The sequence below is a fragment of the Amia ocellicauda genome, chromosome 20 (assembly GCF_036373705.1).
Source record: "Amia ocellicauda isolate fAmiCal2 chromosome 20, fAmiCal2.hap1, whole genome shotgun sequence".
NCBI lineage: Eukaryota > Metazoa > Chordata > Actinopteri > Amiiformes > Amiidae > Amia > Amia ocellicauda.
Genome location: NC_089869.1, coordinates 12779593 through 12894293, shown reverse-complemented (window position 1 = coordinate 12894293; position 114701 = coordinate 12779593). Strand labels below are relative to the sequence as shown.

General features: G+C 36.6%; 4 protein-coding genes across 5 annotated transcripts; 1 reads left to right on the top strand and 3 right to left on the bottom strand.

Annotated features, from left to right (window-relative positions):
- The first annotated feature begins 333 nt into the window (after positions 1 to 333).
- Positions 334 to 10138, top strand: eno4 (enolase 4). Of its 2 annotated transcripts, none has more exons than XM_066692810.1 (13): positions 334 to 632; positions 1611 to 1739; positions 2687 to 2880; positions 3078 to 3223; positions 4321 to 4490; positions 5023 to 5151; positions 5593 to 5661; positions 6380 to 6544; positions 6996 to 7121; positions 7465 to 7660; positions 8558 to 8625; positions 9243 to 9360; positions 9924 to 10138. In XM_066692810.1, exons 1-13 carry the CDS (start codon positions 459 to 461, stop codon positions 10016 to 10018), a joined length of 1779 nt encoding a protein of 592 aa, XP_066548907.1. In that variant the 5' UTR covers positions 334 to 458; the 3' UTR covers positions 10019 to 10138. The 2 variants fall into 2 exon arrangements, with proteins under 2 accessions (XP_066548907.1, XP_066548906.1); XM_066692809.1 differs by having other exon boundaries at positions 335 to 632; positions 5020 to 5151.
- shtn1 (shootin 1) lies at positions 7930 to 48937 on the bottom strand. The gene is made up of 17 exons (XM_066692808.1): positions 48798 to 48937; positions 46276 to 46328; positions 43403 to 43463; positions 39800 to 39894; positions 31948 to 32113; positions 31586 to 31683; positions 31333 to 31414; positions 29140 to 29234; positions 28778 to 28924; positions 25473 to 25626; positions 24836 to 24962; positions 23002 to 23093; positions 22046 to 22161; positions 21633 to 21683; positions 17946 to 18069; positions 16592 to 16742; positions 7930 to 11066 (listed from the first exon to the last, which is right to left on the bottom strand). The coding sequence occupies exons 1-17, from the start codon at positions 48889 to 48891 to the stop codon at positions 10949 to 10951; spliced, it is 1824 nt and encodes a 607-aa protein (XP_066548905.1). The 5' UTR covers positions 48892 to 48937; the 3' UTR covers positions 7930 to 10948.
- A 1366-nt stretch (positions 48938 to 50303) lies between these two features.
- Positions 50304 to 80211, bottom strand: atp6v1ba (ATPase, H+ transporting, lysosomal, V1 subunit B, member a). Its single transcript, XM_066692953.1, has 14 exons — positions 80014 to 80211; positions 66591 to 66646; positions 65946 to 66044; positions 65570 to 65663; positions 64153 to 64230; positions 62511 to 62650; positions 57344 to 57445; positions 56530 to 56627; positions 55733 to 55856; positions 53771 to 53921; positions 53420 to 53502; positions 52796 to 52900; positions 52446 to 52575; positions 50304 to 51945 (listed from the first exon to the last, which is right to left on the bottom strand). Exons 1-14 carry the CDS (start codon positions 80123 to 80125, stop codon positions 51803 to 51805), a joined length of 1515 nt encoding a protein of 504 aa, XP_066549050.1. The 5' UTR covers positions 80126 to 80211; the 3' UTR covers positions 50304 to 51802.
- A 6538-nt stretch (positions 80212 to 86749) lies between these two features.
- On the bottom strand, positions 86750 to 97996 carry vax1 (ventral anterior homeobox 1). Its single transcript, XM_066693526.1, has 3 exons — positions 96286 to 97996; positions 92487 to 92674; positions 86750 to 88755 (listed from the first exon to the last, which is right to left on the bottom strand). The coding sequence occupies exons 1-3, from the start codon at positions 96500 to 96502 to the stop codon at positions 88234 to 88236; spliced, it is 927 nt and encodes a 308-aa protein (XP_066549623.1). The 5' UTR covers positions 96503 to 97996; the 3' UTR covers positions 86750 to 88233.
- Between the last annotated feature and the right edge of the window lie 16705 nt (positions 97997 to 114701).

Sequence of the window (114701 nt, the reverse complement as noted above, 5' to 3'; positions counted from 1 at the left end):
GATCACTTTGATCAATGCATTGCAAGGGATGTAGCACTGGAAACACTGACTGATAAGGTACATTTTGAAACACCCAAGGTCAACCAGCACATTGCCTTTAAAAATGTAGGATCTGACAAAATGTACTACTTTTCTATAATAATAATAATAATAATAATAATAATAATAATAATACATTAATTAATTAATAATGTCCAAAGAGGATGCATGTGTTGTGTGCCTGAATGTTACATAGATATGAATAATATGGACTGATGCCTCTCACTGCCTGACGAGCCACAACCTACTCTCGCGAGACTTCACCGGCCTGTGGGTTTTTGTTACCGAGCAACCCCAGACGCAGGAACCAGTGTGCCGGCAGCCCGTCGGTCCTCCCGGTGACTCTCAGTGACTCCCGGTGACTCCCGGCACGGCAGTGCGGCGCCCAGCGACACACAGCCCGCCATCCGCATCCCGACATGTCCTACACCGGCTTTTTGAGCAGCAGCCGGGTTTCCAAGGAAGAGCGCGAGTTTTACGAGCTGAAGCACAGAGCTGCCGAATACTACCGAGCCAACGGAGTGCCACAGAAAATGGAGGCTGTGCTCAACTCCATGTTTTACGACAAGCCCGACGATGTGTGCGGGTATTTGGTACGCCACACGCCCGGTACCGTCTCTGTACACAGCTCGCGTTTTTCAGTCGCTCAGTGTTTGTCGGTGGTTCGTGGTGCAGCTGCCAAAACGAGGCTGGTGACGGGGATGCATTGCTAACGTGCCAACAACCGCATAGTGACTGATGTTAGAGACAAATATTGAGTACACTGATCATTAACCATTCCTTAAATTAATAAGTTAGGAAACATTAGTTTGCATTATTATAAATAATAATGCATACACTTCTTTAACCTTTTTTGACAATAGTGGCACATTGCCAAGGTCGTCTGTTAATTAGGGAATATTCCCTCATATGCACAGACTCAAAAACTATTCTGCCTTTTTTATGTAGGTCAATAAATGAACATAACTTTTATGCATCTCATAGACTATATCTATGAAGAAATATATTTAGATGTATGAGATGCATAATCGTTATGTTCTTTTAACGATTTATGATTTCTCGTAATTAACTTCCTTTAGCAAAAATATAACAATCAATGTATGCGTTCATTAGCCTGTTTCATTTAATGTAAATGTTGCAGGAAATACACAATAGTATGACACCAATTCCAAACGAGACTAAAATTAATTCGAATCAGTTTCATATGAATATTGGGTTTATTATGTTGGATCCTTATTAGTTCATCTTATCTTAAAGTATATTTACAGAGAAGAGACGATTGTCATGGAAAGCTTTTTTGCTAGGCATCATTTTAGTTCTTATACTTTAATTTCAGTGTTTGTCTACAATGGATCAATGTTTATCACAGTCACTATCATTCACAAAACGTATACATGAATAAAGCTATAATTGTTATGTAATGTATACTGTATTATAATGTAGTATATATTTATTTAAAAAATGTAGTTTTACATCCTATAAATGATATCTGATGGACAGATGTATTGGTTGGGTTTTTGCTTTTCTTCTTTGTTGGGGTGGTGTATAATGGCAAATTATACATTTTTTAGGCAAACTATTTTTCAAGTTTCTCAAAACCGCCCGTGATTCACAGACTGTTGGGAAAAGAAGTGTACGATGGAAAAGGGCACCCAACAGTGCAAGCAGAAGTTCTGTGCATTGTCAGCAATGTAGAGAAGGTAGTAATGCTCTTTGTTGTTGTTTTTTTATTGATGATTACATTTTTTTGGTTTAGATTAGTTCCAGTCTAGCTACTAATGTGTTTTTAAGCTTGTTCCCCAAATCAGAAATGTTCAGGTAATTGTCACTGTATTATGACACTGGAAATGTTTATGACACTGAATTCTGCACTTTCAAACCACACTCCTGGCACTGGGTCAGATAGATGTAAGTGTGTCAGCACTACAGCAGTCACCACACTGTGAACCCAGTGATAGCAACCATTCAAGGCCCAGGCCAAGGCTAGGGTAATCACAATGCGGAGATATGCTTCTTCTCTAGTGTTGATATTGCAGTCTTAATTGGATTATTTCACATCAGCTTTAGAATTTGGCAGAAAATGAAAAATTAACATCTATTGAAGGACTATTCTGTACAGACACCTCAGGGTAGAGTAGGTAAGACACAAACAACACCCTGAGCCCTTATTGTGACACCGAACTTTAACAGTACTTAATTTTCTACCATTCACCTTTCAGGAATCTGTCCAGAACTACTTCCTTTCAGAATCTTATTATTGGAATTAAATATTTAGGTATTATTGGAAATAAATAATATTAAATATCCCTATAAAACGTAATAATGCACAACATGGTTGACTGTGGGATGCATCTCCTTGAATACATAGGTCCTCTTATTAAGAACAACATTAAAGGTAACTGGGTTGTTTGATGTTAATTCCAGTTAGAGCTAAACAACTCTCAAGCTTCATATTTAGAGTTACAACTTTACTTCACGATAGCTTCCCAGTGTCCAAACCATTACAATGGTACTGGTAACCAGGCTTTCATGTGCTTTTTGAGGGACGGGGGATGAGTAGGGGAACTTGCATATTAATTAATTGCTCACTGACATGTAAGAGGTTTCCTGAAGCACTGAAACATGAAAACACAACCCTTCTTTTCAGAGCATCTGTTCCGCTGTGATATCCAGTCATTGGGAAGTCCCCGATTGTACTGCGCAGGATGCAGATACTCTGGATGAAGATGCCAAACGGGCAACTTCGGTTGCAAGAGCACTGCAGTGGATCAATGAGCCGCTCACTGCAGCTTTGGAGAGATGTGAGCCAGCTGATCAAAGGGGTGTGGATAAATTACTGAGGTATTCATACATACTCTGTGTAGGATACTTTTTCCACTTTTTTCAATTTGCACTTTTCATGAAATGTGCATATTTTGTTACAACCGTCAGTTACTTTGTAAGGGGTGTCTGCTAAGAAATACTACTACAACTATTCTTCCTAATATGAAGACATGCTTTATGGATCAGCACCAGTGGAAGTGTCATTTGTGTTGCAGTGATTTTCTGGCTGCACGCATGTTAGAAGAGCAGGACAGACAGAGGCGAGAACAGGAAGACGGGCAACTTGATGACCCTGCACCTGCACCCACCCCACCTGCCCAGCCACCCCCAGCCAGCAAAGAGAAAAAGACAAGTGCCAAAGGTCAGCAACTGGTCCACAGGTCTTTACGCACATCTAGGCTTAAATATCAATGCATCCTTCACAACCACTGGCAACACATCACCGAACATTTTAAGCCAAACGGTTTTATTTTAATATGAACCAATAAACATATGTTGACCGTAAATGTGCATGTTTTTACAATGTTATACCTCTGGAAGCCTTTTATATCTGACTCAGTACACAAATAAAATGGTGTGGATGATTGTCTCATAGCTATTACAAAACCTGGAACCATCAAATACAGTCTTGTGACAAGAGGCTGAGACTTGGACTTCATTGGAGTTTACCTTCTGTCTGCCTGTGTCAAGGGTGTCTGCCAGGCTGAAGACCAGTACATTGGGAAGGCAGTGTGATATTGGCCTGGGTACTTTGTGGGCAGTTTCCAGTGTAATCGGGGAACAAAACACAATTTAATATTTTATTACTAGGAAAAAGGCATTACTTAAGTTTTTTTCCAGCAGCATATTTGGTAATAAACCGGGGTAATATCACTTAATAAAATTCCCTCCACAGTTTAAAAAGATATTTCTAGACATACATTTACAATTTATTTTACAATTTCAAAAGTAGCATCACAACCAGGGGTAGAATTATCTAAGTACAGTATAATGATGTTTACTAAGCACTGCCTTTTTTGTCTGTTAAAATTAATGACAAAGGTTTGAAAAGAGATTATCGCCCATGCAATTTTCATAGTACATCTGCAGACAAATGTCTCATTTCCACATAGGTCAGGGACAGGGGAAATTAGATAAGCTTAATTATATCTTCCCTGTAAATAAATATATGGATTAAGCGATTACAAAAGGTTTGCAAAGCATAATGCAAAAAATGTTACTGATTCACTAATATCCACAAAGTTAAAGAGGTAGAGAAGACCTTGTGCTACTATTACAATAGCACAAGCTTTTATCCTTGAATTTTGAGGAGTCTTTACAATTGTGTACTATTATTAAGATATTAGAAGCAAAGGAAAGCTGTATAAACACAATACAAGAAGTGACACATCACTTCTTGGTGTCTTTGTGTATATCTGGAATTTGCCGAGAGACTGACAGAGTTCTGTACCTTCCCAGGGAAAAAGGGTGCTACTGTAGAGAAGCCAATTCCACCGGCAGAAGTCCCAGAGCCAGTGCTACCAGGCTGCATGGCCATAGGGGCAGTGTCTCTCGCAGTGGCCAAAACTGCAGCTCACTTCAAAGGCATTCCCCTCTACCAGCACATCTCTGCACTGAAACAGGGCCAGGTGTGTGCGCGCACCCATGTGGACTCTTATTTATCTTGCGGTTTCAAGATTCTCATCACCTTGGTGAACATGTGGTTATTCACATAAGCTGCTGTTGCTGCTTTTAACACCAGGCTTTTACTTCACAAAATAAACAATGTCATGATGTTGCTGCAGGCTGATTAATGTTTAGTTATTCCCATTGTGCTAAGTCACTTTACTCACATCTGCATTGATGTTGTGTTTTTAGGCCTTTGCTCATCTGTCATAGATCTCAACAGTGTTGTTTTTAAAGCACTTGAAATCTGCTACTAACTATATATTCTTCTACTGATTTGGTTTTGTTGTCTAAAAACTTTACTTTCTGCTGAAATTTCATACCACCATACAAGAAGTATGTGTGAGACGAGATGACATTGGTGGTTGCTCCCAGCTTATTGTTCTGGAGGCAATATGTTCATTTATCTTCAATCACTCTTAACAAATGAATCAAAACATAAAATATAAATCAACAGTCCATAACCTTTATGATTGTCCCATTCCTCTCCAGCAGTCTACCAGAGAGCTCCATATCCCATTGCCCATGGTGACTGTGCTGTCCTGCGGGAAATCATCACCTGGGAAACTGAACCTTATGGAGGAAATAATTGTTATCCCAAAACCTGCACAACCATTTAAACAGGTTAAGTACCTGATGCAGGCTTCCATGTTTTCAACTGGTATATAGGTCATGCTTGATTCTCTTTTAAAACATTAATTAATTCATAAAACTATTCATACATAGAAGGCAATTTAAATATGACATACTTATAACTTGATGAATACATTTTATTCTTTACATTTGTATTATTATTATTATTATTATTATTATTAAATAAGCTACTGATAAGTGTCAATATTTTGGGACAGAGTATTTGATAATAGTTTCCGTAGTGATTTAGCTACAGTCAATGGTGTTTCTTCTCAGGTATTACTTTCTTATTGGGCTGGTTCCCAATATACCTTGGTTAATAGCAGATAGATGAGATTATACTGGAGATTACTGTTACCAAGAAAGCAATATTAGGGAATTAAAAAAAATACATTTATAAGCACTATAAAAAGTTATTTTTCTCTCATTCAGAGCTTTAAAGTCCTACTTGATCTACGAAAGGAGATTACAAGAATGATTAACGCAAACTCCAAAACAGGGGTAAGGACAATCACTCATTTACTGACACACATGCACTTTATACTGAATCATAACTTTGTATATGAGAAAACAAACCAACAGGAATCAGATTTTAAAGTGAAGAAATTAACATGCTGCCATGTGTTATTTGAAAAGACCTGTGTCAGTCATTGGGCATGTGACAGTACCTAAATTAACCTGAAATATTGGTTCTTCAAGTTATTTCCAGATTAAATATCAGTGGCAGGTTCACACCATTTAATACCTCCAGCAAAAGGGGCAAATGTGTGTTTTTTGCAGTTTGACTGCGTAAAGATTATAAGTGAGCCACTTTCAGGGGATGGTAGATGAATGGCAAGATGCCAATAGTAAATTACCACTATAAAAATATATTTCACATACAGTGACACTAAAGCAGTATTATTTTCCCGTCAATAGCATGACTTTGCATGGTATATTGATTCACTGCTACCCTACTGTAGGACATGGTAGATGCATTCAGCAAAATGAAAACAACTGCTCACAGGGGGGTACTGTGTAAAGAAATGGATCTCACTTGGTTAAAGCTAAAGTACAGTCGATATGAGGTTAATACACAGCACCACTTTAGTATTTTTTTCCCTAAATCTATACATGCCAGAACATAAAAAACATATGATTAAGTTTAGTAAATGCATATTTTCATAAACCCAACTGCTTTAATACAATCCAGTTAAGAGTGTTCCTTATTGTTTTGCAGCCTGTGGCAAATACAGTTTCAGATGCTGGAGCCCTGGTAATAGGATATGACCGTCTTGAGCAGCCATTGGACGTTATTTCTGAGGCCTCTAACACCCTTGGACTGTCACTTGGCAGTGACATACATTTAGCAATAAACTGTGCTGCCCACAAGCTTATGGACTATGTAAGTGAAAATCCAATTAAAAGTGCAGGCTTTTGTGTTTGATGCTCCAGAATATTAAACGCTGATCTGAGGTAGGTTGGTGACTAAGCATTGCACCAGTGCCCTTCCAATATTATTCATCATTCCTCTGTAGGTTCAGGTGTTGCCAAATATGCACAAACAAGAAACATAAGACAGTAAGATAAAGGAAATACAATAAGCTGTTTCAATCCTAATTGGAGTCTTGAATGATGTACCAAACACAGTGTGAGTTTTCATAGCTCATCAGGGCTCCGTGCAGTGGGATGAAAACTGGCCTAATCTCCAATAGCAGAGATACACAGGTCATGTAAAGTACCACAATAGGCCTCTATCGGTTGTAGATTATGTTGGCCGGCAAGATCACTGGAGAGCCAATAGTGAAAGTGCTCAAAACCAAAGTTTCTGCCTCCACTTTTGTCTTTCAACGCAGCAAAAAGGCAAATACGAAGTGAGCACTGGAACCTGCAAGTCTCCCGATGAAATGGTGAACGTGTATCTGGATTTGACAAGCAGATACCCAGGAGTTATCGCTCTGATAGATCCTTTGAGGAAAGAGGTAAAATCAAGGACACTTCGGTTTGCAAAAGCTTCTTTGGCAGCTGCTTCGTCTTGCTCATACAGTTTTGGTCTAATCACTGAGGCAGTAACCTGACCTGATTTTTTCTTATTGAATTTTAACCCTGTTGGTATCAACTTCACTTAGTGGAACAGGTTTCTTACTGCAAACTCTCAGCTACTTTCAGCTCTAGAAATGCTAGTCATGGAAACAGAATGGGAAAATCTGTTGAAGCTCTTGGAGAACCATGTACAAATTGCCCAAATTCAAACCAATTGATATTAGAAGTGTAAACACAGTCGATTCATGGTCAACTGAACTGGGTTCTTTGTATTGGCCACAGGATCAGGAACAGTGGGAGACACTGTACAGGGCTCTTGGCTCCAGATGTTATCTAGTTGCTGAAGCAGCATCACTACCTATCTGTTCACTCCTGGCTGAGGAGAACCTGACCATACCTGGGGTCAGTGGTCTGACCATGAAACAGACCAACCAGACAACTGTCTCCGACCTGATCCAAATCACAACACGACTGGAAGGTAACATATTCACTATTAATGAACTATCGATGTATACAATGACACCTGTATTGGCATCCTGTATCTTACATGGAATGGTGAGTATTCAATGAACTTTGAATTAGTATCATTTATGACAAGTATAGTCAAACAAGGAGTTCTGGAGAAACTTAATAAATTATTACAATTAATAACACTGTTTCACACACAAACATATAGATAACATACTGTAACATACACAGCAGGGAATCCAGAAGATATATACACACACACACACACACAAGATGAGCAAGATTTAAATGTACTTTTTTAATGTATAGACTTTTTTATATTGTTACGTATCTTAACGAAAACATTTGTTTAAAAACAAACCACATTTTAGAAAGGTTGATAAATTGTGTGACCATATTAAGTTTAAATAAAAAAAACACATATAACTGCCCCAGGCTCAATTACAGATTATACTCTGTGGTCAGTGCAGGGAATTAAATTAGAGGCAATGAAATGTATGCCGAGTCCCATTTAATGTGCAGAGAGTGCTCTGTAACGGCATAACAACATTGACAATGACTGAAGTGTATATTTTACTGTAAGCAGGCTCTTCCATTGAATTGCATATGGTGGCTCTTACAAGAAAGATTGTACCTTAAGTACAAGAATCCAGCTTTAGATTGCAATTATAATACACAATGCATTGGGCAGAGTCTTTCCTACCTAAAAAAAGGGTTTAGTCAGGATATATATTGGCAGTTACTCCTCGCATTGAATACATTTGACTAGTTAGTATTATTAAGAGCATCATGCCTGACTGCAGACAGTTAGAAAACAAGAGTAGTAAAATATTTATATGTATTTTTTAGAAAATGGTACTTGTGTAACACTGACCTTAGATAAGAAATGTCATGGCTACTGTTTCAGATCAGAAGTGCCTGACTGTCATTGGGACAACGGACGGAGAACCCTGTGACGACGCTCTCTCAGACCTGGTGAGGACGGCTCCTGCAGAACCTCAAAAAATCCAGTTTTCCTCATTGGAAAAATAGGCTTTGTTTGTACTGCTTTCACATTCTTGAAATGAAACACTTCAATTAATGCAAATCATGAACATCAAAAAACACAAATTATTTGTAAATGAAGTTTCAGCCCCTCATATTTCTAGTGGCTAAAATACCGGCTTACTGGTGTTTTAATAAATTATTGACATATTATAGCCTTAACAAAATATGTACCCTGCATTTGTTTTCAATATTACCTATTGTGTTTCAATCAATAGCATTGATCATTTAAAATATATATATTTTTTAAAGTTTATTTTGATTGAACATAATTTTCTTACGTGAAAAAACAATCCACAAAAAAAAAAAAAATCATACCACCTTCCCGTTTTCTAACAAGTATGTACAAATGTGTTTACTCATCCACACATTTACACACTACACTGACAGTCTATGGGATAGCTTCTTATTTAGCCCACAGAAAGAAAAAAGAAAGGCAAACCTTTTCTGGCAGCTGAAGAATTTTGCAATATTGCCATGTAATGAAATTAAGTAATATGTTTATTTCCTATTTCAATAATCCTTGCTTTGTGAATCTCTGCCTCCAGGCTGTTGGTTTGGGAGTTCGGTTTGTCAAACTGGGAGGTCTGTGTCATGGAGAGAGGGTGACTAAATACAGCCGTCTGATTTCTATAGAGGAAGAATTGGCTCAGCAGGGAATACTGGGTATGGCTTTTTCTCTTTATGTCTTTTCAACTCGTAGAAAAAGATAGACAAAGGCCAGGGAGGAGCAACAGAAATTGCTCAGCTGGTGAGAATGTATTTCTTTGGGTTTATAAAAGAAACTCTGTGTCAGGAATCATAAGGAAAGGATCTGGCAAAATGTACATTGGTTCCGTTAATTGGGAACCTAATTACACCTAAAATACAAGGACATTGCACCATTATTGAACAATGAGTTCATCTTTCTAACAAAATGATATATATATATATATATATATATATATATATATTTTATATTTTATATTTTTAAATCTTAAATAACAACAAAAAGCTGCTGGGGTATTATGTACTTTCTATTCTGTATTTTTTTTAAACTCATTAATTAATATCCTAATGAAAAGCTAACTAGAATGATAAATCTGGCACTAATCACTGCTTTCCCTCGTCTCCTCTCAAGTGTAAACACTAAAACAATCCCAAATACCAAATGTGATGCTGGCAGTACGTATGCAGGTAAATGCCCCGTGCCGTTACTGCTCATGAAGATGTTTTAATCATCTTTACAGGTTCTACAGAAGAACATGAATTCCCTGCACTTGAACAAGACACAAGAGACATCTCCAAAAGCACTTCCCCAGCCCAAAATAATGCATCACAATAAGTTATTTTTTTCATTCAAAGCTGCAGATGTAATTATCAATTATACAGATTTCATTCCTATTTGGAAAATATTTTTTCTCCATTTCCACAAAATAACATGCAATAAATGTACTAACACACATCAGTAGTTAATTATTTGTTTCAGTCATTTTCCAAATAGGTTCGTGACAAAGCAATTACAGTTTAATTGCTACATTACTTTTAACTCAATTCAGCAAATTCAGTTTGATACTTTGAACTAGAGCTGCTTGCGGTTATGCACTGTTTGGGTGGGAGTTGGTGTCTGCCTCTCCTTCAGGTTCACAAGGCGATAACATCTAAACTATAACTTTTCCTGGGCAAAGCATCTGCCTCTGACAAACAAACTGCAGTGTTAGTATTATTTGGAAAAAAAAAAAAAAATTGTACAATAGTTTTTCGTCTGTTCAATTATTTTGTTACAATCTATCAAGGGTATGAATACATGTGGAGGCCACTGTATACTCCATTCATGCTTATGGACATTACAATTCCTACACCTGTACATTTCAAATTGATCTAACTTGTAATTATATAACTGTGGTCAAAAGAGTAGTACTTGTATTTGTATTTTTGGCACAATGCAGAAGACATCAAAGCTGAAAAAATCATTATAAACAAAAATAATATCTGTTAATAAAATTGGATAAAAAAAAATGTATACATCTCAATAAAGTTTTTTCTATGTAACTGTAAATGCAGAGAGTAATTATCCCCTCTCTCTTTGCATTTTAATGTAGGCCAAATAAATCTCCCTCAAAATGTGGTTGAAATAAATCCAACAGGATACAAACAAGTCCCGCTGGACTCCATTGGTCACAATGTTGTGTTAATGTTGTGTATTGTACCTCGAAACACTGCTGCACTGCCTCAGACTCTGGATATAACACATTCTGTGTGCATATTATTTTAATCAGCAGGTGCTACTTGATTCAGTGCCGTTTTCATGACTTGTTACTTCTCCGTTTTTCTTGTTTCGATCTTCAGTTGGCCTCTCTTCAGTATGTATCGAGGTTCCACTCTGTGTGTCCCTAAAAAAAAAAGTAGATGCTTCAGAAAAGAAAGGATATTCTAATATATCTGCAAAATAACATGTCAGTTAAGGAAGAATACAGTAGAAGTGTTAATTCTGTGCAGAATAGTGTTTACAGTGCAAGGATGAATCCAAACCGTAAGCTCTCTATGCACAAAGGACTGTGAAATATCCATATTGTGAGCAACTTGTGTTATTACAGGTATTTTTTGTCAGATGGGGGTCTTCATAGGGTAAAGGGCACAGATTCTGAAAGTGGTTCATTACTGAGAAAAAGTTTAAAAGCACTTGCATTTATTGCTGATGTGCCCTGAAGTGACACTTGTTGTAACTGTACACAAGACCTAACCATTAGGAATGAATTTTGGTAACCACAGCATTGACGGGTTTATAAATCTTGCATTTAAAGCCACGAAAAAGACTAGATACTGATCCATGGCACGGCCTCTGAGAAGGGAGGCCAGAGTAGCACTGTTTGAATGCTGTCAGCTCAGGAAACGGTATGATTGTATAAGAAACTCACAAACACTACCTTCTCTCCTGCCCTCACCACACAGTGCAGAACTATATACATATATTTGGGCTCTCAAAAAAAAAAAAAAGGCAAAAAAAAAAGTGTAAATTTGTTGCTGGACTTTGATTACACTTTGAGGATATTTAATCAGAAAAATCATAGTTTCAGGCTGTAACTGTAGTTGTATGATATAGATATAATAATCTATTAAACCATACAAATTGAGAAATATAAATATCCATGTATGTATCTTCTTTTAATAATCTTTAAACAGACAAATACATCGCCTTTTTTTGGTTTTGTTTAATTTACTATTATTGTAAATCAATTGTTGAACTTGTAATTTATTCATTAGCAAAACCGAATATATGCCAAAACGTAGTAACGATGCATTTCCAATTAGCTTACATTTAAAAGCTGGAAATGACAACTGCTGGAGGGTTTCTCTGTGAAATAGTTCAATTACATTCCTACACAAAAAAGATTTTAGTGATAATTTGAATCACTGTGCAAAAAATAAAATAGAATTTTTTACAATAATAAATAATGGACAATCTCTCTAGATGTCATTTTGACCAGCAGATTTATAACATCTTGTGTGTGCCAGGGGCATTTCATAATTACTATAAACCCTTTATATTGAATCTCACTTAAACAACAACGTATTGGATAAATATAATAAAACCGAGACAGATCAAAGTCAATGCAGAAATCCTGGAGCCCTCTTTATTTACATATATAATGCCATAACCTGTTGTCCAAAGTGCTTTGCTTTTTGTGCTAACCTACCCTTTGAAGGTTAATTGCCCATGTCAAAGCACATGGTTAAAATGTCCATTGTGTCATGCTGTGTCTTCACAGGCTCCGGCAGAGACGCGGGAGAATCCGTCTGTGCTTATATTACAACAGAGGAAAGGGGAGACAAGCCTTTAATTGTAAAAAAATCACAGGATTAGCCAGCATCTTGAATGCACGTCTTTATGTGACACAGGCTGACCAGCACCCAAAAGCAAATGTTTACCAAAGCAGGAGGGCCACAAATAACACCGCTGAGCTTCCAGACAACCCCCCCTGGATGCACGGGAACTTTATTTGTTTATTTGTCCTCCCTCCACTCTCACACAAAGTGTCACTCAGCATCAGCAGGCGTCCTTGCATGCACCTCCAAATTAGACTCCCGGTGAGATAACCGCACAGGACAATTAGTGTTTGCAAAGCCTGCTCTCCATTTAAAACACACGCTTGCTTATATATTTGGGCATGAAAGAACTATACTGTAAATATATTTTTGTCATCGTGTGGATTTCATTAGAAAAGCAAGATTGTAGATGTGGGATTGCTACAATTAAATTTCATGCTTACATTTGTTAGTGAGTGCAGAGGGTGGCATTACGATATTAACAAAAAGACTTGAAAATGAAAACTATTGTTAAAATTGCACAGGATTTAATATAGGTATATATATATTCTGATAAACATTAGCATTATCAGCAAATTACATATTTTAACTCTAAAGTTTTCTGCTGCAGAAGATGTGATTAAAATGAGCACAAAGTGGCCTTCAGCTGTATCAGTGAGAGGAGTGTTAGTTATATGGTCAATGACTTCACAGCACCTGTTGCTGAGACCTCTATCACCACAACGGCATTGTTACCGTCTATTAAAGCTGCTGGTTCAGAGCGGAGAGTGGTGGGGAATGCAGAAATCCTCTAATCAATGTCTGTGTGGGAGATTCAGAAGGGTGCAAACAAGTAGTCCACTCCAGCACTCAGAGAAATGGCTCCCCACTAGGCAATTACCCTGTTTAGAAAATAAATGAAATGACTAACAAAATACACTAAATTAAGTGTTTCCTGCCAAAGGTGCTTCCTAATTGCCGATCCTTCAGAAACTTTACATTGTGTCGACTAATGGTATTGCAGCTGCTCCAAAGCAACTTGGAAGAAAAAAAAAATGAAAGAAAAGGCCCTCTTAATGCAGGGCAGAGACCGATCATTGTTTAGCCCATTCTGCACGGCTGGATTGATAGAATATTTACAGCCCGTCAATCAGTACACATTTTACACTGGTCTGCTCCACGCTGTGTCTTTAGAGAATAATGGAGCAAATAATTTACTATATTTCATCAGTGCTTTCAAACAATCAATCACAGACTCCTTAACAGTAGTTAAAGAAAATCAGCAAACAACGTATTTTCAAAACATCTGCCTCAATCATATTTTTCACCAGTCTTAACTACATATTTATCATTAAATCTAAATTAAATAAAGGCAAATTTTGTGGCTGTTTATGTCATTTGTTAAAAATAAACAGGTCAATAAAGTGGAAAAAAAATCGAATACACTAGGACATGTTGACCACTACAATCTGATCAGATTTCAGTAAAGTAGGAAGCAATAAGCAGTAAATGGTTTAAATAGCTAATACAAATATTGAATTAGGGCTGAGACATATACTGGAGTATGTTTAAAAGGTAAACTAAATAAAGAGGAATTTAAGTAGATTTATTAGGTCCTAACAGTGAAAAAGAATGGACACGTATTACTGAAATGCAGTTGAATTAGTAGCTATGATCTTGTAATCAGCCAAAAATTAGCAGAGTATCCAGACTCTTGTGCAGCTCCATCTAAAGTGACATATTCCTTGCACACATTAGACACCTTTTTTTCCTCTTTTCTTTTTTCTTCCACCTTTCTGTGCATCCGTCTGTGGACAATCCAATTTTGCATATCTTCCTCTGCAGGGCTCACTCCCGGAGCCCTGTTTTTTAGTGACAGTTTCTCTCCACAGGCAATCTGAAGTTAATTTTAATTAACCTCATCTTTTAACACTATGAGAAAATGAAGGGATAAAAAGATCTCGTTGTTGGCTGACAATGAATAATTTCCGAAAGGCGTTCTCTGTTCACACCAACCTCCCGGCCCCTCAGGCTGCCTCAGTATGCAGGGCTATTGTTGAGGGCAAATTGCCTGTAAAATAAATTTAGGGAGGAAGAAAAGAAGCCTGTATTGGGCCTTCCTCCTTTTGACATTTTGTGGCTTCCTCCTAATTTAACAAAAGTCACCCCAAAGAAGATGCTGTAACATCAACTGATTAGATGAAACTGCCAGGCGTGATGTGAAACCAGCTACCCCCAAGTTTACTGAAGAGGCCTTCAACCAAACACAGTCAGGGATATACAAGAATAACATTTACACAAGGGTGGGATCAGAATTGAATTTCCTCTGTAATCTTCCGGGACTTAACCCTCTTTTTCAAGCCAACCGTACATGTGAAAATTGGGCCATGACAGCACAGGAAACTCAAAGCTTCAATTAGCACCAAGTACAATGCCACGCTGACCTGATTCCTGTTCCCAAATTCCCTTCTTCTATTATTGAATAGATGACAAATTACCTGCAATCTGCGTGGGGAAACTAAAAACCACATTGCTAACCCTCTCTGACAGACACTAGAGCATTGTCAGGCAGCAGAAAGATCCTGAATCCAATTCCTCTGTAATACATACCTGGCCATGCAGCTTAACCCCTGAGGGCTTTGAAAGGGATTTAAAAACTTCTCATCGGCTCCCGTAACAACAGCCCAGAGCACATAACATGACCTTTTGTCTCAATCCTCCTGTCACAGGGGATATGATATTGTGGATAAAACCAATACAAATAACAATTAACTAGAGGAAACAGGAATACAAAGGTAAGTATGTAAGAGACATACTTTGTGACATTGCCAAGAAAGCCCTCTTTCATATGTAAAAGGTCGATACTGATCTACTGGCTCCTAAATCAAGCAGCACAATTATTGACATTAATTCTGCACTATAAATGTTTGCATACTTAGGTTATTATTGAACATTTGACAACTAACTTGCATCAGTAATTATAGCCACTGCAGAGACTGAGTCTGAACATTCTCCATGCTTACTGGTTTGATACAGCACATGCGCACACACACACACCACTCTAATTACTACACTTTTCTGTGAGCTATTTGGAATATGAAGCTATACAAAATTAAAGATAAATAAACAAGTAAATAAAGTACTTATACTTGACAAAGAAAGAATATTTTATTATGGGGTCACTCTCATTCACTCTATATAAAGAAATAAGTAATTTACCTTATGTAAACTAATCTGGTAAATAACTTAATTATAAAGATACATATCAACTTGGCTATATTTGCACACTCTTCATGAACTATACATATACACACACTTGCGTGACAAATAAATTAATGTTTGCCGTTTTTGTGGTGATAACAAATCTTATACCCAAATTATGACTTATTTATTTTGAAAGCACAACTATAATAGAAACTAGAAGACCAAGCAGACAAAATCATCCCTTTTAACAAGGCCAGGTAGCTTGTAATTACAGACTGGAAGGCTTTTAGAAGGTTAATACTGGTCTAGACAGACCAATTTATAGATGCACTTGCTTGGCAAATGTTCAAGGCTATTAAACACCCTTTGTAGCTCTACACAATGAAAACAAAGCTGGCTAAATTGTGAATATTTTGCTTCCCCTTGGCAAGGAAAAGTTTTATTAACCAAGCACTGTGGGAACTGTCATAATACAGACATTTGCATTTTAAGATTTAATTTGGTAAGGCCACCTGATTTTCTTCAGAAGTTTTGTCTAAAGACATTTGCCACTGTGGAGTAATGAAACTAACGAAATATGATGATTCACAATATGTTCAATGTGCTTACAAGAGTAATATTATACCCTTCAAGAGAGCCTGCTAGCATACAAAGCTCTGAAAACTAACACCTTCTTCTGGCACAGCAATGTGCGGGTACAACACTCCACTGCCTACTAAGCTTGATGGAGTGATGGAGATTTAATCTCTTTACTTATTTTTTCTGAAGAAGAAATGCATTATATCCAAGGTAAGGGTCATTAAACTACTTGATCACAAAGAAGTTGTTTATGGTTGGGTAAGGCTGGTTTTGTGACTAAGCAGGGCTACTGGTGCCCAGCAGTCCAGCGGTGTCGGGCTGCACTCACGGGGGCTGCGGGGCGTTGCTGGCGGCAGTGTCTGTGTGTCCAGGCGGCTCTGGCTGCTCCTCCACGCTGGGCTCTGGCTTCGGCTGGATCTTCTTCAGTCTAACGATGTCAGAGACGCTGCTGGGGAACACGCTCGGTGTCGACTGTGAACCTTCACAAAAGAGCAGACCACTCAGTTTGGACTTGAACTTATAAATGTGAGTAAATTAATGTATTCATGTCTGTTTTTAACAACAAAAATACAATTCTATACCTCCACCTTTTGAATTCTTGATGGAGAAAATTGTTTAATTAAACAGTAGTCATTTGAGTTTTATTTTTTCTTAATTTTTTTCCATAATTTTATTTCTGTATTACTATAGAATCTGAACAATTAGAAACTAAAATTAAATAATGCCAGTTTTTGAGAAGTAATCTTGTACAAAATCTTACATATCCACTTGTTTTTGTCCACTTTGTGTCTGCACAGTATTTCATACCCAAACTCTGGAGTGGGTCATCTCATAACACAAGGGCAAAGCAATGGCATTTCCTCACAAGGACAAATGGCATCCCTGCCACTGTTGGGTCATTTACCTTTAATTCCAATATTGTTAGATTTACTATATATATATATATATATTTTTTTTTTTTTACGAATGTAACTATACAATAGTATTGAGAATTTGATCAATACATTTACCACAGCTACTTCAGATCTGCGATTGTAAAAATTGTGTAACCTATAACTGATCTATATGTTTGTTTAACAAATGGACACTGCACTGGGGCAGGTTGCGCATGAGCAAATTACGAACTTTGCCGGTGCAATTTATCTCCTCGTTACCGTAACCCTTAAGTTCTTATATAACAAAACCACATAATGAGAGGAAAGATGAAAAGACAATTACAAAAATGTTTTTCCAAAAAGACTATAGAAGAATAGTGTGCATAAAGCTACAGAAGAATAAAAATGTGCATTTGCAAGATCTGTCTTACTGTGATTTATCTTAAAAACCTTATAAAATCTTAAAACTTTACAAATAATATGGCATGATAAAAAACAACAATGATTAGTAACAGGACTATAAACAGGGGTCTAAAATAAATGGTTTAACTATTAGATGGGCATAAACATAAAATCAGTATTTCTCTATTGCTGTCAAAGATGATTGACAGGATCAGCACCATCTAATCTAATAGATTTGCCATTTTAAATATTGTAATATTAGTTTGAGGTGTTTTATTTTATAGGCTTAGTTACATGCTATTCAGGACTGTCCTCAATCAATTTTGGTCTAAACTCTACAATGGAAATCTAACAGAGCCCAGAACGGCTCTAGGGAAAGCAGGCTTTGCTGGAAGTTTAACTCACAGTTTTGCTCCATCAGCTTAAAAGCACACCTCCGTCTCTGCAACGCTCTCTCCAGCTCAGTCTCGGTGCACTCCATTCCAGGCACAGCGATGTGCCGTGATGGAGAGGGGCTCTTGAATGTGTTCTAGCCAAACATTTCAGTACAAAGCATACCGGTTCACATTTGGCACTGTGGCTTTGAATTCACTGAAGTTACAACACAGTGACATATCTTAAACATATTGTTTCTTCCTCTTCTATTTTGTAGGTACACACACACACACACACATATATATATATATATATATACACTCACCTAAAGGATTATGAGGAACACCATACTAATACTGTGTTTGACCCCCTTTCGCCTTCAGAACTGCCTTAATTCTACGTGGCATTGATTCAACAAGGTGCTGAAAGCATTCTTTAGAAATGTTGGCCCATATTGATAGGATAGCATCTTGCAGTTGATGGAGATTTGTGGGATGCACATCCAGGGCACGAAGCTCCCGTTCCACCACATCCCAAAGATGCTCTATTGGGTTGAGATCTGGTGACTGTGGGGGCCAGTTTAGTACAGTGAACTCATTGTCATGTTCAAGAAACCAATTTGAAATGATTCGACCTTTGTGACATGGTGCATTATCCTGCTGGAAGTAGCCATCAGAGGATGGGTACATGGTGGTCATAAAGGGATGGACATGGTCAGAAACAATGCTCAGGTAGGCCGTGGCATTTAAACGATGCCCAATTGGCACTAAGGGGCCTAAAGTGTGCCAAGAAAACATCCCCCACACCATTACACCACCACCACCAGCCTGCACAGTGGTAACAAGGCACGATGGATCCATGTTCTCATTCTGTTTACGCCAAATTCTGACTCTACCATCTGAATGTCTCAACAGAAATCGAGACTCATCAGACCAGGCAACATTTTTCCAGTCTTCAACTGTCCAATTTTGGTGAGCTTGTGCAAATTGTAGCCTCTTTTTCCTATTTGTAGTGGAGATGAGTGGTACCCGGTGGGGTCTTCTGCTGTTGTAGCCCATCCGCCTCAAGGTTGTACGTGTTGTGGCTTCACAAATGCTTTGCTGCATACCTCGGTTGTAACGAGTGGTTATTTCAGTCAAAGTTGCTCTTCTATCAGCTTGAATCAGTCGGCCCATTCTCCTCTGACCTCTAGCATCAACAAGGCATTTTCGCCCACAGGACTGCCGCATACTGGATGTTTTTCCCTTTTCACACCATTCTTTGTAAACCCTAGAAATGGTTGTGCGTGAAAATCCCAGTAACTGAGCAGATTGTGAAATACTCAGACCGGCCCGTCTGGCACCAACAACCATGCCACGCTCAAAATTGCTTAAATCACCTTTCTTTCCCATTCAGACATTCAGTTTGGAGTTCAGGAGATTGTCTTGACCAGGACCACACCCCTAAATGCATTGAAGCAACTGCCATGTGATTGGTTGGTTAGATAATTGCATTAATGAGAAATTGAACAGTTGTTCCTAATAATCCTTTAGGTGAGTGTATATATATATATATATATATATATATGTAAGTTTCAGGCAGGTGTGAAAAAATGCTGTAAAGTAAGAATGCTTTCAAAAATAGACTAAATAGATTATATTTATTAATTAAATGCAAAGTGAGTGAACAGAAGAAAAATCTACATCAAATCCATATTTGGAGTGACCACCCTTTGCCTTCAAAACAACATTAATTCTTCTAGGTACACTTGCACACAGGTTTTGAAGGAACTCGGTAGGTAGGTTGGCCCAAACATCATAACCACAGTTCTTCTGTAGGTTTAGGCAGCCTCAGTTGCTTCTCTCTCTTTATGTAATCCCAGACAGACTCGATGTTGAGATCAGGGCTCTGTGGGGGCCATACCATCACTTCCAGGACTCCTTATTCTTCTTCACGCTGAAGATAGTTCTTAATGTCTGTCGCTGTATGTTTGGGGTCGCTGTCATGCTGCAGAATAAAGTTGGGGCCAATCAGATGCCTCCCTGATGGTATTGCATGATGGATAAGTATCTGCCTGTACTTCTCAGCATTGAGGAGACCATTCATTCTGACCAAATCTCCAACTCTTATTTGCAGAAATGCAGCCCCAAACTTGCAAGAAACCTCCACCATGCTTCATTGTTACCCGCAAACACTAATTTGTGTGCCGCTCTCCAGCCCATTGGCGAACAAACTGCCTTCTGCTACAGCCAAATATTTCACATTTTGACTCATCAGTCCAGAGCACCTGCTGTTATTTTTCTGCACCCCAGTTCCTGTGTTTTCATGCATAGTTGAGTCGCTTGGCCTTTTTGCCACGTTGGAGGTATGGAAGTAAGCATGATGTGTCTTTCATCTGCTGCAGTACGTTTTCTTGGCCGACCACTGCGTCTACGGTCCTCAACGTTGCCTGTTTATTTGTGCTTGTTCAAAAGAGCTTGGACGGCACATCTGGAAACCTCTGTCTGCCTTGAAATTTCTGCCTGGGAGAGACCTTGCTGATGCAGTATAACTTGTTGCTGTGCTCAGTCTTGCCATGGTGTATGACTTTTGACAGTAAACGGTCTTCAGCAACCTCACCTTGTTTGCTGAGTTTGGCTGCTCCTCACCCAGTTTTATTCCTCCTGCATAGCTGTTTCTGTTTCAGTTAATGATTGTGTTTCAACCTACATATTGAATTGATGATCATTAGCACCTGTTTGGTATAATTGTTTAATCATACACCTGACTATAGGCCTACAAAATCCCTGACTGCAAGTGTACCTAGAAGAATTGATGCTGTTTTGAAGGCAAAGGGTGGTCATACCAAATATGGATTTGATGTAGATTTTTCTTCTGTTCACTCACTTTGTATTTAGTTAAATAATACATATAATCTATTAACATGTATATTTTTGAAAGCACTCTTACTTTACAGCATTTTTTCACACCTGCCTAAAACTTTACACACACACACACACACACACACACATACAGCTCTGGAAAAAATAAGAGACCACTGCAAATATTTCTAAAATCAGCATCTCTAGCATTCCATTCATATTTTTATTTGGAATTTGGGAGAGATGTTGTCAGTAGTTTATAGAATAAAACAAAAATGTTAATTTAAACACATACCTATAAATGGTAAAACCAGAGAAACTGATAATTTTGCAGTTGTCTCAATTTTTTTTCCAGAGCTGTATATCTATACACAAATCTTGTGATGCCATACTATGCAGCGAAAAGACCACCCTAAACTGCCCTGCATCTCCCCAGACCCTGGAGGAGGGAAATTGCTTCTGGAACACCAGACTGTCCGTTCCCTCCATGACTGGGACATCCCTCGTTAAAACAGGAAGTGACAGGATTTGGATAACAGTAACACACTTTTGAATATCTTTTGGTTTGATTACCGGGCACTGTAAATAAATAAACACATCTTTTGCACCATACCCTGCTTCCATGTTTCCTTAGCCTGCATGAGAGCCCCAGATTTATGTATATGTGTATATATATAAAGAATTATGAAGTCAGATAGCATGACAGTATGTGTGTGACTATTATATAAAATGGTACAGTCAATTTTTGTTAGTCAGAATTTTTAAGATCTACATTGGAATCAATAAATACAAATTCTGCTGGGATGTGACATGGTTTCAATTTTACATTTGAAACAACAGGATCGGGAAGTGAAGTGCTATCATAGCCAGAGCTCACCAGAATCCCCTTCAGCTCCTGGACAGCAGAACTTGATGGATTCCTTTCATTCTGGAAATAAAATGAGAATAGGATGATACAAATGCACATTAAATGTATGTACAAGATACTAAAATAAATAAAATAAGTACATGAAATAAATATCACATAAATTCCAAACCTGCTTCATTCCAACTGAAATAATATTTGATTCCTGTAATTTAGGCCAGTGTTCGTGCAGAAGAGACTGATGTGCTACACACATGATTTTGTTAAGTAGTGTGCCTTAGGCTTGTTAAAACTGGGAAGAATGGATTCAGTCTAAAATGCTAAAGTCCTCTATTCTTCATAGCTGGATTTCCAGTAAACTTCCAATTGGCTATTCTTGACAATTGACCACATCTCTCAGTCCCAGTTCGAATGGCTGTTCTTACGTGTGCGGCTCGGTTCCTTCTGGCCACCTGGTTCACAGGTCTCAGGTGAACACCCTTCTTAATTCTCTCCATCATTTCCTCCACAGCCTGCTGCCTCACGTCTGGCACTTCCTCTCCTGTCAGGATGTCATTAGATTGTATTAGAGAAAATGTTCACAATATTATTAAGTTAAGTTAAGCTTTGAAAAACAATTGCAGCATATATAAAGGGCCCTTAACCCTCTGAGCCACTGTTTGGCGGTGTCTATCATAGCCAAGCCTAAAACATGTGTTATTGCCCAAAGCACTAAATTAAGAGTATTTACAGATTGTACAGCGTTTAAATCAGTCTCTCAACAAATTAGATACCAACAGTTTCTAACTATAATGTCTAACACGTTTGAAATGTTGCTTCAGCTCATCAATACTCATTTTTTTAATGTCTTGGTACATTCACAAGATTCAATTTAATTGGTATTGTAATTCACCCTGCCCTTGGACATGAAACTAAACAGAAGAATTTGGCACTTGATTAATTAAGCTTTTCAATATAAATACTGGAGTCTTACAAAGCAGGAACGCTTTTGTAGAGATCAGGCATGAACACTGACAATGATTAGCCTTGAGAGAACTGAACTCCATTATTGTATGGAACAGTGGAAAAGTTGCAGCTTCTGTCAGTCTTGGTGAAAGCGGGTGGTGTATCCCCAAAATACAGGAACTAATGTACATACTTAGGTGCACTTAACACCAGATGTCCCTGCTACATTATACCTTTGTAAAATTGAACTACTGGTTATTCACATCCATTCCTATAAGAGACATACAACTTAAGTTTTAGCAGGACGTCTCTTTTGATACCAGCTCTTTCCATTCTTTACAGTCAAATTAAAATACCCTGAAAGAAAATGTGGTTTATTATTTCAACTTTGTCTTCTCTGGAACAATTGTGTGTGAATTCACTTTGAGATCTTTACCAGTTTCCTTTTGCGCAGAGTCTGGCAACCTAGATACATCTGGGGCATTATTCCCTGCCTGTTTTCTCCCACGGAGCATGGACAGAAGGGAGCTTTGAAAGAGAAAGGAAAACTGGTAGATTAAAGGCTAGACCAAACCCAAACTGTGACCTACCCGTAAATCACAAATTATAAAGTTGTACCCTATCACATGTTAATTTATAAATAGTAGAAAGTGACTCCTAACAATAAATTAAACCAAGATAGGGTACAGGTTTGTAGTTTGCAATTTGTGGGTAGGTAAAAGTTTTGATTTCATCAAGCCCTAAGTCATCTAAACCATTAAAACTTTTCAAATGTTGTATGAATCTCAATATCCTCTCCAGCCAAGTTGATTAAAAATGCACAGTATTTAACATGAAGACTCTAACAACATTTGACCTTGGTCTACTATTAACTCTTCTATTTGATTCATATTCTAAAGAATACAGTGCCTTGCAAAAGTATTCACCCCCCTTGGTATTTTTCCTATTTTGTTGCATTACAACCTGTTATTTAAATTGATTTTTATTGAATTCTAAAAAATAAAAAATGGGAAAGTGGTGCGTGCATATGTATTCACATCCTTTGCTATGAAGCCACTAAATAAGATCTGGTGCAGCCAAACACCTTCAGAAGTCACATAATTAGTTAAATAAAGTCCACCTGTGTGCAATCTGTCACATGATCTCAGTATATATATTCACCTGTTCTGAAAGACCCCAGAGTCTACAACACCACTGAGCAAGGGGCTCCACCGAGCAAGGGGCACCACCAAGCAAGCGGCACCATGAAGACCAAGGAACTCTCCAAACAGGTCAGGGACGAAGTTGTGGAGAAGTACAGATCAGGGTTGGGTTATAAAAAAATATCAAACTTTGAACATCCCACAGAGCACCATTAAATCCATTATTAAAACATGGAAAGATTATGGCACCACAACAAACCTGCCAAGAGAGGGCCGCCCACCAAAACTCATGGGAACTGGTCAGAATTGAAGGAATGATGTATGTATGTAAATACAGTGAAATTCTTGAGGGAAACATGTTTCAGTCTTCCAGAGATTTGAGACTGGGATGGAGGTTCACCTTCCAGTAGGACAATGACCCTAAGCATACTGCTAAAGCAACACTCGAGTGGTTTAAGGGGAAACATTTAAATGTCTTGGAATGGCCTAGTCAAAGCCCAGACCTCAATCCAATTGAGAATCTGTGGTATGACTTAAAGATTGCTGTACACCAGCGGAACCCATCCAACTTGAAGGAGCTGGAGCAGTTTTGCCTTAAAGAATGGACAAAAATCCCAGTGGCTAGATGTACCAAGCTTATAGAGACGTACCCCAAGAGACTTGCAGCTGTAATTGCTGCAAAAGGTGGCTCTAAAAAGTATTGACTTTGGGGGGGTGAATAGTTATGCACGCTCAAGTTTGTTTGTTTCGCAATAAAACATATTTTGCATCTTCAAACAAAGTGGAAGGCATGTCGTGTAAATCAAATTATACAAACCTCCAAAAATCAATTTTAATTCCAGGCTGTAAGGCAACAAAATAGGAAAAATGCCAAGGGGGGTGAATACTTTCGCAAGGCACTGTAGGTTCCTTTAAATTCTCTGCCATTGTTCTGGATATTACAAGAAACTGTGGCAGAAAACACACCCTGTCTAAGGGAATTAAGTTGGGCAGTGTTTAAATGTTACAGCACAGAATGCTCCACCAATGCCTTTATAGTAATGGACTATACTAATTATAAACTTTTAATTAGAAAGAATATGTGAGTGACTGTACTCTGGCTACAGTTGAGGAGTAAAGGACTTTCACCTGAGAGGGTTGGAAGATGATGATGGTGGTGGTGGGGGCGGTGGGGGGGGCGGGGGCGGCGGTGGGGGGGGGGCCTGAGCAGGAACTGGATTGACAGCAAGCCGTAGCTGCTTTTGTAGCTCCTCCACTGAAATCAATAGAGAACAACAAAAACTACTCTGTACTGCAAGGCATCCTGACACTTGTCTGTAACAGCAGATGAAGCTCATATTTTATCATTTCATTTCAACTTCAAGCTCTTCGTTGGATGGCAATGTTAACAGTTATTTTCATTTTTTTGTTAGAAATCTAAATCTATTGTACACATGAAATGCACAAATATAGCAAGAGACAATTACCATTTGTTATCTGTTGGAATAGTCAGAAAGCCTTTTCTTAAATGTTTAGGTTTGTATTTAAGAGTGTGAAATTGTATTTTCCCCTAAACTTAGAAAAAATTCATTGAAACAACTTTAAAAGCACATGGCTTATTTTTTATCTTTTGTTTTGGATAGTTTGGCAATGCTGGTTAATTTTTTGAAATGGTAGATTTGCTTCATAAAATATTTCTTTCAGCTTTTGAATACTGCTGGAGCATGTTTCCTAGTGTATGCAGAGGTTAAGGAGAGCAGATATTACTGTGGTTCCTGTCACTCACCTGTGTGTTTGAGGTCCTTGGTCTGCTGCTCGGCCCTGTGGCACTTGCTCTCCCATTCCTTCTTCTCCTCATCCAGCAACTCCGCTTTGTGCTGCAGAACCACCACCTCCTTCTGCAGCGTTGAGCCCTGGAGCTGCTCCTGAACCGCCTTCATCTGAAAATCACAGCACAGCTCGACCCAGTCACTACACACATCTGTTTTATTTGATACACATTTGATTTTGTACTATATAATGTACTATATTAAATATGTAAGCAGAGATTGGTAAATGTAGTAAACTGTAGAGTGCAATACTAAATGCAATCAAATGAGAGCAATGACAGGTTAATCATGGAATTAGATCTCACCACAGCAGTCACAAAATGTGCATCAGTTCAAGAGTACAACAGGAGGTGTATAGAAGCACAGTGCTGGAGAAAATAGTCATGAGGTGTACAGCACAGTAACCCCCACATGCGCAGTCTACAGAGTGTGATGTCGCTGCTCCACATACAACGCCTCCTTAAGACCATGTCAGCTAGCTCTATGAATTGGACAATAGCTTTTAAAGCTAAGTAAATGGTGCCATTTTTCTAGGAAGGAGAAGTTCATATTGAGATAATTCTACACTCTAGGGCCCTTCTATATTTGTAGTAGAGCACATTGGAGAGTTGAGTTTATAGAGTGGTGAAGGTGCCTTAGCCTTTTTGAAATGATGGACCAATCATTTAAGAGTATGGTGTCTCAGCCATCTTCATAGCTCCTGAGTTACTGGCCCTGCAGTATAGGACAGAACAATATTACCATGGCTGTTCTGGGTAGATGCTGGTTTTCCAGTCACCACTGTACTAACTCGTTATTTATTAAAACAATGTGTGAGGCAATACTTTTCCTGGTCTGCTTCAAACTTGATCTTTACAGACAAAAACATATGTTTGAAGGAAGTATTGGTAATACATATTATTGAACTTAAAATGGTGACATCTGAAGAGGTAATGTCGGGTAAAACAACAAAAAAAATCTCATGTGGTGATAACTGCTAAAAGTAGCTCTGGAATATTGCCAGCCTTATTTCCCTTTCTCAAATAATATGCTAATTGTTCTTTAAATAATAAGCCTGGCTCAACTCATTCCACTGGGTAAGAGAGATCAGCAAAGAATCCCAGCTAGCACTGTGTGTTGTGTCTTAGTCAATGAAACAGAGAATCCAAACCAATATAAGCACACTTTATATGATTTTTTTGGAACCCTGATCATTTCTAAATGCTTTCCATACAAATGTTAAAGAACTATGAAATTAATGATTGAAGTATGTTGTTACAAATAGAACACAACCTTTCTAATAATCTCTCAAAATAAGTGCCTATAATTCTAACCATTGTACTGGTTTCCACTGCTTTAGCCTCAATGTACATTTAAGTAAATAAAGATGAACGTATATATTACACACACACACACACACACATATATATATATATATATGTAATATATACGTTCATCTTTATTTACTTAAATGTACATTGAGGCTAAAGCAGTGGAAACCAGTACATGGTTAGAATTATAGGCACTGGATGCAATGGAAAAAAAACAAAAAAACAAACGCAAGGCGGTAGCTCCTTCAATACAGTATTTCTCAATGTTTAGTATTTGCAGATCAACCAATAAGGGACTACACGATGGAGAAGAACAGGAGACATATGAATTATCCTAGGTTAGGAAATATTGCTGAAATAATAAAAATCCTTATGGCTTCACTCTCTTTAATTACAAAACATGTGTATTTAGGTTATAAGTAGACCCAAGTGCTGCACAAAGAGCTTTTCAGAAAATATTTAATGCTGCTAAGTGTAAAAAGGGAAAAAAGGAAAATACCTATAGCCCACTGTTCATTTGCAGGGGCTGTAATATTCTATAGCGGCCACTTAAAAGAAGCTTTTATCATTTGTACCCTACAGAATGAATACTTATCGAAATGCAATTATCAACTATTTGGCTACATCAGGATGTATCCTGGATCCTACGTCTCATCTTGTAATGGTCAGCCATCCATTCCACACTGACTCCATTAGAATAGTTAAGCATGCTGAATATTAGATTAAACCTAGCAAGATGTTCTTAGTAGTAACATGTTTTTTTATCATCCTGACATGAAAATGTGGAAAAAGGAAAGAGCAGGGAGGCCAGGGGAACTTAATTTAACAGTTTTTCAAGGATTTTACCTCTGACAACCTGGGTTTACAGCTAGCAGAAACGATAATAAAATAAATTTGCTGATCTCAATATACATTAATACATTGTTCTTTCAAAAGTGAGAACATTAACACTGCCACTGAGTTATGCACAATGTTACTATGTACTTTGAAGTACTATGTACTCTGCAAATACAAAATAAGAATACACAGAAAATAAAGACAACCAATTACTTCAACCGGAGTTTACGCTAGACTTTTATTTTTGACGGCCAATATGGCCATTCATATTTCAGAATTCCGGACATATGTTTAAATAGCCATATAATAGCCTACATTTCAACAACAATAAAACACAAACGCTATGATCCAACAAATGTACTTTATTTTAAGTAGTCAGCAGAATGAACTCTTCACAAACTTTGCGAACTGATAGGCTACAACAATAAAATAAAACAAATAGCCTTGCTATTGTTAATTAAATAAAGACATTAGCCTACATGAAATGTATGTCTCTTTGCATTCCAAGCACATCAAATTAAATAACTTGAAAATAAGCTAAATGAAGAAGCAATTAGCAATGCTATTAATACATTTATTTATTTGGCATATTTCCCACCGGACATTTTGGCCGTTGATATTTTCATCTGCTGGACAACTACACATGATACCGGCGAAAAGCCGGCATTTGCCGGCTAACGTAAACCCTGGCTTCAACAAAACCTGTCCAATAGAAATGCATTTCAGTAATAACTAGTCAGCTATAAATTAAACACATTATACACTCTGAAACGTATAGTTTGTATTTCTTTTAGTCATTGCTTCAGTTATTTCCTATTACACCTAAATAACAAAGCTATGTTGCTCTGGGTATGGGAATCAACTTCATTATCTGCACAAAGCCAAATCATGAAGTTGCACATGGTATTTGTTTTAATATTAGTACAAAAACAAGGCACATTCTGTATGACGAGAGACCTCTCTCCTGCATCTTACATTTACAACACTGTTCAGACTACAGAGAATCCTCATGTGAGAAAATCAAAAAGTGCGAAAAGGGACTCTATACATGGCTTTAGCGTCTTACGGACTGCCTTCTATCTAGCCTGGTGCCAGGGCCACGCTGAGCCTCTCACCTGCTGCTGGTGCTCCAACCTCTCCGTCTCCAGGGCCTGGGTCAGTCGGGACACGTCCTCCAGGGCGCCCAGCAGCTGCTCCGCAGGGGAGATGTTCTGCAGCAGGATGTGGCTCTGTCTGCTCAGCTTCTTCTGCTCCACTAGCATCTACATCAGGGGGTTAGAAAAGCTCAACTCTGAAGAAGCTGCAAATTCAGAGCCTCAACAATAATTACACTGATGTTGTTTGAAAATATGAATCATGAAACGGCAAGCTTTTAAGCCATAGGTTCATACCGCGGGTTTCAGTCAGGTGTGTTTCTGAAAGGTACTGCCTAATGATGAGGGTTGCCATTTTGTTTAACCACCAAAAAAAGCCACACCTCTCTTGCAAAGTTTTCCGCTTCTTGGCGAAGGTCCTTCTCAAGCTCCAGGTTGCCCTGTAGCTCTTCATATTCCTCCACTGCAAGCAGCGACACTAAGGAGAGAAAAAACATACTCGACTTCATAGGTGACTACAATGGGGTCCTACAGGAAGTTACAAACACAACAAAATAACTTCACTGTTCAGCTCCTCATACTACTCTGGGTACAAACATGGCAAAGATTGGGAAAAGTCTTAATCTACTGGTTTTCCATCAGATGCAATCTACTTTAAACCCCCCCTCCACCAGTGACAACATTTAACAGTCTTTTATAACTCCATACAGACTTGCACACACAAAAAACAGAGGAATTAATTGTACTAACCTTCCCTTTCAGAATCAAATGAGCTGATATAAATCAAAGGGTAATTCTTTTCTAAACTCTCTCCTGTGTTGTTTGCCTTGGCATTAAGCACAATAGCAGCGTACAGACTCCTTTCAAAGCTAGAAGTGCTATAAATCAGCCAGAGTGTTGTAACCCTGTTGATTATTTTTCTGTGTTTCTTTTTCCATAATATAAATATATGTTTGTGTGGATGTTGAACTAATGTTGTCTAAGAGATGGAATTAAGCAAGGTCGACATTCTTGACAGCAAACGCATAACATTGGATCCATCCTGCCTGGAATAAATATTATTACATGATTTTCAATTATTCTCTTACCAGGCGAGCAGAGCGATACCCGTGAGGAGAAGAAAAACAAACACATTTGTAAGTTAAGCACTGGCTCATATTCTTGTTTCACTAAACTTCTCACACACACAACTTCAATTCTAAATGCCATGAAGTGTTGAGATACTTGCTTGGAAACAACCCCCACCCTCTACCCTTTTATGTACTTGTTTTACTACAAACTAGATGTAATTTCCCATTTTTCCAAAACAAGGGGTAATGGGAAATTACTCAGAAAATAATATTATAGTCTACTGGAACATTTAATACACAAAGAAGGATCAACAGATAACCAACAACTCTCCTCTCAAATTTGTTTAATTTATTGAGTTCATCATTAATTAAACTAGTTAAATATGTCTATTTAAAACAAAATCCAAGTTGCATATTTTAAAATAACATTTGGACATTGGAACATTGGGAATCATTATCATCATCATCATCATTATTGTTTTTATTTATTTATTATAATTTTCTTAGGGAAAAACAAACCATCTGCTTTGGTTTGGTAAAATCAGCAGAAGTGCTTTCATTCAAAAGTTGTCAGGATTTCCCAGGAATAGATGGATTAAAAGAAAATGTCCCAATTTATTTTTAAATCCATGTATGCCTGGGAAATCCTTAGTAGATGTCCGTTCAGTTTTATTTATATTAATTTATTCAACATGTTCAAAATAAACAAAGGACAGTTGAAATTTCTTTTGAATTTCCACATGCACTATGATTGCTGCTCAATTGAATGTGGGGCGTCCATATAGCTATGAAAAAAATAATAACAATAATAAAAAAATACATTTAAGTGCTTTCAATCTCTAAGAGTCTTTATGAAAAGCTAAAGTGGCACCGCTTCACGCAGTAAAATAAATACACTTTTTTGCAAAGTCTAATTTCTTTTTTCATTATTTAGACATTTTTCATATTCATTGTGGGTAATTACTATTTGGTTTCATATGGTGCCATGGTATTTCAAAGAAACTGTGCGACTGTTTTCTAAAGAGGGTTATTCATTCAAAATGTAGATGGGTTTCTCTCTCAGATGGACACTTTTTAGTCTGTCACCCTCTCTCTCATTGAGAATATTCAATAATTTATTGGTAATAATAGGCCTTGGTTGTATAGTATTCGGGATATGGAATGTCAAAGCATATGAACTCAAAAGCTATTTTACTTGTCACAATCAAATGCATTTCAATAGACAGTCTCAAGGAATAATGAATACTAATGTATGATTTAGCATTATCCCCAAGATACGAACATAGTTAGGACACTTTTCCCCATTTAAAACATGACAGGTTCATACATTGCAAAACTTCACTTTACTTTTGTTTTTAAACCGTAACCAGTCACGGTCCAAGGTGTAAGTCTGAAATGTGTTCCCTGTTTAATCAACTTATCTTCTCTGCCACAGTGGCTTCTATATTTGTATTTAGGATCCTAGCAGGTGGAAGCCAAACTGAAAGTAATAACGTACAAACTGACCTCTGTTATATTTTGACAAGAGCTTCTTTTGCTGAACTGTCTCGCCAATCAAAACAATGTTTTCCTGTCGTTCTTTAAGCAGCTGAGGAAAGAGAGCAGGTGTATTTTTAACCAGCTGTTTACATTTTGTGACATTTAGCTGATCATAATACACAATATGACAATCACAAAATGTGAAAGAAAAAGACTATGAAATTAAGTCCACAGTAGTTAACAGGCTTGGTAAAACCTCAAGGAAAACATGTCAACTCACTTCCTCTGTGACTTCCCCGAGCCTCTCTCTTAAGACCTCCAGGTCATTTGCTATTCTTTTTTTTTCTTCCAGTGTCGAGTCTAGTCTACTTTGTAGTTCTGAAGACAGACAATAATAAAAAAAATATATATATATGTATTTTAATTAAAAAAAAAAGAATGCAACAGGTGAACTGATGTATGTACTTTCATATGACAAACTGAAGAATGCCAAGAATTATACATTAAAATCCTGCTGCCGCACTTTTTCAACACTTAATAGTTTTGCCAATGTCTTGGTGCGACCCACTCCAGTCCGTATGATGGGCGATGTTGCCGATGCACCTATGGCAGGAGTGAGGCATGTGTGGCGGGCTCAGTGACCTTTGATCTGATGTTGGCAGTGAGTAGAGGAGCACATGGCTGGGCTCTCCTCACTCTCCATAGCCGCATCCTCATCTTCAAGGCTGATCTCAGTGATCACCTCCGGCCCCAGGCGAGACAGGTACAACATGCTCTTCCTCTTCAGGGATTTGTTTGCTCGGTTCAACTAGAGAGAACGCAATAAAGAATCGGTTAAATATATACCAGGCAACTGTAGGGTCTAAACACTTTTTCACACAGAGAGTTGTCACAATCTGGAACATACTCCCCAGCGATGTGGTAGAAGACGACAATTTGGGAACATTCAAAAACAGACTGGACGTGATCCTTGGATCACTTAGTTATTATTGGACACCAAATGAGTAAAATGGGTCCAATGGCCTCCTCTCGTTTGTAAACTTTCTTATGTTCATTCTAAATATGTCCATGAAATAAGTCTGTTATAATTCTTAGGTGGGTGTAGGTTCAAAGGACAAATAATTTGATTGAGTGTAGAATTACAGTAGTATTAAAACAAACTATACAAAACTATCATCTCCATAGTTATATTTATTTATAATGTAATTGAACATTTTCAAGCACTGGCATCAGTTAGTAGATGAGATCAATGTTGTTACCATCTCGGATAATTGTCTCCGTAAATCATGACCATTACAGAGCTACTTGTACAGAACAAAACAACAACCAAAAGCAAAGCGATACCACATCGGTGAGACAATATGCCATGTTGGCTGGGAACACCTCAAGTTACTTATGGTACCAGACAAAGAGCAGAACGCCTGCAGCACAGCGATATACACAAAGCAATGCAAATTTATATATAGGAAAAAAGATACTTAAGATTTCAATTAATCTGAATTACTACAGAATCCACTAGAAACTGCAAGCATGATCCCGTGGAGGCCACAGAAGCCGAGAAAGCAATAATAGCATATAAAAAACGGACAGCTAATCAGGAGAAATCAGAAGAAATGCACTATATTCTGCTGCTTTTAAACTAAATTAGTTACAAAGGACGTGTCAATTTACCACATATTAATGGAATTTTAAATTGGAATTATATATATATAATTTTTTTTTTTTTTTTTAACAGATATGCACTTCCTTCTAATTTACCCTTGCAAAGAGCCGTTGCAATCTGACCGCTGATACGGGCTGCCACGGCTAATAATTAATGAAATGGCTAAGTAAATACCGGCAGAAAATCAATCACTAATGCATGTAAATTAAACGCATTTCTTGATGATGTGACTTCTGCCTTATTGGTATAAGATGTGCTTCAAAAAAAAAAAAAAAAGGGGGGGAAAAAAAACAAACAAAAAAATATATTAATGACATCTGGTGTAGCAAATTGCTGCAATCCATTTTCTGATGAGGCCTTCCAGAATACATTTCATACGCAATCAACAATACATAATACAGAGATAAAAACACTCTTTGATAATAATCTGCTATTGATGAGACAAAATATAGGAAATTACATACTCAGTGAAATCAGCAGTGTGCAAGCGATCAACAGCGAGCGCCAGAGGTCACCATTATGAAGTCAAGGCCTTCATCTTCTTTTATCAAACATCAACACAAATGTCATGTTTTGGTTAGTGGTTTGATTTGACTTTTGGCAACGGGTGCTTTTATTACTGCTTTTTAATTTAAACTGTTTGGGAGTTTAAAAACTTGATTACGATTTGTACCGCTCTGTGCTGGCAGCAAAATTACTATTGTGGAGCCACAAGAACTAAATTAATAAGAAATGAAGGTCACCTGTCTTTTTCTCTCTCTCTCTTTTTTTTTTAACTACTGAAATGCTTTTGACTGATTTAAATGGAAATGAACAATAAACCCATACTATAATTTGGAATATATTCAAGTTAAAAATGTTAAAGGAAAAAAATATAATATTACAAACTGTTATTAATTCTTATTATTTAACTAAAGGCTGTGTGAAGGCCTTGTTTGTCCCAATCGACCTTCCAACAGGCCTGATTATAAGGATGACTATATTCTTGTAAATCTCAGGAAAATGGGTTAGGTTACATAAGGTCATCTGCTCGAGAGACCTGCCATTTAGTTTTGTCAAGTAGCACACAGGGGGCAAGACTAACATTGATATTGATGTTATCAACTTACAACTGACAACTTATCAATATTGATATTCAGTAATTTGCTTTATTTAAAGATTTTGAACAACATTAACAACAACAATGAAAATATTTTAGCAGAAAAATACACAATGTTTGTCCTATGGTAGAAGCTGAACTGTTTTTAGTTTTTTTTGATTGTCCATATTTTACCAACAAAGATCATTCAAAAGGTCATTTGTGACCAATGTAATGCAAGGCTCTCGAGCTCAAAACATCCAGGATGCTCCTGGGTGGTGGTGGGGTCACAGGGTCATATGGCAGCTTGTGTAGACAGACACTCCTTGACTTCCACAGTCTACAGCTCAAGGTGTACAGACTGTGGTACTTCAGGTCTTTCATGCCATTAGCCCTACAATGTGTGTTCAGTGGGATTCTGATTGTTCTTCTTAGATTAATAGTAAATACACAACAGCTTCTGAAAACACATCTGAGAACTAATTTGCACAAGAGTATAATAGTAAATCCCCCAAAAAACAGAATTAAAAAACTTTTAAAAATAATTAGAGGAAAGATGACAGGGTAAAATAGTTCATTCTTGTCTGCAATATTTCAGTTTAAGCTGCTATTTTCATGACACATAAATAGCCGGACAAATGACAATCTACACAGAAATATTGACAAATGCATACAACATTGAATAGGCTATGCAACCACAGACTAGACAGAGTAGGTGTTACATGGTATTCTTTAGAGATGTTGGAAATTGCTTTTTGAGCCAGATGGATTATTTTCAAAAGTAATTTGCTCACAAAGATATTTACCATGTGCCAATTATTTTTGGAATTTAAACAGATACTTATAAGATGCTTATATTCCATGCACCTCTTTGGGGCAAACCTGTATTTCATAATGTACATCTCTCAAATCATTTACTTTACATTTCCTTTAATCTTTTAAGTGAAAAATACCTTATAATGAAAACGAAACACTGACATTTTTAAATTACCCATTTCTATTGCCTCTATTCTATTGACTTTTCCCAGTTTTTTATCAAATTTATTGAATTCAAAAGTCAGAGAAGGAAATTAAATAACTTGAATTAAATATTTGAACAACTCGCTGTAAAATGCAATGAGGCATAATGAAGCAGCACGATATGGATTAATACTTCACAATGGTGAGCTGAAATATCAGCATACATGATTCTGCATTAACCTTGGATGGTTAACTACATAATACAGACAATCTGCCTCATTCAATGCAGTTTCCATCAAAAAATGTCATTAACAAATAAAAAGGGGAAACATTTCCTAGGTATCATTAAACACACATTTAATTACTGGTTGGTTCATAGGTGACACAGAGGAAAATAGACAAGGAATGATCTGAAGATGTGTACATTTCAAATTTCTAAAAATGCAGTTAATAATTAATTATGGATTATGGAATTATGGACTTGCCTGTTGCTTTGTGTAAAAAGTGAAGCTGCATTAAAAATCATTCTACATTTTGTGCAACTCTCATGCATGATCCTCCTTTCCCTTGACAAAATAAATAAAATCAAAACAATAAAGCAATCAGTTACATTTACAAAAAAAGACAAAATAATTGATAAGTGCAACAGAATTCATAACAGGACAAAGCATTACAGTCATATCCAATCCAAACTCCCATCCTTGAGGGCAGTCCCATCTGCTTTTGTATTAGGCTTACATCTTAATTCTCTCTCACATCATTGGTCTAATTATTTGATTACCTGGAAAACTATCGCAATTCTTTCCAGACCTCCACAGTAAAATGCAATGCCTATCTGAAATAACCCGAGAGATTCCTAGATACCTAGGAAGACCATATGTACAACTCTGTAAATATGTACATCAATTAAGTTAAATGGCGTTAATTGAGAGCTTGATCTGCACTGAAACCCAGAAGACCCTACAGCCGCAGTGCGTGTCCGCAGTGTGCACCAGAAGAGGCACAAACATCATGTGTATGATGCTCCGATATTCAACCAGTATATTTTCATTTGTTCAGCTCTTTTTCATTACTCCCTGAACGATCCCATCAGACTAGCAGTCCTGTTTATATGGGAGACCACAGTACAGAAATTGCTGGCCAGCTGTGCCACCCTGGCAGAAACAACAGATCATTTCAAAGCCTTGTCACTCAGTGCCCCCTGTGCTTTCTGGAAATAAAGTCTGGATTGGAAGTTTTAAAAACATGGATGTGCTCAAATGTAAGGCAGCCCACTGTAGCCATGTTGTGAGTGAACAGTATTATATAGATTAATCATCAAACATTTAAAAAAATGCCACATACCCACTCCCACTTATCCTTCCTCTGCCCCATATCTCTCACACTCTGGTATGACAGGATTTTATGGTTTATATTTATCACCCCATTTGATTTATGTATAATTTCTGGAACAGCCCGTTTCTGTTGTATTCCCTTACAACCTAGTCATTTATAAAGACATTTGTTTTTGTTTTGATTTCCTGCCGGAGTTGGTCAAAGAAATCAACGTGAAAAATAAACCAGAGAAACAGCAAAGTTTCACAAATCAGGGAGGCAGCGTTTCATTTAAAGTGCACAAAGAGAACAGATGGGAGGCCAAGCCTTGTAGCACTACTGCGATATGATACAATTAATGTATCATTTATTCACCAGCATCAAGCAATAAACACCCAAAATTTGATGGAGATCCAAATCCAAAATATGTGCCATATCAAAATGCACTCAGTGTGATGGAAAAGTAACAAAGTTGTCTAGAAATGCATTTCATTTGTTGGTATGAAGTTCACCCAGCAAGAAACTTTAATTACTTGAATGATGGAAGTGAAGGGCTTGTTTTTCAACATGACCCTACAGATAGAGCCAGACTACACCTACATTAATTCAGTCAGAACTGAAAACATTTGATTAGTTTGTATTGCAAATCTCCTGACCAAAACCCTATTGAAATGTTATGGAACAAGCCCGACAAGACGGTGAGAAAAGAACACCGCAGAGAGAATAAATAAATTGGAAAGTAATGAACTAACAAACACAGACACAGCGATGCACTGAATGTCCACATACGCAGGTCTAATCGAGTTTCCTTCGAGGAGGTGAATACATCTCGAGATAAATCAGTTTATTCTAATTCTTTGTTTCTTAGTTAGGCTATACTTCAAGAAGATTGTCCCTGTGACCCGATCATTTTGACCTACTATACATTTACTGCATTAGTTCATACGATGAGTGAATTATAACAATCTTCTCTATACAAAAGAAGAAGAAATAATAAGCATTGCATTTTCTGGTAATAACGTGCACACATTTTCCCAGAATAAAGGCACAGAAGCAGCCAAGGAATCAACAATGCCTTCAATTTTACACAAACAATTGGTTTGACAAAAAGCCTTTGTCATTACATACACTGAAAAATCCTATCTAGGGTGGAAAAAAAGGGAAAAAGAATGAAGGTCAAACTCACAAGGCTGCTACTTCTCAAGCCCTCTCCTTTATATTTAATGAACACTTTTGCACCCAGGCGTGCTTTACATTTTTATTAGTCTCCCTCCCTACATGTATTTGTTGATTTTATTTATATTCTTAAAAAGCCAACAAACATTTACACAGGAAAACGTATCTCTGGAGGGCCACAGGGACATTTTCCAGTCTGACTGTAGTTGTACCTCAGTGTTCAACAGGCAGCATTTTTCTTAAAATGTTTCTATTCTAATCTGTACTGTTAACCTCCAAGTTCTCCATTCAGGTTTTTTTTTTCTTTAATTACCATGTAGAGAGTAGGAAACTATTAAATCAAATATTAAAGGGTTTATGTAAATATCCCAATATCCCATATTTAAACCATCAAGATCTGACTATAGGGACGAAACTGTGCAACAACAGGAGGGTTCTACTGGTTGAGCCACTCAGGGACCCCTGAAATATTGAAGGTCTATGCCGTTACTTTTACTTGCACTAAGAAGTTGGACTCTGCAACGAAATTGATCAAAACTTACAAAAAATTTAGCAGAACATTAAGAGGAGGATACTATAGTCTTGCAGGCTGTCAGGGATGAGATTGGCAGGCAGATTCTGGCAGGCAGGAAAGAAAGGCTTTTGTCCAAGAAGCATTTATAATAGCAGATGATTGTGATGATTACAACTACTGAGAGCACCAAAATGACTTTGCCAATCTGCCTTTACTGAGTCATTGGGAGAGCAGAGATTTGGCAAAAACAAGAGTTTGCAAAGAACTCAGTCCCCATTCAACCAAAATGCATTTAGTGATTTACTTATTTACAGCTGCACACCACACCAATGGTGTAAACAAACCTCACATGAAAGTATGAACAAACATAAAACAATCTGCCAAATACAATGCTAGACGTTATGAAAACATCAGTGCAAGGTTTCTCTTTATTATGTGAGATCTTCAACAGAGGACTCTGTACTCATTTATACATCATACTAAATAATAAAAAAATATTTCAAAAATAAGCTTGGCAAAGGTTTATAATATATGGGAAGAAAAAATACTTTTGGAAGTGTTTGAAAAAACATTTGAGAAATACACACTTCTAAAATGCAGTGTTTGACTTGCTGATAAAATATTATATCAAAATATAAACAATACACAGAATATCCAAGAACAGGTAACATGATACTTAAAAATCCATTACATAAAGGGACAGTGTTGGAGAGTAACATTAACACTAGTTTTTAAAAGTATCTTCCATCTCACCACATATGGACTGCGGAAGCAGCCGGCCGAGTCAAGGTAGAAATGTATAACAAAATCTCTATAACATAAATTCCAATTACAATGCTGCTTTATTTCAGAAACATTCCTATCATAGTATATTTCAAGAAGCAACTAAGTAAAGGTTACCAGCAAAGAAATAGGTTCTTTGTCCTGAATTTTCCTGACATTTTTTTTTTCAATTTGTTTGCATATCTTACATACATTCTCAATTATTCCCTGCTGTGTCTTTTGCTTTGATTTCCATTTGGCATGTTAACTTACTGCACCGCAAGAAAATACCTGCTGAAAAGATCTTTTACAGCTCAATGAGAGGAAATAAAAAGCAACGGTATCAATAAAAGACTGCTGCTTTAAGTGATATGAATAACGATTTACCAATAGGGGACATGGTGCAATGTTGAATGTATTTGTGTTGGTAGTATTTAGAAAAGGACAGTTCAAAAGTTTCAATACAATGCCACGTATTTCTCAACCAGCGACACTGTAATTTATTTTTCTATAAAAGTCTATAACAGTCCTCTAATTCACAACGACTATACATTATATCTGTATAGCACATCCATGCTAGCTTCTGAAACCTCTGACACCACTCTTGTGCTGCGTGGCAAACAGACTATGTATCAGTCCCTAACTGTGGAACAGCACGGCCAATAGAAACCATACCCATCCGTCAGTTGATCCTAAAGTTTGACCGTTCCCCTTTCTCTTGTGCTGAAAGCAGCTAATAACAGCACCGACACAAGAGTCGGAGTACAAGCATGTGTTTATAGTCCTCTTTCTCAGTGCAGGATGAAGAGCAATTGGGAACTCTTAAACGTGGTATAAAATTACATAAATTGGTCCTTCGAAACAGAACAACTTACTTTGGAAAACATGTTTATTTTTTTCAATTCAGTAGCGTAAAAAGAAAGGATGACTGCCTGTGGTAAGTCTCCAGACATGGTAAGACCCCCACTCTAACATCTCCAGTGAAAAATAGAGGCCATAAGGTACATTCAGTGGGATTTCAACACACCTTAGTTGCCAGAGCTTCGGCACTGGCTCTGCAGGATTTCTCAATGTCCAGATGCTCCTGAATGACACTGACTTCCTCGATCACCATGTGGGAAACTGGTGGGGGGAAACAGACATGTTTAGAGCATATGCAGAATCCTTCTATGTCATTCAAAATGTATTGCATTCCGTGAAGGTAATTTTACTCCAGTTTGGGGAAAACACTTCTAAAACTGTATCCAAATGTGTTAATTTAGTAATAATAGTGCTTTATAGCAAACTGCATTATAGAGTAACAATGTAACTGTAATATAGTTGTACACACATTTGCAGATTCAAATCTACTAAGGTGACATTTACAATTCAATCATGATGTCGGTCACAGCACCGTCTTGTTGTAGGGATATTGATCAACAGTGAAATTTATTGTAGGTTGAAGTCAGTATTTACAGTTATTGACTCTTTATCGTAGCTTTATGTGATTATATTGGTCTGTAATATGCTTTGTAGTTTGTCTGCCTGTCATGAAGTGAGCACCAGTTCCTCTGGGATCTGTCAGGACTGTCAAGAAACAAACCCACTTTTGAGTCATGTCTCTGCAGGAGCAGCAACAAGACAACACAGAAAGCAGAGAAAATGGAATCTTACACAACTTTCTCAAATTCCCCATAGAAAGAAAACACATTTTAGCACTTCATTCAATAAGGAATCTCCAATTGTACAGCTTATAGAAATACAAGGGATTCAAACACACTGAGGACATCATGTTTAAAATTCAAAAAGCAGCACTGACTGCTCTGAACTTTGACATTTTTTTGAAGATGTAATCATGAACCCCAGTAGACACACACCATCTTAATACCATTTAACTAATTAGCTGCTGTAGTCAACAAGAAAAACATGAACCAATGCTGTTATTACAAGTGCTGGCCTTCAATGACACCTAATTATAATTTGATGAGTCTGATACTTGCGGTATCAAAGTTACTGCTGCATCCCATCAGTCAGAAAGAGCCACTGACTGCCAGAGTAACCCCCTCTTGCCTCTTTCACCAGTTTATAATGCCCAACAATTGCAGTGGCAGGGCCGTTAAGTGTAATTACTGGTAGACATGGTAAATAAACAGGATTGGAAGTGAAAATTGTACAAGTGCATGAGACCCAATCTGACACATTGGAATTGGCAGTCTTAATTGTGAGTTTCTTTGACTGCTCCAGATCGTTTCAGCCAGGTTTTCTTGGAGGACAGTGATTACAACTGTGGAGACGTGCAGCATAATGGTATCAGCGCCACCGACAGAGCAGTGAATTAAATTGTATCTGCTGCTGTAGTGAAGCCTTGATGAGAGGGGCAGATGCCTTAGTGGTCTTATCATTATAACACAATGGTCATGTTGTCATCAACCTTGCCATCGCCAATTGAAAAGACATGATTGTGTGTTGAAGCTTTTTTTTTTTTTCCTGTCGTTTGCACTGAATAGAAGCAATTTTCCGAGAGCTATGAAATCACGTAATAGGTCCTAAAATGCAGCTGCTTGGCATACAACCGGAGCCACTATTAAAGTGTAATCTCACACAATATGTGTTTATGCCAGAAGAACAAATGGAAGCTGAGCAAAGGCCAAGTTTATTCAGACACAAATCCTGCGTACCACTTCATCAAAATAACTGCCTTTTTTATTTTGTACTTCATCTAGAGCAAGGAATTGTTTTCTCCTACAAAAAACAAAACCAAGAAAAATCTTGACTTTTTTATATATATATATATATATATATATTTTTACTTTCTTTCAGTCCAGTTGCAAGCTTAATTCATCAAAATAAATATAAATGCTCCAAACCAAAATCCTAATTTGAGCCAAATTAAAAATGCAATTGTGCGTTTTGACTAAAATATGCTAACATTAACCTTTCAAAGCTCTATTTAAAAGCACGGACAGTAATACCAGTATTTCTCAGTTATGCTAATTTCTTACATGACTGTTTAAAATTCCATTGTGTGTCTACAGTCTGAGTATCAAGCTTAGAAATATGTGTTTGGCAATGTAAATGCTATATCAAGTAAACATGTAAAAATCAAAACACTTTTCAAAATGTGGAAATCAAGAAAGAAAGAAAAAAAAAGTTTGATTATAGACTTGTTTCTGTGAAATATGTTTGATTGATTCCTACTACTAGAGACTGCTAATTTTCTCAGTGAGTTCATGATCTAAGTTGAGCCTCTATTCTTAGACTCACAAGGCTACCACCTTTCTAACAAACACAATTTAGATTAAGATGAGGACTAACAAAAAACACCTCTCAACTTGATGGAGGAAAAACTAATTCAAACTGACCCACAACTTTATTATTGGTAATGAAAGTTTCAAATCACCAGCATTTCCACCTGTCCAAAACAAATGTTTGCATTTTTCATTATTGTAATCTTCAATAAAAGTGTTTGTGAATGAGAATGATTTTAGTTACTGTGGGAAAGGTTGCCAATATTTGCTAACGGTGTACACTGTGCACATTTTTTATCATGCCCTAGGGCTACGGCGCTATCTAAGCAGGGTAGATAGATGGCTCAAAGGTCTTTTGGTAGCACTTAGATGCATAGCTTTTCTCTTTCAGTGTAGTTACTTTATGATTCCAACACCGATGAACAGAGGGATGAAATGGAACCGGCTGACAATAAAAAGCAAAATGTAGAACTTGGCACAGAACACACAGGATTTAGTTCATATGACCTACGGTTGTGGTGAAGGTGCCACAAATACAGATTTATTTACTTTAACTTTTTCTAAAACTGTATTCCAGATTTTTTTTCTTTACAAATAGCTAACTTTTCATCTAAAACCTTGTCAAAATACACAATGAAGTAGCCGTTTTCCAACCATAAAATTAATGTACAGTTTAAAGTTGGGGTCCCTACAGTAGCTCATAAGCCCCTATCAAGAATGAAGATTTGTCTCTATACCCCACACCACACAGGTCTGGACATAGAATATGGCATTAGTCATTTGTGTTCAGGGGCTTTAATGTGTCAGCACACAACTGGCCGAACCTCTTTAGTTGAGTATGGGTAAGCGCAGAAACGTCATACTATTGTGCACCTGGCACCTTGTCACTGATGTTGATCATTAAAGGGAAGGAAGAAGTTGGACATTTTGACAAAATAAATACAACATTGTGCTGAAAGACTGCTCATATCGTTTTAATAGATGACTAGAGAAATACCTCTCTGCAGCCACTGTCTACAGAAAGGGGTCAATTGATTTGGTCTCTTCCTGATTTTTCCTTACTCTTTTTCTGGGAAGTGTCCTATGGAATTTATGATATTCTTATCTTCCCAAGGTTGGTACAAGGGTTATAACAGTATATGCAGTTGAACAGTAACTGTCTATTTCCAAATGTATAAAAACAAACAAACAAAAACGTATTAGTGAATAAAGACTTTAAGACTATACAGTCCAAAATCACTTAGACATTTTTATATTTTAAATAACAACAAATGTTTGGATACCTACTAGCTTTTTGGCCATGACAGTATACTGGATGTCAAAATTGGTAAATAGGTTTCACACAAAACTTAACACTTAAAATATGAAGACTGTACAGAAATATGTGAAAACAAACCACTCACGTCTCTGAAACTCTTTCAATTTCTTCACAGCCTCATCCCGCTCTTTTTTTATGCTTTCATTCTGAAAAGAAAAAACAAAACAAACTGTTTACAACAGAATTCATGATTATTTTGCAAAAATAAAGTTGACCATTCTAGATGAAATATCATAATCATTGTGCCACTCTACTTAAAATGCAACATAAAAATAGAATTCAACTGAATGCAAGTACATTTAAACCATGAGTGTAACCTTTAGTTTTCTTCAAAGCAATTCTAATTTTAAATTGTTTCCCTTGCAGCATATAGCTTAGAAAAGGCTCACAGAGGGAAGTAGTATAAGTCCTGGGATGTCCTGGGATACTCTGGGATACTCAGTTGTCTCCTGCAGTTTCTCCTCTCTGAGTGTACTTCAGGAAATAGGATTGTGTACAGTGGTCCTAACTGGCTATGTTATGTATGGGAATATTCCATATTAAGACACAGGATTCCGAAGAGTCAAAATACAATATAATTCAGGACACATCACAGAATTTGATTTTATTCTGCATATCCTGTTATTGTGTTCGTGTGGATGTGCATAGTACACATTAGTTCCCATTAACCTTGAACTAGATTGTTTTCACTAAATGCAGTCAATTCATGTGCATTCTAATAATCATTGCAGACACTAATTATGAAATTCTGTTTTCAAAAAGAAATCTCTGGCATTGCTCATGACAGCAGTTCTGATGCTAATCATCTCTGATTAACTGTTGAGGTATTCTCTTGTACATCTGTTGTGAAACAAAAAAGTCAGATAGTGTGGAATATGCAGAATGTCATTAGCATCGTATAGAAGAAAGAGAGAGAGATTATAAACAACTGTGTAGAAGGCCACAAGGCATGGCCTTCTGATGAAAGACTGGGTGTATAAAATGGTAAATATGTTTTGAAATAAGTAGTTTCAATGAGATCTTTTCCCAGTACACAGCTGTTCATGTAATTGAATGAAACATCTGTTGGTAGTTGTATACAATCTTAGTTTATATGCATGCTATTAAAGCACTCCATGAAATACTAATAGAAACTACAGTGCTTCTAATCATCCCAAAATGAGTGAAAATTTAGATGATGATGATGACCTTGCCAGTCATTGGACAGGAACACCTTTAAGTGTTGTGGGCTGTCCTTGATCAAATCCTACTCAAGACTCCTGGTAAACCCGGCTCATTTTACATATTCTGTGGCAGATATGGCCTGCAATCCCATAGACCAGGATTAATGAACACCTGCATAGCACTATGCAATAATGGTGCTTCCTTATATAAGGCATTAACCCCACACTCAGACTTTTCATGGGCCATGTACAGTCCAGAATAAGCAAGTGCTCAGAAAAGTCAGAAGAACCTTTCCTTTTACTCCCTAGGCATCCAGTAAAAATTAAATCTGAATTTAGTGATAACCCTTTCAAGAGAGCAGGATTACAAAGAAAGCCCTAGCTTTTATAGGATCAGGTTGCTCTCTTCTCCAAGAGACCTTTAATGTAAAATATTATCACACATATGTCATAGAAAAAGTTCCTTTTAATGGATGGTGTTCTTTTCAAAACTATTTTCTCCATAGTGTCCAATGCATAAACCAAAAATATGTACTGGCTCTGGTAGCCCAGAAGAAGTACACTTTTCCATCACTAGCCCACAGTTCACCATATTGCCTTCTTTTTGGTGATTTAAGAGAAGCAATACATCTCCCAGTTTGCAGCAGCCCATTACTATTTGACACAGCTGATTAACACAATCCACACACTAGAGCTAGAGAGTCACTAGTGAGTCAAACTGGTCACACTGGTTCTGTCTCATAACTCCATTCATTTTCCAACCAGTGCCAGATGTTGTTGAAGAGCGCTGTGCAAAGCATTCACCATTCAGTTTCACTGCAGCCAATTCCAGCCACACTCAGACAACCGAGTGCCAACCCCAGGACATTCTCCTGCACAATCAGCTAAAATCAGAGGTAGAGACTTTTACAAGAGCAATCATACTGGAAACCTCATTGCCAATTCATCCAGGACACCAGCATTAAAACTTTCAAATGCATCTGAATGTCTTTTGCAGGCACACAGACTGCTATGACAAGTGAAAATGCCATTGAAGTGTAATCACAGTTTAAGAAAATGTGTTAAATTAAATATATGATTAAATGCATTACTTTTCCAAATCCCTTCCCTCTTTCCATCATATTGCCCTTAAGATTGCTACATTTCACGGCCATTAAGCTGGCCAGAAATGTACTGTTAGCATTGACTGCCATCAGAACATCTTTTACATCTTGCACATGTTCCAGTTGCTAGAGTATCACTTTTTGCTATAATGAACACAAAGCAAACAATCCAAGACATACAAGCTCTACCCAACATATTACTACTTGTCTCATGTAATGTAACTTTAATTAACCACTGATGATATACAGACATCCAGCAGAAACAATTTAAATGTAAATTTAACAGGTTTAAACAGTTGGGACCAACCAATAAAATATGAAAACAAGAGATCATTTGAACATAAGAAATCGTTTACTCTGTTATTAACTGAATCAATCTCATGTGTTTCTTTGCAAACAGTGCTGATTTATCAACATACATTTGTTGCCGTTTTCAGTTCAGGATGCTAGTCACCTTTGTCACTATCACTGTAACCCACTCCCAGAAAATAACCATAGGAATAATACAGTAACTCTTCTATGTAGCTCTTGTTGACAGTAATGCTCAAATAAAGCAGTGGAACAGACAGCAGTGAATCTTCAGCCATCTTTCAACAGCAGCAGCAGCAGTTTTTTGAAAATGCCAATGTTATTACTAAAATAAACACTAGGATTTTAACTTGTTTACAGCATTAGAATAAGACCATACTGACCTCTAGTTTGGTTTTCTCGTGTTGTTTTTGGAGTCCTTCATACTCATTTATAGCTGTGGAAGTAAATATGAAATAGTTAAGGACTGAATCAGAGTAGACTCCTATTTTTTGACCTTGTTTACTTTTTCTTTTTTTTAAAGGCAGGATATTCATGTGGTGGAAAATTATAGAAGAACTGATGAAGCCTTGACTGTACAATGTCTCATCTCATCTGAAGCGGAAAACATTTATGACACACACACACACAACAAACTTCAGGATGCGGTTAAATGTTTATAGAAATATAATATTGAGCTCCTTCAGCAACTTAATCCATTGCTTCTCCACTCATCTGGATTACTTTTCACACATTCAGTAGGACAAGATCACTTTTCTCACTCCACTGGACTATTTTGATCTCCATGCCTGATACCAACCTGTTATTCTTTTCTCTTATTATAACCAGTTGATGTCAGTTTTACTAAAGCAATTCAATGGTAAACCTTAGGAAACTTACAAATCAGTACACCTGTTGATGTGGGTCTTGCTATGAAATTGCTCAAAGTAAGTGAACAGACATTTGCATCTGCTTTTCAAATTACTGTATGCTTTACAGCATGCGCTCAGACCTTACTCAGTGCTGTACAAGGGAAGCAGGTGGAACGATTAAAAATACCCCTCTCTCTGCTTCTACTCATAAGTTCTTCTATCAAACCCCTGCAGTTGATGCCAGACAGATTGTTGTCTTGTTAAACACAATGGTAATCCTAGGGTGATGCAATATAATGCCCACCCCTTATAAAGTTTAATTCAAAATAATACAGATGTCAGCCCCTGCAGGCAGAGTGAGCAAGCATGTGTGTGAAGCATTAAAACAGCAGGGTTTTACGGAAGAAGTTTACATTAACCTAGACAAATGTAAATCGAGACATTTTAAAATTTGATTGGCAATGCTGAATATGAAACCAGTACCATCTATTCTGTCATCCTGCATATTACTACATGTACAGTATCATGTGCAGTAGAACAAGGTTCATAATGTCAGCTTTATAAGGACACTGTCACTTTGTTTTCTAATGCTTCTACTTTTATAACACTTCAAAAAGACCTCTGGACTATACATTGATATAGTGAAGGTCCAGTACATGGTGATTATGATACAAAAACTTTTTAAATTGTGCCAGAGTTCAACAATAAATCACAGATTTAATGTAATAACAACACTTTCAAGTTCTGGCTCATTAAAATAATTGACAACATACATTTTACACCTTGATAATACAGACAAATTGACTTTTAATGTCATTTTATCATTTTGACGTGCTGCAGTAAAACATCAGTAATCTCCAGGGACTGCTGAAGGACACTAGCACTTCAAACATGCTAAAAGACTGTAATTAACACCAACCTATTCACTTTAATGAGGACTGTTTGCATTATGGCAGCTGGCCACTTGAGAACCAACTTTGTATAAAAGGATGAGGTTGAGCAAATGCATTAATTTAATGTGTAATTTTAAATATGACCCAGGATGAGATTCTTAGCCCTCACACCATAGCCACTGATGATGGGAGAAATTAAAAGCTTTAAAATGCTTCAGACGGGGACAACATTTAGGACTGCATGGGCATGGGGGGAACAAATAAAAGTGTAGGGTCCAATACTCGTATTTACATAACATTCAAGTTGAACACGAATTTGTGGCTAAATACTGTTTGTGCGAGGATGGAGAAGTGCAGAGTGCTTTTTGTGATTAACAATCAGCAATTCGTCATTTCTGGACAGCTCATCATAAATTAATCTAGCCAAGTCGGAAAATTACTCAGTCTCACGCTGGGAAAATTGTGCTAAGTCTATTAACTTTCTGAAGGAACCCATCAAACACGTTGCCTCGACAACCTGTGTGGCCGCAGATCTTGAGAAGACATTTTCAGGCACTATTTGTGTTAAATGTGTTAATTACATTGTGGCATCTTTTCTTGACGCAGGGAAGATGATTTCCAACACTAAAAGCATCACCATTAACGATTACGCCTGTTTTCCCTTCCCCCTGCCTGCCGTAATGCAAAGTTGTATTCAATTTGGGTCTGTGTGAGAGAGAGGTAACATCATGCTATATAACACGTTGTAGCACAGACAGTTATTTCATTTAACATGCAGGACATGCATCTATTTTAAGAAAATATTAAGTTACATTTGTTGCAAAACTAATATAAATTCTGGAAATTCCATGTGCTGATTTTACCAGCACCATATACAGATTTATTGATTCAATACTAATTGTGTGCGCTCGTTTTGACAATGTGCAAATTCCTAAAGAACAAACCTATACTTATATCAGTAAACACATACCCGTAATTATTAGTACCCATGTTTTAGGTGCTGACAAAACACTTTAGTTTGAATTTTGCGCCGTTCAGTTACCATAAACTTTGCTGTCCCTAAACTGTAGCAGCATTTGAAGACGTTTTGGAATCTAACGCACTTTAAAACTAATTATTTAGTAAAGGAAAAGGCTGGTGTTGCAAGAAACTGGAGCTCACCTCTATTTGATAGATGTGTAATAATCTCCATTTGCTTTATTTCTTCCACATTCGCCATTTCAGAGCCGTGTAGGGGTTTTCTGTCCCGGGACATCTGATTTACATACCAGCAGAGCTACCAGGAAGTGAAAAGTGCGGTCACCTGAGCCGCGCACCTTGCGTTCCCTGATGACGTCAGCACGCCTGGTTTCTGCGGTGTAGCACCAGCAGTCTGACAACGTAAGCGGTTTTGTTTATTTTAAAAGACCAACGTTATGAATGATGACATGTTTCTTTATTTTAAACACCTGTTCTCACAAGGTATATTTATAGCCTTTTTGAAATCAATACAATTGTTTTTATAGGCTACAATAATGTATGCATGTGTTTTTAATGGTTAACATTCTTGACTCCAAACTACAAAAAGTTGAAAACTGCTAGTGGGATTAGGAGCAATACCAATGTCAAGTGACTTGCTTTGCCAGGCACATCAAAGGCACGGTTTTGTTCTTTCACTGTGTGTGAAGACAGCAGGATTACTGTGTGTGAAATTGGTATTGATGTTTCATCATTTCCAAACTGCAAATACTTTCCTGTAAAAATTACTGTTTTAACTATATTTTAACAGAATATCTGATTTAAACAGAACATGGGGCATTTTTGAACGATACAGAAAATTGAATGTAGTAACAAAGACAAAACAAACATTACATACACATCACATTTGGTGGAGAGGCTCTGGCTCATTCTGTCCACTTTGGATTTATAGTTAATTATTGGATTGTTAGGCTCATTGATAAAGCTAAATGGGGTACACAGTGGCACAGCTGCTACCTCACAGCTTCTGGGCCCAGGTTTGACTCCGGCCTTGGGTGTCTGCCTGTGCGGGTCCTTGCCAGGGGCTCTGGTTTCCTATCACATCCCAAAGCCATGCTGCTTAGGTTGACTGGCAATTCAAAACTGCCCTGTGCAGTCATTTGCACCCTGTGGGTGTTGGGTTAGGCTTCCCCTCACCTTGACCCAGTACTGGATCAAGCAGTTATTGATAAAGATCAGATGGATTTTAATGATCTTGATTAGGAAATTAAGTAAAGTCTTTGTGTTGATTCATATTAGTCCATTGATAACAGTCATCATCTCACACATTTTGGATCAGATTTTTTTACTCATGAGAAAGACCAGCAGTTTTAATCCAATCTTACATTTTGTAAGAAAAAAAAAAAAAAAAAGATACTTTAAACAGACTTTTGCAACTGTTTTGTGTGAATATATAAGCTGTATGTTACAGCAATTACCATGCACATATGTGATGGCCTTAATCATTAGCAAGTGCAACTACATTTTTAAATCCGTGACTTTACATACTCTAATGGATGAACTGACCAGAGTAAGTAATGTCAAGAGGACTGACAGGGGAAAAATGTATTTTGGTAGGGTAGAATGCAAGAGAAAAAAAAAACACAAATAATGCAAAGAAGTCCAATCATAAAAAGCTGAGAAAATAACAGATTGTGAGAGGCCAATACATATATTTACAGGTATGTCTGTTTTATTCCATGCACAGAAAGGTTAAATCATATGATTTCGTACAGGAAAGAAAGTTGGATAAACAGGGATCTATTTAATATTATTCATTTTATTTGTGAACAGGTAACACAAAAGAAAAATAATTTACTATTTTACTCCCCTAATATTCAGACAAAAATAATTATGTATTTCCAGTCACTGAGTCAATGTACATAAAGCTAATGGACTGTGCATATGTACTTAATATGTCCCCTGATAGGAATAATATGTAAACAAGTTGTAAGAGGTCTAAGGGAATGTGAGGTACTTTGGAAATTGCCAAAGTTCACAAACAGGAATGTTTACTATCCTATCCTCTTCACAGTACACATAACATACAACACAGATATCATAAACATAATTAAATTCCATCTACACCAATTACACATCTTTGTTTTTAGTCACAACTGAAGCGAATAGAAGAAATAATGGTTGTCAACGCAAATCGAACTAAATATAAATACACAGCAAGGAACACCACAAACGATACTTCCACCATAGATAGCTTTCAAAGGTATTTCTGTAATCTGTATTCAAGCTTGTTCACAAAGTAGTTTTCTTTATATGCGAAGTGATTCATTTGCATAATGCTCAGTGAACTAGAACTGCAGACTTCCCAACCCAGTGTTTAACAGTGGTGAGAGCTCGTATGCATTAATGCAAATGACAGAATTCACCCACTGTTTACCCTGGCTCCCAAAAGGTTGTCCATCTTTGGTTTATAAACTGAATTAATCCTCTGTAAAGTCTGTTATGCAAATTGCAAAAGGGTGTCTCATAGTAACAGACTTGAGGTGTCTGGAGAAGCGAGTGTTTGCAAGTGATCACATTGCGAAGTATATAATACATTCGTGCATTGAAAAATGAAATTCAGATTTGACAAAACCCAATTCTACCAAATTAAATCAAATTAAAAACAAAAATTACTTGAAAAAAATACTGCTTAGTAAATTTAGAACACCATACTTTGCTACAGAGAATTATTTAATTATCTGTAATTCAGACACGGAAGAGCCTCATTTAGTCACAAAATATAATTAAAATAAAATGCACACCAGATATAAGGTCTAAAGAATATATTATACTTTTAAAAGTGCTTGGCTATGCCAGAGCATTAATTAAACCAGTCATTGCACTGGTTATAAATGACTGTATAGTTTAAGACAATGGGGGCAAAATCCACAAAATAAATAAATACATGAACAAGCTGACTGGTTTTGGGGGGGGGGGGGGGCAGGAAATTAAACCGAAGAATATCACTCCCCCCATTAATACCTATATCGAGATTGTCTCATGATTTTAAAAGTAAGTCACATTCCTCTTATCTTCTAGCACAAAAACAATTCACACAGTTATTTTAGTTTCCTAGAGGTCACATAGGGGTTTACTACAGACATCAGAAGCACATTGAAAGACAGACATGTTATTGCTGTGTACTCTGTGAAGGTGATCAGGCTGTCTTAGTGCCTGGCCGCCGACTCTCTGGGGTAGAACTCTGCAATAGTGCTCTGCGGGATTCTCTTCAGCATCTCTTTGGGGAAGATACGCAGCAGCTGCCAGCCGATGTCTAAGGTTTCGTACACACTTCTGTTATCATACGGACCTGAGGAAAGACGAGACGCAAGGAATTGCTAGATGGGCAACAATAACAATCACATTTGGTTTCTGCTTACTTGCTATGGGTTCCAGTCATGCAAGGACACTAAGACAGGTAAACCTGCTTTGCACTGTGTTCGATGGGAACTCCTACTGTAGATTAATCCTCCCAGAATATACGAGGAAAACCAGGCATAGTGTTCCGATTCAAGAAGGGGCCAGACTGCATGTTTTACCTGCCACAACTCCCAGAAGGCCCCTCTCACACTGAGACTGGAATCAGATACACAGAGCACTGCAAAGTTACTAGGGAGGTCAAAGTTCACATACTGTGATGCCAGGTAATGTCTCAGATATGTCTGTATAGTGGAAAGAGAATCTTGCAGTGAGGACCTAGTGTATTTCTCAGTTAAGGTGTTTCTCAGGGGTGTTAACATGTTTAGGGGAGCGGTTTGTGTGTTAAAAAAGCCTTTAATTATAAAGAGAAACAGCCAAGCATATCCATACCCTGAGCAACAAAGTTCCTCTCGAATTTCTGCAGGAACTCCAGGTAGAGCAAGTCATCTGAAGTCAGGGCTTCCTCTCCCACCACAGCCTTCATGGCCTGGACATCTTTGCCAATGGCATAGCAGGCATACTGCAGGGACACACAAGGAGTAGTTAAGATACTGAAAAAGTATCTGGTTCAAAGTGGACTATAAAACAATACTAAACTGTTTTTCATTATAATACACATCCTGTCTGTACAGTACAAGTAGAGCTCTGTCTGGCTGCTCCTCTACAATATATTATCATCTGTGTGAATGAAGCAGCGTTGGGTTAATGGGTCGATGTCAGAGACAGAGAGAGGTGTTTACCAGTTGGTTGGAGACATCAGCGTGGTCTTTACGAGTCATCCCTTCTCCAATAGCCGACTTCATGAGTCGAGACAGAGAGGGCAACACGTTGATTGGAGGATAAATCTGACAATGACAGATCTGGTTAGTTGATTTCCTCATTCCTGTTTAGATCACATCTTCATGTTTTATCAGTATAATTCATGTGTGTGGTCAAATATTACACAAATGGGCAAAATAAATTTGGTCAAACCATTTGTGGGGTGTTTTCAGGACTGGTACATTTTGTTTGTTGGAGTATCATGAAAACTTAACTTTCGGGAAGATGCCACCATGGATTTAAACCATTATGTCATTATTTTATTTCCCTTTGGTGAAGTTACTGGATATGTCTCATTAACACACAACAACTTTGTCCAAAAGAAAACCTCTTTGTGTTAATAGAAAAAGCAAGGAAGGACGATAAGAAAAATAAGTAGCATTATAGAATAAAGGATTCATCCAGAAAATATTGAACATTTTTGTGCATAAGAAATGTTTCAAACAAGCTATTGAGCCTGTGAAAGACATGTTTGTGAAGAATAACCTTGTGTTGCGCTGCAGTTACTTTCTCAGCAGCCTAGGCCTCACATCAGAAATCTTTACCTGTCTGTTGTGCAGCTGTCTGTCAACATAGACCTGCCCCTCAGTAATATATCCTGTCAAGTCAGGAATAGGATGGGTGATATCTGTAGAAAAAAAAGTAGTTATAAAACAAATGTGTATATAATGCTAGCATAAGAAAAAAAAAAACGATTTCAACAATGCATGCAACAATTACTTTAAGGGATTCCTAAAATGAACAAAACAATGATACTTTTAGACATTCCTTCAGAAGCAAACTGCTAGCAACTGTAAACAAAACTAAAAGGGACCAGTCATTTGTGGCACAATGGGATATAATTATACTTTTTCCTAACCAATATAATATTACCACCCCCTTAACCCTTTGCTCACCATCATTGGGCATGGTGAGGATGGGAATCTGCGTGATGGAGCCATTCCTCCCCTCCACTCTCCCGGCACGCTCATAGATTGTGGCCAGGTCAGTGTACATGTAACCTGGGAAGCCTCTTCGGCCAGGTACCTCTTCTCGGGCTGCTGACACCTGGATTGGACAACAGGAGATCATATGAGCTCCACTTGATTAGTCTCCAACGTGCAATATCCAGATGTGAATATGTGAAGACACATCATATCATAGCTAAGGAATGAAAGTTGAAGAAAAAAACTTAATAAAACTAAGACAAATATGCTGGGAATGAATTTAGAATTTAAATATATAATTATATTATAGTTACATAATTAAAGTTAGAACCATCAAAGCTTACTACTGGGTATTAAAGGTGATTTAAAGGCATATATAAGTTACTTTGAGAAATATTTCAGCTGAAGGTAATCCTACTCAAAATAAACTGGAATGTCTAATACAATCCAACTTTTCTAAAAATATTCCCTGGGCATCTCACTGATTTCCTAAAATAGTTATTTGTGTGCGTAAGGAATTAAATATTCAACAAATCATTACAAAAAAACAAATATACTGGAGAATGATACATGGGTGGCAGTTTATAATGAGTAAATATTTCATTGTGGGCTTCTGGGTGAGGGGGAACTTTGAAAGCCACGGTGTATTGTAAGAGACAGCCTTGAAGCATGTGAATGAGATGAGAAGCGAAATGTTGCCACCCCAGTGTTCTCTTCTGTGTCGCAGATTTATCTTGGTTTAAAAAAAGAGTAAAGAAACGCTGCAGCCCTTCTGAAGAGATTTATTAATACCGAGCTTGTGTGCCAAGGATACACAGAGACAATAAGCACAACACAGTGAAGGTCTCCCAAGCTTTTACATGTACATAACTATTTAAAACAACCATTGTGTAGCTGGCATGTTAGCAACATCAAAACTTGTCTGTGGAACAAAAGGATTATGAAGATAAAGTTAATGGTAGAAAGGTCTCCCTTAATGCTTCACTACCTGAAAGGGCATTTTATCTACTATTTCACAATGAATAAAAAATAAAATAAAAATGTTAAGTTATTTCCAAAGCATTGAAGACACGTTATCATTTAGAGCACAACTGATATAGATAAGGTTACTGTTAATAGCCAATTATTCTTGTGATATTCGAGTTAATTGTCTCTTTAATAAGCAAATATTGCACATTTACTACTATTTTTTTGAAAAAAATCAGGTCATATTTCTTTAGCCTGACTGACATTCACAACTGAATTATGTTAAATAATGTGTCCTAATTTACCAAAACAAATGAAAACTTACTGCAGCAACTTCATAAACTGATGTAAAAGAGACAAAGAAACATACAAGTAGATGTACAATTTGACAATATAATGTAATTATTCACAATGAAAATCTGTAAAGCAAGACTTAAGTAAATTACATCAATAAAAAAAGAACAAATTAGTACAGAGAAAAAGAGTGCAAACAGCATAAATTTGTCCTAGGAGAGAATGAGATAAGGATCAAACAAACACAAATGACACATGACTGTTTAAGTTGTGACAATGCTCACAAAAAAAAAAAGATACTTTTTCAGCTAAGAAGTTAAAATGTTTTTATATAAATCCATAGTTTATTCTGAATCTTTCTTCCCAAGATATATTTAAGTGAAACAAGCTTGATTCATGATTTTAGTAGCCACTAAAAATCATAAGAAACTGATTACAGCTTCTTCACAATTTACATAAAAGGAGTCACTTTTAGCTTTTACTTACCCAAAACATAACACACCTTTAATTACGCATTATACTGTGCAAAGGAAATGGCTGCATCTCCGTTATTACAGTTTCTTGGTTATTACTGGTGCCAATTTGAGGCAAATAACAGTAGTATTATAAAACAAACAATAGATGTCCAAACCTTTAGTTACACATAAATGGAAACACAAACCAATAAATTACCTCTCTTAAAGCTTCAGCATAGGAGCTCATGTCAGTCAGAATAACCAGTACATGTTTTTCACATTGGTAGGCCAAGTACTCTGCTGTGGTTAATGCAAGACGAGGGGTGATAATGCGTTCAATACTGAAAAAAGAAACAAAACAAACAAAACCGATCACATCCAAGCTTAGATACAACAGTTCACATGAAATGGGTTCCATTGTGTACTACAACTTTCAAGGTACACAATTCAAAACTGAAAACTAATGGAGAACAAGCTTGCATTGTCAACCTGACAGCTACTTTTGACCTTCATGGACTATAATTTCAAGCTATTACTTTTTACAATTCCAATGCAAGGGGCCGGGAGAAACAAGTCCAGGCCTTTACAATACAATATTGTAACAATTGCATAAGACCAACACACAGAAGAGGGGCTCAGCCCACAGGATTTGAATGGAGTGTGGCATTGTGCGTTTCTTAAGAGGCCGAGCTCCATTGCAGATCTGCCTACAGGCTATACGGCCCAGCTCACGACAAAGTGTAAGGTATGAAAATGTATGACAGCATTCAGCGAAAGACCAATATATTACAGATGAGGAGAGAACATGCCAGATGGCATCCTTTTTAAAGGATCTGTGGTGCAAAATAGGCTGCACAGCAACCCAGAGAGACCAACATCAAATAGTCAAATAATGAAAGACTTTCAGAAATTGCCATCTACATTCCTTGGATCTAAGTACAGTAATATATTTAAGGAGGATAGAGTGGAGACTCTGTGTGAGGTGAGCACATCAATAGGTTTACAGTTACTCACGTAGGGTCATTCGCAAGATTTAAGAACAGGCACACATTGTCCATTGAGCCATTCTCCTCAAAGTCTGACTTGAAGAAGCGGGCGGTCTCCATGTTCACCTAAAGAGATACAATACCTTGATTCATCTCAAAAGGAGACATAGGGGGAAGGCAGTGGATAAAGAAGACAGACACAAGGATTTAACATAATTCACCTCACTACATTACACAGGGAACCAGTGTGAATTTACTCCTTGTTTCTGTGAAGAACATTTAACCACAAATAAAAGCCTACTAATAGAAAATAAGGAAATTGCCCACTTTCAAATTAAATTCTTTGGAGGGTTTTTCAAAATTCAAAATATGTATTCAACCTTCATTAGAAGGACACCATGAAAACCGCTGAAAAATTATGCTTCTGTAATTCCATGCCAGAACTTTTCAGAATTACAAATCCTGTTCAAGTAAGTATCATTATTATAAATTACACATTACCCGGTTCATTCTGAAAGGACTATCAGCTATTTGTGAAGGCAATTGTCAGAATATGGCCAAGTTCAATCACAGCCAAATGATACCACACCAACAGCTGAAACCAGGGTCAATGAATTGTATGCACTACAGTGCCATAAGACCCAGAACATTAACATTGTGTTGTGAATAGATTTTGAATCACCCTGTAAACAAGATAGCCTTTTACTAGGCAGAAGTACTTGTAGGAAGTATGTTCACTCCAGTGCCAAATACAGTTAATCTGCACACAATGAAGCCCAGTGTATACAAGCAGCACAGAACCAGCCCCCTTCCACCCCCACCCCCACCCCCATGTTACTTACACCCATAGCTGCAAATACTATGGCAAAGTTTTCTGCACTGTAGTCCATCACATCCTTGGATTTCTGGACCAGGCCTGCTTGACGACATATTTGTGCAGCAATCTGTAAAGACAAGGAAAACCAAACGGACCATGAGGCTTCCTGACAGGCCAGCTGTTCCCTTGCTTGAAACAAAACTGGGCTGCCAACATCCAAGAAGCTCCCCAAACTACAATTAAGAGTGGCATTTTACTTTTACATAGTATCTGTGACAGTGACTGTCAATCATTTTATTCATGATAAAAGACTCTGTGATTAATTTAAATCAGTGACATTTGCGTTTATCCGAGGAGAGTTAATTAAAAGCAACCTTGCACAGCAGATGTATTTATTTTTACTGTATATCTGTTGTGTTTTCCTCTTAGCATAGGTCTTGCTCATTGCATATTCTCCTCTGTGTGTTCTGTGTTATTTTACATGCTAGTTAACATCTGAGTACTAAGTTCTTGGAAGGTTTCTTAGATCTATGTAATGGAAATACTGTCCGTTTTACACACACTGCTTTTTCCATTGTAATTTATTTTCCCCTTGCTGTGTTTAGTCTCCCTTGTTCATTTTCTGACAAATGTTTGTCAATGGAAAGCAGGAAAAAAAACAAACAGATATATGCAAGAAACAATATAACAGCAAAAACAAATGGCACAAGTTACCAGCTGACTGGTCTTGTGATCCAGATCAGTAAATCACTAGCATTGGTAGCTTGGTATACTTAAATAGTTTTGCTAAACAAAGCCAGCACTGTACAATACATTAACTGATATATGCTTTAAGGGGAACACTTCACAGTCAATAAGCACAAATTGAAGTTTTAGGGCAGCATTATTTTCTATTACTTGAGTTTCTTTTTTTTATGTTGATTGATCGATGATTGATTTGCCTACCTACCTCTTTAAAGTATTTTAAGTTGCAATTTCTTAAGAAGCAGACCAATTACTAAATTTAGGACAAGTTCATGTATTTTTTTTCTTCCTGTAACTATGATGAGCCTTTTGGATGAATGTAATGCAAAGAAAGAAGACAGCAATCTGCATATTAATAAAACCAATGTTCTTTCCTGGTCCTATGTTAACTAGTGCCATTCACACAATAACTGAACCCCCACCCACCCCCTTCACCCCAGCCAATCTTCATTATGTTTTTAATTTATTTTATCATTGAAACTTTGGGATCTGCTGACAGCATCTCTGAGTTTTATTAAACAGACATTGCATCATAAGTAGTCCACATAACACTAACATATCTATTGAAATTGTAGCCTACAAACAATAACAGATTACAAATGACATAAGGAACAACATAAGAGTTAGGAATCTCTTTGGTATAGCAGCCGATTAACACACACTGTAGGCAGAACCCCCCTATAAACAAATATAGATACAATGGAGCATCTGAAGGAAGACGTATGGATCACAAACTCAAGATATGTTCTCTTGGACTATGTGAGGTTAATCGTCTTGATTGGGAGAAAGGGGAAAGGGATGCACTGCCACCCAACTGCACTTGACACAGTCACCGTATGAGCAATGGTTTGGGTGGTCCCTTTGGTTTCTTCAGGCCCACCCAGAAAACTGTATGATTAACCCACTGATGTTCTGGTTCACTGTATCTGACTAATAGGAGGTTTTTAAAGAGATCACCCTTTACGATTTTCCATGGCCAGGAAACCATTCTGTTTAGCAGCTCTCGGTGGTTCTAGATTGGGAATTTTAGATTCTAATTTTACAGACAGACAGTGATTCATTAACAGATGCTGATCTCCTTCTGTTAATCTGCCACAGACATAATGGACTGTCATTGAGCTAATTATCTAGTAAAGCATAATGATACATTAATTTAAAGAATTTCAAGTAGTTTTCTAAGTTGTTTTGATTGCATCAAATTATACAAATAGTTACAAATATTACATTATGTGAGTTCATTGCATGATTATTTCCATCTTTTTTTCATAGCACATACATCTTATTCTCCCCCTGTGGTTCAGTTCTTCAATCACTTTAATAACACTGAATCCAACTGTTCATTAAATACTCTCTCATTTTTGTATCATGGCAGAGAGTAGAGATTTTGTTGTGTTTTTGGTATTGCTTTTAAAAACTGGCTGAATGGAAAATCACAATTATCTTTACAGGAATAAATAACATAATACAATTTTCAAAATGAATGTCATCTTTAAAGAAATACAAAATATAATTAATAGATTATTATATACTTGTACAGTGGCCACCAGTGGGTTTATGAACTGGTGGGGCACGAAAATACCTATGAACATGTGTAACAATGTATATTTGTACACCAGTCGATACATTTAACAAAAAACATAAATGTAAAGGGTAGTGGTCTCCGAGTGAAGATGATGTCACGGTACGCAGTACTGATATTCAGTTTTCGAGTCAATAATCGTGAGAAAGTATATACAAAAAAATGAATTGTAACTGATGTGCCGAGGAGGCTTGTGTATACATAAAATAATACATTGTGGTAGATTTAAAGTACATTCTACTTAATTAAGCTGCAATGCTATAAACAACAATTATATCACAACCCACATAACATATAAATACCAATACGAATATAGCGTAGAATACAAATACGTCAAAAACAAATGTCCATGATTGTAATACAAACACATGCTTCACATTTATTTTCTATGGAGAATACTGTAGCTATAATAATTAATCCAAAATAACACTCACCGATAGCTGACTTGATATTTCTTTGTACACGTCTGTTGTCTCATCTGCCTGCATAGCAACCAGTGCGCTTTAATGTCCTCCTGTGCACTTGACACTTGATGCAATCTAACTGCTCATTCTGCATTGTTTTGGATGTCCCTTTATAAATACGTTCATGTTTTCCTGGTCTCTCTGACAAGTGTTTTAAGTCCTTGTAGCCAGAGGTTGTCCACTCGGTCTCCCCCGAATAAAAGACAAGGAATACAAAAAAGCGATTTTCCAATAACGCTTACGGTAACGTTTTCTATAAAGCCCTATAATTCATCTTCCCTTTTGTGTGATAGCAAGATCTGTCGCTTGATGGTGACCTAAACGTTAGGTTTCAATATTTTCTTCAAATTACAACAAAGAAAAGCAATTTTCTAACAAGAATTCGACTCCGCTCATCGTGATCACGTTTGTACAGTACACATAGCAGTAACTCAAGAGCGTTTTGGTATCGCAGATCCGCGCTGCTCCACCCATGGGATCGGTGGAATTCTGCAGATCTGCACAGAACTGCTTAAATCTGTGATACAAGAACACAACCTCACTGACATGCGTGAAATGAAACGTTCATGCGCAGTAAGGCAAGGGGACGAAGCTGAAGTGCCCCTTCTGCACTCATTAAAAACTCAAAGCATATGCGTGACCAGTCATATCTGCTGTGCTTCTGAATAGTACACTGCTATTACTTCAGTACGAACAAGGGGCCAGCCCCACCAGCTAAACTCAAGATTGCTCGCCCGCTTACACTACGGTATGACCTTGATGGCTTGCCATCAGTGTTGTATTCGTTAGTCACAAAAAGTAATATATTACATTGTACTCTTTACTCATATAAAAAGTAACTACTTTACTTGTAGGTTACTTTACATTACACCCCAAACATTGCATGACCTCACTAAACAATTACAAAGTTACACTAAAACAAGCAGTCGAATAATGACAGAAACATACTGTTATCATTTGTTTTAATAAAGTGCCACAAGAAAGTTGTATTGCCACTTATCCCTTTAAACATTAGCATCAAGGCCCAGAACAAGTCCAACTACACATCTTTCTAAAATAAGGGATTTAATTTAACAAAGTGACACAAAACAAGTGCTTCAGTTAATGTCTTTAACAAAAATAAAACTTTTTTCAAAAACTGGAGTTTGAAATAAAATAAATAGGACTTTGAAATAAATAGGACAAACAAGTGGTCACTAAGACGGAAACTAGGCCATATTGTTACAATATGAAATGCAATAACGAGAAACATTTTTAAAATCAGTAACTGTAATATTATTACTTGTTTTGGAACCATACAGCGTTACATTACTTGTTACTACAAAAAGTAATTACTGTAATGCGTTACTTAGTAATGCTTTATCCCCAACACTGCTTGCCATACACGTGACGTTACGGGTCTGTTTACTTCCTGTTATTAGTGCCATAGTGAACGGTGCATTATTATCCACGAAACCTACAATAATATCCAGTTTATAGTTTTCAATGTAAAATCATGTTGTTTTATTTACTTTTACTTATGTAGAACATTGTATGTATTTTTTTGTAAAACCATGTATGATGCAGGAGGTCAAGGAGATTGGGTCAATTGTGATTTAACATCAAACAACCTTTTCTGTATAAATTAAATTATTAGCAACCCTAGGGCACCCAGGAGAATCATCCAGGTGTGCTTTGGGTCATGCAGAGTTAGCTGGGAGATCCTTTTATTGCTTCTACTTGTAGAATGTATGAGTAATAACTACTTACGATTATGAAATATCTGCACCATATGGCCACAAAGTGAAAAGTACTTTAAAATTCTGATACCCAAACAAATATGACAATGTTCAAATTCAGTGTTTTCATTTAGCAATTGTCAAAATAAGGTGTGTGTGCATGTGGTGGGGTATTTTTATTTAAACACATTCAATGAGGTTGAAGTTAACAGAGAAACAACACAATGGAAATGTACAGACTGAGTTGGCCTTGATGATTTATATACTCAGAAAGACACTCACAAACCAAAGGAAATTAAAAAACACAATGCAGAGGTCATAAGCATTAATCCTGTGGAGTGCTCTCAAGAATACTTAGGGTATATGTGTTGTCTACCTTTCTCTGGATGCAGCTCCATCCAAGAGAGATATGAAGATTTAAAGTGACGTTTATTGATTTTTCAGAGATTCAACCAGAAAGGCTCTAGTGCAAGGTGAGAGTTTGAACTGCAGCTCCACAAGAGCACTGATTGTAGTATTTGTGAAGAAATATTTTGAAAATACTCTTGTGCTTTTGTATGTAGTGCCATATAGATCTAATATTTCAACACTGTTTTGATTGTAGAACCCTGAGAATCTCTAACCCAGTCCCCTCCTCTGTTGAGAGTAGTTTCCTGGTATTATCTCTGGTGAAATAACCCTTCTCACCTCATTGTGGGGGAGCCCTGCTGCTGAGAATATGGGGATCTTCTGGCCCCTGGCAATGCTGTTCATGCCGTCGATGGCGGAGATGCCGGTTTGAATCATCTCCTCTGGGTAGATGCGACAGTGTGGGTTTATAGGCTGACCTGAAAGGATCAAACAGGACATAGAAAGGTCACCTGCTTGAGCTGACGATTAAAATAAACAAAGTCCTGCCTTTTCCAATCAGAAATTACTGCCAATAATATTCAAGTGAAAGGAAATAATCACTCTCTATACAGACATTGATGGCAGAAGGCCAGTGGGTTTGAAAGTTTAACACTGTTCCTCCTGAAGGTCATGAATACAGCTCAAGTCTTCACATAATGCCAAACTGTAGCCTATTCATCCTACCTATGCTTTTCTGATTGACGATGATAAACAGTTTGAATTTACAAAGCTCCATACATAAAGGAATCTCCGAGCACGACATGCCCTTGGGGTTATGATTTCCGAAAAAGCATCAATTCAATCAAAGGGAAGGACAAGCTTTTCTGTGTTTACACAGATATTTACCCTATGAGAGACACATTTAACAATAGAACCAAAATCACAGTGAAGCCTTGCATATTCATAGCCATTGCACAGGAGTAAAAAGGTCAGAGTAACACACACACACAATTAGGCATGATATATAGAGGAAATGCTAAAACTAGTAAGAAATCAAACTGGTTCAATCTGGTAAGATCAAGAATTTTCTTTCTGTGGAAGTTAAAAAATAAAAAGACCAGTACATAAAAATATAAATAAAATAAAGAATGATAAAAAGCAAGCAGAGCTTCGTTTATTTAATAAAGCTGCGAGAGATGTTATAGTACAAAGCAAATAGCCTTTATTTTTTACGTTTTATGATTTTTTTTAATATTCTTGAGTATGTTTGCACAGTATGTTAAATACCAGTCAACAGTAGTTTACCCCCTGCATATGTCTGCTTAATCAGGTATGCTGACTTTTATAAGGTAATAAGAGGGGAGATTTGGTGCGGTTCACAAGCACAATGACAAACTCAAACAGACATTGAGCTCTGGTTGTAATGTGCTAACAGTAAAAATGGTAAAGCACAGGAAGATAATTCAGCAAAAAGACGACTGATAAGTGGATATCTTACCCTACATCTGACAATAATTCTATTTTTTCCTTTGAAAATTATCTACAATTGGCAAATAACAATGGTTTTAATGTTATGGTTATATTTTGGACAAACTTTGCATGGCAGAAACTGGTTCTATACAAAACCATAGTAGCTGCAGCACAAAACATAGCTGAAGTCTCAGAGGGCAACCTCACGATACTGCACCACTGAATCTTTTTCTGGGCCCATTAAGGGTAATGGAATTTAATCATGATGGCAATTCATATTACATTACATTATATATACAAATACCACGGTCATAGTTCAACAGTCAAAGAGACACAGCTTTTTAAACCCATGGAAAGTCATGGAAAAACACCCTCTTTTTCAACACAATACTGTCATGACTACTAATAAATGTGCTTGAATGGTAGCATATTAGTTAAGTGTCAAAGCAAGAACAAATATTATATATTTATGCTATATATAGTATGTGTGATTGTTAAGAGTTATTTATAGAAAACATTTCTACTATACCCATAATGTCCAGGTAATCTTCTGCAAGGACAGTGGGTCCTCTGTCAATGGGTTTCCCTGAGCCATTGAAAACACGACCTACAGGTGAAGGAGTGGAGAAGGTGCATGAGGTCAGGATATGGCAACAGCTGCAAACATTGTCTCCCAAACCTATGATCTGTTCATTTTAAATCTATTATATAGAAGACATGCGTGGCCATAGGTCAGCTGCTCTCTTCTTTGAGTTGTAGTGGATGTATAACACTAACCTCATGTCAATTAAACGCCCACTAATCTGTCACCTGGAGGACACAAAGGGTGAGACGTACTAAAGTGCTGTTGCCTTTGCTAACAGTGGCAAATGAATCCGAAGTCAATGGTGAAATGTACTAAATAAGCTCAATAACAGTTTAGAGAATTCTTTGCAGCCCAAAGTTTAGATGCAAGGAATTACAATTAGTACTAAGGTTGCAAAAAAAGGATTTAAATTAATATATTGTGGTTAACTTCCTTATTTTCTTTAAGTACATACAACAAAATTAATACTTTGTGAACTGTGGCAATACCAATGGTATTGCGTTTTCAACGTCTAGTTTTTATACATCTGCTCCAAAGCACTTATGGGGGAAAACGGGAAAAATTCAGAACTGGATGTATTAAGTGGAAAATCACACACTGCCCTTCATGTGAAATGTTATAAATGTTTAATGGAAATCATGAAATTAGAAAGTTCTTATTTGCATCTGTACATCTATTCATAGCAAATTAAGTTTCTGGAAACATGTTTATCCTCCAAATCTAAAATATAATGTCATTTGATAAGTTTTAAAACAAGCAAATTACAGCATAAGGGCACTAATGTTGGGAGATGAAAGCTGGGAGAGTGTGAAATTTGAATGCACTTAGTTCTTACAAAAATATGGAGAAAAAATATTTTTAGTAGAAAAGAAAGGATGCAGGTCTTTAACAGCTCAAGTAATTTATATCTAATGATTCTAATGTTTTATCTGCTTTAAAATCAAATCTTAAAACCATAATATTCCCTGTCTCAGTAATGGCAGTCTGTTCTTGTAGAAAAAAAAAAAAATTATTCATGAGAACAGAAAACATGAAAATGTCAATATGCTCAGAATGATCTACTTCTTGAAGCCCCCCTCCCCCCAGCCAGGACACACAGTGCTGAAAACAGGGGATTAGGAGTAACCTTGCACCATACGTGTGCAGTCATCATATTTCACATACATTTTAGGAACAATTAAAGCTTGAAATCTCTATTTAGCATTCAAAGAAGGAAATAACACCTGCTATTGGTCTGCTTTATCACCCCCACCCCCCATTTATTTTTTCCTCTTCTTTCTAAATAAATGTCAGATTTCATGGTAACGTCCGCAGGGCGTGTTACAATCGACCTTCTGCACTCTAGGAGGGGTCATCTTACCCAGCATGTCCTCAGACACAGGTGTGCGCAGGATGTCACCTGTGAACTCGCAGGCTGTTTTCTTTGCATCGATTCCCGATGTCCCCTCAAACACCTAAGAACAAAAGAACGCACCTCCATTCCTAAATAAATTAGGTCTGTTTATACAGTAACATCTCACCTCAGGAAAGCAAGCAAGTGTGATTTAAGATGCAAGTGTGAATCATGGGTGTCTGTGTAAATTATTTTACTTCAGATGCAGAAATGGGCTGATAAGACATTATGTTCATATTGTGTAATACAAAGAAGGAAAATACGGTATCCTGCTCTTAAAGCGTCAATTTTGTTGGTAAATACCCTTGCATGGTTCTACAAGCTGCTCCGATTAAGGATGTACCTGAACAACGGCTTTGGTGCCAATAACTTCCAGCACCTGGCCACTTCTCTTTGTGCCATCAGGCAGGGTCAAATGCACAATCTCTGCATATTTTGGGAACTAAAACAAAGAAAAGGAAAAAACATTACTAAAGCTGTAGTTTGCACAGAGCCAGAAAAAAAAAATATATATATACAATTTATCATGATGGTAACATTCAGAAGCCAGTGACTACAGTTAGGCCAATTAACAAAAAAGTATGACATTATTGTAATTAACTCCATCCTGAATAACTAACACAATATTGCTGGTACATCTACATAGAGGAGAGTTTACAAGCATACACACGATTATCAGATTTACATATCTACAGGATGGTTAAAAGATGGGTTTATTCATGCCATAGTAAGCTGCAATGAGAACTAGAGAAGCCAGATGAGCCCAGTTCAATAACATCTGTTGGTTAGGTAGTTGATGGTAATAATGTCTGACCATGCACAGGAACTAGGCACTTGATGCTTAAATCATTCAGACCTTTAGACAACAATGAATTACATAAAAGTAGTGATGTTATTGATATTCATATTAGGCAATTCAGATCAATTACAAAAGCAAAATCAGACACTGAACACAATCTGTATCAATCTATTTAAAAGTTAGACATACCTTGACATTATCCAAAATCACAAGAGGTCCATTTACACCAGACACAGTAGAGTAAGCTGGAAAAGAGGGAATTGAGCATTATTTCAGTGAGTGAAGCAATGCACAACATACAACGCTCAGTCAGTCACTAATGTGGTTTAATGAGCGTAATCAGTTTTTTCAACTTGGCGGAAAAATATGTCAGTTTACACACGGGTCCTTTGATGCTCTCATGACTCAACCAAGCATGCAACCAGAGTGTCATACAATGTAATATGTTGTAAGTAAATACTATAAAAAGTACTACTAAAATGTATCCTTTCAATACTGAATGGTTTCAAATTTGAAAGTTAAAACTGAAATCCTCCCTCAGGTTGCTGGCTACTAGAGGTGAAGATGATATGCATCTAGCATAGAAGGCAAGATGCTGACATTTCCAGGAACAGGTGTAACAGATTAAAACATTTTACAATCCTACATACCGCTAAAACGTAACATTATAAAATATGCTGAATTTACGAGATATTGTTCAGTACAATTTAAATGAAAATAGTTTCCCCTCTTATATAGACTTGGCACTCAAAACAACAAGAGTAAATTAAGTAATAAAAAAACAGACTGGCAAATGAATTATTTTGTAGATACTGAAAATTACTTTTAAAAATAGGGTTCATGCATTCTTTGATTTTAAACATTGATACTGATAGTTCATGTGGTGGGCTCTTTCTTTAAGCAAAATTTCCAGAATAAATGGTTTTGGGTTAGGTTAGCTATTCAAGGCCATCAGTGGCCGACCAAACTGCAGTTTGCAAATGGTCTGGAAAGATCAAACTTTGTCACGCTCTATATTAAATGTATTATATTGAGCGTGACCAAAATAAATGAAGGTTGTGGGCTAGAGCAGGACGTTTGACCTGTCACACTCATCAGAGCATCCGTTGCTTATTGAATCCAGATATCCATTGAATCCAGATATACATTGAATCCTCTCTTCAAAGATCCCGGAGAATCGGCCTTCATGGTCAGTAATGAAAATGCTATAAGCATTCCTGAATTTAATAACACGTTAAGAAATAATGCTTGTAAATCAAATTGACTGCATACTGTAAAATCCACTTTATCTGGGTTTACCGTTTACATTATATCGGCAGATTACGCCATCAACTCGAAATTTAATTATATACAGTTGCTGTCGGAAGTAATGGAAATAGACAAATGATATTGCATTCATACGTGGAATGCTTTTCATGACAGCTTACTCTTCATCAAATTGTGGGCAGCTGGATTACTCTAGCATATAGACAACTCTGTATTTAATTATATGGCTGAAATAACCAGAAAAACAAAAGGCAAAGGGGTTAAGTAATAATAGCTTTAAACTCTGCAAAAAGGGCCCTTTAATTTAATTAAGTAAAATTCAATTAATTTGACTATTGTTTTCCCTTAACAGATAAAACTGATCATAAGATGGAATATGAGAAGCACAGAAAAAAGGCAATTAGCTGCATTATGTTCTGAAATACAAAACCTTGCAAAACTTCAGATTAACCAAATTGATATCGGGGAGCTTAAATTTTTAATTCAATGGCGGGGAGTTAAAGTAAAATAGATTGGTGTGCTTCCTTCGGGAGAGACGATGTCAAAAGGAATCCTTATCCCAACTCTTGGGAAGTTTATAGTTTGCTTCAATCTTCAATTAAAATTGTCCAACAGTTCTATATTGCAGAGCATTCAATTTGAACGGAAGCACAGAGAGCTATTGGAAACCAGCAGCAACTGGTGCAACATCTGATGAGAATAAAGTTCAGTCCCACTGCCGCCTGCTGTGAATATAGCCAATTAATCCTCACTGATAAAGGAGGATTTACAACGAATGGAACAGGAAATTATACTTTTGTATTTTAAACCTATTAAATACATGTTCCCTATTGCAGTATTAAGAGAGACTTACAGGCTGACCTGAACTTGGCAGGAAAATTACACTTTTAAAAATGTATCATATCAATAGCAATATCAGGAAAAGGTAAATGTACAATAATTGTTATATTATGACTTGTTAATATTACTACTACATTATACTTTCTTGAATAATTAATCAGGATTGAACTGCAATCATAAAAGACTGGAAGGCTCTGTTGGTGAAAGGGTAACAGTAGATTCACAAATGTTAGAGGCTTTACATTTTAGTTTTTTTAAATCTCTCTTACCTTTCTAGAAAAGCATATCAATTTCTAATCTTATGGCAACGTTAAACTTATGTATAGCAATGAAACAAAGCTCAAATCAGCATGTATTTTCACTGGAAAGGATTTAAAACAGACATGAAATCTACAATATCATTATGCGATTCCTTCAATATAACCTTGAGGTCTTCAGGGCAATAAATGAGTAATTAAAGTAATGATTAAATCAGTTACATTTTCCTTTTAAATAACTTCCAATATTTGTTCTTCAAATAACATTCTGGAAGCATTAAAGGGTTGTTCACACATGTCAAATGAAATGTAGAAGCAATCACCTGACATCCAATATAAATGAGGCCACTCCCCCAAAGTTCTGTTGATCTGGTGTTGAAAATTGATATAACATTAAAACTTTGGCCCCCGCCACAGGATCTGTAGGCCTATGTGTTGAGACCTAAAGTACTTTAAATGCTATGGTTGGAAACCCTAAAAAAAATAAGTATTCACCAAATGAGAAAATGCAGGCAGTATACTAGTGATAAATGCTGCGTACATTTTGACCAGGGCAGAGTGAAAACATCAGAAACAGAGAAGGGGTGTTGTATGAAGAGGGGTAGGTGGAGAAGTTTGGGTGTGGTCCTAAACTTTGGCCTTTTACTTTCTTTGGGAAAACATTAGCGCCTCTGACATTGGAGCCAATTTGTCTTTGTTGCCCAGTGGGCTCTGATCCGTTTCTCGCCCATCTGTGGTATCGAGAGGCAAGAGGGGCCATTGTTTCACCCAGGCCTCCATCATGCTCTTGTTTTTTTGTGCGAACCGTCAATCTCTTGGCTGATATCAAAGCCGTGAGGAAATTAGAACAGACTGGCTCTAATGCAAAGCACTAAAGCTTAGCAGGGTGCATCCACTATGCCACTAATTAGGCAGTGGCCAACAAAATAACCTGTCAATGCGCAATTGCCATTTCCCACACACACCTGCATTTCATAGCCTATTAGGCGGACAGGCAGGGACAGAAAGACTAAGCGTTCAAGTGTGATAAATGGACCAAACACAACAGTGGGGCCATTCCCAACTACAAAAATCTCCATTCTTAGCAGTTTATCAGCCTTGTTCAGGGCAATAACAAAATAGGAGGAAAGAGACCTATTAAAGGATTTCAGCTTCAGGGCTGCCCCTGTACAATTTGAGTACAATTTCAGCAAACACTGTATCATTGTAATCTATGCATAAAGAACAATTTAGGAAGCACAGACTTCTTGTCATAATTATGAGTCTTCTCACCAACATCCAAAAATTGTTTTTATCTTCGCAATTAAACCCATTTCACATACATTCTTAAATAGATTTGTTAAAATCAAGGATACATAAACATGTTTTAATATCACAGACTTTTCATATATAAACAAAAGAAAAAACATTTTTTCCTAATTACTTAAATGTAGTTTAATTGTAATAACCAAAAATACATAAAAGTATGAAGTTTTGGACACCTGTAATATAAAAGGAACCCTAAGCAATATAGTGTTTCTGAAGTTGTTTTTAAGGTATTTAAATTATAGCACTTCTGCAAGTCCCGAGAAGCTAGACTCATACAGCGCAGTAACTGTTTTAACATACAGTTCAGTGGAATTCTGGTGTAACATAAACATGAAACAACCGTTTATATTATTTTGCCTACAGCACAGGCGAAATGTAGGTTAATGAGTCCAGCATTAATTAATACTGCACTGAGCTGACACCCCCCCCCCCCCCCATTCACAATGCCTTCTCATCCCTGTTGTTATCCAGGAATTCATGAGTTAGTTCTACATTGCAAATCCCATTTAGTCAGATTGACTACACAGTTAGCAGAGTGCATTCCACACCTGTTGGACAGCACAGAGAATAACTAATGCTTTTTAATTTAACTGAATTTAATAAATCAAGATCAAAGTGGTAAATATGTTCAAAATGTCAATGAGTGTCAATTAATTGTATGCATTTCAGCTCAAAACTGCACTCCAGTGATTGTTTATTTTACATAGAAAATTATGCAAAACAGTAGCCTTGTAGTATTCAAACTGCAATCTTCTCCCAAGACAGAAGTGTGGGCTCGTGTTTATATGAATTTATAAATTGTGTGTTCAATTTTGCATTTATTGTTTATGGAGGGATTTTGTAGTTTCTCATACTGATTTTAAAATCAAAATCTACAACATTTCCGTACGCCTCCTCTTTTGTTGAAGGTTTACCAAATGCTCCCGAGTTACATTTTTATTCAACAGTGAGAGGTCAATATGTTGGTGGTTAATACTAGTGATGAATAACAGCTTTATAATGATGTTTTGATGCTTAGGATTCACAACAACTTGTCTCCTTTTAAAATGCATGCCTTTAAACATGACAAACAGTGTGCGATTGTTCAAAAGACAGGTCACGTTTAGTGTATTTGCCAATACCCATTCAAAATGAGGGACAACCTAACAATGCACTTGCTTAATTAAGAGAAAAAAAAAACTCAGGGGTCTCTTTAGGAAAAAATAACACATTAAGGACAGATATAAAGAGACGCCTAATCAGGATACATGTTTACGTAATGTCGTTGCCCATATAAGGCGTCTATTAAGTGCTAAATTAACTATATTAAGTATTTCAAAAATACCCCAAACCTTTTCAGCCTACTTCAAAGTACATTACAGGGTTCTCTCAAAATAATCAGCTATACTTTGCATCACATGAAGTAGCAACATTTTCAATTTTTATGAAAAACTTTCTCCACCCTCCTTGCTACTTGAGCTCAAGTACAGAATCCCCCTGCTTGGCATGCAACTGCAGAGCAGGTCATCAGGCTGCCTGTTCAGCTGCCAGTGTCCTTTGTGTACAAAGATGTTAATTGGTCCTAATCCGCCACTAGAAGCTGTTTTGGTAGCCTGACCTAGCACCCCGAAGGACACCTTGGTGTGAAATACTAAAGAGCCCATTCAAGTGCGAATGAAAAGAAGCACTGAGCATTCCAACACATTTTAATTTCCCAGCTGAAAAGGGGAACATCATCATTCTAACACTGAATCAATCGTACAAAGCAGTAGTAACAGTGAAGTATGTCACACATTCACACGTTCACTTCACACAACACAGAGGGGGCTTCTTACAAGGAGCCCAAGCTGGGAATACTAATTGCTGTGCACAGATTCAAATGAGGTTGCTATATTATTATTATGAATATTGTTATTATCATCATCATGATGCAACTTATATAATGCCTTTAACTCAATGAATATATTTGTGATTCTGCGGGAACATCTGCTGTGGACATTTTTCAGTACCGTTTTCCAAACATTTAATGCAATTCCTGGACTGATTTAGTATTTTTTTGCACATTTTAGAATAATTTAACATTGAATACACATGATTCTCCAGCAGTAAAATGAACAGTGGACTGTCAGGACACAAGGTAGAAGAGGGGAAAAGTACAGGGGGTGATTTTGGAAAGTATTAATTATATGACCTATATAAAACAAACTGACATTCACTGACCTTTTTCATTGTAAGAATATATAGATTTATTGTTGGTATATGCTTAATAGACAAAGAGGATAATTCGTTTTCTAAGAGACTGGCAAATTATAATCACATCATGAACTATACAAAGATAAAAAACAAAGATGCATAATTAATTGTATAAAATTATAACTTGTCCCCCTAATGTGGACTCGTGAAATGGATCTGAATTGCTACTGCAGCCCCACTCTGAACTATAAAAATGTACTCATTCAAATGTCTTTCCAGGCATATTTTCATGGTCTATTGTTTCTTTTCACACCACCCTGGCACTCACATGCTCAGCACGGCAAACCGCCAGGCAGCCAGAGTTCTGCAACAAGAGGAGGATCTCTTGGCCGGACCCCACCCAGTTCATGTAACCAAATTATTTTGACTGTCACTGAAGACACAGTGGGTGACTCATTTTTTAACTTCAGGCCATTGAATGCATTGGGCAAACTGCACAGAGGCTTGTGCCACATAAACTAGGAAACTCTACTTACCAAGTAAGTACTTACAACACAGGAAAAATGCATTATTTTGGACTAAGAAAAATATATTTCAGAAAATCTAATTTTAAATAAAAAAAACATTTTCAAATGGGGCAAGACAAGAATTTAAGTGACTTGTAAGCTTGATTTATGGAACCAGATCATTTCACGTGTGTGTAAAGATGCAGAAAGTGGAAACATGAAACATTACATAAAACCTTCTAAAATAAATTCATTTACAGACATGGATGAGGTCTTAGCAATGATTTACTTTACTTATTTTGCCCTTTCGGAGGTCTTTGAAGCCTTTCAAACAAGATTATTGTGGATCAAGAAATTTAAAGCTATGATATAGCAAACATTAGCCAGAGTAAGTCTTATTTTTTCATCAATGATTTATAAGCACTATCAAACTGCAACACTATCCTTTCAATGACACGACATGAAGATATCTAAACTTAATGCCATTACTTACTTACTTTTTTAAATTTATATAAAAACAAAATCAAAATAATTAAATGTATTTCATGACACAGAAAGTAGTAATTAATTAGTTAGTCTATGTTGTTGTGTGAAAAAGACAACACTTGGGTTGTGTGGCAGCATCACATTATAAAATATTGACATCCCCCCACAATTCTGAAATGAAACCTACACCCCTGCAAAGACTAAATATTGTTGAAATGGACACCAAGACACCAAGCGGTCAACTGATCAGGATGTGGTGGTGTTGTAGACTAGTTGAGCCTCACTTTATTACTATTATTACTGAGGTTAATGCCTAGTTTGGTACGAAAACAGATCTGGGTTGAATGTACTGGAGATTTCTGAGTTTTGTAATAATTAATACGTCATCTGGTAACCGAGAGCCCCAGGAGAGCCTTGCTAGTTCAAGTCACAGTGGATGTGTTGTGAAGGGATGGGCAGGAGGGCATAGGACCAGCTAATGTAACTGCCGTTTTCCACCACCTATCATTGCAAGTAAACTGATTAGCAATTATAATTCATCAATACTAAATAAGCAGGCTTTTTTTTGTTTTGAAGTTAAAAAAGCATCTTTCATGATCTGCCTGTGTTCACGACCCTCATGTGTACATTTCTAATAGCGATGCCTCTATTGTGAAGATTTCTCAAAGCAAATTTGAATGCTTTTAGCTCAGCAGGTACAAAGACATGATATGTACTAAAATTATTGCTGAGCCTGCGATCAGACCTGACCAGTGTTTTAATGCATACAGAGCACTAATGCCAGCTACTTGGCAAAGGGGAGGCAATAGAAATGGCCACCTTGTACCCTTTACAGCTTGGCAAGTTAGAAACTGGTTGACGTTCTGCACCTTTCTGCAGGGTAGAAAGAGGAAGGCAAACGGGTAGGATTTAATCCAGGTCCTTAGACGGGGATCCAGGCATTAGTGGGGAATGCCGAAATTAGTCTAGGTCCATTCAGGAAGAATCCTGCAATTTACAATACAACAAGATCGGCTTGGAGATGTAAAAAAGGCATCTGATGTAAGACACCCAACCATGCTAATTGGCAATGTTTTCAAATGAATAAAATAACATTAAAAAACAGTATCAATTAAATAAAGGCCATCTCCTCAGTGAGTCTACATTAGAATGGGATTTCACAAAAAGCAGTGGGAGCTTTTTAACATCTAGATGCTGCATCTGTGCTTACAACTCTTACATCAGTCCTTCATTATGCAAGACTTTTCCAAGAGGCTTTTAGTCCCATCTATTTTAGCACTTTCCCTCTGAACATTTTCTAGCAATCTGGCTGAGTCTCTTTTAGCCGTAACATAAAGTCATGTACAGTGAGTAACATCAATCCGAAAAGGACAAGGGGCATACCGAGGCCAACCATGGATATCACAAAACCCTGAAATATCCACTGTTCAGCTAAAGAGGGCACTATACAGGCACAATTAAACCAGTCTTTGTTTAAGAAAAACAAAGTAAATCAGGGGAAATTATGCATGTGCTCAAACAACAACAAAAAAGGAGTGAATAAAGAGTGTTTTTATTGCACTTTTTTCTCCACTTGAGGAACAAAAACATTTTATTGTCCTTGTAGATCAATCTTTCATAGTCCATCTACTAAAAGCACAGGCAGGAACAGAACAAAGGCTGCAAATGAAAAAAAAAAATACAATTTGAGCCCACGAAACTGCCAGCACCTTCCCGATTTAGGAAAATAATAGCAACTCATAGATTTAATGTAGACACATTTTTGATTATCTGTGTATTATTCTTTAGTGTATCTGGCAACATTATAGCAAACTGATGGTTTTATTCACATAGCACTTAAGAGATGTTAGAATTGCACCCGATACATGAAGACCTATCACATAACACAAGACCATAATCACACAGAGTAGGCTAACAATTATTTTGCTTCTGTTTGCTATAGTATTAATTTATAACTAATACTTTATTGTTACAGAATGGGACAGCCCAAAAGAGAAAACTATGTCCATGTATCAAGAAGATTCTGCGGAAAATTAAAGAACACTCAAAGAGTACGAATGAGAAGCTATATGAATGAACAAACCTGACACTGTCTTCCCTGTTACCAGCACTGAATTTATTTGTCCCTATTTAAAATAATGATCTTGATTCTAAAAGCGTCATAAAAGTGAGGGTCACATGCATAAAGCATTTCCAGCACACTTCATTTTAAGCACAAAGAAAACTGGAATGTAGCACCTTGGCAAATGTTTTCTGAGTGTAGCCCACAGAATTTTCTATCAGGCTAAAAATTGAATTTGATAATGTGTTTTGTGGTTGTTCTACTAACACCTATAGTTTGGCTTTTCTAGAAATGCATGGTATTGTGTGCGTTCCTGGGACACGTTATATGATGTAATTTATTTCAATTGTAACTTCCTTTTTCAACATCTACCAATAACCGCAACTGCAATCCAAATAAAATCAGAAAAATTCGGGTACGCTGCTGCAGGAAGCTTGGCCCCAACACTTTCCAGATCACTGTAGACTCGGTCATTTCTGAGTTCAAGGATGGCGATAGAACAACACTCATAAAGGTTTAGTACTACATTAATAATTTCAGATAAAGGGCATAGACAAATTCCTTCACCCTGTACTCATCCCTTGGAAAACCAAACTACACAAACTTACACATTTTGGGGTTCTCAAAAAGCATGACATTGACCATATTGATCAGGATTTGAAACTGCAACAGTCGGTTACTTTATAGAAGACAATGGCTTTCTGGAAATTTCAAGGTGATGCAACTTCATAGCAACTACTTCTTTCCAGCATCCAACTCAGTCACTGATAGTTTTTGTAACACACAGAAAAAAGGGAACAGCATGTACCACATCCTTATTTCTATTTCCAGCAGTCACATGTTATGCAGAACATCTCAAGACTCCATTGATTAATGCCATTTCATAGACAGTTATACACTTTTAATCTTAAATGCTCTCTTAAATCAGCTGTATAGATTAAATTGAATCAAAAAAGCCATTTGCGGTGACTTATGACAGAATGAAGAGCTTAAGATAATTATGTGTGTCCTTTGACGTGATATTTGTGTGGAAAGATACCTTTTAAAGGTGTTCAACCTAAATAATAGACTAAATTAATCTCAAGTGTTGCAGACAAGTAAGGTATCAGACAAATATGTTAGCCTAACTAATTTATGCAGCAACACTTAGGATTTAGTTTATTTTTATTTGACTTATCTTTTTATATAACAGTATAGATATGAATTAGCCTTAGATCAAAATCAAATTCAGAATCTTCATTATGGACTGTGATACTGAATTCCAATTTAAAACTAAGAGACCTGACACTATAGATTGGATTACATACATAGGTTGCCTACATCATTTTAAGGATAAGCAACAGCCTGGTGCTCAAGACTAGCAAAAACAAACTTTTAAACTAGGATACAAATCTACACCCATCTACACTCACCTAAAGGATTATTAGGAACACCTGTTCAATTTCTCATTAATGCAATTATCTAACCAACCAATCACATGGCAGTTGCTTCAATGCATTTAGGGGTGTGGTCCTGGTCAAGACAATCTCCTGAACTCCAAACTGAATGTCTGAATGGGAAAGAAAGGTGATTTAAGCAATTTTGAGCGTGGCATGGTTGTTGGTGCCAGACGGGCCGGTCTGAGTATTTCACAATCTGCTCAGTTACTGGGATTTTCACGCACAACCATTTCTAGGGTTTACAAAGAATGGTGTGAAAAGGGAAAAACATCCAGTATGCGGCAGTCCTGTGGGCAAAAATGCCTTGTTGATGCTAGAGGTCAGAGGAGAATGGGCCGACTGATTCAAGCTGATAGAGCAACTTTGACTGAAATAACCACTCGTTACAACCGAGGTATGCAGCAAAGCATTTGTGAAGCCACAACACGTACAACCTTGAGGCGGATGGGCTACAACAGCAGAAGACCCCACCGGGTACCACTCATCTCCACTACAAATAGGAAAAAGAGGCTACAATTTGCACAAGCTCACCAAAATTGGACAGTTGAAGACTGGAAAAATGTTGCCTGGTCTGATGAGTCTCGATTTCTGTTGAGACATTCAGATGGTAGAGTCAGAATTTGGCGTAAACAGAATGAGAACATGGATCCATCATGCCTTGTTACCACTGTGCAGGCTGGTGGTGGTGGTGTAATGGTGTAGGGGATGTTTTCTTGGCACACTTTAGGCCCCTTAGTGCCAATTGGGCATCGTTTAAATGCCACGGCCTACCTGAGCATTGTTTCTGACCATGTCCATCCCTTTATGACCACCATGTACCCATCCTCTGATGGCTACTTCCAGCAGGATAATGCACCATGTCACAAAGGTCCAATCATTTCAAATTGGTTTCTTGAACATGACAATGAGTTCACTGTACTAAACTGGCCCCCACAGTCACCAGATCTCAACCCAATAGAGCATCTTTGGGATGTGGTGGAACGGGAGCTTCGTGCCCTGGATGTGCATCCCACAAATCTCCATCAACTGCAAGATGCTATCCTATCAATATGGGCCAACATTTCTAAAGAATGCTTTCAGCACCTTGTTGAATCAATGCCACGTAGAATTAAGGCAGTTCTGAAGGCGAAAGGGGGTCAAACACAGTATTAGTATGGTGTTCCTAATAATCCTTTAGGTGAGTGAACGTATCAGTTTAATGGGAAAGCTAGTCCTAACCCTAGCCTAGTTTGAAGTTAACTAAATTACTCAAAATAATATTCTAAAAACAAACTAAATGCAGCCTAATCAGAAGACCATTTCAACATTGCTTGGCTTCAAGCACTCTATTATAGGGGCACTGACATCCAAAATATGTACAGTTTTGAACTGTCTTTTATTTTGTTTTTTAAATAAACATCTGACTTGGTAGTTAATACAGCGATGCAAATTAAGTAGCCTAACTCTAAATTATGATTGTATTTTGCAGCATCATTGCGTTACACTGATAAGATGATTATTGCATTACATCTAATTTACCTACATATTTATTTACACTAGTAATAGCCAGAACTACAGCTTTTGTAAGACCAACATTTGAAGCTCCACTAAATTCTCAACTCCATGTGTCTTAGACTGGTAAAAAAGTCGAATCCTGACAAAAGTCAAAGTTTGCTGACATTTCTAATATTAACCATAGCCCAACCATTATCTGAACCCTTAATTTGATTCTAGTGCAGAATTTACATTTGTTCAAGTACTACCATGAAATGAGCTAAAGCTAACTTAAAGAAACGTTCCACCTTTATCTGTAACCATGAGTAACTTAACCATAACTGGAGTCATCCTGAAATCTAGTCCAAACCACAGATGAAGAATGAACCCTAACCTTAGCAAACATCTGAGGTTGCAGCCAATTACAAAAGTACAAATAGTAGGCTACTTAAACACAATAATAGATGCAACTATAGCCTATAGTTACGCACTATATTTTACATTTAATACATGTATGTATGTAACTAACAAGACACTGATAACCAGTCTAAATCAGTGTTGCATGAATGTACTTCCCAGCACTGTCCTGGAGAATGCCAGAAACCTTCTTCACTGGCTCTAGTGGGAATATTTACAGGAGTAAATTTTAAAATGAGGGAAATGAAAGGCATTTTGAAATCCTTCGGTAGTTATCTGGTTCACACATTTTAGTTTATGCTTAAATCTGATTACAATAAGTAGGCTAATAAGCAATGGAAACGACAGAATATACTGGGTGACAGCCAAGCAAATTTTCACACCCCTGTGAAGAAAAACAAGACAGCATGAGAAGTGATTAATTTGCAGTATGCAGCTGTTAAACAATACCTTCACAAGTGAAAATGAATATGGTGCTTCATCTGTTCCTGTTATTCAGTGTTAATGTTTTCTAGGATGCCAGGTTTTCCGTGTATAGTCATAGTATAGGTTGATTTTTCTATGATTTTTCTTTCCAGATGATATATGCATGTTATGTCAAAGACAAAATGGTATGGATTATACCATATACCTATAACTATGCTTAAACATTAAAGTTTTAATTTAAAACAGAAAAAGACACGCAGTGGACACTTCTTGTAATTTGTGTAGCAAATTACAAAAGCTCTCCATTGAGTTTTGCATGACTAATTATAATGAAAAAACAATGATACTACTTTCAGACTACTGGAATGAATGAAGTGGCCTCTGGATGTCACATGATCTAGTCATATGAGAAGGATCAGTCTTTCCCATCTGTCACTTTTTATCCCTGCATTCGTGTTGTAACCCACTGCTTAAAATACTTAGACAGGCCAGACTGAAAAATATCCACCATGAATAACAATGCGTTAGTTGTTACCTGGTTTAAAAAAAAAAAAAAAGACTGTTTCCAAACTAGCCGCATCCTGTCCAGATCGGATTTGAAAACACGTATCAAAATACCGACGCCAAACAGGCCCACAATGTTAATGATCATGTTGAATGTGTTTCTCAAGCTTTTGTTTTAAACTTAATGCAAATGAGTTTGTAATTTGTCCTGCAATTATTAAATCAAGACGGGAAGAGCTTGTATATGCATTCACGCACATCAGCTTATTTCAACCCTGACATTAAATACTAGTAATACTTCAGCACGTACAATAACATTCAAGAGCACATTTACAACTTATGACTTGAGCTGCTTTTGAAGCGTTTTCAAATGCATTACTGACAACAAGACCCATCCTGAAAACTTAGCACTAACTCCGCTGTGCTGCCAACGCAAAGTGTCACACAAACACATACTCAGCCTGGGCTGCGAGATGTAGTTTCTGGTCACGGCTTGTGTGTGTTGCCTGGCCGCTGCCTCGGGTCCATTCAGCGTGTCCTGGGCTCGGTTATCCACCATTGTCGCCATTATGAAGTTGATTGAATTGAGTGAAGTACAGTGTCAGTGCGTTAGGTATCTTCACTGGGTCATATGATCAGCTCTTTAAAGCCGGAAGCCGAGCACACAGGAAGTCACTACGAGGCGCTGGCGGGGTTGGGAGCGAGGGTGAGTGCGCCTGCGCGGCCGGGCGTTGCGCTGTGCTGCTGTGGAGCAGTACTTACTCAGTGTGTTAGTGCATGTTTCATTTCCTATTGGCTATCATTATTATTTGGTTTCGTCAGCATTTTATTTTAATTATTTTCCAATGAATACACACCTTATAGAATATATTGTGATTCCAACTTTAAGGTATTTGAACGTAAATGTACAATTAGCAGATTCGACTTGATTTAGTAAGGTTCCTATATATTATATAGGCTTCTTTCCCAAAACTGTAAAATGAAAGATGCACGTGATAAGTATAGTTATTTTGCTTGACAAATTGACATCAGTAGTCAATTTTGTTCTATTAGTATGTAATTTAATGTGTCTATAACTGAATATAACTTTGCTATACACACACACATACTTATAAACATATTTACATATATAATACATAATACATATTAGCCCCTTAATACAGATACCCTAGTCAACTAAAGAAAACCACTAACTGTCACTATTAACCATTATTGTATTCCTGCTGAATTTATTTGCGCAAAATAACTTCCATCCAACTGTATTTAACAGCCAGGGTTCAATATTAGTAATTCATACCATGGCATCAAAATAACTCTTATCTAACATGGCTGGCTTAGTTACAAAAAGATTAACTCTTTGGTGACTAACTAGTGTATAGAATAAATACTTGATTGTCAGCTATATAAACCAATCTTGACCCCTTTACCTAGCTCCATCTAGCACCCTTCCAATATGACTGACAGTAACTTAGCCCAGCAGCTGCAAGCTATCTGATAAATGGGGTTGTTTTACAGGTGACCTACGTACTCTCAAATCAGTCACACAAAGATATTGACCACCTTTGTGCTTCCTAGATAAAAAAGCACATTGCAGTGCTGCAAAACACTGAAGTATTAGCCAATCCAAAACGTTCATTTGTACACAAACACACCTTTTGTGATACTAGCGTTGTTCTATTTTTATGGAGACTGTACTTAATTTTTCATTTTTAGTACAGCTATATGAAGTGGACTACTGTACACTTCTTTGTCGATAACATTACTGTTTCAATTACAAGCCATTCTCAGAGAGTGTGTGCTCTAGCCAGCCAGTCCACCCCTCATACTGTCTCTTGGGGAGTTCATAAATTGAGGGCTGCAGTTTTAAAGCTGCTTGAAAACGCTTCAGTTAAAATACATGATCAAGGCTATGAAAGACCTCACTGAAGTGGTTGTGCACACTGTAGCATGAGAGCCCAGGATGCACAAATTTATACAGCAAATAAGTCCCCTGATTCAAAAGTTTATTTTTATATTAACATTAACAAAATTGAAATGTCTGTATTTAGGTGGGGGATTTTCACAGCGCAATTACCAAAGTGTTGAGATTTCAAGAGGGTTTTTTAAGGCAAAAATACTACAGCAAATGTTTTAACAGATATGAAAGCCTAAATAACTAACATCTACCCCGGGTTCTGTTATTTTACGTCTATATTTCTTTCTGCTGTGTATTCATATTTTATAAATTCTGTTTTAACTTGAGAACATTTCAATTTAAAGTTCAAGACAATTGCCTACATTACAAATAACAAAGATGTGGATTTGTTTTTTGCCTCTAATCTTTCCAAAATGTGTGCATAAGAGGGTTGTTTTGTATTAACAAGGAGATCAGGATGACCTAGTTACAATGTGATACCACGGAGGTAATCTGTTTATTTTCCTGTTCTTCAAAAATATACTACAGTGCCAAATGTATGCAGGTGGGTTTGAATACTGCTGGAATTCTTCACACATGCTCAATCTGTGATGTAACTCAGGGTGTAAAAACCTGCTTCGGGGCCTCACCACTCTGAGATGGCCTGGCTCATCAGTGGGCAGGAACCCCAATGGGAACAGGTGGGCTATCCTTACAATATCCCTGCCAATATGTCCCAGTAAGCCCACTTACCAGGAATCCCACAGAAAGAAAGGAATGGGATGAATCCATGCAAACCAAATTTAGCTGATCTTGTCCATTCAATGTTTAGGCACATAGCTGCTATGCATTAGGAAGATTGCAGCACAAAGTCCCCCCAACTTGAATGTTGCCAATGTTATAAATTGTGTTCTCAACATTTCCTTATTAAAATATTGTTGTTCCCTCCTGATTGTTTTTTTTTGCATTTACCCAGTCAACAACTATTATTCAAAGTAACCATATATATTTTTACTTTTGTATACCTTTGTATACAACATACTATTGCTTAGGGCCAATGAGCTTTTCTCACTTAAGGGTATCGATATACAAAAACATCTGCAATTATCAGAGCTTTCAAACACAGTCAGACAGCAATGGTTTTCTTAAACTTGTCTGATCTGGAGAGAAACAACTAGAAGGCGACTTTAGGGCGCTGAAGCCAAATATTCATCACAGATGGCATTTACTTCCTGGTGAGTACATTATCAATTAGTTTGACTGACAGGTGAAACACTGCTCACAGGGCAAATGTGTGTATTTAAAAGCAGCTGACTGCAGATTTTTGTTTTAATCTCTTTCTTTCCAGCTATCCTTTCTCACTCAGCACAGTACATTTAGGACAATAGCAATGTAGTGATGGACCAGAAGTGATTTTGAACCCTTTACGTTTTAGCTCTCCAATTTATTTGCAGCAGTGGAAAAAAAAGCACTACAAGCTTGAGTACTCAGTCTGCTGCCACTGTTAGGCAGCCAGCAGAGACCGTTATCTGCTCCCCAGAGAGTAAATCCAAATATTTCAGGCTTGATGCAAAATAGCAAATTAATTCAACTGAGGAGTTCTCTCAAGGAGAAGGGAAGCCCTCAGTGTAGAAATGTCACCTGTTTTTGTAGTTTTCATATTCCACGTTTAGTTGAGAATGAATGGTATTTTCCTCAGAGAGCTAAAGGAGATCCTGTTATACTATTTTATCACCTGCCCAAGGGAGCCCCTATACATTTTGGGGAACCTCAAAGCCTTGTGAAAGAGCTTTGCAAAAAAAATCAATGGAATACTTCTGAATTAAAGATGTTGAGAAACCATCCCACTTCACAGGGGGAGGACGTGACACCAGGGATGTTAAGGATATTGAGGAAACAGGCTGTAGACAGACAGGCTGAAACTAAAAAAAGTGTTGTGTTTAAGCATTTGTAGAAACTGTTATGCATGAAAGAGTAATGTTTTCCCTTTGTTGTCCAATTCTCTGCTGTTGTTTTCCCTTATGATTGTTTGCCATGACAAATGTTAGGTACCCCTTGTTCCCATTAGTATAAAGTAAGCACCATGGGTATGGAAAATCACCAGCAGAGGTGCAGACACTGAACACAGTATTACCAAAGTGCTAGGGTACCCTCAGTGAGAGATGGCCAATGGTATTACTATGCTCTCTTCATACTGAAAAGCCTCACCATGGTTGTTGAGTGAAGGAGTACAGGCTATGCAACAAGTAAAAATAAATGTAAATTAAAATTAAACAAGACATAACATGTTTAACAATATTCAAAGTTTAAAAGTCATGATATGCTGTTAAGAGTAAGTGAAGCAAGTTGCACATAACTTTTTGAGCAAAGGCCAAATAAACCTGTTTAGGGCTGCTTCCTCTTCTAGAAGATGGAGAAATAATTAAGGAGCATGTCTGATGTAACAAAACTATAGTAGCATTCACACATATTTACAAACACAATTGTTTGGAAGAAAATACCTTCAGGTGACTCCGATTTTGTTGTTGCTTGAGGCCCAGGTTTGAATTCTCCAATTTCACATAGAACAGCAGTAGGCAATCCTGGGGTTCTGGAGGGCTGCAGACCTGTAAGTATGGTGGGTGTCTTTAAAATGCATCAAAACAAGATGAATCTGTGACCTTTGACTACATGAGTTACACAGAACTGATTTAAAAGTATGGCAATATTGAGCGACCATCTGTTTAAGATGCTTGCTTACATTTTTGCCAAACCAATTCTCAAACAAGGTTTTATGCATTATTCTGCCTTTGCTCTAAACAGAATCTGGAATCTCTTCACACTGTCAAGTCTTATTCTACTGTTCTGTTATGCATGTGGACCACAATGTCCTATTCTGAATGGTTTAACCAGCTAAAGGCATAATCTTAAGCCATAATATAGATCCACCTATTGTTTGATCTCATACAGAATATTTACACCAAGTCATGCATTGCTTAATAAACTACAATTAATTTGATAGGTAAACAAAAACTGTCATTTTAATAAATAAGGAAATGTTTAATGGGAATTTAAACTTCCCAGTCCAACAATCTCTCTTTTAATAATTACTTTTCTTAGCTTTGTGACCAGTGATACTGAGTCTCAGAAATGATTCTCTCCTTGCACAAGCGTTTGTTTTTTTAGGTTTTTTTTTAGTAGTTAGAATGGCCAAACTCAATTCTTTTCATTGCCTCTTGTGGGATTTTGTTCACCCAAGAAAATATACCAATTGAAAAGCTCTAAGTGTTTTTCGAGACAGAGACAGCAAAGCTTCTGCATGCTGTGCGTGACGTCCTCTGCTGTGCGGCTATCGGTCTTCATGTTCCTCAGCAAACGTCTAATAATAGGGGGCACACTCTCGCAGGTTATCACCTTTCCACTAAGCCCAGCTACTGAAGAAATTTGATAAAGGATGAGTCAGACAAACTCAGCCATTTTCCTTCTTAATCCCCATGACAAAAAGAGAAACGCACCCTGACTGAAAGTGAAATTAAAGCATTTTCCTTTAAGTCTCCATAAAAATACATTATCAATAAAAGGGTAATCTCTCACCTTTTAAACACCAGGAATCCCACACAGTTTTCCATTGAAAATACTTCTAAAATACTGAAATAAAGGTGTCCCATTATGTCACTGTGATTTACATATTTCATGGAGATGCTGTTGGATGCCAATAGTGGAGTTAGCCTCTAAAATAAGACATTAAGATATTACTCATATTGTCACACATCTATCATAATTCCTAATTGATTTATGCAGACCTTGAATGCAGGACTATATATATATATTTTTAAACAATTAATGCCAACATAGCATATACATGTTAATATATATATATATATATATATATATATATATATATATATATATATATATATAATGTATCATTTATTTAGTAAACTAAAAACAGCCCTTGGAATAGAATTAAACACAAACTATATGACATTTATGTTTGCTTTTCCATAAGAAATATTGTATATGGCCTATGTCATTTTTTTTAACAAGTACATTAAAATAATTACATAAACTATTTAAATGCATGTTCATTCATGCATTTCTTATTTTAACTTGAGATATGTTTTAACAGGATATTTGCACTATTGCACTTGAGCAATATTATATGGAAGACCTTTTTCAGAAGGACAATAAACATAAAAAGCCCTGTTTAATAAATCAATTAAAATTGTACTTTTGTCACACTGCTAATGACAGAATATAGAAAAAGTATTTTTTGTGTTATTCCGAAACATTCAAATACATACAACTGTGTAACAACAAAGATGTCGTAGTAAATCTGGCTCCAATATGACTTCTAATCAATATAGTTACATGGTTGTAATTATTTATATATATCTGAGTGTAGATGGAAATCAAATGGATAAATGTTCTGAAATGGCAACATTTGGAGGCCACAAAAAATATTTAGGGGCTACAGTAGCTCATAGCTTTCAATATGCAATCCCAGTGAAGGAGTTCTCATCAAGAAGTCAGATTATAAACTTTTAAACTAAAAATATATAAATAGTTTGGGCAGGTATAATGATGCAATTCCTAAGATACCAACATTAGTATAAATAATACGAATCACTGATGTATGCATGAGATATATATGTATATGTGTGTGTGTGTATATATATATCAGATTGTTTTGTGTATGTATTTGTTTTCAATAACAATCCAATTATCTTAATTACTATATAATGCTTCACAATGGCAAAACTGCTTTTATAATAGTACAAATCATTATTATTATGTTTTTAAACTATCATAATAAGAATATCCTGTTAAACTATTATTACCCAGAACTTCACATTATTTTGTGTTGGCTTCCCTCACCTCATTCTTTTGTCGTTGTTTTTTTTTTTTCTCATGAATTCTGCAGTTTTTTTTAGTTCACAGCTAGAGAAGAAAACCTCTAATTTGGCAGAACCATTATCCAAATAATTGTGATGTTATAATATCTTTAGCTAAACCTTCCTTTTGAAATTGTGCCGTGAAAGAAAAGTGATGGTTTTGGGTAAAGAAACTTATATCATGGGGAATAAGTTCTGTTATAAGGATATGTATGACAACAAGGAGGATTTTCTGACAACATATAGTAAATAAAAGAAGTCATTTACACATTGCCTATTTCATTTCACATTGTCCTTTTTAAAATGTCAGAATGTTATCTGCTGCAACACAATGGCACCCCCCTGCTATTGACACATTGTTCTGCCCACGACTGGCGTGATATGAAATATGAAAATAAAATAAAAAACACACTTGTTTGTTTTAGTCATATATATAATATATATTCACACTCGCACCACATTATCACAATGTTCAAGATATTTAACACAGACAGCACCAAGAGCTTCATTTGATTTATGATTTACCTTTACATTCATTCCTTCATTATTTTCCCAATATACTAATAATCTATTAATTACAGACGTGTAATAATTTACAATAAAATAACAAGTTTCTTGTTACAACTCTTACTTTCTTCTTTCATATTATACTACAATACGTTTTTATACCAAACTCGTCCCTCTGTCTGTGTGACTCAGAACTGATGGCACAGTTTAAGATTTACACATTAAAAAAGGATCATACAGAATAGAAACATTCCTTGCATTGGTTGGGATTATCTCAAATCTAACTTTTTGTACCAAGTAAGATTAGGATATCAAACTGGTGAGCAGCTTGCAAAAGTAAAATAGATTTGCTTCAAATATTTGCTTTGTTCTTTTCTATTTCCCACCCCCATGTGCTTTTAAGTATTAAAAGGGATTTATTCATATATTAAAATGCTACTTCTATATGATATTTATGACTACAATTCTAATTTAATAACCACAGACAAAAATGTGAAATACTGCATCTTTCAGCGATAAAACTTTACATATAATTTAGATTTTGTTAAAATTATATTGGGAGAATCCTCACAAAACCATTCAAAAACAGAACATTTTATATTTGTACCATCATGATCATATTCAGCTTATTTACTCAGTATATAACAGTTTTATTTTTTTATTTTTAAACAAGCTGACTGGTGTTTTAGATCAGCCTTCCCCAGTCTGGACAAAGCCTGTGCTGCAAATAGTTCAGTGGGTATAGCTATTTAATAAAAGGGTTTAATAAATTCTTATATGTTTACTAATCTGAGAAGTCAAGCACTCAAAAGCAGCTCTTTCCTTTTAAGTTCACACAGACTGAAATATTTCAGTGGAGTTCACGACACTACCCTGCACACCAGTGTGATTATTTTACACATTGTCGTGCTAGAAAAACTGCTGGATAAAGATTTGTTTGTGGTGCAAACTTTTGTTTAAGACATGCCTGGTCACTCAGATGTTCAGCATGCAGCATTATTTAACCAGCAGCAAACCGTTATGGTGTGAAATCAGAGCACTAGCAGGATTGTTTTCAAAACTATAAAAGTAAAATGGACTCCCCTTTTTCAGTCTCTAAAAATCTTCAGCTAATGTCCAAAATCTAGGGTTAATTGGAAAACCAATTAGGTCTACAAATGCTCCTTTAAAGATTATCAATTTTACTTTAAAAAGTGGAGGAAATTTGCATCAAAGCTACGATAATCATCATTTGATAATTATTTGATTTTCAGAATACATCTGTGTGCACCTTATGTGTCTTTTGTGTTTGTTTTTGAGAGGCATTGATGTGCGGTTGGATTTCTGAACTAACATTAGAGACAAGAACCACAAGAAACAGCAAGGAAAAGGAGGAAAAATAAAACATAAAAAAGGAAAGCATTATTCCAGTACTTTTTTGTCCATTGCTTCCTTACTGTTGGTCCTGGAGTAGGGTTCGAAAGCGGAAGAGCTCAGGTATCGGGCTGACAGTTCCTGCAAGTTCCCAGCCAAAGAGCCAGCCATGGACAGGGGGTTGGAAATCCGGGTGGCCACGGAGCCCAGGAGGGAGGGCATGGGGAAGCTGAAGAGGCCGTGGGTGGGCGGAGAGCCTTGTAGCCCAGTTGCTGCCCCTGAGGTGGTGACCACTGGAATCGGTGAACTGCCAGCTGTCCCTGAGCCGGTGGTGCTTGTGCCATTGTTGGTAATGCCCATGGAAGGGGCTCTAAGTGCAGAGCCCAGGGTAGTGCTGGTGCAGTGGGGCAGAAGTCCAGGTAGGCCAGGAGGAGTGAGCAGTCGGCCCTGTTCCAGCAGTCTCAACACACTGCAGGTGGCGGCCGTCTCCGACACCACTGACCGCAGCTCCGAATCCTTGCCCTGGTCCTTCTTCTGCTTTGTTCTCCGGTTCTGGAACCAAACTTTAACCTGTGGGAAACACGAAAAAAACATATTACTAATCCCCTGGACAACGCAATGCATTACATGCATTAAAACTTCCCCCAACTCCTTTAATTTGCCACACATTTTTTCAAAAGAAAAAAGTACAGAGCTGGGTATTTTATGGGTCTTTCTTGCTATGAAAACGTTTTTTCCCTGCATGATATAGCTTTTCGGTGGGAAGTGCTTTTATAAGCAATAGGAGTTGTAAATGCTTTCCAGGCTCTCACTAATGGCACAGAAATTAAACACAACCTACAATCCAGGACCATGAGGAAATAATCTTTATTTTACAATAGGGGACACAATTAAAACTAATTACAAATGTAAACCAGCCATGTTTTGTGTAAAACCAAAGACTATTTGGTAATTTTTATGGATAAAAAAACGTCTATAAACTAATGTTAAAAAAAAAAATCTGGATGCAGTCATCTGATATAAGTTTTTGATTAAAAGTGTTTTGCTGGGGGACTGTAAAATCGAGACTGTACTGGACGTGACTGAAATGTAGAAATCAAGAACTGAACACTCTCTCTTTGAATACCCCAGTTATACAGCGTAGCCCTGGAGATCTTTGTCACAATTAAATAGTTTAGGTAAAGAATAAATGAAAATGCAAAAATATCTGAGGTAAAAAGTCAAACGCTTTCTAACGGTAGTCAGAATATGCTCTTCCCCTTAGAAATTATTATATTAAAATATTTTATATACTCTCCTTTATGTTGTCGAAAAACAATACTGCACCCATCTTACTTTTTTTATAAATAAAGATGAATCTACCTGAAAATCCCCAAAAGCTTACAAAATATAATTGTAACAAAAAACCCTTTTTATATTATAAAGATATATTATTTGTATATAACTTTTTGAATAAAACTATGCAACTATATATATAAAAGTATACGTTGAGAGATTAAAACTAATAAAAGGTAAATATAAATATGTGCATTATAACATTTTCACAGAACACATTCTGTTGACCTGCTTAGTCATTGAATTAAACCTCCTACATAGTCATGCAACCAGTTACTTTATGTTTTCAGTTACACAATATCAATTTAAAGCATGGTGTTAAACCAAAATTCCCTCAAATTGTAAAAATTATATTAAAAAAATCTTCACGTATGAAACAAATGCATTTTGGAATTAGAACAAATATGAAAGTAAAGTTCCAAGACGACAATTACAGAACTATCATTGAATGGTGGAATAACTTGCAATTGTTTACAAAGGCTTGTAATACTTGTTAGCATAAAAAATAAATGTGGAAATAGACTTGAATATGAAAAAAAATAAATTAAAAAAAAAAATATATATATATATATATATATATATATATATATATATATATATAATCTAAATGGGGAAAAAAAGGAGCAAAAGTTAATATATTTGAAACAAGTTTTTCATTTAAACCCGCCTGTTTTTCAAGCTTTTCTGAAAATGGTCTTTAGATTAATTGTATATGTTATTCCGCACGTCCATCCTTCAGCGCACTTTCCACAATCAAACCTGATTGCTTTCAATCTGGAAATAATGTGAGGAGATGATGTGCAATAATCAAGCACTGTGATGCCACCTTGCTATGTACCTCAATCACATTTACATAAACCATAATCCAATAAATGAATCCATTGACATGTCTTACTATTTACATTTGTTCTTTTGTAACCATAAATTGCGTTTCTAATGACATCTTTGTAAACACTTCAGCAAATGCCTCTCAGCAACTTGTAGCCCTACCCCTAAGCTCTCGGTTTGAAGCATAACAAATCAGAAATGATCCACTTTCTGGAAGACAAAAAATTACATGAGCTATCTTTCTTTCTAGATGTTGTTTATTTATATATTACTTTACAGAAGTATTATTGCTCATATATATACATAGATAGTTATAACACCCATGATATATATATATATATATATATATATATATATAAAAAGAAAAAAAATGTTGAATTTAGAAGTTTTTATGCCAAATCTCATACGCAACATTTTCTTTCCTGCAGAAGAGAGCTCTAAGTTACTTGTAAATAACCCAACTTATTGTGCTTCAGAGCCACTCAATGTACATTTTGAGAGGCTTATTTATACATTTATAATAATGAAGAGTATATTTATTTTGACAATAAAATAATGCACATGACACTCTGTGGGAATGGGATTAGAGCTTTAAAGCTTTTGTCTGTTGTATCAAGTGTTGTTAAAGAATGTAAGATCTGTCGTTTGAAAATATGTGAACTTTCATAAATTATTATGAATATGAATTGATGGGTACAATAAATATTCAGTTTGGGAATTAGGATGGATTATTGATACACACATAAATTAGAAAAATATATACTGTGTACACACACATACACACACACACATATATATATATATATATATATATCAATATGAAATATTATTTAAGGCATTTCAAATTATTAAGAGGCTGGTTCTTCTGAACAAATATTCTATGACATTTAAGAAATATTTCTTACAAAAGAAAACATATTAAAGTGTCTTAGTATGACAGGTAATTACTTGCATTCTATATAGAAATATATAGTATAATATATTTTATTGGCATAATTTCAATGGAAATTATAAGAATCTTCAAAATGCATATTTATATATTCTACTTTGAACAGCAAACATGTTTATACTCATTGAAAAATACCAAACAAGAATGTAACAACATGTTAATACATACATAAATACATGTATGCATACATACATAAACATGTAATAACAAAATAACAAGTCTAATTTCGGTCTTGCAAAGCTATTTTAACTATATAGCACTAACTGACCTGCATTGCTTATGAAGTACAAAGTATTAAACTCATGACAAAATATTGCATATACCCCAATGGAAGTAGCTTGACCTTTATTCAACCCCTAAAGTGTATGTGTGGCCTGTTGTTACATAAAGAGAAATATACACAAACATACATTTTCTTATAAACAAATATGCACAATATTGAAAAAGCATGACGGTTCCTTAGTGCATTGACATTTTGAAAGAAAAAAAAAGATTTAGTAATTCACAGTCCTATTTTTTTAGATGGATAACTGTCGACCTTTAAAAATGCAGGGATTTCACTGAAATACAATCAATTCCTATCAGTCAATTCATAAAGAGAGGAAAGGAAAACTACAGTAACATTGGCAATTCACATCAAATGTCTTAATTTTCTGTAGACAGCCATTGTTGTGACTAGAATACAATAGTGTATTCTAACAAATACGATTACAAATTTTAGGGGGGAGGTGTGATCTAACAAATGCAGGAACCAATAAGTAAACTAACAGAAAAAAAGTAATTCTGGTAAATCCTCAACAATTAATCAAAACTTTAACATTTAATTTGCAGATAATTTTACTAGTTTGCACCAAATATTTATGAGTTTGAAAATTAACAAAAGTGGCATTAAAGACACTGGTATTTTAGTTGCAAACCTTTGCCTTTATTCGAACAGAAACAGAAACAGAAATTATATATTTTTTGTACTTGTACTTATGTACTTGTATTTTTTTGTTATTTTTAAGTACGTCACAAATGTTTCCTCTGTTTTCATGAAATCTACCAGATTAAACTGAATTGGAGGACAAAAAAAGGAATATCTGACATTTAAGAGAAGGGCGCACATTGGACATTGACTGGAGATATTTTTTCCCTTTGTCCTAATGCTGATGCTGCCAGGCCAAAAGTGACGATTGTGAACTGTTACCTGAGTTTCGGAGAGATTGAGCTGCCGGGCCAGCTCGGTCCGCTCTCGTCCCACAACGTACTGACACCTCTGGAACTCCATCTCCAGCCGGTAAAGCTGCTCTGCGGTGAAAGAGGTTCTGGTGCGTTTGGGTCGGTCCAAATCCAAACCTTTTGGCAGAATAATCTCCCTGATGGACCCTTTGGCATCTAGAAAACAAGCCAAGCGTTCATCAGTTCCTGTGTATGGAGCCCTTGCTATTTATACCAGATACAATTCAAACTTTATGTATTGGGCCCTGGCCATAAGATTTTACGCACACATAAGAGACACAGTTGGTGTGATGTTGTGATTTAGTGTGATGCAGTGGCCACATCTCCCGACACTGAATTTAAAAAAACTGTATATTTGAATTTTTGTGTTTGTTTGTTGTGTAAATACATTTGCCAGTGTACTATCATTTTTTTTTTGTTTTTTTTTAAAGCAGGTCAGCTTATAGTTATAATGAGGATTAAAAAAAGAGTACTAATAATAATTATGTGAAACTATGCAAGACACTTAATTACACTGATTAGCAATCTAAGAAAATGTTGATTTTACATCTATTAGCCACTAATGCAATTCATTCAACTGTTGTGTTGTGTCCATACTGACATCAAAACTTACTAACATTTTGGAATTACACCGTTATGTATGTAATATTAAATTAATTGTGGGCAAATTGAGGCTTAGATTGATCTGGCATATATATAGATAGATATCTCTCTTTACCTCCAGCATTTGTTTTTCTGTCATTAACGATGGATACAGTGGAGTAAAATAAATATATATAATAGCAGACATAACACACTATTGCCCTCACAGCATACCACAGTACTGAACAAAACTGGGGCTTCTGCCCTCTTCAGGCAGCAAATGTTAACCAACAGAAATATAAATTGTAATTTATATAAAGCAAACCCAACAAAACCCCTGTAAAACAACACTAGACTAAAACAAAATGTATGTGTGTGTGTATATATATATATATTTATTTATATCACTATTTCCATGCTTATGATAAGAATACTTAATTAATGCAAAGAAGAATTGAACATTTAAAAAGCCAGAGCTCTAAAGAGATTTGAACACACAGCCCAACATAAGACGTAGCTAAGATCTCACGTGTACAATATATATATACACATACATACATACACGACCAGACAAATGTTTATATACATGTTTACACGCATACACACAAACACACATATATATATATATATATATATATATATATATATATATATATAACAATATATGTGCGTATGTTAATTATCATAATTTATAGGTAATGTATATTTAATTTATGCTTAAGAAAAAGAGTGTGCTAACAATCAAAATGTTTGTAGAAATGTGAAATGGATCTACTTTTCAGAATATGTACATTTATTAAACTGCATAGAGAACAATTAATTCGCAAGTAAAACAAAGACTAACTATAATAATAAATATGTATGTAAACTGATCTAAACTGCAGTTGCCATACAAAAATACTGACTCTGACATTTTGTATAACAACATTTAACATTTTGAAAGTGAGTTACTGTGAAGTTTATGTCAAGATGTTATGGATATTTTGCAGTTTCATCAGAATAAATCAGAATTACATGCCTGACAGTAAAGTATTTAAATACCATTACAAGACTTGCATCACCCAATTGTCTCCAATGTGTATTTTTTTGGAAATTATAATTAAAAGATATCAGCAAAATACACTACATGTAACATCTTCCTTCAATATATGTATGTCTGTGTTTCACATATGGGTTTCTGTTTACTTTAAAATAAAATTAAGCATCAATTCATAAGCAATCGCTGCAAAACATACCACATGTTCAAAATATAGCAGGACAGTTTTCATTTCAAGGTCTGAATTTGTTGCACAAAAATAAAATGGGTGAATTTCCAATTGCATGCAATGTAAACTGTTTTAAGTTAATTTTTCCATGTGATAAAGAAGTGAACTTAAATGTATACATTTCTGTAACCGTTGAACAAAGAAAGTAGTTAATTGATCTTTTATCATGTGATCTCCGTTTCCTAATGGCCATTGTAAATTATACTATATAAACTGAGCTTGTTTATTTACATTGTAACCCTTCTTGGGGCAACACAGTAATGCTGTCAGGGGGTGGTCCGGAAAAATCTTATGACTCCCTCAATAACCAAACCATTATTTCTACTGTTTCTGCAACAATTTATTTTACAGTTACATATGCAGTATATGAAATATACTTATACAATATACTTTTAAAAGCAAGTATAAGCACTTTGTGGCTTATTTTATATACCTGGTAAACAACCCAACTTTTCTATTTCTATGCAAAAATGCTTCACAGAAAATGTTACATATATTCCCTGCCCTGTGTGACCTCCCACAATAAATAGTTCACACTGCTTACATTTTTAAACAATGTAACGGAAACACTATAGTCCTGGTACAGGACATTTTTGTACTCATCAAATTATAGTTTTAGTCCTTTATATTTGATTACAAGTTCTACACAAAAAAATGCATACCCTCAAAACAAATTACTTAAATTAATAAATTAATAAAATAAACTTTTAAATTTTGTATTCATATCATAATGACTCAAAATATATTTTTAACAATCAACAACACTTCTATTATTATTTAAAAAGAAATACGTACTAATTGAGAGCGCTTAATAGTCTGGTTTTGTTAGGATACACAAAAATAATAAATACTACTAATAATCTGACTGTGTATTTAAGTAGTGAAATACCTGAAACAAGTGGATTTTCTCTTTTTTACATTTTAATAAAGAAGAACCAGCTTGAAATATTTTAGAAAAGCTGAAATCTGCACACCATTTCCAAACCTAGCATAAACTTAAATTTGATGTACAGAAATACCATTGGAATATTTTCCTCAGATAAGAATTTGTATGTATTAATGTTATTCAATGTTGCTGTGTTTAGCAATTCTGTTATCTTGGTTTTGTTTCCCTTGCAAAATGATTCTGTAAAAATAATGGGCGATATTTTGTTGTAGAAGACTGTTGCTTTAAATTTCAAATCGACTACTTAGAAGTGACCTGGAAGTCTAAAATGATACCACAAGGGTGCTTTGTTTGAAAAATCCCCCCAAAATGTTGTTTATCAATACATAAAAATAAAAAAACAGGCTGAAAAATTTACATGTGGATAAAAAGAAACAAAAACAAAATAGACTCAGCTTCTCAACACAAGATCACTTCCAGGATTTATATGTAATAGCTAATTATGCAGCACAGGACCAAAAAATAAGCTTAAGGAAAAGGACAGTATGACTTTAATATTAGATTTTTAAACAATATTTTGTGTGTGTGTGCGTGCGTGTGTGTATATATATATATATATATATATATACATACATATACACACACTTATGTAAAAGAATACTGTAAATACAACAATGTAAAATAAAACTGTAAATGTAAAAAATATACATTACGATTTTCAAATGACAAATCATTAAACTGATTTAGAAAGAAACTAAGTAAAATAAAGGAAATATTCAATTTTTGTTTTATTTGAGTGCACTGCATGAGTAAATATTTTAATATAATGCGTGTGTATGTCAGAATTCAGAATAAACCTTCCTTTTCCTTTTTTCCACATCCAGGAAATTTGTAGTATTTCAAGAGAAAGTCTGCATGGTACATTTAAAAGGGGAATCCACCTTAAAAAAAAAAAAAAAAAAAAAAAAAAAAAAAAAAAAAAACCGAGAGAACGAGCTGTAATGTTCTCGGAAGCAGTTCGGAGAGCCTCTCACCTCTGACAAGGATTCTCCTGCAGTAGTCTGGGTCCGCCGAGTTCGCCCTGTTTTTTTCACAGTTTTCCGATGTCCCAGAAGCTGAAAAGGTCTCCTGCTGCTCCTTCAGAAACGATTTGGAAAGATTTCCTTGGGAATCCTTGCTCTCTTTCGCTTCCTTAAGTCCGTTCTTCAGCACGATCCCCGTCTCAGTGTCTTGATTGTATCTGACATCCATGCTGCCTTGCCCCTCGTACGCGTTGTTGGGAAAAAAAAGGATATAATGGGGAATATTGCACGTTATATTGTCCTGATGATGGATTCTTTTCCTTTCTTTTTAATTTTTTTTTTAAAAACAGCACCTTTTAAGTACAAAGTCGGCAACCTAATGCGAGGGGAGATGTTTGCCTCATCCGTCTGGCAGCCCTATTATGGTTGTCCAGCCTCACTTGCCCAATGATCATAGACTTACCAGTGCAACTCAACTGTGATTTAATGCCCCTGCCTTATTACATACACATCTAGTTGTTAGATGATCTCCAAATAATCAGACACACAGACAGACGCACACTTGCTGTTTCAATTGATTACGGTAATTTTGCAGCCTTCACATTTGCGTTACCTCATGAATACACTAAATTGTTTGGATAATATATCAGGTCTTAATGGAGGGTTTGTACGCTCCGTCCCCAGTCAGGCAGATTTCAGCCGAAGAATAAAGTGAAATGATTGGTCTCAGTTGCAGCCTGCAACGCACAATCACCGAGGGAGACTTCCAGAAAACTTCCGAGAGGCTTCATCTTGCAATCCCAGGCACATAACCAGGCATTTTTCAACTTTGTTAAGTTAGTCGTTGCTGTTTTGCAAAAGTTTAAATGCCTTACTGTGTCTGTCACCAATCAATGCCCCGTGCCTGAGAGCACTCCAGTTTGGTGCTATCTTAGCTGAGCGAGGGAGAGGGAGAGCGAGAGGGAGAGCGAGAGAGAGAGAGAGAGAGAGAGAGAGAGAGGGGAGAGAGAGGGAGAGGGAGAGAGAGGGAGAGAGAAACGGAGAGAAAGAAAAACAAGTAAAAAGAAACAAAAAAAGGACCCCCTTCAGTTGGATTTGCAGTAGTAAAAACCTCCTGTGATTCACAAAACAGCTCCAGCAGTATCAGCCATGTTAAAGTTTCCAGGGCTGGTCTTGCTGCTGCTCCTCTACAGCAGCACACTGAGCCACCCTGAGGATCTGGTAATTAAAAGCAAGCCTTCTTTTCATATATATCCGCAAGAAACAGGCAGTGCGGAAAAATCTTAACTAAAGATCTGCAAAATACAAAAAAGGAAAAAAGAGAGAAAAAAAAGTGTCCCCCCCCACCCACCAACCCTTAGTTATTTCATTGTCACCACAACAATATCTTTGGGAACAGCAGTGGCCAGTAATCCAATAAGACCATTGATTAGGCTACAATGATTCAATTCAAGCAAATGGCCTTGTGCAAGGAACATGCTCCAACCCTTCTTGTCACCTTGCAGGGCAGAAGCCCTCTTCACGCTGCTCTCTGATTCATTCCTTTATGGGAAACGTGGAGGAAAAGGAGTGAAAGATGGCAATTATCTAATTGGACTATTAACAAACAATTCTATGAGTGTGGCTGCCAAGCAGTGGTTGTTGGGTGGGTTTAAAGGCCACATGTTGCACTAACCTTATTCACAAAGTGTTTGGGGCCGGCTGTCGAACTAGAGGGGTGGGGGGGGGGGTGAAAGAAAAAAAAACAAAAAACATGCCTAATCAGACTGCTGCTTTCAAACAGTAGTGCTGAGTTCTACCTTAAAAGGGTAATTGGGAGACAGCTTGAAAATATGGCACGCTGCTTTCTTTTACTTACACAATGTGATTTTAATTAACTAATGGTAACTTTTGTATTCTTCATATTAAATGTTTTTAGTTGTTATTATTTAAAATTTAAGTTAGCAAAGTTGGGAAACTACTTCACTACTGTCCTGAGAAATGACTAAGATTAGTTCATGACCACTACTTGTGTATTTATTTTGCCTTAAAAGAGACTATAGTTAACAGTTAAAGGGCTAGTCCAAATCAAAACTTTGACCTACCTGCGAATCACAAAGTACAAATATGTGCCCCATCGCAGTTTATCTTAATGTGAGAAGCCACTTAATACTATTTATAAATCAAATGTGAGAGGGTACAAGTTTGTTTTTTGTGGGTGCATCAAAGTTTTGATTTGGCCTAGCCATAAGTTTTAATAATGATACGTTTTTGCAGCAGACTGAGAAAAAACGAATGATCCAAAATTGAGACATATCTATCTATAAAACTATATATACATCTATATAACTATATATCTATCTATATATATATCTATATCTATATATATATACACATAATTAAATTCTACATAATTAATTACATTTTAAAAAGGGTTTGTTGCTGTACAAATGACATTTCCTGTTATTCTAGGTGAAGCCAAATGTCACACAGATTAATTGCATTAAATCAATTTAAATGAAGTATAACTAAATGCTTCATTTAAAGCAATTTATGAATCATAACTAAAATATGGCGTCCTTTGGCTTATCTTTTCTAAACAAAAAAAATATATTTAATAATATAATTATTTATAATCATGATCTTCCCATCTGAATGAAGAGAAGCTTTTGAAAATAAAATTAAGGAACCAGATATTTTAGAACTATTAAGCACTGTTGAATTTAAATATTGGTTCTATCACCATAAAGGCACTTAGGAAAGATTAAATGTCTGAATTTAATAATTATAGAATTACAAATAAACATATTTATATTATACACAGTATAGTTTGGGCAAAGCTGAATTATTTTCCAAATAGTTGTGCTTAAAATGACTGTCCATACACAGCGAATGACAGTATCGAGTCCAGAACGTGTCCTGAAGACCCCAGTTGCTGAAGTCCCTCCTGTCAGCTGACAATTAAAGCCTTCTTATCAATCCCTGAGACTCACTGCCAAGCTAAGCCTACACACCACATGAGACAGCTGTTGCTTACCCAAACAGTCATATCACAGGGTATAACCTGCCCAACGTAACTGCCTACACTTCTCATCAAGTGAAATTTTGTTGTTTCAAGTACAGGTGTGTACACCTACAAGTTCACCAACAAGCTTTTTCATGTCTTTATGGAATTTTCTCATCAACACTTATTGCCTTTAGAGATCTATTGCATCTGTTAGCTCAGCATCTATAGTCTCTCACATAAAGCCAAGAGGAGAACCACAGGATCTGTATAACTCAATTTCTGTATAAAGAATAGTTATTAATGACTATAGACTGTCAATCCAATCTTCCTTTGATGTTTTCTTGCCACTTAAATGCCAAAGTTTACAATAATAAAGTCATCAAAACACAATAATAAAATGTATCAGTACAGAGCTACATATACTATATTACCAGAAGTAATGCAATTTTATTACCGAAGTAGATCCAATGTGGAAGTTGTGGTTTTTGAAGGGCCTCATGACTGCTAGAATGAATTATAACAACAGTGTACTGCTGGGGAGTAGGGCCCAGATACCTGCCAGCACAGTAACAGACCTTGGCTGAAGCAGAATTAGGTTAAACAACATCCCTGGTTTTTAGAGACTTCTTTGCTAGATTAACTTTGGCGTCACTTTGTTTTTTTTCTTATATGTCCGCACTAACAAACTAATCATCACCATTTTGGGGTCACAAGGACAATCATCCTGAAATACAACTAAGAAAAATATCATCGTCAAACTCTCTACCATATTGCATTCTCTGGCTAGTAATCATAGCTGCATCTACTGCAACACAAGTATAGTTGTCTTTCACTGCCTAGTGCTGTCCCTTCAGTCTGATCACATCTCACGCCACATGTATGTTGACTACCTACTGCATTTTACAATAAGGTAACACTCAGGCTACTGGGGGAGACCAGCACATCAATTTTGAAACCTGTTGTACTTCTTTCTGATTTAAGCAATTGAAGTTTATACATGTTGAAAAATAAACTCTTCACCCACAAATCACCTTACCCAGAGGACTGCATGATAACGATGAATGGAAAGATATTGTGCTTTTATTTCTGCACAAGCTCAACAGCCCCACACCCATAACCGACCACTGTGAAGCCAACATGGTGCGACATTTCGAAATCCTCTTGCCGTATTCTGCACACTAGTTTTGAAACAAACGCATTGGTCTTGTCAGTCACTTGATCTTATCCTCATTGAAATTTTATAAAATTAGCTCGACAGGAGGGTGAAAGAGAAGAGGTGACCCACAAAAATATGGTCTGAGAGATTTTGAGGACCGAATGGACAACAAAAAATGGTAACTGAGAACGTATGTAAGAGTCTAGATAGATGCAAGTGTATGCGCAACTGTGATAAAATACGGTTATTTGAAAAGGTATGTTTGCAGTAAAATTATTATAAAACGTGTCATGTTGCAAATGTATTGTCGGTAAGAGTGCCCACGAGGCCTCATATTCAGGGTGTTTATCTAATTTCATACCCTCAGACAGACCAAATACTCGGATGTTTCTCTCATCTGCTGGCCATTCACAATTAAGCTTGTGCAATTTGATCCAACACTTAGGACTGGAACTTTATTGGCTTTATTGAAATCCCTCGTTATGTTTTACGCGCCTTTGCTTGCTGTTCGATAAATTATTAAATAAACAGGTACATTCTAGGTATGATTTCAAAAGGATCACCATGTTTGATCACCACAGTTAATGCTACGTGACAGATTTTTTTACTGCTAGATATAATGCAAAAATAAGGCCACCTTGACAACCACTGCAATTATTTTCTCTCCCCAATTATAAGAACAGTTTCTAGTTTTCTTGGTCATTTCAGTAGAGCCTGGTATTTCTCCACCTAAATGTATATTGCCCTGTCACTGTGGTTTAAGTGTATTATTCTGGGTCTTGTCTCAATTGGTAATCAAAGTCCGAGTGACTTTGCATGTATGTTTGCAATCCAGGACAAAAAATGTAACATTCCTATATTTGCTAACTTTCATGCTGTTTAGTCCGTCAGTCAAAGATTGAGTAAATAAATAATTCCTTTTTTGTTTTATTTTTTAAAGCCAAATTCAGCCAGTAAACACATAATATGAATTCATCTTGTCTGATGCCAGCATTTGTTACTTATGATTCTGAAGTGAGATCAAGAAGATTATCCATTATCCATTAAATATGAGTAAGCAGAGGTAGAACAAATTAATTCATAGCTCCCGCTATTGGTCATTATTACAACAGCACTTCCATTTCTATGATCAATGTGCAACGCTATCTGTGGGTTTCCTAGGGATGCTGATAATCAGATTACATCTGACCGTCCTGTGCCACCTGTGCAGAGTTCTTCATGAACAGTTGCATCTTTATCCATTGGTTAACATATAATTATTTCTTCATCTATTTGTAAGGTTACAGACTTATTTTGTAGCAATCAAAAAAAATGTTTGGAAGCCAACATATATAAAACCCCAACCTTTTTAATCAGATTTCTACAACCATAAACCTTCCAGGTTAATTTAAAGATGGGATGTTTTGTCATGTTTTAACTTTCAAGCATTACAGTAAGTCAACTCCTATTGCTGCCTGAATTAAGGCAATCTGAGAATTAGTTACAAAAGATTGCAGTGTATAAAACATCCCAAAACAGGAGGTTATTCACAGTCAGTTAAATAGAAATACATACATTTAAGACACTTCAGTCAAATTGTGTTTATTCATGCCTCCTTAAAGTATACTGTGCTATTTCAGCTAGAAAACACCAAAATGTCTATCGAAATAGGATACACTTTACTGGCATTGTTCTGATTGTTAGAAGAGTCTATATAATCCTTTCAGGAAACCCAGATATTGAAACATATCTTCTGGTAAATTGCATATTATATGTAAATGATGTGGCTACAATTACATCATTTTATCTATTTTTTATTTTTTTAACATTTTCTGGCAGGTTTTCACAAAGCCTTTTAAATCCTCCAGACCAATTTGTTTGCCATCAGGAGACTAATTGTGTGCTCTACCTTGGCAAGTACCCAAAACGTAAAGCCTGCAGAGAGCCAACAGGTAAACTGCATTATTATGTTCAAAAACAAAATGATAATGCTTAAGACTACAGTTTGGTGTATTGGGTTCTCACAATATGGACCTAAGGATACTGGAAGAAACCAGTACTTTCCTGGAGGAACCTATAAAATATATACTGGATACCATCCATGGATCCATGTTTTTCACAAATTTTATGTCATGCTAAAGAAAAACAGCTGATTCTCATTACTACTCATATATATACGATTTGAAGATTATAACGGTCAGCGTGTGACATGACTTAACATTCCAGCTAATATGAAAACAGTTTGTAGAGACTGTTTTTCAAAAGTGTTGAGATATGTTCAAGAAATGTGTTGTCAGGAGTGTTGACTACTGACACCATAGTGCAATAAATAAAATAGTACTGAAATGCTAAATTCATGCCACCATTGCTGTCAACCTGCTATCGTCAGGTCAGTAAGTGTAGAAGGCCAAAAAAAACAAAAAACAAAAAAACATTGTGGCTTTCACGTGCATGGAACGGATAACTTGGTGTCGGATAAGCAGCAACTGCAGGTACATAATCAGTACAACTCCCAGCAGGATTAATCTCATGTAATTCTGAATCATTCAAAATAGTAAAGATGAGGCTAAATGCAAAACAAAACAAAACGCAGTCCTGTGGGCCTTCAATCCACTATATATGAACAAATAATTGTTGAGGGTTCAATATTCAACCCAAAATCAGAATTTGATGGTGATGTTACTTGGGGGGGGGGGATTCACGGATTGTCTGTCAATCAGATTTGACATGATGCGTTTACATTTTCAGATGCATATCAATGGCTATAGAATTGTGTATTGTAAACTTAGTGTTCTGCAGCATCATTCCCTTACAAAATCACTCAACTTCCGCCCCCCCCCACCATCCCCACTCCCACATTTTGTAAGAAGCTAGCATGCAATATGTTTTGAGCTTGATGACAAGACACCTAGAGGTGATGCAATAAAATAATGAGTGATAACAAAGATCCCACATTGTGACCTTGGCTTAGAGCTTGGTTAAACCAGGGCTTTGTCTGGTATGCCTATAAAAAGAAAACCAATTCCTTATTCTGTTAAAAACAAAAACAAAACAAAAAAACACTACTGCTGATGGAAAAATATTGTTTGGAATATTACAAGCTGAATATACAACTACAAAATCCCAAACTCTCTGCAGTCAGCTTTCCCAGGCCCTGATGCGGCAATGCCATGGTCTTTAGCATAAATTCATCATGTTTCCTGGAACCTTAGACATATTACCTATATTTGTTTAATGTGATATAGAGTCTTCAGTAACTACATGTATTTTTATAGAGGACAGGAGGAAGTGGATTGAAAAATAAGAAATGCAGCATATGAGTACTAACTTTTCTTCACAGAAAGCCTTTTCCTTACAACTTCCATTTTCACACCCTACAACAGAGGCACCGATTGTATGTATATAAAGGTGCAATGTATCCAGTGATTTAACAACTTCTAAATTAGGTGAATACTGTAAGCAAGCAGCGACTTTAGTATCTCAGCTTTAAACGCCAGCTGTCAGAAGGGCCATTTTTTATTTTAGCTCAAGTTTTATAAAGCTTCAGTTGTAACTTCTTTCTTTTCAGGAAGTTATGTCATCTGTCTAGGTGCATATATGAAAAAAGGAGCAATTCTCATTAGGGGAATAGAGAAGAAAAGCCTGCAAGAATGAGAATCACAACCACTGCCTGATCAACATGCCTCTCTCTTTGTGTTCATCTGACCATGGGCTGAACCCTGTTTCTTTAAACCAGATCTATCCTTCTAGGTATGGTAAGATAATGTCATTTTAAAAGTACAACAAAAAGCAGAAGTGTGTGCGGCTGTACTTTACAGAAGAGGGATGTGTATTAGTTTGTCCAATGAGGGGGTTGCTCCCACTTCAAAAGGCAAAACTTTTAAGTGCTTCCTTTATTGCAGCCTTTTATACTTACATGGTAGCTAGCAGTCTGAAATGAAACAAAATTATGACTTACCAGTTGAAGATGTACAGAAATATCCTGGAAGCATTACCACTTTACTGGAAATAAAAAATAAAAAAAGTTTTTAACATAAGAACTCTGTTAGTTCGGATATAATGCATTATTTACACTTTTTTTTTTCTTCATACACACGTCTTTACTGCTGGTGTTTGTCTAGTAGGACAGGTTAATGTATAGATTTACAATGACATTTTTTACCAGAACAGCCGAAACACAATATATATTATATGCACAACTAAAAACATTTATCTTCATAATATCATATATTATATGTTTAAAAATTTCTTAATACTAATATTTGTTATGCATCTAAATATATCTAAATTATTTATGTTTTCATTTGTCACAATTTATAATATTTATCCTTTTTTTTTTTTTAAGCCCAAGCCTAGTTACTGTGAAATACCATACATTAGATAACATAGTTCAATGCACATCAAACCATTTAGCTTCAGTTTAATTGGATTGACTTTTTTAAACTCCTTTAATTGAGGATAAACATTACATTGACCAATGAAGGGAAGAGAGTAATTTACAAGACATGCCATACATCAGGTAAAAATAAGTCTTTCAATGCATTCAATTAATAATTGCACATGTATTGATCTACTTTTACTCAATGCAGTCTGACTTATTAATAATAAATTACATATGTAGTTATATATAGACTTCTGTGAAAATACATCAGAAAAACATTGCATACAATGTATACATATGACACACACACACAAACACATATTTGAAAATAAACATTTATTGTACAGTGTATTAAAAATGATTACGTCTATCGTAAGTGAAGTGAGAACACCTGAAATAAATGGTTCAATATACTTCAGGGTAATAAGAATTTTTTTGTTGAACTGGCAAACGTATACATAGACATAAACGTAGATACATGGATACAGATCAGGGGTCTCCATCCCTGGTCCTTGAGGGCCACTGGCTTCTGAGTTTCTTTCACACAAAGTTCTCAATTATTAATCAGACTGAATTAGTCCAGATTAACATGATCTTTTGAACACAGATATAAATAATTCAGTGACCACTGATAAAAAATGGACGACTAGCACTTCTTAACAATTTTGAAGACATACTTCTTTATTTTTTATAGAGCACCAATGCCACCTAGTGGATGACGGATGTCAAAGCATTTCCTCACCACATCTTTTGAAGATGATCGTATTCTTTGGCAGATAAAGTTATGATGTGTATAACAGAAACCAGAAACCGATGTATGTCTACACCATTATGAGGTGCTCCACAGTAATTATATTTATATATACTTACTCTGTTAAGAATACTTCACAGTAACACACTTCCCTTGATCCCATGGTGTCATCATGCCAGCTTCATGCTTCCATTGCATGTGTGTTAGTTAGTATGCTGACAAACATTGGAGAAATGCAAGAAGCCTGAAACACCAAAATATTCAAATAAAAATTTCCCTCCTGTTTAGGGGACAGTTATAAAGTTGTCAAAACAACTTTGAATGCTTATTTACAGAGAATGAGGAATGATGACAAATGTGTTTTGACATCTTGTCCTAGTTCGCTAAAAAATAAATATATCAGTAGCGAGCAGTGTATCATGATTAAATATCAAGTATAATAATAATAAAATAATTTAAAAAAATCAGTACAATCAGGGGTTTTAACTGTGTTTTAACATGAGCAGACAAAATTGATAGTGGCAATGCATCCTGGGAGTCAGAATGATGTCAAAGTGAGAGGCTTTGGCATGGCCTAAAGTTGACGGGTTCAACCATTTGATATTACGCACTAGTACCCATACTGATTAGATTATTGTAATGCAGTGATGGGGAATCTCTGTCCTGGAAGCCCACAGTCCAGAACAGAGTCTGTTAAACAGCTCGGGGGGAAAAGTGAAATGGGTCCAGCTAATGACATACAGAGCTGAAGAACGTGTGACCTTTGATGACAGAAATGATGCATCCTCCTAATGCTGCTGCTACAACTACTACTACTACTACTACTACTAATAATAATAATAATAATAATAGTGATATGTCTGAATATATTAAATGCTTTAACTGTAAATATTAGTCTGTATATTTTAATCTTTGACCATTACATTTCTAATCCCCACATCAGAATTACTATAAAGTACAATTCTGACCCAATTTGCATTTTATATGAATTGGACAGTGATAAAATTAGTCTCAAATATGCCAGCATATCAACATACATAACCATTTTACCCAGCTTGTTTATTCTGGCAGCTTTCCAAATACACACATTAAAACAATGAAAGGGACAACTTTTGAAATTGACAATGACACATGGTCAACAACACTCACACATTAAAGAAATCAATTGAGCCAGCAGAACAATGTGCCTAAAAAAAAAAACACAAATCCCCTCTGCCATGGACAACAGATGGCGACTCTGGCAGTATAACACGGGACGTCCCACTAATTTGGTTTATCAACTGCAGCACAAGTATGGCATTCTCCTCTCGAGACAGGGACTGGCTGTGCAATTGCTCCGCTTTAGGTTTGTTTAACTTAATACATTTATCTATAATTTAAAACTAGATAGAATAAAAAAACATTCACCTGACTGCCATTTACAAATTAGAATCCTGCTACAAGATCTTTGAGACACCCTGCTTCTGCCCAATGGTAGAATGGTTTCATCAAACATATTCTTTATAACTTGCAATTGGTGAGTGGGTTGCAGTTTTGATTTAAAGATTACTTTAATTTACTTCTTTACCCTTCTCCACCCAATCCTGGTGTGATTTACACAAGGAGGCCATTTACACATTGTAGGCCATTTATGAAGCATTTTTGGTTCCCCAACAGTATGGAATAGGATTTCATGTAAATGTAAAAAGAAAAAACGAAACTGATACGTCTCCCACAGGGCTGTACTCCATCAGGCTTTATAAGTTTCTATAATCACTATCTAACAGACCTGGTAAACTGTTAGAGTTAGGTTAGGTAATTAAATTGCAGCGCAATGTTTCAATTCAATAATAGTAGATGTATTTACAGGATACATAACATTTAAGCTCCTTTCTGAAGTTGGTGACATACTAATCTCCACAGCTGAATGTGTCATAGATTGAATAGGATCTTTGCATTCACTCCAATAAATGTTTATGCTGAGCACGTACTGTATACGAAGAGGATCAGGACAGATGTCTGGACCCAGGAGCGGCATTTGCTGTGTCAGCAGAGAGCGTGTTATTTGTGAAGTGTGAATGGGGGGAAAAAAAGGGGAAAAAAGCCATTGGATAGGAGGGAATTAACACTTCATTGCATCGTGTGGCACAGTGAGTGAGGCTTCCTTGGGGTCTGCACTCTGACATCCTCTGTCTCCAGTTGGCCAGCGTTCGGGCAGAAACAGCCAAAGCCGACTTCATGTCAGTGCTTAGGAATGTGCAACATTTTGCAATTCACAAACTCAATTTCAGTGAAAGCAAAAAGCATGCTGTAATCCACTCAGAGCGTTTACTGTTACCGGCTTAATTGTCACAATTAGTAATCGATATCTTGAGCTTTTATGGGGGTGCTAATGGACTTTTGCGACCCTGTGAATTAGCTCATCTTTAAAGTCAAGTAGAGGCTATTCTTCAGAAGGAATACAAAATGCAATAGTCTGATGTACAAATTATCAGAACGTATTTACGCCTGCTCCACATTAAAGTTTCTTTATGAAAGTTTAAAAATCATGTTTACTTCTCATTGCTCTAAGCTCCCTGAAACATATTACAGCAAAGTAATTTACTCTGGTAATTTAATAAGAATGTAACATTTATTCAACAGAACACTAGTGAAACCAACACAAAAAGATTACAATGTAAGCAGCCTGATCCACCTTCATCAACAGCATATACATACCAATACTGCTAGATAGGACTATTTATGTGTAAAAACTCATCACATATCAGCAATGTTGTACAGACTTTGGCAGCAATACATATAGGTGTTTCTCATGAGGTTGTTTTGGGCTGGCCAGAGGAGTGTGGGTTTGTGATTTGGAGCATTTGTCTGTCTGATAGTGTCTGTGTGTAGAGAGGGAGCTGGCAGGAGAGCTAGGTTCTTGTTTGGCTTTGGTTCTTTTGTTTATCCACTGAGCACTTTACATAATAAATTCACCTTCATGGGCAGCATATCCCTGCCTTCTGTGTTTCTGTTTCCCAAGACCCTGCCTATTTATTTAAGCCCAAGACCATGCACTGTGGGGGGCTCTCACACTATTGCACTTCTATAGCACATAGATCTTAAGATAGATAAATTGAGTGGTGAAATTAATAATCCTAATATACTGTTTTTGAGAAGAAGTGTTTTAACTGTTGTGTTGAAACAGTCCCAACTGAGATTTCTCCCTCAAAATAAATATCTTATAAACTACCGAGAACATAAATCACTGGGCAGTATCCTCAAAAGCTTTTTTCATTGTCCCTAGTGCATGTCTTTATGAGCAGTACATTATAAGCATTCAGATTAAAGAGGCATTGTGCATTACTTTTTTGTCTAAATATATAAAGCTGTTTATAGGCCATTTGTATAATCCTTTCTACCTGGCTTTATAATCAGGGTTAGAAATTTGATTTGAATGAATAATACTTAAATTGTCACATTATTTATTCATTACAGGAATCTCTATCATTGTTTTACACTTCTGTCTTTAAAATCACTAAACTGGTACCTTTACTTGACCTGGTACCACTAGTAGAAATTCCTTCTGGAGTCTGACAGGAATTCTCGCTTCTCTCTCCCGTTTTCTTGTCTCATCTTCCACGCCTGAACAACATGTCACAGCCACTTCAGGGCTTTAAACTTGACAAGATCAGCGTCTAAAAGTAACCCGGCTTCTGGGACAAATATGACGGTGTTGAGTGTGTTTCTAGTGGATTTCACCGTATTACTGATGAACTGTCAATGACCGCATAGTGATCCTAACCATGAAGGTATTCCATTGAACTGGGCCAAGACTCCCCTCAGGAACATCCCATACCTCCAGATGGATGCCAATCGAGGGTCAGCAATCAGTGTACAACACATAGGAGACAGACCAGGTGTTTTAATGCAGAGGCTACAATGTTTTCCACAGATCTACCATGGCAAGCAATCAGTACGGATCACTTTACCAGCTATCCATATGTAAACTATAATAAGGACCTTTATTACATCTTCATTATTTATTCACTCAGTTATTTACCAAGAATGGTTTTGCATGATCTGTGATCCTTATTTGTTTTAATTTCTTAACAGCTTTTGTGTGGCTTGTATGCATAAAATGGTAATGCTACGTGGCAGTGCAGAATTTAAAACCCGCACGCAAATGATTAAACTGGATGCAAATTAATTGAATATTACTTTATATAAAAGAGTAATAAAAGGAAGACCAATGCTACATTATTTGTTCATGTAGTGTAGTGGCTGTGGTTGCATCCCAGCAGGCACACCTCAAGAAGTGCTGAAGACGCACAGACAGGATAAGCCTGATACTCACTATGCCAATACTTCTAGTTGTTTTTTGCTGACAGACCATCTGGATATTGGGGGAAATCCCTGTGCACCTCACAATAAATTGTACAGCTTAATAAAAAACAAAATAAGCAGATCGATCAATCAATCAATCAATCAATGCTAAATCTAATTTAAGTTGACGTTTAACAGGGAGATGTAACCCTTATCCTGGCCCAGCTTCATCCTAGTCTGAAGCATAAAAGTAATCATACAAAACAAAATAGTACTCGGCCAATTTAAATGTAACCAAAAAATCATTCCTACCACTTGTATCAACAATTAAACCACAAGTACGTTCTTCAAACCAAACCAAAACCAGGCTCATATCTACAGCTACACCAGGAGTAAGGTCTGTCAAAGGGGTTGGCACTGATGTCCACAGACCACTGTGTGATCCTACATCGTAAGATCAGAACCCAAGTGGGGGGCAGTTGTACACTCTTGAGAAACCAGGGTAGTGACACTACTGTACCCCACTAACATATATGAGGAGCAATTACAGTTAGGTCCATAAATATTTGGACAGTGACACAATTGTAATATTTTTGGCTCTGTACGGCACCACAATGGATTTGAAAGGAAACAATCAAGATGTGTTTTAAGTGTAGACTTTCATCTTTAATTTGAGGGTAGTTACATCCAAACTGAGTGAACGGTATAGGAATTACACCCATTTTATATGTGGTCCCCCCAATTTTAGGGGCTCAAAAGTATTTGGACAAACTAACAATCATGAATTAAATTATGAGTTTCAATACTTGGTTGCAAATCCTTTACAGGAGCAGCCTGAAGGCAAAACACCCCAAGAACAAGCAGGAACTAAAGACAGCTGCAGTACAGACCTGGCAGAGCATCACCAGGGAAGAAACCAAGCATCTGGTGATGATTATGGGCCCCAGACTTCAGGCAGTCATTGACTGCAAAGGATTTGCAACCAAGTATTGAAACTCACAATTTATGATTCATGATTATGTTAGTTTGTCCAAATACTTTTGAGCCCCTACAATTGGGATGCAATTCCTACACTGTTCACCCAATTTGGATGTAACTACCCTCAAATTAAAGATGAAAATCTACACTTAAAGCACACATTGATTGTGTCGTTTCAAATCCATTGTGGTGGCGTACAGAGCCCAATTGATGAAAATTGTGTCACTGTCCAAATATTTATGGACCTAACTGCACATTCATTAATTCTATAATTTTAATATTTCCAAAATAATCACATTCAAATACTAAGAGAATGCATGGAGAAAAATGTGAGAGCAGAGAACAGAGAGCTATTCTTGGTTCCAGGCCAGGTACTGTCACTCACCATTGGCAGAAGTGCCCAGCTATGGCATTCTCCTTTAGGTTTGGCAGGGCTGAGCCAGCAAGCACAACTTCTCACAGATGGAAAGTGGTACCTGGACAACAGCCTCCGGAGAAGACAGTATCTGAGAGAGCCGTGTCCATCCTCGGACTGACACCAAAGCCCTGTTGTGTGTATTCTGGGATTGCAGGGTGGGAAGACGAGCCCACTTATGTCTTAAAGAACAATCGCGTACACCATCCTCTGCTCTCCCTGTTGAGTGCGGGGATGCAACTGGCAATTCCACATCTGGGCACAAAGGGGGAAGATAATTTTGGATTAAAACAAACATCAGTATATACACTCACCTAAAGGATTATTAGGAACACCATACTAATACTGTGTTTGACCCCCTTTCGCCTTCAGAACTGCCTTAATTCTACGTGGCATTGATTCAACAAGGTGCTGAAAGCATTCTTTAGAAATGTTGGCCCATATTGATAGGATAGCATCTTGCAGTTGATGGAGATTTGTGGGATGCACATCCAGGGCACGAAGCTCCCGTTCAAACACATCCCAAAGATGCTCTATTGGGTTGAGATCTGGTGACTGTGGGGGCCAGTTTAGTACAGTGAACTCATTGTCATGTTCAAGAAACCAATTTGAAATGATTCGACCTTTGTGACATGGTGCATTATCCTGCTGGAAGTAGCCATCAGAGGATGGGTACATGGTGGTCATAAAGGGATGGACATGGTCAGAAACAATGCTCAGGTAGGCCGTGGCATTTAAACGATTCCCAATTGGCACTAAGGGGCCTAAAGTGTGCCAAGAAAACATCCCCCACACCATTACACCACCACCACCAGCCTGCACAGTGGTAACAAGGCATGATGGATCCATGTTCTCATTCTGTTTACGCCAAATTCTGACTCTACCATCTGAATGTCTCAACAGAAATCGAGACTCATCAGACCAGGCAACATTTTTCCAGTCTTCAACTGTCCAATTTTGGTGAGCTTGTGCAAATTGTAGCCTCTTTTTCCTATTTGTAGTGGAGATGAGTGGTACCCGGTGGGGTCTTCTGCTGTTGTAGCCCATCCGCCTCAAGGTTGTACGTGTTGTGGCTTCACAAATGCTTTGCTGCATACCTCGGTTGTAACGAGTGGTTATTTCAGTCAAAGTTGCTCTTCTATCAGCTTGAATCAGTCGGCCCATTCTCCTCTGACCTCTAGCATCAACAAGGCATTTTCGCCCACAGGACTGCCGCATACTGGATGTTTTTCCCTTTTCACACCATTCTTTGTAAACCCTAGAAATGGTTGTGCGTGAAAATCCCAGTAACTGAGCAGATTGTGAAATACTCAGACCGGCCCGTCTGGCACCAACAACCATGCCACGCTCAAAATTGCTTAAATCACCTTTCTTTCCCATTCAGACATTCAGTTTGGAGTTCAGGAGATTGTCTTGACCAGGACCACACCCCTAAATGCATTGAAGCAACTGCCATGTGATTGGTTGGTTAGATAATTGCATTAATGAGAAATTGAACAGGTGTTCCTAATAATCCTTTAGGTGAGTGTATAACAAAATAAATGCAATTCACATATTGCCAATTCTTTACTTTTTAAATAAATGTAAAAGCTATACAAAACAAAACATGTAAATATATTTTTAATTACACTATTACATCTATATCTACAACATGGCATGATCATTTGTTCCCATGAAAGCAGCATGGTTTGCTTTAATACATTCCACTTATTCACCATACTGGATCTCTTTGGCTGCTGACCAGTGAAAAGTGCTCTTGGTTTGCCCTAGTGGTGTGGTCAGATGAATGGAAGCATCCAAACACGTGACAGCAGGTCTAATTCAGTCTCATAGTATTAGTCTTCTTATTGCTAAGACACAATGTCCCAATGCTATGCAGTTGATTATTATTACACATTAAAATAGTCTAATGTTTTAATTAACTTGTTAATGAATCTTTAATTAACTTTAATGAAGCATTAGTAAACACAACTGCTGGTAACGAGGGAAACCCAAATTTCACATTGAAGAAATAAGGCATCTGCTTACAGTTGACTTCTCTGTTCTCATCCATTGGGTGATGTTGTCGGTGGGAATTGCCCGTTACCTGAAAATGAATGCAAATGAAGGAAAATTACAATAACGTGTTTACTGCATTTTGCAAGTATGAATTGTGTACTGCATTAAATTAAATCAGTGTGTCTATACAGCATCAACATTTCAGGGTATTTTGAGGGGTAATGAGCAAATTAAGATAAAAGAAAATCTTACATTTAAAATGGTGACAATACAGACTTGATGATGAAGCAGCAATCTCTTTAGGGTCTTTTGTGATTATGTTCTCATCTATCCATCTTGTTGAGAAGCCCTGGACACACAAACAGAGAAAAGATAATGGATTGAGCATCCATTAGCACTGTTAGAAGAAAAAGGGCAGGAACTAAATGCTTACCACAGAAAACAATTCAAGACATGTCTTAGTGTAATTATTAGAAAAGCTCAAAAATCACAATAATGTTCCTTAGTTTATTAGCAGCATTTTCACTGTATCTTTCACTTTTACAGAGACTAGTGCCCTATTAAGTTTGTAACTCCTAATTCTGCAAATAAACCTTTTTAATACTGCACCACCGTCAAGAAATTCAACTTCACCCTGGATAAAAGTGTTTGCCAATAAATAAATTATAATAAATAACTTGAAGCATTCAAAGAGTACCATAACAATATTATATGAGGCTCCTTCTACACCAAAAGAGACATTTAACTTAATCCCAACCATCTCAGATTTTGCCAAAACAATTATTTGGGTGTTTTCAGGCCCTTTTTTAGTTTTGTTTTTATATTCAGTTTTGCACAGAAAGTAGTATTTCTTCACACACTAGCCAGTAAATGAATTTTAAAGGAATTAAACCTTGATTACCCTATTCATTTAGAATGCATATTAACATTTCCAAAAGCCATCGATGTTTACAATGAAAATTAGATTATTATTACAATTTTTTAGTAGTATTTTGTAATGGCACTTTCCCTAAAATCATTTTGTTTTGTACTTCTGAAGCAGCCCTTGAAGAAATAAAGAAAATCTTCCTCAAGCCCAGCATTCATCACATAGTGCAGAGGGAGACCGCCATCTTAGTGTGAGCAGTTAAAGGACAAAAGCCTTAATGAAGTGCAAAGTTTAGCCATTTTTATTTATTTATTAACTCTGTTAGAAGTGATCAGCCAACATTTTCTAATTATTAATCAAGGTTTGGATTTAGTAAACAGGAAAGGATTAAATTATTTATTTTTGCATTCCATCATAATTGGAGATTCAACAGGCTCTTACAAGGGGTAACAGTTGAGACAGGAACATAGAGTGAAGACAAAACCATTGAATGACAACAGAAAGGTATCACCCTCAACAGCTGTGTCCCAGCACACCATCCAGCACACTGACTTAGATTATTTGTTGGAATGGCCAGAAAGCCACCTACCATGACCCCCACACAGCCTGGTACAATGTTGCACCTGGCTGTC

Coding starts and splice junctions, on each gene's coding strand:
- atp6v1ba (XM_066692953.1), bottom strand. CDS start 80,125: ATGGCGACAATGGTGGATAACCGAGCCCAGGACACGCTGAATGGACCC. Junction 62,651..64,152: donor AGATTACCTGGACATTATGG/GTATAGTAGAAA, acceptor TGATCCTTTCAG/GTCAGCCTATAAACCCACAC. Junction 52,901..53,419: donor GACAGCTGCACAACAGACAG/GTAAAGATTTCT, acceptor TGTCATTGTCAG/ATTTATCCTCCAATCAACGT.
- shtn1 (XM_066692808.1), bottom strand. CDS start 48,891: ATGTCCCGGGACAGAAAACCCCTACACGGCTCTGAAATGGCGAATGTG. Junction 43,464..46,275: donor ACGAGAAAACCAAACTAGAG/GTCAGTATGGTC, acceptor TTTTCTTTTCAG/AATGAAAGCATAAAAAAAGA. Junction 22,162..23,001: donor CTCTGCGCAAAAGGAAACTG/GTAAAGATCTCA, acceptor ACATCCTGACAG/GAGAGGAAGTGCCAGACGTG.
- eno4 (XM_066692809.1), top strand. CDS start 459: ATGTCCTACACCGGCTTTTTGAGCAGCAGCCGGGTTTCCAAGGAAGAG. Junction 633..1,610: donor ACGATGTGTGCGGGTATTTG/GTACGCCACACG, acceptor TACATTTTTTAG/GCAAACTATTTTTCAAGTTT. Junction 2,881..3,077: donor GGTGTGGATAAATTACTGAG/GTATTCATACAT, acceptor TTTGTGTTGCAG/TGATTTTCTGGCTGCACGCA.
- vax1 (XM_066693526.1), bottom strand. CDS start 96,502: ATGGATGTCAGATACAATCAAGACACTGAGACGGGGATCGTGCTGAAG. Junction 92,675..96,285: donor CAGGAGAATCCTTGTCAGAG/GTGAGAGGCTCT, acceptor CTTGTTTTCTAG/ATGCCAAAGGGTCCATCAGG. Junction 88,756..92,486: donor TCAATCTCTCCGAAACTCAG/GTAACAGTTCAC, acceptor TGTTTCCCACAG/GTTAAAGTTTGGTTCCAGAA.